The following is a 144179-nucleotide window of genomic DNA, read 5'->3' as shown; positions in this document are numbered from 1 at the left end:
GGCCTTGGGATCCAATGAACCTGAGTTTTGAAGCCAGCTTCATCCAGTAGGTGCTTTATAATCTTGAACTAGAGTTTTCAGAACTGTAACTGAGAGGCCGTACTGTGAAGAGGTCAAGGGTGTAGCTTGTGGAGCTAGAGTGCCTAGGTTTGAAATCTTGATTCAGTTCTTTGCAGGCCTGTGACAATAGGCAAGCTATTTAATTTTTCACTACCATTTCCAACCTATAAAGCAGTATGATGATTAGAGAACTTTTCTCATTTTTATGAAGACTGAGTTATTACATTAATTTACTCAGAAATGTACCTGATTCATTGTAAAGACCATATAGGCACTTGCAGTTCATATTAGACAATGGATGATGATATTATGTTTTCATCTTTGGTTAAGGTTTGTGCATATAAGATAATGTAGATAAATTACCTGTTATGAAACTGATGCTCAATAAACAGTATATCCTTATTAAAAGCAGGCTACCTAACAATGGTCTATATGAGACCTTATTATTATATTGCTGACTAATTACTGAACTACTTAAGAGACCCCAGGAAAAAGGAATGTTGAGAAGGGTCTTTCTCAAGCCCAGTTTATCAGTCATACTCCAGCTGAAAGTATCAAGCACTATACCTCCTCTAAGGAGAGAAAAATACATCCACTGTCTGTGCATGAGCAATACTGAGGACAATTTCAGAGCCCTGGACAACTGTTATTAGTTCAAGTCAACTCAGATCCTGGTAAAAAATTAAATAGATTTGAAAACCCTAGCTCATTTGAAAACTGCTAAAATGCATGAGAATAGCTCCGGAAATCCCATCTGTTTTATATTTACAGAACTCCTAGTTCCTTTGGTCTGGGCACAACTGACTCACTTTTCATTGTGTTCCTATGGTACAGTGTCTTGTCATTTCTGAAGGAACCAAACAGCAGGTTGTGTGCATGAGTAATGTGCATGCCCACTCTTTGAAATTGATAAGGCTGTCTAAGGATTTGATTACTTGTGATTTGCATGGCCAAGAGATGATATAATATAGCAAAGTTACAGTTCTTCTTTTTTAGTGTTACGTTGTGATGTCTAATCCATGTCTATCCCCTTTCTTTTGCTCACATATACACTGAGGGACTGCAGTCAGCAAGGATTCTAAGACTATATCTGGCTGTCTCCTAGTTCCAGCACTTAGTAGCCATGTGACCTTGGACAAATTAATTAATTAATTCCTCTCTGCCCCAGTTTTCTCATCTATAGAAAGGTTGAGTAGAGTACCTGCCAGTATTATTTGATTAATTAACACTACCTTTGGCAGTACCTCCCAAATCTTAGAACAGTAAATGTTTATTTCTTGCTCACATCACAGCCTAATGGGAGTCACAAGTTTATCCTGGGTTGCTGCCTTCCAAGAAGTGATTGGATCTAGACATCTTCCATTATGGGACTTGCATCATTCACTACGGTCATGCCATCTATTTAAATCTAAAGTAATTAAAATATTAAAATTGAGTTATGCTAATTAGATCAGTAATGCTTCTTCAGTAGCGCTGAAGAAGCTGAAGTTGAACAGTTCTATGAGGACCTATAAGACCTTCTAGAACTAACACCCAAAAAGATGTCCTCTTCATTATAGGGTACTGGAATACAAAAGTAGAAAGTCAAGAGCTACCTGGAGTAACAGGCAAATTTGGCCTTGGAGGACAAAACAAAGCAGATCAAAGGCTAACAGAGTTTTGCCAAGAATGCAGTGGTCATAGCAAACACCCTCTTCCAACAACACAAGAGACAACTCTACACATGACATCATCAGATGGTCAATACCAAAGTCAAATTCATAATGTTTTTTGCGGCCAAAGATGGAGAAGCTCTATACAGTCAGTAAAAACAAGACCGGGACCTGACTGTGGCTCAGATCATGAACTCCTTATTCCCAAATTCAGACTTAAATTGAAGAAAGTAGGGAAAACCACTAGACCATTCAGGTATGACTTAAAATCCCTTATGATTATACAGTGGAAGTGAGAAGTAGATTCAAGAGATTAGATCTGAGAAAGTGCCTGAAGAACTATGGACGGAGGTTCGTGACATTGTACAGGAGGCAGTGATCAAGACCATCCCTAAGAAAAAGAAATGCAAAACGCAAAATGATTATCTGAGGAGGTTTACAAATAGCTGAGAAAAGAAGAGAAGCTAAAGGCAAAGGAGAAAAAAAGATATACCCATTTGAATGCAGAGTTCCAAAGAATAGCAAGGAGAGATAAGAAAGCCTTCCTCAGCGATCAATGCAAATAAATAGAAGAAAACAATAGAATGGGAAAGACTAGAGATCTCTTTAAAAAAATTAGAGATACCAGGAGAACATTTCATGCAAAGATGGGCATAGTAAAGGATAGAAATGGTATGGACCTAACAGAAGCAGAAGATATTAAGAAGAGGTGGCAAGAATACACAGAAGAACTGTACAAAAGAGATCTTCACGACCCAGATAACCACGATGGTGTGATCACTGACCTAGAGCCAGACATCCTGGAATGTGAAGTCAAGTGGGCCTTAGAAAGCATCACTACGAACAAAGCTAGTGGAGGTGATGGAATTCCAGTTGAGCTATTTCAAATCCTGAAAGATGATGCTGTGAAAGTGCTGCACTCAAATATGCCAGCAAATTTGGAAAACTCAGCAGTGGCCACAGGACTGGAAAAGGTCAGTTTTCATTCCAATCCCAAAGTAAAGCAATGCCAAAGAATGTTCAAACTACCACACAATTGTACTCATCTCACACGCTAGCAAAGTAATGCTCAAAATTTTCTGAGCCAGGCTTCCACAGTAAGTGAACTGTGAATTTCCAGATACTCAAGCTGAATTTAGAAAAGGCAGAGGAACCAGAGATCAAATTGCCAACATCTGCTGGATCATTGAAAAAGCAAGAGAGTTCCAGAAAAACATCTACTTTTGCTTTATTGACTATACCAAAGCCTTTGACTGTATGGATTGCAACAAACTGTGGAAAATTCTTCAAGAGATGGGAGTACCAGAACACCTTACCTGCCTTCTGAGAAATCTGTATGCAGGTCAAGAAGCAACAGTTAGAACTGGACATGGAACAACAGACTGGTTCCAAATCGGGAAAGGAGTATGTCAAGGCTGTATATTGTCACCCTGCTTATTTAACTTATAGGCAGAGTACATCATGAGAAATTGGGCTAAATGAAGCACAAGCTGGAATCAAGATTGCTGGGAGAAATATCAATAGCCTCAGATATGCAGATGACACCACCCTTAATGGCAGAAAGTGAAAAAGAACTAAAGAGCCTCTTGATGAAAGTGAAAGAGGAGAGTGAAAAAGTTGTCTTAAAACTCAACATTCAGAAAACTAAGATCATGGCATCCTGTTGCATCACTTCACGGCAAACAGATGGGGAAAAAATGGAAACGGTGAGAGACTTTATTTTTGGGGGGCTCCAAAATCACTACAGATGGTCACTGCAGCCATGAAATTAAAAGATGCTTACTCCTTGGAAAAAAAGCTATGACCAACCTAGACAGCATATTAAACAGCAGAGACGTTACTTTGCCAACAAAGATCTGTCTATTCAAAGCTATAGTTTTTCCAGTAGTCTTGAATGGATGTGAAAGTTGGACTGTAAAGAAAGCTGAGTGCTGAAGAATTGATGCTTTTGAACTGTGGTGTTGGAGAAGACTCTTGAGAGTACCTTGGGCTGCAAGGAGATCCAACTAGTCCATCCTAAAAGAAATCAGACCTGAATATTCATTGGAAGGACTAATGCTGAAGCTGAAAGTCAATTACTTTGGCCACCTGATGTGAAGAACTGACTCATTTGAAAAGACCCTGATGCTGGGAAAGATTGAAGGCAGGAGGAAAAGGGGACGACAGAGGATGAAATTATTAGATGGCATCACTGATGCGATGGACATGAATTTGAGTAGGCTCTGGGAGTTGGTGATGGACAGGGAAGCCTGGCATGCTGCAGTCCATGGGGTCACAAAGAGCTGGACACGACTGAGCGACTGAACCAAACTGTATTAGATCTTAAGTGCTCAGGAATGAAATATGTCTGGTGGTTACCATATTGGACAGCGCTGTCCTAGGGTTCCTTGGAATTTTCCACTGTATCATCTCCATTAAGCCAGCTGCTGATGCTGCTGCTAAGTCGCTTCAGTCGTGTCCGACTTTGTGCGACCCCACAGACAAGCCCTCCAGGAATCTTGCAGGACAGAAGGAAAAGGCTTCAGGAGTTTCTCTCCACTCTGTCATACTACCTTTAGGGCCTGGTTATCAGTAGATCAAAGGATTTTCTTTTCTGAATTTATAAGACATCATATAATCTGAGTTCTTAAGGCTTGAATTTTGATATTCTACAAAATTAAAGAAAATGCTCTCCCTTTTTCTTGATATATCCTGCTCTCAAGTCTGTTGCCCTGATGAAAAATCTTATTTTGAATATCAGAAGCTGAATAGTATCTTGATTTTTCTCTTTCCTTTCCTTATGTAATACCATAAAAGGCAGCCTCAGAGCCTGAGGAGAGGATCATCTACTGGAAATGCAGAAGGGAAAAGCACATTAACATTTTTTATTCTGTTTCCCTGTTAGCACATTTTGCCTGTTTACACTGATCCCTGCTTCTTTCACAGGAATCACCTCTAGCTATTCTCTTCTTAAGGGTTAATACTGTGGTAATAGGACCTAAATAACTAACTGGCACCATGTGCCTAAGACTCAGACTGTGAGATCATATAATGAAAATAAAATCAACTTATTTAACCAATAAGTGACAAGGGATCTATCAGATTGGTATTTTGGCACTATATATATATCCAATTACATGACTATTATTTCATTTGAATTATCTCATTTTTCAGGAAGTTGCATCCTGACCTCAGGGACACAGTCTCTGGTTGTCTTTCCAACATTATTTTCTGCCTCTTCAAAGTCATGACTAGGGAATATATTAGGAATTTTCCATTTAAATAATAATTTTGCCTCAACAATAGTATAATAATGTTTTATTCATTTTTTAAACACATCATTTGACTCTTCTGCCCTCATTGTTATAATTTGATTGTATGTTTGGCTCAGGCTGGAGGGAAACACTGAGTGAGGAGGCCTTTGCTATTTTTAGGATAACCAGCCAGCTAAAGTTGATTTTCATTTGGTGGATCCCAACTGCAAAAGAGTTAGTGAACTTGTCACTGGATCTTTTATTCTGAAGAATCGTATAGTGTTGTTACTACGTGTTTAATTAAATTAACTGACTGAGCACTTGCTACATGCAGAGTTGCACAGTGGAAAACTAAAAAAAAAGAATCCTGTCGCATTATCGGTTATTTCCTTCACAGCACTTATTGCATTATCTAATTATCTTGTTTGTTTGTTTCTTTACACACTGTCTATCTTGTCCACTGGAAATGCAGAGACTTTTTTTTTTTATTACTATAAAACTAGCACCTGGCACATTGCCTGGAACACAGAGATTTCAAAATACAGTTTTTTATCTGACTCAAGAAAAGATGCTTATATTTTCTGGTAAGAGAATATTACCTGATTCTCCCACTTTTCCCATTTTTCAAACCTCTGCCTCATTAAATCACATTCATCTTAGCCTTAAGCTGCTCTTCTCTCCTCTAATATCTCAGTGCTTACTGCTGGTCTTATTATTCAATGTACTATTATATACCAATCTGTAATCTCTTTAAAAAAATTATGTATCTTTAATTGGAGGATAATTGCTTTACAATGTTGTGTTGGTTTCTGCCATCCATCAACGTGAATCAGCCATAGGTATACATATGTCACCTCCCTCTTGAACCTCCCTCCGACCTCCCACCCCATCCTACCCATCTAGGTTCTGTGATCTCTTTTTTATTCTCACTTAATTTATGCTTCTTTTTATTTATTTTCTTATTGACATATGCAACAGAATTTTGTTGCAAGTATTACTCATTATAATGATTGCTGTGAGCTTCTTGAGATCAGTGGACTGAGAGTATTGTTTTTCCTATGGAATCTTAGCAACTGACCCTGTACTGTGTCAATGAATAGGTGGATAAGGGATGACTTTGTCCATATCTCTAAAGATGAAGACCAATTTGACCTGAGACCCATTTTGGAGTTTTTCCTCAGCTGTACATGTGTCCTTAGGTAAGCCCCCGATATCAGCATTGCCTCAGAGATTTTCCCCGTTTTGTCCCTCCTCTTGGCTCTTAGATGGACATTCGTTGTCTACTGAATGGAGAACAGATTTGCTGTCCAGGGTCAGCGCTGTGCTTAAGATGGAAATGGGAGCAATTCAGTTTCTGAGGGAGATTGTACTCAAGCCCTCCTGACAATCTAGGGGCCTGGTCACTTGTACAGGTCACAGGCTATGTGGCTCAGGCCTTGGCTCCATCAGGGTGGCATTGTCCAGTATGTGAAACCGCTGGGTTCTTTTTGGGAAGAGAACACTCTCCGTGTCTCCAAACCATGTTGTGATTGTCCAACACAGCCTCAAATATCCAAGCCTTATTAAACTGAAGACTCAGAGAGAATGTGAGTGCATGCTCATTAACTTAAGTACCTGGTATACACATAGGGCACTAGGTCAGGGTCTATGCCAGGACAAGGTGCAGGCTCCCAGTGCCCTGGAATTGTATTGGATATCCACAGCAAAGGCATCACTGAAGACTCCTCTACAGGGGAGTGGACATTGCTAGGGTTTTCCTGTAAGTCATGGGCGTATTCTCCCTGGACATTTAGCACCAAGATTTTTGTACCAACTTGTGAAGCAGTGCCAAGTTCTATTGCCTGAGAGCTCCTTAAAAGTTTGCTCAGATGCTGACGGAAGCAATCAAAGCATGGGTTCTGTTTATTCTTTTGCTTCTTTTTTCTTTTTGCAAATGAGAACCAGAAGTGTAAATGTTCCATACCAATAGAACGAGATTGTATCAAAAACCACACCTTTTGCCCACATACACAACTCCCGTGCACATTCATTGGTTTTAATCACACCGGCTTCCTGGGCTTTCTGCCCTGCTAGGTCTGTCAGTGGGAATCTGCTCTGCTTGTCTGTCTTGCTCCAGGGCACCTTTCTGACGAGAACTGGATGGACTCACTTGGCTGGGTCATTTAGACGTTTGTGGCTTGCACACTCCAGTGTGATTCCAGCTGTCCCAGCTACTGGTTTCTTCCCAGGAAGTGGGAGAAGACTTTGACCCTTTGTGTTCTGACAAGAGACATTAGGGCCGTAATTTAATTGGTTTTCCCAAAGTTAGGCAGTAGAGGCCTGCAACCTAAGAGGATTCAGTATTGCTTAAACCAATTTGATTTTGTGTTCTGGCTCATCAGCCGCTTTTACACTCGGCAGCCTAGGGAGAACGGACTGTTGTGAAAGTCTATGCCTGACTTTGGGTGGTGGCTTCCCCTTCCCTGTAGATGGCTTCTAGAAATGCTTCAGATGTTGCTGAATGCTCCAGGTATAGTTTCGCTACTCAGACACATCCAGACAAGCCTTTCTGACTCACTACATTGATTCCTGTTGAGAAGTTGCAAGGCTGGACAAATGACCCTGAAATACGGTTTTGCTTTCCTCGTAATTATCCATCTAACTTCACGGGAAGTGGGTGTTTGGTTGCTGAAGACAAAGAGGTGCTCTTCACCCTTATGCTCCTGACTGGAGCCTTGCCATTTTTGTCGGTCCATTAAAAACACACTCAGGCAAGAGTAGGATAGGATGTGTATACCTGCAGGTCTCTCACACATAGGCAACAATGTGCGTCGTTGGTATGTGAGGCTGGCTTCATAGAGGAGGTGACCCTCCGAGGCAATTCTCAGATCAGATATTGACAAACTCTGGAACCTAATGCATTTCTTAAGACATTCTCTTAGTGTCTCCTGTGGAGACCTGGCCTGCTTTGCCAGGGGTCACATTTAGGGCACATGTAACTCTCAGACCTTCCAAAGCCACAGTTCATTTCCTGTTGACTTCTAGCATCCTCTGCCTTCTTAAAGGTTTTCTCTTCAGCCCCACTCCTCATTAGTATAATGCTGTCCTTGGTTTTTCTAGCTCCTTTCCAGCCCTTCACAGTTCTTCCCTGGGCTTTTGAATATTTTCATTTTTGTTTTTTTCCTGGACATATTTTTTTTTAGGTTTCCTGGTCTTCTCTTTCTTGTAACTCCGTGGAAGGGGACTTGTCTTTTCTTTCAGAATAGGTTTCTCATGTTTAATACTCTACTTTCCTACTGGGTTGGAAAAGCTGTGTTGGAAGCTTTGCTCTGACGCAGTTCAATCACATTTTGGCTGGAAACATTTTACACATTAAAATGATGAAGGATGATTTCATTTGCCAGTCTAAGCAAAAATCTCTAAAATGGAAAAGAAAAAGAAAAAACAAAAAGATCTTTCTGAAGCTACTGAATATGAAAAAGACTCTTGAATATGTAAAAGATCTTAGAACACTGCAGGGTAGGACCATGCTGGGGTAAATGAGCCTTAGGGAAGCCTCTTGTTTGGGCCACTTTGTCCTTGACTTTGAAAGGCATTCATTTTCTGCTGAGTAGCTCTTTTTACCCTGAGCTCTTCTGGTGTATAGTCTTTGCGTCTATCTTAGGAGGCAGGGGTCATTTAAAATGCTTCCAGTTGAAAATTGATATCATGGAATAACTCCAACCTTACACACATTTTTAAAGTAGGTTATTAGTCTCCTGACATCTCAGGGGGTAGCCACACAGCCTCTTGCTGCCCTGTAGCAAGGTTTGGTGAACCAAGGAGGAGACTGGACCTCTTCAGTCATGAGGTGCAAACTCTGGTTCCTGCAATAATATCTTGTGGCAATATTTCCACATCTACGTTGGAGTGTCTTTTATCTTATGCCTGGCTTCACTTGGGAGTCTGTTTAGTGAAGGGCAGATTTGTGGTGACTTGTCATGTCTTTGAGACTTTTGAGAACAGGCCTCTCCAGAAAGGTTGTCCTCAAAGATAGAATGACTTCTTTTTCCCTTTGCTAGGACTGACTGCCATATCTCACCAGGTTTCACACCCAGTTGTGGAGAGTGCCAGTTCTGTCAGCTTTGCACAGGCAACTCCATCACTCACTGCTCTCTCTGCATCGATGCAATTATCTGTTTACCCTTCAGACACTTTTCTGAACTGGCAAGCCTATCGGGGTTGTTACTCTTCAGTCGCTAAGTTGTGTCTGACTTTGCGATCCCATGAATTCCAGTGCGCCAGGCTCTCCTGTCCTTTACTATCTCCCTGAGTTTGCTTAAACTCATGCCCATTGAGTCGGTGATGCTATCCAACCATCTCATCCCCTGTCATCCCCTTCTCCTCCTACCCTCAATCTTTCCCAGCATCAGGGTCTTTTCCAATGTGTTGGCTCATCACATCAGGTGGCCAAAGTATTGGAGCTTCAGCTTCAACATCAGTCCTTCCAATGAATATTCAGGGTTGATTTCCTTTAGGATCCTCTAATTTGTCTCCTTGTTATCCAAGGGACTCTTAAGAGTCTTCTCCACTGCCACAGTTACCCAGTTTTTAATGATACTACAGCCTTGTTATACCTGGCAATATCAATGAACTTCCATTTCAATTCAGTTACATTGCAACTTATATATTGCTGCCTTCCAGGTGCCAGGCTTGTGTTAAACACTGGCAGTGGGAAGAAAAGAAGCATAGTCCTTACTCTCATGGAATTTAGAGCAAGCTTAATTTTTTCATATTTATAAACTTGGCCCTGACAAAGTAAGATGCCATCCTGTAGTGCTAAAATTGCATGTCCTTCCATCCAGAATAGTTCAATTGTATTACATGAGTGTTTTAAAACAGACTCGGCCTGTCTGTTCTATAATCAGAAATGTAAACTAATTCATGTTATGAGTATTATGTGAAATCGAACTCAACTAATAAATTATAGGAATACTTGCTAGTAATCAAATGTGAGAGAGCCTTCTCCAACTGTTGGAAGTAAAGATGAAGGAAGAAATGAGGTAAGGACTGAATGAGAGCAGGGAGTATACCGAAAAACCCACTTCAAGTAGTTATTACAAAGCAGACTGGAAACAAAACAAAAAGCTCCATTCTTTTTGGTTCAGAAACCATTGTTGGCAAGGGCTGTTAATTCCACATCCAAAAACTTGTTTCCTCTAGCCTGACTTCCAGAATGCAGTTATGTTGGAAACTACTCTGCTGATTAAGTTTTTAAACCACTCCCTCTTCTGAGGGAAGAAACATATTTTATGAACACAAGTCAGCTCTTGTTCATTTTATATTTTAATATTGAAACCCTTGCAAGTCTTTAAATTGACTCAATAAATCCTCATTTATGATCCTTGACAAGTGAACCCAAGATTGTAAGCAAAGGACAGACAGGAAAAGTTGGTGGGAAAGAGCTGAAAAAGGAAAAGTTAGGATAGGAGATGGAAGAAGGGGAAATGTCATGTGTGGGTCTGTCCTGAGGGGTGGATCTTAGGATAGTTTGAGAAACATTTGGGTAAATGTTTCAACATTTGGGTAAAGCCCATAACAAGTACTGTTTCCTTTCTGCACAAGCTCATCATAGCTCTTTGTGTCTCCTCTACCTTTAAGAAGATTTCCATACCTCCTGACACATGTACCTGTAATGTATCAAATGAATGTCTCTGAAATACTGAGTTTAAAGGAATATCACAGCAAAAGAAGATTAAAAATCTATTAAAGTTTGCCTGTAGTTTGCACTGAGGTGGGAAAGGGAGTAAGTATATGTTGCTGTTTCCCCAGGATCCTCTAGAAAAATTACCTCTAGAATGATCTGGGGGATGAGGTCCCCTAATGATCTTTGATAGACTTGGGGAGAGGTATCTTAAGCTAGTTTCTTGTGTTACTAACTTACATGATGACTTCTTGATCTTAATTTTATATTTTATTTATCATCTAACATGGCATCATTCTTTAAATTTATTGAAACATATAATTTTCTTCTTAATTCCAGAGAAAATGCTTACTTGTTGTAGGACATTTGAAAAATTCAGAAAAGTCCAGCTAAGAAGTAAAATCACCCACTTTCAGCAATATTCACTGTTAAGATTTTTCATTTACCTTGCCAGTCTATGGTTATATTTTCTTTCGCTTACCCAATTCATTTTGATGATATTTTTATCCTTTGGCTAAAATTTCTGGAGAAGGAAATGGCAATCCACTCCAGTATTCTTTCCTGGAGAATCCCATGGACATAGGAGCCTGACAGGCTATAGCCCATAGGGTTGCGCAGAGTCAGACATGACTGAGCGACTAACATTTTGGCTAAAATGGATAAAATGACTTTAACCAGTGAGCTCCAAGTGACTATAAAATGTTTATTAATTACTTGCTCAGTAGACTTTAGTGGAATTTGCAAATCCTTTTAGGAAACCAAAGATACCTGCAGTCATCATTCTTTGGGGAAATCAGTCAGCTTATTCCTCTTCCTCCCAATTTTATTGGCATATAACTGACATGTAATATTGTGTAAGTTCAGGGCTTCCCTGGTGGTTCAGATGGTAAAGAATCTGCCTGCAATGCAGGAGACCCAGGTTTGATCCCTGAACTAGGAAGATCCCCTGGAAAAGGGAATGGCAACACACTCCAGTAGTCTTGCCTGGAGAATCCCAAGAATAGAGGAGCCTGGCAGGCTATAGGTCATGGGGTCACAAAGAGTAGGACACAACTGAGCAACTAACACTGTCAGTTTCACTTTCATTGTGTAAGTTTAGGATGTACAATGGGATGATTTGATACAGGTATATGTTGTGAAATGTTTAGCACAATAAGGATACTTAACACATTCTTCACTTCACATAATTTCCACTTAGTTGCTATTGTTGTTATGTTGAAAAAATTTAAATCTATTGTCATAGAAACTTTCAAGTGTACAATGTAGAATTATTAATGATAGTCATCATTCTGTAAACTAGAAGACTGGATTTTATTCCTCTTTTATCTGGAAGTTTGTTCCCACTGACCAGCATCTTCTCACTCCCTCCATCCCTAGCTCCTGGCAACCACCTTTCTACTCTGCTTCTATGAGTTTAGCTTTTTTTGATTTTCCATAAATGTGAGATCATATGGTATCATATGGTATTTGATTTTTCTTGTCTGACCTATTTCACTTAGCACAATGTCCTCAAAGTTTATCCATGTTGTTGCAAATGGCAGGAGTTTTTTCTTCTTCTTTTATTTGGCTGAATAATAGTCCATTATATGTGTGTACTTGCTTGTGTTGCTCAGTTATGTCCAACTCTTTGCCGCCCTGTGGATGGACTGTCACCCTCCAGGCTCCTCTGTCCATAGGATTTTCCTGGCAAGAATTCTGTAGTGGGTGGCCATTTCCTTCTCCAGGGGGTCTTCCTGACCCAGAGATAGAACCCATGTCTCCTGTGTTGCAAGCTGATTCTTTTCTGCTGAGCCACTGGAGAAATCCATTAGTCCATTAAATGTATATTGTTGTTCAGTCACTAAGTCATGTCTGACACTTTGTGACCTCATGGACTACAGCATACCAGGCTTCCCTGTCCTTAACCATCTCGAGGAGTTTGCTCAAAGTCATGTCCATTGAGTCAGTGATGCCATCCAGCCATCTCATCCTCTGTTACCCCCTTCTCCTGCTGACTTCAATTTTTCCCAGCATCAGGGTCTTTTCCAAAAAGTTGGCTATTTGCATCAGGTGGCCAAGTATTGGGGCTTCAGCCTCAGCATCAATCCTTCCAAAGAGTATTCAGAGTTGATTTTCTTTAAGATTTACTGGTTTGATCTTCTTGCTATCCAAGGGACTCTCAAGAGTCTTCTCCAGCACCACAATTCGAAAGCACCAGTTCTTTGGAGCTCAGCCTTCTTTATGGTCTAACTCCCGTATCGGTAAACCATAGCTTTGACTATACAGACCTTTGTTGGCAAAGTGGTGTTCTGCCTTTTAAGACACTGTCTAGGTTTGTCATAACTTTTCCTCCAAGGAGCAAGTGTCGTTTAATTTTGTGGCTGCAGTCGCCTTCTGCAGTGATTTTGGAACCCAAGAATATAAAATTTGCCACATTTTCTTTATCCATGCATCTGTCAATGGACACCTGGGTTGTTTCCATGTCTTGGCTATTATGAATAATGCTGTAGTGAACATGGGAATACAGATATCTCTTTAATATAGTGATTTCATTTCCTTCGGTCATGTACCCAGAAGTAGAATTTCTTGATGTTATGATATTTCTAGCGTTAATTTTTTTGAGGAACCTCCATACTATTTTTTCTTAGCAGCTGTACCAGTTTACATTTCTTCCCATAGTGCACAAGGATTACCTTTTCTCCGCATCCTTCTCAGTACTTTTTATCCGTGTCTTTTTTTGATAATAGCCTTTCTAACAGATGTGGTTTTGATTTGCATTTCTCTGATAATTAATGATGTTGAACACTTTTTCATGTACCTGTTGATCATCTGTATGTCTTTGGTGCTTTCATGTTGGGTGTTATATGTATTTATAATTGTATATCCTCTTGATGAATTGGTCCTTTTATCATTTATAATGATCTTCTTTGTCTCTCATTACAGTTTTTGACTTAGTGTCTATTTTTGTCTGATATATATATAGCTAACCCTCTTCTCTTTTGCTTTCCATTTGCATGTACACTTATGTATATTTTTTGGGCTGAAGTGAGTCTCTAACTGGCAGCATATAGTATGGTGTTGTGTGTGTGTATTTTAAATCTGTTTAGCCACTCTACACTGTTTGACTGGAGAACTTAGTTATTCTCTTCCTTGCTATCTCATCCTGTGGCTGATATTGGTAGCCCATGCCTTCCTTCCTTGCTCCAAGCTGCCTCTATACATCTTAACTTTGTTGGTCTCAGAGCATGGTAAAACTTATGTGAATCCCTTATGCAGTGTCTGGGAAGGCTGGGGAAGTTGGTCACTCAACCCCACTCTCCCTTTCCCAGTGAGGAGAAATCTCTCCAGTCAGGAAGTTCCCTCTTGATACTGAGCAATGCCTTCCTGGGGGATAGGTTGGGAAAGGGAAAATGAAGCTATTCTTTGTTTTCTGTGCAGTTTTTCTTAAGTGTTGTTGTTGTTAGACTATTTTGCCGAGGTTCCCTGAGTGGACTCCTGAGCTCTCCCAGAGCTATTTTTGTTCATGAACAGATGTCTAATTGTTGATCTTTGTGAGGATGGAGGCTGGTGTCTCCTACTCTACTGTTTTGGTGATATCCCAGTCAGCTTAATCTTAATATCGCAAATCAGAGACCCTGTGTAAGCACAAAATATGCACTGTCTGGCTTTTAAGTTTTTTCCCCTCAACTTCTACATTTTTCTCTAAATTGATACATTTTTATCTCTTGCAGCAATAGTAAGATAAGAGAAGTTACAGTGAACTTGGAGTCAGAGAATCTGAGATTAAGTCCTGGTTAGGTTACTTAAGAGCTTTAGGACATGCAGCCAAATGAGCAAATTTATCTGGGCCACAGATTTGTCATCTGTAAACTGGGGATGATAAAGCTCACTCTAAAGGTTTTCTGGGGTAGGAAGGGAGTTGGAGGGTACAGCAAATGAGAGGACATATGTGGGTCAAAAGCAAACTGATAAGTATTGTACTGATGTAAAGTATTCTTGTTATCTTCAACTATGAAAATACATTTTTCCTTGGAGATGTTTCAGATGAATTGCTCAAAAACATGTGATCAGTTTTCAAATGATGATTCCCCATGTTACAACTCTCTAGGAAATAGAAGCCATTTTGTTTCAGGAGAATTTCTCAAACATTTCTGTACTAATTAAAATAACTCTTTGAGGTCCAACAGGCAGAACTGGCTCAAGAGTTTAAAGGGACTGCCAAGGCAAGTAGTCAAGTGTGTCTGTGGTACCAAGAGACTTGTGACTTCCTGTTACTTGGTCCTTTTTTTAATTAACAAGCACTGTTCCTCTGTTGCAGCCAGCACACACCCTTGCCAGCAAGCTGCTTTTCAGTTTGAACCCGTCCTGAAGGTAGGAATATAAGAGGAAACACTTTCAGACAGCACCAAGACCTAATCACTTCCGGGTAACTGGGAAATTTATCATCCTCTCTGAAATGCGTCCTGGCTTTTTCGAGGGTGGAGACTGAGTCTGTGGAGCTGCTCCAGGAGCCAGAGCTGCTGAATCCCCTCTTCCACTTTCTGTTGCAAACAATAAAGGCTGCTTGTATCATACAAAAAAAATATAAGTAAAATGCATCAGCTGTAATTCCCTGATAGCATCTCTCTGGGAGTATCTCTTTGAAGTCTCTGAGTATCAACACATACCCTCTCCACCCCTCATAGTAATTGAATCCTTTCAAGCATTTTTTTTTTCCTAAACTTTTCTGACAATATCAACCATTGCAGGAATAACCTGGAACATTAGTATCACCGTGTATAATTTTAAATTAGGTATTCCTTAGACTGTATGTGCAGAGAAGGCAATGGCACCCCACTCCAGTACTCTTGCCTGGAAAATCCCATGGACGAAGGAGCCTGGTAGGCTGCAGTCCATGGGGTCGCTAAGAGTCGGAAACGACTGAGCGACTCCACTTTCTCTTTTTACTTTCATGCATTGGAGAAGGAAATGGCAACCCACTCCATTGTTCTTGCCTGGAGAATCCCAGGGACGGGGCAGCCTGGTGGGCTGCCGTCTATGGGGTCACACAGAGTCGGACACGACTGAGGTGACTTAGCATAGCATAGCATAGCATAGCATAGCATAGACTGTATGTGAGCCATAGTTCATTTGTTAAATATAGTTTTATAGATGTTGAAACTGAGACACAAGAGAGAATAAATGACTTGCCACAGGATATAGCAGGTGATAGGTGATTCAAAGAATTCTGATACTCTGTCCTCTTTTAGGTCCCAGGCCTACAATTTTGAAATCGTAAAAAGGCATCTTAACCTCCACCTCTTTTAAGACACTATATTTCTCTTCCTTGTTATCTCATCCTTATTTTCTCTTGTTCTTTAGTATCTGGCATTCTGTATTCAGATTTCTGTTCTACTTTGGCTTCCTTCATTGTCAGATTGTTATTAATTTATGTTTCTTTCATTCTCATTTACCTTGTGAAATTTAACCGTATTTCATCTTCATTGAAGTTTCAGTCTCTGTGTTGAGTGTTACTTGCACAGTGACTCTAGTGAATTTAAGAAAATTTCTGTGTGTGTGTGTGTGTGTGTGTATTGGGGTGAGTAACAGCATAACATACTTTTGTATTTGTTAGTGCACACTTAGAAGATTGCAGGAAAGGAAAATAGAGCAGAGAACATTGGAAGAGCAAAGAATTAACCATTCACTAATAAAAGGTTGAGTCATTGGCAAAAGGGAAGAGATCACTCTAGAGAATCAGGGAAATAATTAGGTCCAAGGAGGCAGAAAGTCTGATCCAGATGGTGGGAGCTCCAGGGGAGGGTAAATCAGGCATCAGGGAGAGATAAAAGAGGGAGGAAGGAGGATATGCCGTAGGCTGGAATCCAACAATTGTGTGCTGGGACAGTAGGAATGTACGAGGAAATACTTTCACAAAGCTCTGAAAACGAACCGTTTTTAGTTAAATGGGGGAAATCCTTAATAATAGGTGTGGTGTTGGAGCGTCTGGAAAGCTGATCCTCTATTGAGAGTTGAGCTATATTTCTGTAGATTCCTATATCTTTGCTAGATTTATTTCATGTGCTTTGGTCTTGTTCCAGCAAACTATTCTGTAAGCTCTTTGAGGTCAGGGATCATGTTTTAGTTTCTTCCAAAGCCCCTCACACAGTGCTGAGATCATGATAAGAGTTCATTAAATTCTTAAGAACAGATTTAGTATCTAATACTTATTAGTGGAAAAGGCAAACATCAGATTTGCCCTTTGAAATGAGCAGTTTATTACTTAGAGGTTGTACAGTCTTTTTTTTTTTTTTTTTTTTTGCCACTGAAAACAATGAGAAAACCAGCAAAGTGAGTCCATAAGCTCTTAGCTAGCTTGGTAGAACCCTCCTTATACATAGGGAGTGAGCCCCGCCCTGCCTCCCCCCTCCCCCACCTTGCCATAACCCCCTCTTCCAAACATATGCACAGTAAGAGATGAAGTGAGATGGGGTGAACTAAACTGGTCTGTTCTATAGAAAGAACTCCATCTCTACATATTCCAATCCAAAAATCAGTTAACAGAATTGTTGCCCAATGATTGATACTTAATATGTTAGTTATTAGGGAATCATGTTTGCATGTCAGAACTTTTAAGGAATCCTAAAATAGCCAACTCAAATATTCTATTTAGTGGTTTCTTGTTCCCCCACCTCCCTACTCCACTTTATAAATGTTGAACCATATGTTTCAGAACATACAGCTGTCCTTGTTCAGAATAGCCCAAAATAGCTTGATTCCCCTGCACCTCTCTGGGTGCTAAGTCTATTTACATTTCAAATTGCATGAGGGAAGTGCCTGGTTTTACATAGATTTTTTTTCCCTTGTCAGCAACTTTTCTATAATTTTAACTTAGTTCAACTGACTAACCTAAACTTTCAGAGTAGTTCCATTAATCAACTACTACCTCTCAGGTGCTCAGTCTTCCTGTCATTATCTCACCATTTCATGACTAAAAAGAAAGTTCTCTGTGAAGGACCTCAAGAACTCTCTTGGCCCTGTGCAGAACTGGGTAAGGTTATTTTGGCATGCAGGAGTATTCTGAACAACTTTTGAAGTGAACTGAGAAAAAGATGTCACACTCATGAATCAGAGATCCTCTTCAAATTTGATTTGCCCAGAACCAGTATGGTAAGGCATCAGCAAGAATGAGGACTCCTATCTTTTCTGATTCTTCATTGGATCAATGAACTAACATATTCTCCCAAATGGTTTCCTAGTGAAGTGCAGGCTCCAAGAACTAAGCTGATTAAGTGGAAAATAAATGATTGTTTAAGGCTCATTGGAAAAGGAGTGCTGCAAAGATTCTACTGCCAGAGATTATCTGAGATGATGTCATGCTGTGGAAATACTAAGGTGACACTCTGCGTATTAGAGATTTTTTGTTTGTTTGGTTTGACATCTTATGGAAAAGCATAGGTCATATGATCAAGGATATTTCTTCAGAATAAGACTTGAAATGATCACATGCTGACCAGTTATTTATTGTCTCCTATGCTATTTCCCACTTCTAACACCTCTGGACATGAACTCAATGCCTTATCTTAGAAATTCTCTCTCTTTCTGCTAGTGCAGGTGTTACCCATTTCTCAATGTCAGTTTAGATCTGTCCTCTAAAGCCTTCTCCTATTGTCTCCCTCAATGTGATTATTTTCCTCTTTGAAACACTTACAGCCCTATTATCCTTAGAATTCCTCTGATATTTCAATTTTATGACATTATATTATTCGACTATTACCTGGAACAACAGACTGGTTCCAAATAGGGAAAGGAATACATCAAGGCTATACATTGTCACTCTGCTTATTTAACTTATATGCAGAGTACATCATGAGAAACACTGGGCTGGATGAAGCACATCCCAGAATCAAGATTGCCGGGAGAAATATCAATAACCTCAGATATGCAGATGATGCCACCCTTATGGGAGAAAGCGAAGAAGAACTAAAGAGCCTCTTGATGAAAGTGAAAGAGGAGGATGAAAAAGTTGGCTTAAAATTCAACATTAAGAAAACTAAGATCATGGTATCTGGCCCCATCACTTCATGGTGAATAGATGGGGAAACAGTGACAGAATTTATTTTTTTGGGCTCCAAAATTACTGCAGATGGTGACTGCAGCCATGAAATTAAAAGATGCTTGCTCCTTGGAAGAAAAGCTATGACCAACCTAGACAACATATTAAAAAGCAGAGACATTATTTTGCCAACAAAGGTCCATCTATTCAAAGCTGTAGTTTTTCCAGGAGTTATGTATGGATGTGAGAGTTGGCTACAAAGAAAGCTGAGTGCCTAAGAATTGAGGCTTTTGAACTGTGGTGTTGGAGAAGATTCTTGAGAGTCCCTTGGACTGCAAGGAGATCCAACCAGTCCATCCTAAAGGAAATCAGTCCTGAATATTCATTGGAAGGACTGATGCTGAAGCTGAAACTCCAATACTTTGGCCACCTGATGTGAAGAACTGACTCATTGGAAAAGACTCTGATGCTGGGAAAGATTGAAGGCAGGAGGAAAAGCGGACGACAGAGGATGAGATGGTTGGATGGTATCACTGACTCAATGGAGATGAGTTTGAGTAAACTCCAGAAGTTGGTGATGGACAGGGAGGCCTGGTGTGCTGCAGTCCATGGGGTTGCAAAGAGCTGGACATGACTGAGCAACTGAACTGAACCTATGTGTATAGTAATGTGCACAAATCTTAAGTACCAGTGCTGTCAGTTGGATCAAGATATGAAACATTTCCATCTCCTATTAAAGATATTGGCTTTATTTTTGTGTTGTTTGTTCATCAGTATGAATTGTAAAAGCTGCCGGGGCAGAGATCACATATCTCAAGATCAGGGCAGAAGACAGATGGCATACTCAAAGAGGCCTGACTGACATAGCAAAGGACCTGTCTACAGAAGTTTGGGAATCAACAATGAATCATGAGGCATCCAGAGACTAGAAACGGTTGGAAATGATTACTAGCCCTAGGTCTGAAGGGAAAAGGGACTTTTACTTATTGTGAAGCTGTAGTGAAAGCTTGAGCCTCTCAGAAGTAAAATGAATCTCTGACAGCAATTATAACCTAAAGCATCATGACCATGGTCTGAATCTGAGCCAAACAAGGAGGGAGCCTGGAGAGAAAGACTGACTTCCACTCAGGCAGTCCTTGGCTCTTTTGCTAATGCCTTCCACTGGCCATACCCAACTGTAAACCTGAGAGTGAGGGGACTCACGCATGCAGTCAATAGAGGTCAACCTCCCTGAGAACAAACCATGGCAGAAAAAGGTGGAGAATGGATTTGGAAGCACAAAGGGCAAACAGACAATAACCAGAGAAGACTACCTTTTCTTCTATGTCCACTCTAGCGCTTGGCATATTGTCTTGCTCAAAAGAAATGCTGGATTTCTTACATATTGCTTGACCTATTAACAATTTATAGACAGATAATTGCTTTTATTGAAAATTATGTGTCAGCCATAGCAAATGCCCAGTTCTTTAAAATGAATGGTAGCTGCCAGCTCTGAGTTCAAAGACTGTTTGGAATTATCAGACCTGGAAAAGGAAAAAGGTGAAAGGATGGCTTTTCTCCAAAACTGTGTGCTTACTCCTTGGAAGGAAAGTTATGACCAACCTAGATAGCATATTGAAAAGCAGAGATATTACTTTGCCAACAAAGGTCTGTCCAGTCAAGGCTATGGTTTTTCCAGTGGTCATGTATGGATGTGAGAGTTGGACTATGAAGAAAGCTGAGTGCCGAAGAATTGATGCTTTTGAACTGTGGTGCTGGAGAAGACTCTTGCGAGTCCCTTGGACTGCAAAAAGATCCAACCAGTCCATCCTAAAGGAGACCAGTCCTGGGTGTTCACTGGAAGGACTGATGCTGAGGCTGAAACTCCAATACTTTGGCCACCTCATGCAAAGAGTTGACTCATTGGAAAAGACTCTGATGCTGGGAGGGATAAGGGGCAGGAGGAGAAGGGGACGACAGAGGATGAGGTGGCTGAGTGGCATCACTGACTCAATGGACGTGAGTCTGAGTGAACTCCGGGAGCTGGTGATGGACAGGGAGGCCTGGCGTGCTGCAATTCATGGGGTCGCAAAGAGTCGGATACGACTGAGTGACTGAACTGAACTGTGCTGCTGATTCAGGGTTTCAGGGATACCTAACAACTTCTGGTTTCACTGTAGTCTTTTTATCACCAGTGTTAGGATCACTCACGTACCTCACAAACACTTGTTAATGCAATTGTTGCATTAGCTCTCTTTTTAATGCAATTAAATTAAAAGTTGAAAATACTTCCTATATAACATTGGTAGGGAAAATATCATGACTTAGATCTCTCAGTGTTGTTTAGCTGGTGGTGCCTGTTTCGTAACAGTGGTGAGTGTGGCTCTTGACATATTGTGGGATTTTGATGAGAAAGCACTTAACTTCTCTGTGGGTCTGCAAGATGAGGACCATCGCGTCATTTAATGGGAAATATTTCTTGTAGAATTTGTGTTCATCTTCAGAAGAAGTTTCTCACTGGTATTATATAAATGGAAATTTTCTCCTGAGCAGATATTTAATCAGTACTTACTGAAGAATATTAAGTGATGCCATTTTGTCCAAAATTGAAATTAAACTCTTGGCAAACTTCAGCATGTTTTGGAAGCAGAGAGAAGGATCTGCTGGAGGCTTCCACTTAGTTTCAGAAGAAAGCAGAACAAATCAGAATCCTAAAAGAGTATATCACCCAGGAGTCCTGTGGAGCCAAGGTGAAGCTTTTGTGAATCTGGGCTCTCTTTTATCTTATTTCCTATTCATTTGTTCCAAGGAAATCTAACTTGTCAGGAGGCTTGAAGATAATGGTTATCCCTGGTGATACCTTGTGCTGATTTTAAAGATGTCTCAACTCAAGCACCTGGTTGAGAAAGAAGCCAGGCAATGACTTTACACTTAGCCTTGTGGGAGGAAAGCTGCTTACTGGTTCCTGTGAACACCCGTATCACACTGGAATTCTTTGTTTCACCTGTCGCTGTCCTTGTGTGACTTCATGCAGTGCTTCTTGTTTGCGGTTGTGAACCACAGTTTACCTTTGTTCATATCACTTGAGCTCTCACAAAGTTGAGCTCATCAGCTGAGGGCATCTTCTCCCTGCCTTCTGAAATCTCTCCACTCTTCGTCTGCTGTGACCTTAGCCGGTTCTCTGACTTGTTCATCTCCACCTCACAGTCTGCTCCTTGGTGTTCTGAGAGGTGGTGTGGTGCCGAGTCCTCTGGTTCAGGTTTGGCCTTTACCTTAGACACAGTTCTCATGTTTGCCGTTCTGTATTATGTGCTGGGAAAAGCTTCCACAACTTGCTTCATCTGGCCCCTTACTAGGAAAAGAGCAAAAGACTAGCCTTAAAAAAAAAAAAAACAACACTGTACAAATGGTTTTAATAGCTTAATTCAGGAGAAAATTTTGAGTGTTACCAAAAGAGATGGAGAACTCTGCTGTGGTAGGTGATATGCTGAAAAAAAAATTCTAGATTCTTAGCTTTGAATATAATTTACTGAAAGAGGGAGAGAAGGATGAAGGAGGGATGGGAGGTGGGGGGGAATGAAGGGTGAGGAGAGAGAGAGGGGGGAATAATTCCTTTTGGTGAAGCAGCAAGGAGAGAATACTATAGTCTTTCTAGCTCAGTGTGTTTCTGAGCTCCATTGTCTCATCGAAGGCAAACATAAAGAAATAACAACCTAAGAAAAACCCAAGGAAGCAAACATCCTTGGAAAGTATACACATGCATTCAAACCACTGCTTAGATGATCTCTGCCAGGGGTTGCCCTGCTTTACTGCACAAAAATGATAGCGTTAATGCCACAGTTGGTGTGTAGTAGCTGATAATTCTCCCTGTGGTGTGCTTCCGGAACTTGAAAACAAAGTCAGGTTGAATTCCCTTTGATATGTAAAAGAAACATTCTACTTATAGCTACCTAAATAGTTTGTGCAGTCACTTCTAATGAAGTAGTTCTTAAGTCTTTAAAATGTTCAAGGATCCTTACAAGAATCCATCTTGAAGAAGAAATGATTGGAATGTAACTGGAATCTGTATTTGATTTAAGTTGTGAGTAACTTGTAATAGTGTATGGATGACAGACCAGTTTTCTAAGCCCTCTCCTGTTTGTGTATTAGAATTGAGTGAAATAGTGACTAGAGGAGAGAGGACTCAGATAGGCAGGTCAGCACATATCCTTGGACTGGAGGGGGGAAATTGGTTAGGCTGCTCTGGCTTAATGACATCCACCTCCTTTGTTCTATTTCTAAAGTCACCAGGAGCCTTCTGATCTGTAATTTGATTTCCTGTGTAGCTTTACCTACCAGAAGGGAGTGTGCAGACCGCTGGCCTCGCTCCTGGGCCAAGCCGTGTCTCTAGATCTAAATTAATAAATTGGCATCCTGTTTAGTAAATCAGCCTCTAGGTTTCCTTCACATGAATCTGACACCAGAGATGTGTCATCTCTGGAAAAGCTTAAACATCAGTCAGTGGGATCCAGGAAGGTACTCTGCATGGGGGTGAGGTAGGGTGGGGACAGACATATATGTATTTACATAGAAAGAAATCTGTGGGTTTTTTTAAATTCTCAAAAGGGACCTGAGACTGAAAGCTGAAGATCTCCTGACATATTGAAGCTGAGGCCACACCTGGGCCTGGAGTGGACTCTTTCCAGAAACTGACACAGGAAAGTCTCTGCCCAAAGCTATCAGTGACTCTTTCATCACATCTTATCACATCTTTTAGATGAGGTAGATTGTACTCTTCTGGGAGTCTAAAGGGCTTGATTCAGTCTTTTAAAGGAAGTAAATTATTCCAATGCCCTGGAGCAACATTTTACAGAACTGTCCTCACAAACCCAGTGATTCCACTACTGTGCTATGAGCAGCTCTCCCTGCTTAGGTTAAATGCAGACTGTTCAGTTTAAAAAAAAAAATGAAAAGAAACTCCAGAAATTGAGAGAAGAGATGGAAAGAGGCTGGAGGGAAAGAAAACACATCTTATTTGGGCAAGGAAAGGAACTCACATAATTCTATGAGGTATTATTTACTGGGTAGCTTTAAGGAGTTTACCTTGACAGGCATTTCAGTTTCTGACTTTATTTTCTTAATATCATAAGACAAGTTCATGTTTTAGGAAAATCATCACTCTGCACAAGATATATACAGCTATTTCCCCATGGTTAGAGCACAATGAGGAAACCCTCAATACGTTCTACGTGCTAATAACAAAAGAAGTAAGACTCAGAAGACAAGGAAAAATGAAACTCAAAATTCTTGCTTTGTATTTGTGAAAAAATCTTCTTAGGAAGTAGTCAAGAATTGTATTAAATGCATCATCAACTCTGGGCCCACAGGGACAAATTATTAATAATTTTTTAAAAACCTGAGACTGATAATTAGATTATAAAGGGGTTGGTTGAGAAACACAATAATCAGTTCAGGCAATTCTAGTGCACTGAGCACATCTGGATTGAGGAGGGGAGCTTAGCTGACTACCACAGCGGGGCCAGTAGTGAGTGTCCTAGAAGGGCAGAGAGAAAGGGAGCCGTATTTAGCTGCACAGCTCCTCCACCTGTGAGGGTGGGCAGTGGTTTGTTTCACAAGCACAAACCCAGTGGCTTTCCAGGCTAAACGACCAACACATTTTTACTACAGAAATATAAAAATGACCAGGCTAACAACAGCAAAAATAACATCTCAGCCAACAATCCAGAATGTTTACCCTTGTTTGGAAGCCATTCAGATTCTGAGCAGTTATATGGATTTCTGAATGGATACATTTATAAGCTAAATGAGTCAAAAACATGTCCACCTAAACTAAGTAAATTGGGGACTGGAGTGATTTTTGTAATTAAATATTAATCTTTGACCGTGGAAGTTTACGATGTAACCCTATCAAGTCTAGTTCAGCTTTTTTGGAACAGTAAAAAGTACCCCTGGGAATGATGAAAGCTGTTGAAATTGTGGTCACTGGATTAAAAAAAAATTTTTTTTTCCCCTGGGAGCCAGGGATCATTTCCTCTATCTTGCCTCTCCAGGTTCAGATTGCTGCTTCCCTTCTGAGCAGTATGGAAAGTTAAGTGTGGAATAACAAGTTTTTTCAAGTCAAATGCAAACAATTCCACCTTAAAATAGCAGAACTCACCTTAAGGCAGCTTTTGGCAGCCTGCCAGAGCAGGGCATGAAAGCTGCACTTTAATCAAAAGGATGTACATTCTTTATTCAGGCTGTGGAAAGAACAGCTGGGAAGAGACTTTATTGATTCTTTTTATTTCCCTCTCCTCTTCATCCCTGCCCCCACCCTTTCTAACAAACACATTTAAAATTTACTGGCAGTCAGGTGTTTTTTTTTTTTTTTAATTTTCTGAAACTTGTTGGAATAAAAACTTTCCCCCTCTCCAAGAGCCTCATAATTTGAGTGCCCTAACGGGGGCCTATGAGCCGCACCCTGATATTGCTTTTACTTTGGCTGGGTCCCTGATGGCTCAGATGGTAAAGAATCTGTCTGAAGTACCGGAGACCCAGGTTTGATCCCTGGGTCAGCAAGATCATCTGGAGAAGGGAATGGCTACCCACTTTAGTATTCTTGCCTGGAGAATTCCATGGACAGAGGAGCCTGGTGGGGTACAATCCATGGGGTCGAAAGGAGTCAGACACAACTGAGCAACTAACACTTTCACACTGGCTGAAACCAGAGCCAGGCAACCTTAGCTAAGCAGAGATTCCCCAGAGGAAACGGTCTGGGCAGAATGAGAGGCTATTTCCTCAGGGCCTGGGTGGAACAGCCCAGTTTCAGTCCAGGATTGAGGATGCTCTGGTTTTAAGAGATGAAGATACTAAAAATCAAAACTCTATCCCTTAGTAATGTAAGTACTTGCAGGGAATATGAAAGGTGGACTGTAATTGCATGTACTTTTTTTACTGCTGGATCAAGAGAGAAGGAACTTGAGGGATGCATCAGATATGGGTCTGTCAGCACACATGGACAGTAATCACTAATGCCAGCAATCATTTCTGAAGACAGAGGACCACAGAATAGTATGGACGCTACATGATGAGTATTAAAAATAGTATTTGTAGGCTTTGGGGACCACACAGTACGTGAGGAGCAGTGTATCACTTTAGCAGACATAATCAACCTGTTTGTCATATGTGAAAACAGAGATGCATATGGGGGCTCTGAACATCAAATCCTATTTTCAGACCTGTTTGGTTTGGCCTTAATAGCATCCTTTAACAAGTTTTTACATAAGTGCTAATATTTAAAATTGGGGAATTCCCGTTTAAATTCTGCTTTTCAGCTTATCTTGAAAGATTAGTTATCTGGCATGTGGGGTATATACTTTCAGATTAAAATTTGGTTGCTGGATCTAGATAACAGGTCCATCAGGTGGGGGAAGTGATAGGTAGATTGCCAGGCCTAGTCTTCCTGCCTACAGGGTTGCCTGCTTAGGTAAGCATTTTATTTTACAGACACTGGAGCAAATTAATTTGTGTAGCAAGGATCGACTGAGCATCCTTTACCTGTGTGCAAATTCTGTTAGGGTGCATGCCTGCTAAGTCTCTTCTGTTGTGTCCGACTCTTTGCCACCCTATGGACTGTAGCCCGCCAGGTTTCTCTGTCCATGGCATTTCCCAGGCAAGAATACTGGAGTGGGTTTTCATTTTCCTCCCTCAGGCAATCTTTCTGATACTAGGATCAAACCTGTGTCTCTTATGGCTCCTGCATTGGCAGGCTGGTTCTTTACTATTAGCACCACATGGAAAGCCCAGGTAGTTTCCAGTCAAAAGCTTTCCATGGTTCTCTGTTGCCAATACAATAAAGTCCAAACCCTTTAGTTTGAAATGAAATCTCTTACCTTTTGGTATCGGAGAGGCAATGGCACCCCACTCCAGTACTCTTGCTTGGAAAATCCCATGGACGGAGGAGCCTGGTAGGCTGCAGTTCATGGGGTCGCTGAGAGTCGGACACGACTGAGCGACTTCACTTTTGCCTTTCACTTTCATGCATTGGAGAAGGAAATGGCAACCTACTCCAGTGTTCTTGCCTGGAGAATCCCAGGGATGAGGGAGCCTGGTGGGCTGCTGTCTCTGGGGTCCCACAGAGTCGGACACGACTGAATCGACTTAGCAGCAGCAGCAGCAGCAGGAGCAACCTCTGGTATCATTCAGTAATTCTGGGTTCTCATCTCACATGCTGGAGAATGCCCTGTCTTCTCACTTCACTGGTTTGTTATTCCTCATTCGCTTCCTACTGCCTCTCCTCTGAGTTGGTGCTGCTGACAGTTCTTGTTCTAGTTTCTTCCACGTATTTGTCTATGGAAGTCCTCCCCCTCTGCAGGGTCCAGGTCAAGCCTGAGGCATCTAAGACAGTGATACTCCAAGTCTGTGAGAGGAAAGGCCCATTTCCTTCTTTTTCTTGTCCTCCTTTCTTTTCCTTTCTTTTACAATTTCCAATCTACTTAACAGACATACAAAGTACAAGTTGTAATTTTTTACTGTCAGATTCAGCAGATGTAATTTTACTTTGTCAATAGCTATGAATGATTCTAAATGTTTTTTCTCAATTTCTGAATTTATTTCATATGTAACCAGCACCTGTCCTTGAACACACTTTGAATAGCTTTAATCAGATACGCTCAGATAAACTAATCTCCTTGTTATCTGCATCACAAAGAACTGAGTCTACACCTCCACTCCAGCAGAGACTGTATTAGAGCTTTTAACTCTCTACCTATTCCATTTTAAACTTCAGGAGGACAAGAGCTCTGTTGAACTTGTTACACTCATTTTGTCCCCTCTGGGTCTGTTGTAAGGGAAAGGGCTTAGTAAGTGTTGGATTTTCAGCACTGTTGCCAGGAAGTTGCCAGGAGAGGATTAAAATTCTTTAGCTTTCAAGGAGCTTATGACAATATGAAGAGAGGACTAACCTGCATAAAGCCACTGTAAATAATTCACACAATAAATATGTGCTGAAGTTTGTGATATATCTAAAGAAAATGGTATTGTTGTTGTTTAGTTGCTAAGTCATGTTTGACTCTTTGCGATCCCGTGGATTGTAGCCCACCAGGCTCCTCTGTCTGTGGGATTTCCCAGGCAATAATACTAGAGTGGGTTGCCATTTCCTTCCTGAGGGGATCTTCCTGACCCAGGGATTGAACCCTGTATGCTGCTTGGCAGGTGGATTCTTTACCACTGAGCCACCTGAGAAGCCCATGAAAATGGTGTAGATAAGTAGAAAATAGATTGCTCAATGGAAGTTTGACCAGTCTTAGAAAATTTTACTAGAACTTGAGAGACACATTCCCATTGAAGATGGCAGTATAAGCAGAGACCTCCCTGGGCAAGGGGCTCTGGCTTCAGTTTGCTCCTCTTCACAGTGAGGGGTTGGATTAGAGGACCTCTCTGATCCCTATGATTGTATGTTTTTAAATGAAAGTGACAACACTGTACATCTACTATGTTTATAGCGGTAGACAATAATTAGAATGTACATGTCCTTTCATCTTTTCTCCAAGTCTTCCATTAGATGAAAATCCAGCTCTGACTTATTTCTTTATAACCAAATCTCTATATAACATGATGACAAACCTGACCCAAGGAGGAAGTGGCAACCCACTCCAGTGTTCTTGCCAGGAGAATCCCAGGGACAGGCAGCCTGGCAGGCTGCAGTCCATGGGGTCACAAAGGGTTGGACATGACCAAGTGACTGAGCACACGTGTGAGTGCACATGCACACACACACACACACACTCAAATTAACATTCATTCTCATATGCTGAAATAAAAATGGTGAAGGAACTCAACATTCCTCGGAGTTTGTGATAATGGGATTGACTGGTTCTGCCTAGGTCTTTTCCTACACTTCTCTTCATTTTATTGGCAAAGAGGATTATTGTAGCATAGGCTTAAAGCCTACTTGGGGGATCTACGCAGAGCCAACCGACCTGGAAAGTCTTTTGTTTTGCCCTTCCTTTCACTGCCTTCCAGATAAGTAAGGTGAGACGGTTCAGTTCCCTGAAATAGCGCAGAGGGACCAGTCACTGCCTCTGGGTGTAGATACCTCCTTTTTCTCTTTTGACTGTGGCCCAGGAAAATGGACCCGCTCTTTTAGTCACACAAGCTACTTCATTTACTTGGTTAGGGGAATGGTAGACTAGTCACAAGGGTAGAAAGTTAGAAATGTGTGTGTTTATTTTCTCCTTCCTTCCCCACTGAGCTCTTGGAACTGGTGTAGAAAGAGAAGAGTAAACTGCATCTGTCGCCTTGGGAGGCAGAAAGCCTGAGAGTAGTGTGGTTCAGAGGAAGAGATGTATGCATAGGCATTTGATAATCATCAAAAGACCATTAGAAGCTCATTGATGAAAAACTCACTGCAGACTTCATTGAAAACTTAGATGCTTAGATATATTTGAAGGGGGTAGAACTGAATTACATAGTATGAAAGAAATAATATTAATTTCTTCACTATGCTTTGTAAAACTATGTATTATGTAAATATGTTATTTGCATTATTTTCAATGCATAAAGCTATGTCTTAGATTCAATGAATGCTTATTTTTCACTTATGAATTGTGACTGTAGATCATTTTATGAAAGAGGCTAACACACTCTGGAATGTATTAATCCTGGTATATCTGTTAAACAAAGTATGTGTTTATCCAATGATATTATACTGATGACTTTTTATATGACAGTTACTTGGGCCAATAATGATAGTGTAACTGAAAATATACTTTTATGATACCATGCTTCACAGGCTATTCTTAAATATTATGAATTCTTTTTATCTTTATAAATACCATCTGTTATAATCCCCATTTTACAGATGAGGAAACAAAGGCACAAGCTATTGGTATCTTAGACTTGGTTATAGCAATGAAATTATAGGTCTTAACAAAATTGGGTGAAAATAGAGAAGAAAATCTAGAACCTCACTGAAGAAGCAATATCTGAATTGGACTGTGAAACTTGAGTGGGAATTTTCCATATATATATAAACCTGTATTTCTCAAGTGGAAAGTGAGTATCAGACATACTTGTGTCTATTCTGTTACTTCGCATTAGAGGTGCTATGTACTCTCATGCAGAATGGGAGATCCCTGTAGGTTATCATCCCATATCCTCAGAAACTGGCGTGGTGTCTTTGCAGTGAATTCTTGGAAAATGCTTATTTAAATGAGTTGAATTAAGTCAATGGATTTTGATCTTCCCATAGTGATACAACAGTGGCAAAGAGATGATTCCTTTTCGTAAGCACCCTTCAGAGACAACGTGTTTATATGCTTATGAGGCTGAATAAGTCAGATTCCTGTTCCCATGTTGGTTGAATACTGGCTATGCCACTAGGTTTCATGCATTTAACTTGCCCTGGTAAGATATAAGGAGATGTTGCCTAGAGAGAATTCAGATGAAAAGATAAACTGCAGCATACAAAGTAAACTGTGATTACACAGAAATGTGAGATTGCACCCAACTTGATTTTAACATGTGGGCAAGAATCATGTGTTCCTACGTAATCCGTTTTAGTTTAAGTGTTTAAGTGGACTTAAATATGACCCAGAGTGAAAACGAGCTGGGAAAACATTTTAAACAGTAAGGCACCATATGAAACACCATGATACTCAGCGATCTTTTCTACTTTGTCCAAATCCCACATACCCTTCAAGTCTCAGCTCTCATCCTGCCTGCTTCCTGAAATCTGTCCTCACTTCTTGATTGTAATTAGTATGTCCTTTCCCAATTAATATGTCCTTTCTCTGAATGCCCAGAGCACCTTATCTTACTTTTCCTAAGCTATGTAGCACCATACTTTGTTAAAACTTATTTTTTATGGGTCTCTTCTTCCTACCTATCACCATATATTATGCCCCGTGAAAGTAGAATCTTTGTATCTTTATCTTTGTTTCTTCACACTGTGTCTGACACTGGACCTTATTGATACTGGGTTTTTAATACCTGATTGTTGAAAACAAATGATATAACCATGACAAAGCAATGGGTAATAAACAACTCCTTTCTAAATTATGAGACAGATTTTTTTCTTCATGAACGTGCAGCCATGCAAGTCTAGAGATAGAAATGAACGTAGGTTTATTTTTGTTGTGTTTGTTTTTATCTCAGTCAAAACGTCTAATCTACCACGCTGATGCCTTATGCACAGATGGAACCTTATCATGCATACAAGTCTCTGAAGGAAATAATTTTTGTTTAAACTTCGCCTTAGAAACTTCAAGGGAATTCAGAACAGGATTTCTTTAATGATCTTGCTGTATTGTATTACTGATTGCCAAGCCGAAAAATGTTTGGCAGAACTTTGGGCTTTGGAGGTTTTGGATGTCTTCCAGTTAATCTGCCTCAGGATTTTGGAATACAAATAAATGAGTTCCAGTTGAAACTTTTTTTTTAATCTAAGCTGCCAGGCCTTTATTTCCCTCCCATGTGAACATTTTGGTACAGAAATACCAATCAAGCAGAAAGAAGATAATCAGTCAGTATTTTCAGAGGTTATTAATGGCCTTGGTTTAGAAGAACAACATGAGAATGAATGGTTTAAAACTTCATGTTTCTTAATAGTAACTGACTGTTGGCTCTTGGCATTTATTTTCCAGGATGTTTTCCCCAATTTGTGTTCGGGAGAGGAGGACAAGGGTGTTCTTTGCCACTTTGATTCTGCCAGGAGGAAGATTCTGAATGTACCTTTGTTAGACATTACACACTTAGCTTTGTTTTACTTTTCTTGTCTTGGAGCCAAATATTTTTTAAGTCACTCAACATTCTACTGAGGCATGCTAGTCACTGAATGTGATTACAAAGTGAAGTTTAATGCACATTAAAAAGAGGCATGGCTGGGAGTTTCTATGTGTACCACCCCCAGTGAAATAATTTGGGTGAGTGATACAACTTTGGTCATCTCCATAAACCTCAGTGCCTGTTCCTGGTGAGTTCTGAGGAAAGCACTTTTTTCTTTTTTTTTTTTAAATTAAGGAAAAGATAAAGAAAGCACTGACTCCCATCTACTCTATACACGCAACACACACAGACACTCCACATGCTCATGTTTGTAGCACAAGTAGTCTTTGTATGAGTCCTTGGCTATGACACATTGTCCGTGTCTGGGGCGGCCAGGTAACCTAGCAAACATTTGAAAAGTGGGGGCAAAGTGGGGAGGCGCAACAGCTTTTAATTTTAAGAAATCCCTATTACCAAGCCCTCTACTGACTTTTATCTTTGATTATTATGCATTTGTAAAAAAAAATATAGCCACACCATAAAATGTACATTGTATCACTGAAGGAAAATAACATGAACTTCAAAATTTTCCTCTGAAGTTTCAGATTGAGGTTTTTTTTTTTTTCATTTTGGTTCGTGGGAAGACCAATACTTCTCAAAGTATAGTTGAGAGATGCTAGATTAGAAGAGACTTCAATTAAATAAAATTTTGAATTATATATATTTTTTTAAGAAAAGTTTTCAGTCCATGTAGGAGATACTGATAGGAAAACGCATGTTTTTTAATGTTTCAGATGATCTTTCTTCTTCTAAGGTAGTGTTGAGCCTGTCCCCTCATCTGTGAGCTCTCCTTACAGGCTCATAGGAACCAAGCAGCTTGTTCCATCAGCCGCATTGCCAACTTGGGTATGGGCTGGTCGAACAGGTAGGCAAGTGACCTGGTGCCTAGAAATGGGCCTGACCTCTCACTCTTACAGGATCTGAGACACTTCACTCAGCTCTGGTTTCCCAGCATTCTTTTTGACAGCTCAGAATAAAATCTCAGGTAATGTGAGCAAGAATCTTCAATGGATGCTGAAACCAATGAGTGAAGTTTTCATGGGGACCATCACCACACCTCCCCCAGACTGCTTCCTCATCGAAAGGGAGGAACATGGCTGTGCGGTAGAGGTATCTGTCTGTCCTCACCTTGACTTCCTGGGTGCACTTGACCCCATCAAAAGTGATGGAAAGCCTGAGCCTTTGTGAAGATCCAGATATGGTACAATATGCAGTAGCAGTGTCACCTATGACATATTCTTGCCAACAGTGAATTTATTCAGGCTTCAGATATAACTTCTACTTCCAAGGGAATACAGAAGCTAGAGGAACAACTTAACTAGCACCAAAGGAAATAAAATCCAAAAGGCAGCTCATTCTGTAGATAATTAGTGTAGACTTTTCAACAATTAATGCCATGCTACAAAAAGAGAGGAGGAGATGTTTTAAAATTGCACAATGAGCAAATACCATCTATGATCCTTCAAATGATGCTGATTTGGACAAACCAGCTATAAGAAAAGATATTTTTGGAACAGTTTGGGAAATTTGAGTATGGCATTAGGGAATTACTAATTAGTTTTGTCAGGTGTGATAATGGTATTGTGTTTATATAAGGAAATATCCTTATTTAGATATGCATGCTAAAATATTAGGAAGTGAAATATTATGTGTGCTAAGTTAAAATGTTTTAACCAAAAAATTAAAGCAATTAGGGCCAACTGCTAATAACTTATAAATCTGGATGATGGTATGAGTATACATATACATATGTGTACGTGTTCAATCTCTCAGTCATGTCTGACTCTTTGTGACCCCATGAACGGTAGCCTGCCAGGCTTCTCTGTCCATGGGATTCTCCAGGCGAGAAGAGTGGGTGGCCATTTCCTCCTCCAGGGGATCATCCCAACCAAGAATCAAACCCCCATCTCCTGCATTGGTAAGTAGATTATTTACTACTGAGCCACCTGGGAAACATATACATATACATACACATACAAATATACATATACATACACACACACACACATATACATTTACATACACGTATACATACACATACACATACACATATACATACACATACACATACACATATACATACACATACACATAGGCTTCCCAGGTAGTGCTAGTGTTAAAGAACCCACCTGCCAGTGCAGGAGGTGTAAGAGATGTGAGTTCAATCCTTGGATCAGGGGTGTCCCCTGGAGGGGGAAATGGCAACCCACCTACAATCCATAGGGTTGCAAAGAGTCAGACACAACTGAAGCAACTTAGCATGCACACATACATATATATATACATATTCCGTTTTTATACTTTTAGTATTTTTGACGGAGAGGACAATGGCACCCCACTCTAGTACTCCTGCCTGGAAAATCCCATGGATGGAGGACCCTGGTAGGCTGTAGTCCATGGGGTCGCTAAGAGTCGGACACGACTGAGCGACTTCACTTTCACTTTTCACTTTCATGCATTGGAGAAGGAAATGGCAACCCACTCCAGTGTTCTCGCCTGGAGAATCCCAGGGACGGGGGAGCCTGGTGGGCTGCCGTCTATGGGGTCGCACAGAGTCGGACATGACTGAAGTGACTTAGCAGCAGCAGCAGTATTTTTGAAATTTTTGTAATTAAAAAGCATAAAATTCTTTATAAGACTGAATCAGTCTTAGGTCAGAAAACCCTTGGCTGTAGTCCCAGTTCTCCCATGTACTTTTTGAAGAGCAGGGTTAAACCACTATGGCCTGTGCTCAGTGTCTTCATCAGCAAAATGATGATAGCAACAGTATCAGCTTTGTTGGATTGTTGTGGGGATAAAATGAACCAACTCCAATGAAGTGCTTATAACAGTGACTGGCATGTAGTGAGCTCTCAACAAAGGTTAGCTGTAATTCCTTCATGTAGGAGGAGTCAGTTGGAATTAGGTTTGAATCCTGGCTCTGTCTTTTATTAGCTATGCTGCCTTGAGCTGTTTGCTTAACCTCACTGAAACTCAGTTTTCATTTTTTAAAATAGAGGTCCTAATACTGCTAGGACTGTGGTAGGATTAATCACAGAATACATACAAAGTTGCTAACACATCGTTACCACTTAATAGATAGTGGTTCGACTATTTCAGAGGCCTCCATTTCCTTACCGAATGCACGGCTCATACTGGAATGCTCTGACACTTAGCTATACAGGCAGAAAGCTGACAGCTTAGCAAGGGGCATTTGGGGATGATCGTTTGGTCTCCACTTACCTTGAGACAAACTTCGTGTCACACTGGCACTGGCCACCGTGTATACATGGGGGCCTTGCACCAGGTAAAGACCTCAACTTTGATGGGACAGAGTGGGATAGAGTTCACAGGGCAGGTGCAGGAGAAGATCTGGGCTTTTACATGGACATAAAATGTGAGTAAGATCCAGAAGAAAGAAAAGACATTAGTGAATTGGGAAGTCTGGCTCATGTTTATTTCCACCTCAACCTGTCTGAGGAGTTTGAAATCACCTGTGAAGGTGAAAGCACTTTCATCATAGCCTTCATCTAAAATAGGCATTTGCAGCCAGCAGACTGATTTCTCTAGATGTTCTGTGATGCTCTGGCCAGCTCTACTGTTTCTCAGTGTGGGACTTAAAAAGTTGAGAGGATCTGGGGACTACTAGCCCTTACAAGGTAACCATCATCACAGAGGATAGCATTTCTAATACTCAGTTCTTATGGTTGAATAGTCTTTTGATGATCTTATTAGAGTAACATATTTATAATTTTCTGAGTTCCCTTTTTTTCCTTTCCTCTAGGTAGCTGTATTGTCTTCCCATTTTAGATACCACAGGACTTATGACCTACCTCCTTCTCCATTATTAAATTCTGCTGATAGGAAAACATGTGTTCCTAGGAATTTATTTGCTGTTGTTGTTGATTTGCTAAGTTGTGTCCGACTCTTTGCAACCCCATGGATTGCAGCATGTCAGGCTCCTCTGTCCTCCACTACTCTCAGAGTTTGCTCAAATTCATGTTTATTAAGTTGGTGATGCTGTTCAACCATCTCATCCTCTGCCCCCTCTCGTCTTTTTGCCTTCAATCTTTCCCAGCATCTGGGTCTTTTCCAATGAGATGGCTCTTCACATCTGGTGGCCAAAATACTAGAGCTTCAGCTTCAGCATCAGTCCTTCCAGTGAATAGTCCTGGTTGATTTCATTTAGGATTGACTGATTTGATCTTATATAAGATGTGAAAGCCTGGAAACAGATCAAAGCATATGCCCAAGCAATGGGAAGTAAATAGTTAAAGGCAAACTAACTAAAAAAAACGAATCTATTATGTTTTTATGACTTCTGAGATAGAAATGTGAATCCAGGTTCATCAACATCTTTCGTTTTCATTTCCTTGGACACAAGGCAATACATCTTCTAGGTAAGACGATGCAGTGGAGTTCTGGCCAGTTGGAGTGATATGTTCTGTTCTAGGAATGGCCCATAAAAGCTGCTGTGGGTGATCATATCTCTTTATCTGCCTTTCTTTCTCATCAGCTGGCTTGAAAGAAAGAACTTTAAAGGTCAATATGAGGGTGGAACCACAGGTTGAAGGGACCTGGGTTCATAAATGACTCTGTGAAGTGGAATACCCCCACCCCCAGCTCCCGTTAATCCACAGTGGGCTGTGATATGAGCAAGAAGTATAATTTTATTATGTTAAGCTGCTGTCATTTGGGAGTTGTTACAGAAGTTAGGCTACCTCGAATAATATAGCCCTTTTGACAGCTAAGCCCTTCTTCAGCTGCTAAGTAGGGCAGGGACATTATTTATTTCTAAATCACATATTTCTTTCTTTCTTTTTTTTACTATCAGCAACTTTTAAAGTAAGAAAACAGAAGCTACATAAAGATACAAGTTTTCTCAACAGTCCCTTCCTCTGTAAACAGTATGACCAGGGTGTTCATTAAACCTCATTTGTTCAACACACTGACTCTGTGAAGATCTTGAGAGATAAAGAAACCGAGATTCAAAGAGGTTAAGTAACATGGACAGGATCACACAGCTACTGTTTGCTTTGGATTCAGGATTAAAACTTGCATTTTTTTTTTCCCCCACTACAATGTTCATGTTATTTTCACTATAATGTGCTCCTTTTAAGAAAAGAGCAGTCAAGACAGAGAGTGTTCACAGAAGGAGTGTACTTCTTCTGGATTGGTAGCAAAACCTTGAAGAAATATAACTGGGTACCAGGCTATGGGCTTTACCGGTGGCTCAGTGGTATAGAATCTACCTGCGATTCAGGAGTGGCAGGAGCCACAGGTTCCATCCCTACATCAGGAAGATCTCCTGGAAGGGGGCATGGCAACTCACTCCAGTATTCTTGCCTGGAGAATCCTATGGACAGAGAAGCCTGGCAGGCTACAGTCCATAGGGTTGCAGAGAGTTAGGCACGACTGAAGCAACTTAGCACACACACACGCCAAGTTATACTTCAAAAACTCTATGACAAATAATAAAACAGATGAAAGAAAAGGGGGGATTATCATGAATCCAGACCATAAGATTGGGTTCCTAGGATCCAAGGCTAAAAATTGAATCCAGAAGTTTTTAATGTTTCTGTTATCAGTTATTAGGTTTCATTTAAATTATTTAATAAAAAATTGTTCTTTACCCAGAGCGTCTGAGGTTATTATTCTCAAATTCCTTTTTATTTCAAGTTAATGGAGCTAAACCCTAAAGGTGTGCATATTACTCAGGGTTTTCCAGAGAGACAGAACCAGCAGGAGATTGTCTATCAAGAGATATTTGTTTTAAGGAAGTGGTTCATGTGATTGTGTGGCTAGCAAGTCTGAAATCTTCAGGGTAGACTGGCAGACTGGAGCCCCAGTGACGAGTTGATATTGCTGCTTGAGTATAATGGCAGCCTGGAGGCAGAATTCACTTTCCCTGTAGACCTTGGTCTTTTTCTCTTAAGACCTTTAACTGATTAAATGAGGTCCATCCACATTATGGAAAGTAATCCGCTTTATTCAAAGTATTCTAATTCAAATGTTAATCTCATCTTAAAGAAAACTTCATAGCAACATCCAGACTGATGTTTGACCAAATGTCTGGGTCCTGTAACCTAAATAAAGCGACACACAAAATTAACCATCATAGGGTATTAGTTACAAACAAAATACACAAATCTATTTAGAGCCTAATTAACATGTTCAGTTATTGGATTGGTTGTACTCTTTCTGAATGGGATAACCCTATTTTTCCCTGTCTGGTAGAAAGATAAAGAATGGCAGCATCTTTGACACACACAAATAGGAGCTTGGTTAAGCACTGAAGCAAACTCTAAATATTTTATTTATGTATTTTTATCAGAGTATAATTGCTTTACAGTGTTGTGTTGGTTGCTGCTGTGCAATGAAGTGAATCAGCTATCAGATCAGATCAGATCAGTTGCTCAGTCGTGTCCGACTCTTTGCTACCCCATGAATCACAGCACGCCAGGCCTCCCTGTCCATCACCAACTCCCAGGAGTTCACTCAGACTCAGGTCCATCAAGTCAGTGATGCCATCCAGCCATCTCATCCTCTGTCGTCCCCTTCTGCTCCTGCCCCCAATCCCTCCCAGCATCAGAGTCTTTTCCAATGAGTCAACTCTTTGCATGAGGTGGCCGAAGTACTGGAGTTTCAGCTTTAGCATCTTTCCTTCCAAAGAAATCCCAGGGCTGATCTCCTTCAGAATGGACTGGTTGGATCTCCTTGCAGTCCAAGGGACTCTCAAGAGTCTTCTCTAACACCACAGTTCAAAAGCATCAATTCTTCGGTGCTCAGCCTTCTTCACAGTCCAACTCTCACATCCATACATGACCACAGGAAAAACCATAGCCTTGACTAGACGAACCTTTGTTGGCAAAGTAATGTCTCTGCTTTTGAGTATGCTATCTAGGTTGGTCATAACTTTCCTTCCAAGGAGTAAGCGTCTTTTAATTTCATGGCTGCAGTCACCATCTGCAGTGATTTTGGAGCCCAGAAAAATAATGAACCTCCCTCGCTATCCCCACCCCTCATCCTACCTCTCTAGGTCATCACAGAGCACTGAGCTGAGCTTCCCGTGCTTTATAGCAGGTTTCCACTAGCTATCTGTTTTACACATGGTAGTGTATATATGTCAATTCTGATCTCACAGTTTCACAGTTGTTTGTTTCATCCTTGCCTCCCCACCCACCACCCCCCACCCCCAACCCCCTGGAATGTCCACATGTCCTTCTCTACGTCTGTGTCTCTATTCCTGCCCTGGAAATAGGTTTCTCTGTACCATTTTTCTAGATTCCACATATATATGTCAATATATGATATATTTTTTTTTTCTTTCTGACTTACTTCACTCTGCATGACCGACTCTAGGTCCATCCACATCTCTCTAAATGACCCAATTTCTTTCCTTTTTATGGCTTAGCACTCTAAACATTAAAGTCAAAGACATTTTAAGCATCATCCAAGAGATGAGCAAAAAATATCCTGGGCTGTGAGCCTTGCCTATTCCACCTACACTGAACATCTCTTCACCAGTAGCCGCTCTGCCTCCCTTCCTGTCCCCAAGCAGTTCTCAATACCCACTGAATTCAAAGCTGCAGCTGCTTGCTTCATGCTTAGTTTTTCTCTGTGGTTTTTGGCCTCTCATCTTTGTGTGGTTCAGTTGCAATGTATTTCTCCTTTAATACTCCAGATGAGTCCTATCGTGCCATGTCGCATTCTGGTATTCCTTCATCTGTGGGGCTTCTCTGCCACTTTTCACTCCTCTAGCAGTCATATCCCTTGTGGAACTTCCACCCTTATACAACCAATAATAATTTCGCCCATGAAAATTGCCACGTGTTGGCATAGTTTTCCTTTTGCATTACTGGGAATATGAAAAAATGCACTACACACATCTTTTAGTGAAGTTGTAATAAAAGTTTAATTAATAGAAAATACCATGTAACACATAAATTCCCTGGTGACATAATGGTAAATAATCCATCTGCAATGCAGGAGACCTGGGTTCGATCTCTGGGTAAGGAAGATCCCTTGGAGGAGGAAATGGCAACTCACTCCAGTATTCTTGCCTGGGAAATCCCATGGACAGAGGAGCCTGTGGGTTATAGTCCTTGGGGTCACAAGAGTCAGACACGACTTAGCTACTAATCCACCACCACCACCACCACCACCGTGTATGCATAAATTTATCATGAATTGACGGTATTAAGTATTGAGAGTCAGCCATATCTGAGAAAAACAAAAGAAAAACAAGCAAAAACCCTTCACCCTCATATCTTTTTGTGTCATTTTGTGATTCAGGAGTCAGACTTCACAAGTGTCACAGGTCTTGTCTGAAAGTGCTGATCTCTGACCCCTTTGGCACCTCGGTATCACAGTGTCTGCTCCGCCTCCTCCTGCATCTATCACATGCATCAAATACTGGAATGTATACAGCAAGCCCCTCTCAGGGACTCTGCCATTGTTTCCATTTTTGTATTTTTAATATGCCTCCAACCAGCTACCTAAGGCTTGTACTAATATGTTCTGCAGTTGCCTACTGATAATCTTTTCTGTGTGGTGTCATTGTTGGTTACTCATCTGGAGTTTTCCAAATGTAAGGCAGTCTGTCTTTGCCAATTCTAGAAAGCAGGGAAGGGATTTACTTTATTTTTGTGGTGATCAAACCATCCTTTTCTTTGTTTTATTCTCTAGGCAGTGAATTACTTCCTATTTCCATCTGTAACATGATTAACTGTTTCATTCTAAAATCCAATAAACATTATTTCCACAATGAGTTGTAGATTTGTTGAAATTTGGAACTGTGTTTCGTATTTGTTGAGTATCTTTACAAAGCAGGATTAGCGATTCTCTATTTGGTGGATTCTCAATTTAGAGGCTCAATTGCTGTTTTGAATGATTTTCTGTCAAATTAATAACTGGGCAGCACCTATGCAAAGTATGTTAAAATGTTTTCTTTCAGATTATTAAAGCACTCAAATTTGATTGAGACAGGATTTATGTAAAGGAGAAAATAACCATCAGAGAAAAAGTATTCCTAATCATTGGTTTTTTGTTTTGTCTTGTAGCAGGAAGAAACCTAAAGAGTCATTCAAGGAAAATGAATTCCATTTACCTGGTTCACCATTCAGTTCAGTTCAGTCGCTCAGTCGTGTCCGACTCTTTGCGACCCCATGAATCACAGCACGCCAGGCCTCTCTGTCCATCACCAACTCCCGGAGTTCACTCAGACTCACGTCCATCGAGTCAGTGTTGCCATCCAGCCATCTCATCTTCTGTCGTCCCCTTCTCCTCCTGCCCCCAATCCCTCCAAGCATCAGTCTTTTCCAATGAGTCAACTCTTTGCATGAGGTGGCCAAAGTACTGGAGTTTCAGCTTTAGCATCATTCCTTCCAAAGAAATCCCAGGGCTGATCTCCTTCAGAATGGACTGGTTGGATCTCCTTGCAGTCCAAGGGACTCTCAAGAGTCTTCTCCAACACCACAGTTCAAAGCATCAATTCTTTGGTGCTCAGCCTTCTTCACAGTCCAACTCTCACATCCATACATGACCACAGGAAAAACCATAGCCTTGTCTAGACGAACATTTGTTGGCAAAGTAATGTCTCTGCTTTTGAATGTGCTATCTAGGTTGGTCGTAATTTTCCTTCCAAGGAGTAAGCGTCTTTTAATTTCATGGCTGCAGTCACCATCTGCAGTGATTTTGGAGCCCAAAACAATAAAGTCTGACATTGTTTCCACTGTTTCCCCATCTATTTGCCATGAAGTGATGGGACCGGATGCCATGATCTTTGTTTTCTGAACGTTGAGCTTTAAGCCAACTTTTTCACTCTCCACTTTCACTTTCATCAAGAGGCTTTTGAGTTCCTCTTCACTTTCTGCCATAAGGGTCGTGTCATCTGCATATCTGAGGTGATTGCTATTTCTCCCGGCAATCTTGATTCCAGCTTGTGTTTCTTCCAGTCCAGCGTTTCTCATGATGTACTCTGCATATAAGTTAAATAAACAGGGTGACAATATACAGCCTTGATGAACTCCTTTTCCTATTTGGAACCAGCCTGTTGTTCCATGTCCAGTTCTAACTGTTGCTTCCTGACCTGCATATAGGTTTCTCAAGAGGCAGGTCAGGTGGTCTGGTATTCCCATCTCTTGAAGAATTTTCCACAGTTTTTTGTGATCCACACAGTCAAAGGCTTTGGCATAGTCAATAAAGCAGAAATAGATGTTTTTCTGGAACTCTCTTGCTTTTTGGATGATCCAACAGATGTTGGCAATTTGATCTCTGTTTCCTCTGCCTTTTCTAAAACCATCTTGAACATCAGGAAGTTTACGGTTCACGTATTGCTGAAGCCTGGCTTGGAGAATTTTGAGCATTACTTTACTAGCATGTGAGATGAGTACAATTGTGCGGTAGTTTGAGCATTCTTTGGCATTGCCTTTCTTTGAGATTGGAATGAAAACTGACCTTTTCCAGTCCTGTGGCCACTGCTGAGTTTTCCAAATTTGCTGGCATATTGAGTGTAGCACATTCACAGCATCATCTTTCAGGATTTGAAATAGCTCAACTGGAATTAGATTCTCTTTCAATAAGTGTTTGAATGAAAAGTATGTTTCTGGAAACACATGATTAGCTGAATGATAACCAAAATGATCACAGGCTTAGTCATTGTTGGCTTCACAGGACAAGACAAGTTTAGGAGGCCAAAGTGAAAGTGAAAGTCACTCAGTCATGTCCAACTCTTTGCAACCCCATGGACTATACAATCCATGGAATTCTTCAGTCCAGAATATTGGAGTGGGTAGCCTTTCCCTTCTCCAGGGGATCTTCCCAACCCAGGGATTGAACTCAGGTCTCCTGTATTGCAGGTGGATTCTTTACCAGCTGAGCTATCAGGGAAGCCCTAGGAGGCCAAAGTCAGTGCAAAAAAGAGCTTGGTGGGGGGGTCCTTTCTAGTTATAACTGTAAAGATGTCAAGAGTAAGCTTTGGGAAGAGGAGATATAATTGTAACAGGGGCAGGGGGGACCGGCTGTTAGCAAGGTGCTGTTAGCAAACAGCTGTTATAAATCCTGCTCCACTGCAGTTGGCATTGCAGTGCCCCCTTCCACTCCCCTTCCTCTATATTAAAGAAGCTTGAATTCTGACTGGGAGAAGATGGTTCTTGAGACACTAGTCTGCCATCTTCTCAGTCCTCTGGCTTTCTGAATAAAGCTGTTATTCCTTGCCCCAACAATTCCTCTTCCAATTTATTTGCCTATCATGTGATGCACAGAATGAGCTTGGACTTAGTATCATTATCCTTATTTTTCAAAAAGAGCAAGTAGCACTTGAAGACATTCAAACATTTGCCCATAATTTCATAATAGGTGAATAAGAATGGAGGCCAGCCCCAGCTCTTTTTTTTTTTTCCCCAGGGCAGTGTGTGTTTTCCTGTTCTGGACTCCATGGAGAATAACTCCACTGTCTCAGTTCTCTGGAGCACATTATTATCCACGGACCAGTGGTTTTCAGGATTTTCAGCAATAATTAAGGTATCTCTGTGGAGCGGCTGGGATAGTGGGAGCGATGAAAATCCCCTCATACAAGGAAAAGAAAAGCCAATAGCAGAGCAGGAAAAGCAAAGAGGGAGAAGAAAAAAGATAAACAGATGAAATATCTGTTTATCTAGAATGATTAGTAATGTTTATTTTGGTCAACAGCTACCCTTTGTCTCATTCATGGTCAAAAAATTCTTAAAAACATCATGTAACACTAAAATGAAATTGAGCATAATTTATTTTGCATTATTATCAAAATCTTATTTTTAAATCTAATTATTACTGGGAATCTTTAAGAAAATCTGGCCCTGTTGAGTCTGGGTAGATTGATTTGACTATATCCAGTGCACCAAGGACAGTTATTTCAGATGCCATCTGTTTTTATGAACTGTCATGCCCTGCCCTGCCCCACTGTTTCCAATTTATTACTTCAACTGAAAAGAGAAAACATTTCTGTGAAAGGGGAAGCAGGAAATTCCAATGGATAAGCAACAGTTGGAGTGCTAACCTGTCATTTGGATGGAAAAAATGCTGCTGTTGACACATCTTTTCCTTGTTCTTGACACAAATTAGGTAACTCCCTGATGTACTGTCTCTTCACAGAACTGGTGGGAGTGTGATAAATGTCTATGCGGTGTGTAAAGATATTCATAAAAAAGAATTATGATTTGAAAAATGTCCTTTTCTCACAATAGAAAGAATAACTCATGTTCTACATAATTTGCACCTATATACTTTGTTGTTGTAAATCCTGGTTTGCTCAATAAGCTGAAGTTCATTTCTTCACTATGAATCTTGAGTCCAACATTGATGAATCAAAAGGATCAAAGAGGAGCAAAGCTTCTATACTTTATATATAATAGTTATACAGGTCCACTTCAGTGAGTCTGTTTTACAACAACCACTTCAGTTAAATGATTTGTTTTTGCCTCTCAAAATTAATTTTGGAATTCTAATACTTTAGTAAGGTAAGACTCAAAAGGACTTTTTATTCCTGTGTTTCCTGAAAGATAGCCCAGATATATGGAAAAATACCCTTATTTTGATAATTTAAAAATATATAATATCTGGTTTTGATAATTGATTATGTTGATATAAGATGCCAACATTAGGAGAAGACAGGTGAAGGGAATGAAAAGTTAAAAGGAAAAAAATGTATTAAACTCGCACCATGCGGTTGGTACATGGTGGTGAATAAGCAGGCAGAATCCATCATTTTCTCCTCTCCTCACTTGGTTATGAAGTTAGCATTTAATCATACCAAAGTTTTTACCACTGCAAGTGAAGCCTTTGTATGTCTTATTCCCTTCTAGAAAACCTAAGTTTTCCCACTTATTGAGCACTTATACTCAGTTAAGCATTTATTCCTAAATGTTTTCCATATTTCATTGCTTTATCTTTATAACACATTGTTGTTCAGTCATTAAGTCATGTCTGACTCTTTGTGACCACTTGGACTGGAGCACGCCAGGTTTCCCTGTCTATCACCAACTCCTGGAGCTTTCTCAAACTCATGTCCATCAAGTCGGTGATGCCATCCAGCCATCTCATTCTCTGTAGTCCCCTTCTCTTCCCACCTTCAATCTTTCCCAGCATCAGGGTCTTTTCCAGTGAGTCAGTTCTTTGCATCAGGTGGCCAAAGTATTGGAGCTTCAGCTTCAGCATCAGTCCTTCCAATGAATATTCAGGACTGAGTTCCTCTAGGATTGACTGGTTGGATCTCCTTGTAGTCCAAGGGACTCTCAAGAGTCTTCTCCAACACCACAGTTCAAAAGCGTCAATTCTTCCACACTCAGCCTTCTTTACGGTCCAACTCTCACATTCATACATGACTACTGCAAAAACCATAGCTTTGACTATAGCACACCTATAGAGTAAGTATTATATCACCCAAGTTTTGCATATGAGGAAACTAGGGTGAGAAGAAGCTAAATGAGTTTCCCCATAAAACTGAGTGGCCAAACTTGGACTTTACTTGAGTTTGTCTGAACCCATAGGGTGTTGTCATCTCATCTCACAGTCCTCCACTGATAAGAATCATCTCTGTGCTAGGTCCTTTCAGACCTCAGTCTGTTTCTGCAGAGCCCCATTCTGGTACCATTTGTTACATATGTGCACTCCTACCTCTTCACTATGGTCCACCTAGCAGAACCACAGACTGGATTATAGTTTCTGAATCATGGTTTGGCTAATGTAGAAGGGCTTATGAGAATGGGTACAGATCTAACATTAAGGGTTAGAAAATGCCAGTGCATTCTGATGGAAATCATATAAATAACAAAGCCTGTTCATGTCAGTGAAGAGTCTACTTTTTTGAAAGTACTTATACTTTTTTGAAACTTCCACCATCCCTTGATGACCTCTGGTCTTCTCGAGCCAGGCTTATGTTTCCAGTCACTCTTTGAAGTCAGAAAATAAAGAAATCCTTGAATTATATTCCTCATCAGTTATAAACTTAACTGCTTAACTCATGCAAAAATTAGACCCGGGCTGCCTAGGTTGTCTGGCCTGCAGAATACATTGGTTCTTTTCGTCTCAACAAGATAGACATTTGAGGGTATCAAGAGGACAAAAAGAAGACAAGGTTCTACTTTATTACCATGGAACACAAAGTTCTGCAATTACTCACAGTCTCTCAATCTCTGCATGAAGGTGGATATTCTAAAGGCTCCTGGGCCACCGAGTGGTTGTCGCTCCCTTAGTAATTGGGGCAGATAATGGCCAGAAGAGGTGCCTGTGGTTGTATAGCCCAGTCTCTGTTCATAGTAGGAGTGTGGGCAGATTTCTCTCTGGATTCAGTCAGGCAAGGCTGTGGTTCTTCCAGGAAGCAGATTGCTACTGTCAAAGACACTGAATATTTTTTTCTGTTGCTTGGCTGTTAAGGAGCTTAGTTCCAAATTTAAGTCTCTACCATGTTGTCCTCAACTTAGTTCTGACTTCATCTTACTTTCCCATTCTTATTTTTGATTAATCTTGATTTTTAAATTAAAAATGCTTTTATACTTTACATAATTAATCTTGACTTTTTAATTAAAAATGGTTTTATACTTTACATATCTCTGAAAGTAACCTCAAATCCCTTTGGGAATGAGGCTGGATGTAAATAATCAATGTTATTAATAAATAATACTTGAACAGCTTCATCCTTATCTCTTGAATGAAGTAATCTATTGTCTTTACTTCTCTCCAAATAATTGTACTGTAAAAATTCAATGAAAACTTTTTTTTTCTTTTTTGGGGGCAGAACTGGGACCAATCATGGTAAAATCTAAATTCAGTGATCCTTATAAAAATTTTGCAGGTTATGTTTATATCTTAGAAATAGAACAAATAGCTATATTGGACATTTTTATAGTTCTTGAAATCAAATGTTTCGTTCTAAAGAACTTAATAAATTATAACTGCTACCAACGAATGAGGTGGTTGAATCATTGCATCTTTGCCAGAACTGGGATTTATAACTTTACTGTTTTCTACATTAATAATGTATCCCAGTCATTTCTAAGGTTGGTTTCTCATATTAGGGACCATGAATTTCTGGGAGAATTTATAGTTTCTGAAAAAGTTCTTGGTTTCAGAAAATGATTTTGCTAGAAAAGAGCAATCAGGTCAGTCTTCTGAAATCAGTCTTCAGCTCTACAATTTAAATGTAGAGATCCTGGTTAAGAAATAAGAAAAACACTTAAAGAGATGAAAATGCATGCCAAGAGGAAAGCTAGGGAAAGCTAATCCTTTCCAGTTAGTAGAAAAGAAGGCTGAGGGATAAAATATGATAAAGTTTTATGTAAGGCATTTCATACTGGTTTATTGGATAAATTAATGAATATATCAGTCAACTAATTCATGTTTCTTCTTTTTTTTTAATTTATGTTTCTAAAGATCATACTTTTAACAGTATTTATTCATTTTAGGTAAAAATTGGTAAAACCAAATGAAACTTGTTTTATATAGACTGCATTAACATCTTTTGTCTGGCTGCTTTGTTTTCAATGGGAAAATCACAGTACAATAACATAAGACCATATCATTTCAAACCTTTATGTTTTTTTGTTTGCTTGTTTTGTTTTTATTTATTTATTTAATTTTAATTGGAAGCTGATTACTTTACAATATTGTGATGTTTTCTGCCACACATTCACATGAATCAGCCATGGGTGTACATGTGTTCCCCATTCTGAACCTCCCTCCCATGTCCCTCCCCATCCCATCCCTCAGGATTGTCCCAATGGACCAGCCCTGAGCACCCTGTCTCATACATCGAACCTGGACTGGCGATCTATTTCACATATGATAATATACATGTTTCAATGCTATTCTCTCAAATCAAATCATACCCTCGCCTTCTCCCACAGAGTCCAAAAGTTTGTTCTTTACATCTGTGTCTCCTTCACTGTCTCGCATATAGGGTCATTGTTACCATCTTTCTAAATTCCATATATATGTGTTAATATACTGTAGTGGTGTTTTTCTTTCTGACTTACTTCGCTCTGTATAATAGGCTCCAGTTCATCCACTTCATTAGAACTGGTTCAAATGCATTCTTTTTAATAGCTGAGTAATATTCCATTGTGTATATGCACCACAGCTTTCTAAGCCGTTCATCTGCCAATGGACATCTAGGTTGTCTCTGTGTCCTGGTTATTACAAACAGTGCTGCGGTGAACATTGGGGTACACGTGTCTCTTTCAATTCTGGTTTTCTTAGTGTGTATGACCAGCAGTGGGATTGCTGGGTCATATGGCAGTTCTATTTCCAGTTTTTTAAGGAATCTCCACACAGTTCTCCATAGTGGCTGTACTAGTTTGCATTCCCACCAATAGTGTCAGAGCATTTCTTTTTCTCCACACCCTCTCCAGCATTTATTGTTTGTAGACTTTTTGATAGCAGCCATTCTGACCAGCATGAGATGGTACCTCTTTGCAGTTTTAATTTGCATTTCTCTGATAATGTCCCACTTCATGGGAAATAGATGGGGAAACAGTGGAAACAGTGTCAGACTTTATTTTTGGGGGCTCCAAAATCACTGCAGATGGTGATTGCAGCCATGAAATTAAAAGACGCTTACTCCTTGGAAGGAAAGTTATGACCAACATAGATAGCATATTAAAAAGCAGAGACATTACTTTGCCAACAAAGATCTGTCTAGTCAAGGCTATGGTTTTTCCAGTGGTCATGTGTGGATGTGAGAGTTGGGACTGTGAAGAAAGCTGAGCGCCAAAGAATTGATGCTTTTGAACTGTGGTGTTGGAGAAGACTCTTGAGAGTTCCCGTGGACTGCAAGGAGATCCAGCCAGTCCATCCTAAAGGAGACCAGTCCTGCGTATTCATTGGAAGGACTGATGCTGAGGCTGAAACTCCAGTACTTTGGCCACCTCATGTGAAGAGTTGACTCATTGGAAAAGACCCTGATACTGGGAAAAATTGAAGGCAGGAGGAGAAGGGGACGACAGAGGATGAGATGGCTGGATGGGATCACTGACTTGATGGACATGAGTTTGGGTGAACTCCAGGAGTTAGTGATGTACCAGGGAGACCTGGCATGCTGCAATTCATGGAGTCGCAAAGAGTCGGACATGACTGAGTGACTGAGCTGATAATGAGTGATGTTGAGCATCTTTTCATGTGTTTATTAGCCATCTGTATGTATTCTTTGGAGGAATGTCTGTTTAGTTCTTTGGCCCATTTTTTGATTGGGTCACTTATTTTTCTGGAATTGAGCTTCAGGAGTTGCTTGTATATTTTTTGAGATTAATTGTTTGTCAGTTGCTTCATTTATTATTATTTTCTCCCATTCTGAAGGCTGTCTTTTCATTTTGCTTATAATTTCCTTCGTTGTGCAAAAGCTTTTAAATTTAATTAGGTCCCATTTGTTTATTTTTGCTTTTATTTCCATTACTCTGGGAGGTGGGTCATAGAGGATCCTGCTATGATTTACGTCAGAGAGTGTTTTGCCTATGTTTCTATGATTTATGTCAGAGAGTGTTTTGCCTATGTTTTCCTCTAGGAGTTTTATACGTTCTGGTCTTACATTTAGATCTTTAATCCATTTTGAGTTTACTTTTGTGTATGGTATTAGAAAATGTTCTAGTTTCATTCTTTTGTAAGTGGTTGACCAGTTTTCCCAGCACCACTTGTTAAAGAGATTGTCTTTTCTCCATTGTATATTCTTGCCACCTTTGTCAAAGATAAGGTGTCCATAGGTGCATGGATTTATCTCTGGGCTTTCTATTTTGTTCTATTGATCTATATTTCTGTCTTTGTGCCAGTACCATACTGTCTTGATGACTGTGGCTTTGTAGTAGAGCCTGAAGTCAGGCAGGTTGATTCCTCCAGTTCCATTCTTCTTTCCAAAGATTGCTTTGGCTATTTGAGGTTTTTTGTATTTCCATACAAGTTGTGAAATTATTTGGTCTCAGTTCAATTCAGTTCAGTTGCTCAGTCATGTCCGACTCTTTGTGACCCCATGAATTGCAGCACGCCAGGCCTCCATGTCCATCACCAACTTCTGGAGTTCACCCAAACTCATGTGCATCAAGTTGGTGATGCCATCCACCCATCTCATCTTCTGTCGTCCCCTTTTCCTCCTGCCCCCAATCCCTCCCAGCATCAGGGTCTTTTCCAGTGAGTCAACTCTTCACATGAGGTGGCCAAATTATTGGAGTTTCAGCCTCAGCATCAGTCCTTCCAATGAACACCCAGGACTAGTCTCCTTTAGGATGGACTAGTTGGATCTCCTTGCAGTCCAAGGGACTCTCATGAGTCTTCTCCAGCACCACAGTTCAAAAGCATCGATTGTTCATCGCTCAGCTTTCTTCACAGTCCAACTCTCACATCCATACCTGACCACTGGAAAAACCATAGCCTTGACTAGATGGACCTTTGTTGGCAAAGTAGTATCTCTGCTTTTTAATATTCTATCTATGTTGGTCATAACTTTCCTTCCAAGGAGTAAGCGTCTTTTAATTTCATGGCTGCAGTAAGCATCTGTAGTGATTTTGGAGCCCCCAAAATAAAGTCTGACACTGTTTCCCCTGTTTCCCCAACTATTTGCCATGAAGTGATGGGACCAGATGCTGTGATCTTCATTTTCTGAATGTTAAGCTTTAAGCCAACTTTTTCCACTCTCCTCTTTCACTTTCATCAAGAGGTTTTTTAGTTCTTCTTCACTTTCTACCATAAAAGTGGTGTCATCTGCATATCTGAGGTTATCGATATTTCTCCCAGCAATCTTGATTCCAGCTTGTGCTTCTTCCAGTCCAGCGTTTCTCATGATGTACTCTGCATAGAAGTTAAATAAGCAGAGTGACAATATACAGCCTTGATGTACTCCTTTTCCTATTTGGAACCAGTCTGTTGTTCCATGTCCAGTTCTAACTGTTGCTTCCTGACCTGCATACAGGTTTCTCAAGAGGAAGGTCAGGTGCTTTGGTATTCCTATCTCTTTCAGAATTTTCCCCAGTTCATTGTGATCCACAGAGTCAAAGGCTTTGGCATAGTCAATAAAGCAGAAATAGATGTTTTTCTGGAACTCTCTTGCTTTTTCCATGATCCAGAAGATGTTGGTAATTTGATCTCTGGTTCCTCTGCCTTTTCTAAAACCAGCTTGAACATTAGGAAGTTCACGGTTCACATATTGCTGAAGCCTGGCTTGGAGAATTTTGAGCATTACTTTACCTGGTGGTTCAGACTTCCCTGGTGGCTCAGATGGTAAAGCGTCTGTCTACAATGCGGGAGACCCGGGTTCAATCCCTGGGTGGGGAAGATCTCCTAGAATAGGAAATGGCAACCCACTCCAGTATTCTTGCCTGGAAAATCCCATGGACGGAGGAGCCTGGTGGGCTATAGTCCATGGGGTCTCAAAGAGTCAGACACAACTGAGCAACTTCACCTATCAGATGGTAAAGCGTCTGCCTGCAATGTGGGAGACCCGGGTTTGTTTCCTGGGTCAGGAGTATCCCCTGGAGAAGGAAATGGGACCCACTCCAATATTCTTGCCTGGAAAATCCCATGGACTGAGGAGCCTGGTAGGCTACACACCATTGGGTCGCAAAGAGTTGAACACGACTGAGCAACTTCAATTTCACTTTCACTTTACTAGCATGTGAGATGAGTGCAATTTTGCAGTAGTTTGAGCATTCTTTGGCATTGCCTTTCTTTGGGATTGGAATGAAAACTGACTTTTCCAGTCCTGTGGCCACTGCTGAGTTTTCCAAATTTGCTGGCAGATTGAGTGCGGCACTTTCACAGCATCATCTTTCAGGATTTGAAATAGCTCAACTGGAATTCCATCATCTCCACTAGCTTTGTTCGTAGTGATGCTTTCTAAGGCCCACTTGACTTCACATTCCAGGATGTCTGGCTCTATGTGAGTGATCACACCATTGTGATCATCTGGATCATGAAGATCTTTTTTGTGTAGTTCTTCTGTGTATTCTTGCCACTTCTTCTTAATATCTTTTTCTGTTAGGTCCATACCATTTCTGTCCTTTATCGAGCCCATCTTTGCATGAAATTTTCCCTTGGTATCTATAATTTTCTTGCAGAAATCTCTAGTCTTTTCCATTGTGTTGTTTTCCTCTGTTTCTTTGCATTGATCGTTGAGGAAGGCTTTCTTATCTCTCCCTGATTTCTTTGGAACTCTGCATTCAAGTGGGAATGTCTTTCCTTTTCTCCTTTGCTCTTCACTTCTCTTCTCTTCACAGCTATTTGTAAGGCCTCCTCAGACAGCCATTTTGCTTTTTTGCATTTCTTTTCCAGGTCTTGATCCCTGTCTCCTGTACAATGTCACAAACCTCCATCCATAGTTCATCAGGCACTCTATCTATCAGATCTAGTCCCTTAAATCTATCTGTCATTTCCACTGTATAGTCAATAAGGGATTTGATTTAGGTCATACCTAAATCATCTAGTGGTTTTCCCTACTGTCTTCAATTTAAATCTGATTTTGGCAATAAGGAGTTCATGATCTGAGCCACAGTCAGTTCCTGGTCTTATTTTTGCTGACTGGATAGAGCTTCTCCATCTTTGGCTGCAAAGAATATAATCAATCTGATTTCAGTATTGGCTATCTGGTGATGTCCATGTGTAGAGTCTTCTCTTGTGTTGTTGGAAGAGGGTGTTTGCTATGACCAGACCAGTGTGTTCTCTTAGAAAAACTCTATTAGCCTTTGCCCTGCTCCGTTCCATATTCCAACGCCAAATTTGCCTATTATTCTAGGTGTTTCTTGACTTCCTCGTTGGTAGCTTGATAGGGATTACATTGAATCTATAGATTGCTTTGGGTAGTATACTCATTTTCACTATATTGATTCTTCCAATCCGTGAACATGGATTATTTCTCCATCTATTTGTGTCATCTTTGATTTCTTCCATCAGTGTTTTATAGTTTTCTATATATAGGTCTTTTGTTTCTTTAGGTAGATTTATTCCTAAATATTTTATTCTTTTCATTGCAATGGTGAATGGAATCGTTTCCTAAATTTCTCTTTATGTTTTCTCATTGTTAGTGTATAGGAATGCAAGGGATTTCTGTGTGTTAATTTTATATCCTTCAACTTTACTATAATCATTGATTAGCTCTAGTAATCTTTTTGGTGGAGTCTTAGGGTTTTCTATGTAGAGGATCATGTCATCTTCAAACAGTGAGAGTTTTACTTCTTCTTTTACAATTTGGATTCCTTTTATTTCTTTTTCTTCTCTCATTGCTGTGGTTAAAACTTCCAAAACTATGTTGAATAGTAGTGATGATATTGTGCATCCTTGTCTTGTTCCTGACTTTAGGGAAAATGCTTTCAATTTTTCACCATTGAAGATTATGTTTGCTGTGGGTTTATCATATATGGCTTTTATTATGTTGAGGTATGTTCCTTCTATGCCTGCTTTCTGGAGGGTTTTTATCATAAATGGATGTTGAATTTTGTCAAAGGCTTTCTCTGCATCTATTGAGATAATCATATGGTTTTATCTTTCAATTTGTTAATGTGGTGTATCATATTGATTGATTGGTGAATATTGAAGAATCCTTGCATCCCTGGGATAAAGCTCACTTGGTCATGATGTATGATCTTTTTAATATGTTGTTGGATTCTGTTTGCTAGAATTTTGTTAAGGGTTTTTGCATCTTTGTTCATCAGTGATATTGATCTGTAGTTTTCTTTTTTTGTGGCATCTTTGTCTGGTTTTGGTATTAGGTGATGCTGGCCTCATAGAATGAGTTTGTAAGTTTACCTTCCTCTGCAATTTTCTGGAAGAGTTTTAGTAGGATAGGTGTTAGCTCTTCTCTGAATTTCTGGTAGAATTCAGCTGTGAAGCCATCTGGTCCTGGGCTTTTGTTTGTCGGAAGATTTCTGATTACAGTTTTGATTTCTGTGATTGTGATGGGTTTGTTAAGATTTTCTAATTCTTCCTGGTTCAGTTTTGGAAAGTTATAGTTTTCTAAGAATTTGTCCATTTCTTCCAAGTTGTCCATTTTATTGGCATATATTTGCTGATAATAGTCTCTTATGATCCTTTGTATTTCTGTGTTGTCTGTTGTGATTTCTCCATTTTCATTTCTAATTTTGTTGATTTGATTCTTCTCCCTTTTTTTCTTGATGAGTCTGGCTAATGGTTTGTCTATTTTATTTATCTTCTCAAAGAACCACCTTTTAGCTTTGTTGATTTTGGCTATGGTCTCCTTTGATTCTTTTGCATTTATTTCTGCCCTTTTATGATTTCTTTCCTTCTACTAACCCTGGGGTGCTTCATTTCTTCTTTTTCTAGTTGCTTTAGGTGTCAGTTCAGTTCAGTTCAGATCTGTCGCTCAGTCGTGTCTGACTCTTTGCAACCCCATGAATCGCAGCACGCCAGGCCTCCCTGTCCATCACCAACTCCCGGAGTTCACTCAGACCCACATCCATCGAGTCAGTGATGCCATCCAGCCATCTTATCCTCTGTTGTCCCCTTCTCCTCTTGCCCCCAGTCACTCCCAGCATCAGAGTCTTTTTCAACAAGTCAATTCTTTGCATGAGGTGGCCAAAGTATTGGAGTTTCAGCTTTAGCATCATTCCTTCCAAAGAAATCCCAGGGCTGATTTCCTTCAGAATGGACTGGTTGGATCTCCTTGCAGTCCACGGGAACTCTCAAGAGTCTTCTCCAACACCAGAGTTCAAAAGCATCAATTCTTTGGTGCTCAGCCTTCTTCACAGTCCAACTCTCACATCCATACATGACCACAGGAAAAACCATAGCTTTGACTAGATGGACCTTTGTTGGGAAAGTAATGTCTCTGCTTTTGAATATGCTATCTAGGTTGCACATAACTTTCCTTCCAAGGAGTAAGCGTTTTTTAATTTAATGGCTGCAGTCACCATCTGCAGTGATTTTGGAGCCCCCCAAAATAAAGTCTGACACTGTTTCCACTGTTTCCCCATCTATTTTCCATGAAGTGATGGGACCGGATGCTGTGATCTTTGTTTTCTGAATGTAGAGCTTTAAGCCAACTTTTTCACTCTCCACTTTCACTTTCATCAAGAGGTTTTTAGTTCCTCTTCACTTTCTGCCATAAGAGTGGTGTCATCTGCATATCTGAGGTTATTGAGATTTCTCCCGGCAATCTTGATTCCAGCTTTTTCTTCCAGTCCAGCGTTTCTCAAGATGTACTCTGCATATAAGTTAAATAAGCAGGGCGACAATATACAGCCTTGACGTACTCCTTTTCCTATTTGGAACCAGTCTGTTGTTTCATGTCTAGTTCTAACTGTTGCTTCCTGACCTGCATACAGATTTCTCAAGAGGCAGGTCAGGTGGTCTGGTATTCCCATCTCGTTCAGAATTTCCCACAGTTCTGTGTGATCCACACAGTGTAGAGTGAAGTTATTGATTTGATTTTTCTCCTGTCTCTTGAGGTAGGCTTGTATTGCTATGAACTTTCTCCTTAGCACTGCTTTTACTGAATCTGATAGGTTTTGGGTTGTTGTGTTTTCATTTTCATTCGTTTCTATGCATATTTTAGTTTCTTTTTTTATTTCTTCTGAGATTCATTGGTTATTCAGAAGTGTGTTGTTTAGCCTCCATATGTTTTGTGTATTTAATAGTTTTTTTCCTGTAGTTGACATCTAACCTTATTGCACTGTAATCAGAAAAGATGTTTGAAATTATTTCAATTTTTTTGAATTTACCAAGGCTAGATTTATGGCCCAGGATGTGATCTCTCTTGGAAAAGGTTCTGTGTGCACTTGAGAAAAAGGTGAAATTCATTGTTTTGGGGTGAGATGTCCTATAGATATCAATTAGATCTAACTGGTCCATTGTATCATTTAAAGTTTTTGTTTCCTTGCTAATTTTCTGTTTAGTTGATCTATCCATAGGTGTGAGTTGGGTATTAAAGTCTGCCACTATTATTGTGTTAATAATAATTTCCCCTTTCGTAGTTGTTAGCATTTGCCTTACATATTGTGGTGCTCCTGTGTTGGGTGCATATATATTTATAATTAGTTATATCTTCTTCTTGGATTGATCCTTTGATCATTATGTAGTGTCCTTCTTTGTCTCTTTTCACAGCCTTTATTTTAAAGTCTATTTTATCAGATATGAATATTGTAGCTCCTGCTTTCTTTTGGTCTCCATTTACGTGAAATATCTTTTTCCAGCCCTTCACTTTTAGTCTGTATGTGTCCCTAGGTTTTAAGTGGGTGTCTTGCAGACAGCATATATAAGGGTCTTGTTTTTGTATCCATTCAGCCAGTCTTTGTTTTTTGGTTGGGGCATTCAACCCATTTACATTTAAGGTAATTATTGATAAGTATGATCCCATTGTTGTTTTGGGTTCAGGTTTATAAACATTTTCTGTGTTTCCTGTCTAGAGAAGATCCTTTAGCATTTGTTGAAGAGCTGGTTTGGTGGTGCCGAATTTTCTCAGCTGTTGCTTGTCTGTAAAGCTTTTGATTTCTCCTTCATATTTGAATGAGATCCTTGCTGGGTACAGTAATGTGGGTTGTAGGTTTTTCTCTTTCATAACTTTAAGTATGTCCTGCCATTCCCTTCTGGCTTGAAGAGTTTCTACTGAAAGATAAGCTGTTATCCTTAGGGGAATCCCCTGGTGAGTTATTTGTTGTTTTTCCCTTGCTGCTTTTAATATTTGTTCTTTGTGTTTGATCTTCATTAATTTGATTAATATGTGTCTTGGGGTGTTTCACCTTGGGTTTATCCTGTTTGGGACTCTGGATTTCTTGGGCTTGGGTGGCTATTTCCTTCCCCATTTTATGGAAGTAGTCAATGCTAACTACAGGGTTTTACTCTGTTGCACCTGTCATTTCCAAAGCAGTTCCCTCTTCTTTGTTTATTTTGGCTTCCTCTGTTTGCAGGTCTCTTCAGTATCTAACTTCTACCCTGACATAAGGGGGCGAAAGTGAAAGTGAAAGTAAAGTCACTCAGTCATATCTGACTCTTTGCAACCCCAGGGACTGTAGCCTATCAGGTTCCTCCGTCCATGGGATTTTCCAGGCAAGAGTGCTGGAGTGGATTGCCATTTCCTTCTCTAGGGGATCTTCCCGACCCAGGAATTGAACCTGGGTCTCCCACATTGCAGGCAGATGCTTTACCGTCTAAGCCACCAGTGTGGTGAAGGTGGTCATTTATTTATTTAGGCTAACTTGTTCAATTGTGCTGCAGGGAGGGAGGGACACTGCAAACAAATATCACTGGCATGTGTGGGGAGTGCTTGCAGTGTCTGGGCCACACTGGGTTTGCCCCCGCTCACGGCGTGTGTGCTTTCCTGGTCTACACTGCTCAGGCTCCAGGTTGCTCTGTAGGGGAACTGTCTAAAGCAGGCCCTGGGTTGCGTGCACTTCCCAGGTCTAAGCTGCTCAGGTTCAGGTTCTCAGGTACTCCACAAAGGCACAGACTCAGTAGAGTCTGTGTTTTGTGCCCTTCTCAGGTCAGAGCAGCTCAGGTGACCAGGTACTTGGTGACCACACTCTCCCTGGGTGGGGGGGTGCATCTTATCACCTCCCCAGTCCTGGCTGCTCAGCTTCCCAGGTGCAAGGCGGGAGTACTGTCTCAGGTGTGCTGTGTGTCTCCTCTGGGGAGCTGATCTCTGGCTGTGACCCTCCTGGCAGATAACCATCCAGGATCCCAGGAAGACTTGGTTAGCAACTGGGAGCCTACTTGCAGTTTGGTGGAGGATGCTGTCTCTGGGGCCGAGTTTGCCCCTTGCCTTCCACCGTTGCCTCTGGTGGCGGATGGGCCAGTCTGCTGCCGGCTAGCTCTCCTCTGGTACTCACTCAGTCCTTTGTTCTGTGAGCAGCCTGGCAGTGCCTTAGGTTAGAGTTTTTCGTGGGAAAGGTCTCTCTCTCCTCCCTCCCCCCACCCCTTTTTTTTTCTCTCTCTCTGGCTAGCCCACAGTTTGAGTTGCTATCTCAGATTAGTTCCTTCAGATTGCCCGCCGGGCATTCAGACCCGGTCCTTACCCTAAGCAATGCAGCCTGAGCCTCCCTGTTTAGCCCCCGCTTGCTGGTGGCGGATGGAAGCGTCTGGGCTACTTCTCTGCTGGGAGTTGCGGTTAGGCGCGTAATCTGTGGGTTTTATTTATTTATTTTTTCCTCCTGGTTATGTTGCCCTCTTAGATTCCAAAACACCCCACAGAACCGCTGGTGAGAGGGTTTCCTGGTGTTCGGAAACTTCTCTTTTACAACTCCCTCCTTGGGATGGGTCTCCATCTCTAACTCTTTTGTCTCTCTTTTTATCTTTTATATTTTGTCCTACCTCCTTTAGAAGAAAATGGGCTGCCTTTCTGGGTGCTTGGTGTCCTCTGCCAGCATTCAAAAGTTGTTTTGTGGTATTTGCTCAGTGTTCAAATGATCTTTCAATGAATTTGTGGGGGAGAAAGTGGTCTCCCCATCTTTTTCCTTTGCCATCTTAGGACCACCCCCTTTTATGTTTTTATAAAGGAAAAATTAATCCATTTGTTCTAAATTGATTTTCACTTAAGTCATTACAATGTGGTATTGTAAAGACAGCTCCATGTCAAAAGAAACTTCTGGATTTTTTAATACAATCATTTTTGTCAGTTTTTGCCAACAATAAAATGAATTAGAGAACCAGAAGTCTCTGCAAAGTGGAGGCAAGTTGTTTGAACAAGTTCTATACTTGAAGTTGTAAACCTTTCTATTTTTAACCAGGACACAGCTCTGAAAATGAAAATAGAGGATATTCAAAACATGGACAGCACAAAGTTAATGAAAGAGTGTGTTTCTGAAGCCAATATTTTCATCATGTCATCACTTAATAAAAACAATGCATCTCCTCATTCTTCTCTACTTTCCCACAGAAAGAGTCCATCTGTGAAAAGGCTGATTCAGCTCAGCTGAATACATCATTGTTGCCAAAAGGAAGTTGTACCTGGTAGGAGAGACAAACAAGGGCAGCACATTATGAATAGGTATATTATGGGCCTAAGCGTACTATTAGGGTTTCAGAGTGCTATGGGCTATGGACAGGGAAAAGATTAACTTGGCAGCAAATTGAGGACACTTTGATGGAAGAAGTGAGGGCATTAATTTTAACACCTTAGCTGAATAGCTAGGTTCATGGTTTTACTGTTTGCTAGCTGAACCAGGATGATGAGATAGTAGGAACTGTGAAATTTGGGCTTCTCTTGAATGGAAGGGCCATGGAATGCAGACATGTGCCTCTGGCAGGTGACAAGAGGGATGAGGGACAAGCAAAGTGGGGACAAAGTGGAGATAAGAGAATGGTCAAGGCCTGTTTCTTTGACTTTGTGATTGTACTTCTTTAATTAAGAAGAATATCTCTGCACTTTTCTTCCAGTCTTTCTGTCTCCAGTAATGATATCCTTCTCTGCCCACCTAGAATCCTCCCCAACCCATTTCTTCAAGGCTGAGCTCACAGACTGTCTGTTCTGTGAAGATTTCTCTTACCCTTCAGGCGGAATTTCCTACTAGCTCCTTGGAGGTTTTAATAGAACTGTAGATTTTAAAATAAAGAAGATCAAAAGCATCTACATCTTGGAATTATGCCAAAAATGATTTTAAAAATTAACATATGATTTTTTTCCCTAAATATGGCATTATAATAACTGAATACTCATTATGCTGGAATTCCCAGCACACAGTGGTGGTGATCCTGTGGGCTACCACATCCATGGTGATGGAGAGGATGGGCTGGACTCCTCAGTAAGGCGTTGGCAGTCTTCCAGGTGATGTGTGAGGTAGGAAGGTTCTGGGTCATTCTCAGTCACAGGGCTCCTTTGGAATGAAGGAGGGTTCATTAAGCCAGAGTGGGTTAACACCTAGATATGCCATTAAAACCATCTTTTACAACATTTTGGTTCAACTTTTATTCTGCCTTAGCACTTCTCACATTGTTTAAAGTGAGGTCCAGAATAGTTGTATCTTATATGGGTTTAACTTATGCATTTTGAGGAGGTCATGGGAAGAAGGTGAGGGGAGAGAGCAGACCAAAAGGATATGAAAAAGGGAAAGCAATAGTGACAAGTCTCCTGGAAAAGTGTGTATCTGTCAAAATGGGGAGTGGGTTTACACTGGGATACACGAATCTCACCCTATGTTAGCTGATGGAGTTTCCTGGGCTTTTGTCATTGGTTGTCTCTCTGTGCTATAAAAGAATCTAGTGTTTAATATTTACTTTTCCACATATTACGAACCTGAATACAGGACTGTGAATTGCTTCACTAAGAAGCCAAAGTATAATCATTTCTAACACTGGAGGAAAACCCAGCTCTTTTTTAAATGATTTTTTTTTTTCAAATGAAATTTCGCATAGCATTTTCGTTTCAGTTTTTGTTGTAGACGCTGGCTCTAGAAAACAACCCCAAGTTAAAGGCAGTTCCGCTGGAATCTACTAGATGCTGAGTGCTTCACAGGCAGGGACCACACCTTATTACCGGCCATGTTTGTGTTCTGTGCTCCTAGCACAGAGGAGTCTTAATTAACACTGGCTGATTACTGAGATCATCTCTTCTATAGCTTCAGAATAGCTCTCCCTTCACCCACCTTCCTCTTAGACTCATGATAGTTATTGACCCAAATGACCTTCTATTTGTGCATTGTACTCTGTGCTCTCTGAGCAGGCAATTTGCTCCCTTTAGGTTCATCCACAGGAAATAATTAACCCCTTCCAACCAGTGCCTTAAATGTGTGCAGCTGGATATAATGCTTGCTTTGACCACACCTTCTGCTTCTCTCCTAATTAACTTAGTAAGAATGATAAGGTGCTCTAGAGAGAAGCCTGGTCCTCAGTCTTTCCTTCCAGATGAACTGAGAGGGCAGGAGTCACAAGGAAGAAGGGTAAATTTGGAAGGACTGTGGAGTCTCTACCTCTCTTAGCTCTTCCTGGATCTTCGTTGAAATGAAGCTGTTGTCTGGGGCGTGGAAAAGGTTACTCACTTTCTCTTCATTCTCCCTCCCCCTAACTGCCAATTGATGGTTGCTGTGGGTGCAGGCTCAGCCTGGGAGAGCTTATGGGGCTCCTGCTTAATTGTTTGGAAGCTAAAAATAGACCTGGAACAGTGAGAAGCAAATTGTTTCCTGGGTGCATGTTCCCTGGAGCTCTGTTTAAATCACGCCAAGCCTCCCCCTATCATTTTTTAAATGAGGTGGGGCTTATGTAATTAAGTAAATAAATGAAAACACAGAAAATCAAGAGGAAGGAAAACTGTTTCTCCTTGCAATACAAATGATTTTTGGACAGCTCATTTACTAATTGCCAGGCAGTCAGTCTCTTTTCAGTCTCTTCTCTCCATTACCAGCTTAGCCCTCGTGCTGTGGGGGGTGGGGCACTGGGTAGGGTACTCTCCATGGGCTGATTCAGAGCCCCCTCCATGCCTCCCATCTGCTGCTACTGAGAGCATTGCTCCAGCCTGGCAAGCCATCCGTGGGTGCTGTCACGGGAACTCAGACAGCTGCTGACAAACATCCACCCTGAATTTGACTAGCGCTACAGCTGTGGGAGGGTCTTTGGCTTAGCAGTATCCATCAGAGGTATTTTCAGAGACCAGTGTAATAAAAAAAGGTTCTCGTTGCCGTATTAACAGGCAACCTCTGTGTACCCATGTTTGAGAACCATACTTGGTATCATAATGTACATTGATGGTAGTAACTCAAGTTGTCAGGTCCAGTAAAAGCCAGAAATAGAACAGCATAAAATTTATTGGCTGAATGGTTTTGAAGCAAGACATGCTTCCGGCATCAAAGGAGACGAAATTTATGCTAACAATGAAAATCATTGCAAATCTGGGTTATTAAAACCAATATTATATTTTGTAAAAGCCATATGAACCCAAATAACGGGCTTTAAGAAGACCAAGTGATTCTAAAGGACGTTAGACAAAAAGAGCAATTTAACTGTAAATTGGCATAATGGTACCAAACCAGGGTTGCTCATTTCCTCTCTATAATTTTTATATGGTGGTTGGGGGATAAATGGTTTTTTACATGGAGGAGAAACAGCAGGCTCAGAGTACATGGAAAATTCAGGTGGTGGTCATAAATATATCTACCACGCTTTATTTTAATTGGACAGCCTAATCTCCTCAGGAAATGAAGCAAAAGGTTTGGATTCTTTCAGCTGGTAGATTTTGAGAAGATTTTCCAAAATTCAGTCTTTTATTTTTCTTACTGTTTTTCATGTATCTGTAAAAAACCAACACTGAGCGAATACTCTTGCAGCAGCACCTGCTTTCATGTATATTTATTGTATCAGGTGGAAACCCCTAAGCATAAGAACTCTGTAGGATTAACTAATAAGGATGACTGCAGACCCTGCCACAATGATAAAGCAAAAAGGGGCATTTTGAGTCGGTTTTAATGTATATACCATTCGTTCAAATGGATAAGAATTTTCTCACAACTTTGAAGACATTTCTATAAAATATATATATTTTTTGCCTTGGGAAAATTTTTAGCAGTAAAAAAATGAAGAAAGAAAGTGGTCAAAAAGAAAAGATAGGTATTTACTTTCCTTCTGCCCCCAGGTATAAATACTCTCTCGAATAAGTTGTGTCTTTTCTTAGATGACAGAAATGAAGATGTAAAAGTCTACCCAATATTAGTTTACTTGAAATTACTATTTCAAAATGAAGAAAATAGAGCAAAGACCCATAGTGAAAAAAAGGTCACCCCCAACAATCAGATTTAAAATCTAGCAGTGAAACTAGGTTCAGTGAAGCATTCAACTAAAATGTTTAGTGCTCAGAATGTCAAAGTATAATTTTCAAAAAACTAAAACATGACTTTCATGCAAATATAGAATAATCACATGCTAAAGATATTATCTAGCTCATTAATTAATGAGAAAGACAGTAAACTCATAAAGCTGCTTCAAAGAACTTGTGAGGAGCTGGTTGTTTGTAGGCAATGTAATAAGGGAATGTTAAGTTAGACTGCTGCATTAGAATTAAACTGTGAGTCATCAACAGTATAAGAAACTGTAACATTTGAGGTTATTTTTCTCTCAAACAGAAATTATTGCTTCTGTACCAGAAACAGGGCTACAAATTAACATGTAACTTCATAGAACCTAGGCCTTTAATTGAAATTTTAAATACCAAAATCTCGCCATGGTAGATTATTTTAGAAAATTAAGTAATCCCAGACCAAAAAGGCTTGTTAAACACCATTCAGTGTGACTTTGAAACAATGTGCACTTATCCTCTTGTCCTTGTTTGCAAGTTATGGATGACTTTTCTTAACAAGTGACATAAGGAATTCTCAATTTACCACCTAATCATCTGTTACAGTTTTTTGACAGCAGGATGCTTGGTAAAAATGACATTTTAATCAAGTATCTGTCAACCCTTTGTCACTTCCTTGGTTCTTTCAATATTGGTAGTTGGTGCTTGTATACTTTGCAGCTTATGAATTAAGCTCTCTGAACCTTGCAACTCTTAGCAACCTGGCTTGCTGAGCTGGAAGAACCTTCAGTGACAGTAAGAATTTAACGCTGCAGTGACATGCAAGGATGCTCGAATATTGTGATGTAAGCCACCCCCTATTCCCGTCCTTCTCCCGTCACACACACACACACACACACACACACACACACACACACACGCACAGCCTCACTCTGTGGGAGTGATGAGTGTAGATAATTATATGAGCACAGAGGAAGCGTGCCTCCTCCAAGAAGAAGCTAACCCTCCTTTGGGTTTCCTGATTAGCTCAGTGATGGAGCTACAGGCTCCTTGCCTTGTTGACTATTCCCACTTCTCTGAGAAACCAGAGGTCCCCAGAACAGCTTCACCTGTGATCTTTGTAAAATGTAAATTCAATCATGTCACCCTCATGTTAATGTCAATCAGTGGCTCCCCATTACCCTCAGGATACAGTCCAAATTCCTAACCTGACTTACAAGGTCTGGCCCCTCTTCTCTCCTTCCATCCTCAAACCTCTTCTCTTCTTCTCTTGTACCTTTTCCCTTCTAACATATGAATTTGTTTTAGTTTTTCAAATGTGTCCTGTTCTCATTAACCCCTGTACACAGGCTGTGTTTTCTCTCTGGGTAGTTCATAGTCCTCAGGGCCAGTCTTCAGAAAATCTTGTGAATTTCACCCAAAGGTCATTGTTTGCCCTTTAGCATAATATTCAATACATCTTTTCTTTGAGCTGGAAATATTTGCAAGACAACAAAAGAGAGTTGGTAGATCAGGAAATTACAGGAATGACATAGATGTTGCACGCTAAGATTTTGGCCGGCATCTGATTAAGTCGCTCATGGCCATTTCTGAGAACAACATGGAGGGATATAGATTGGATCATAGTGCTGAGTGAGATTTGTAACACAGAACCTCGAGGAGGCATAAATTGCCAATAGCGTGCTTGAGGGAGGTCTCTGTTATTGCCATTATTTGCAGGCCATTGTTTTCATAAATGTTTTGCCTCAATGGCAGGCTGCTGGGACGAAGTTAATATTAACATGTAAAATATCAACATGAAGACTAGTTAACAAAATGTTCCTGGCATATTGAAATAATGAGTTACATCTAACCAGAAAAATTTTATGTGGATGATCACAATGAAATAGCACAGTGATAGGATAGAGTGGGAACAGGAAAGAGATTTGGAATGAACATTGGTGAGTCTAACTGAAAGTAAATTCCACATGAGTCCCCAGGATGACATGACTTCCAAAAAATAGTAGGATTTCTTGGCTGAATTGATGAAAGCATAGTATTTATATCGATGTGGATTTTAGTGTTTTTTTTTTTTTTTTTTTTTCTGACTTGCTCAATTCAGAGATAGGAATCTATGTTTGGATTCAGGCATTATATTTCAGGATGTTGGAAAACTGGAGTGTGTCCAGAGGAATGTGCATGGGATGGAAAGGTGGCTGAAAACTTCGTGGTGGGAGGGTTGGGGAAAGATAATCTTCATTACTGAGCTTGAAAACAAGAATGGGAATATCATAACTGTTTTCAAGTATTTGGAGGGGTAGTACATGGATGAAGGATTTATTTTATTTGGTGTGGCTCCTGAGGCAAAGCTAAAACCAATGAAGCAAAGTAGTAGTTAGTCAAAGCAGCTTAATATAGATAGCTCCCTACCAATGGAGAGAGCATCACAAAACCAAGCTGTCTCGGGAAGTATGAGCTCCTTGTCACTGAAAATATTCAGAGACCAGACAACCAATGATTTGTTGGAAATGTAATAGGCTTCGCAGTATTTGGGAGAGGCTGTTGAACAATCATGCTTTAATATTTTCCAACTTTTACATAATGACTGTCTCCTCATTGAGATCTGTATTTTACATAGCACATACACTTAAATATATATAATGGAGCAGGTTTTACAACAGCTGCTTATATAACTAGTGAGGTATAATCTGAAAAACCCACATTCTGATGAAAAATTGGTGTCACACTGTCTGACTGTGTGGTCTCAGGCAAATCATATCATTTCTCTGAATTCCCATCTTGTGAACTGAAAAATATAGGACTAATATTTTTAGTTGAGATGAAACAACATAAAACATGGATTTGGATTAAAAATGTAAATAACATGTATGGCAAAACCTGTCACAATATTGTGAAGTAATTATCCTCCAATTAAAATAAAGCAAAAAAGCACACAAAAAAAGAAAAAAAATCTATAAGTAATGTTTTGAAATAAGCTAAGAGAAAATGATCAGACAGTGAAGGTCACAGAGATTCAGATGAAGGCTGGATCCTTGGGAGCTGGGTAATAACAGCAGTTAATTCAGTGTTTGCTATGTGCCAGGTACTGTTCAAAGTGCTGCTACATGCATTAGCTCATTTTATCCTTGCCAGAACCCCATGAGGAAACCTAGCCACAGAGGAGGTAAGTGACTTCCAAGGTCCCATGGCGATAGCCAAGTCAGGAAATGAACCCAGGCAGTCTGTCTCCAGAGTCTGTACACTTATTTTCTTTACTGACTGTGAAGAAGATGTCACAGCTGAGCAGTGTTTGACCCACCATGTGGTTGCAGTTGAGGCCAAAGTCAATCCTACTGAAAGTTCTGGAGTTGAGATGGCCCTTCAGAACTGTCCCAACTTTTGAGAATGGGGGTTGGTACATCAACCCGAGATTACACCTGGGACCACCAGTAGCTGATGACTGGCTGATAGGCCTGGACTGGAGGACAGTGTCCAGTGAGGAAGGCAGCTGGAGGGTATAGCAGCCGATACTCTCAGCACCTAGGGAACTGGTCGGTGCACGGTTGAAGAGGGGTCTTAGCAGAGCATCACAGAATCTACTAGACCCAATGCAGATCAGGGTGTTGACAGTGATGGTGAAGATGATGACGATGATTGTTCACCAAGGCTTTCCAATGTGACAGACTCTAAGTACTGAGTTGGCCAAGAATTTCGTTTTGGTTTTTTCCAGAGATCTAAAACCTGAACAAACTTTTTTGGCTAACTCAATATTTTATTCATACTACCTCAATTAATCCTCATAGTGCTCCTGTGTAGAAGGTGCTTCTATTAATCTTTTGCAGTAAAGAAACTGAAGCACAAAAAGATTTGGTAACTGGGGCAACAGCCATTTAATGGCAAAATGGGGATTTTTTTATTTTTAAAGAAAGCACCTATTTTTAAATTTACATCCAGTCAAATTCACTCTCTTTGTTATTGTTCAGTCATGTCCAACTCTTTGTGATCCCATGGACTGCAGCATGCCAGGCTTCCCTGTCCTTCACTATCTCCTGGAGCTGGCTCAAACTCACTTACATTAAGTTGGTGGTGCCATCCAACCATCTTATCCTCTGTCAACCCCTTCTCCTCCTGACCTCTTTGGCAGCATCAGGGTCTTTTTCACTGAGTTGGCTTTTCACATCAGGTGGCCAAAGTATTAGAAGTTAGCTTCAGCATCAGTCCTTCCAGTGAATATTCGGGGTTGATTTCTTTTAGGATTGATGGTTTGATCTCCTTGCTGTCCAAGGGACTCTCAATAGTCTTCTCCAGCATCACAATTCAAAAGAATCAATTCTTTGGCATTCAGCTTTCTTTATGGTCCAACTCTCAAATCCGTACATGACTCCACTTTCTTTGACATACATTTATATGAGTTTTGACAAATGACAAGTGACTTGTGGATGTAGAATTTTCCCATCCCCACTGCAAATTCTCCAGACCCTTTCTAGTCAACCCGTACTCTTGCATTCAGGTCTAGCAACCACTGATCTGTTTTGCTCTTATAAACTTGCCTTTTCCAAAATATCATTTAGATGGAATAATCACACAGTATATAGGGCTTACCAGGTGGTGCTAGTGGTAAAGAATCTACCTGCCAATGCAGGAGATGTAAGAGATGTGGGTTTGATCTTTGGGTTGGGAAGATCCGCTGGAGAAGGTCATGGAATTATACCCACTCCAGTATTCTTGCCTGGAGAACCCATGGACAGAGGACTCTGGAGGGCTACAGTCCATAGGGTCACAGAGAGTTGCACACAACTGAAGTGACTTAGCACACATGGTATATAGTCTTTTGTATTTGACGTCTTTCACTTGTTGTAATTGATGCATTTGGGATTCACACATGTTATTTTGTATATCAGTGCAGAGTTGGAATTAGAAGTCACATCCCTGACTCCAGAGCTCATGCTCTAACCACTGTGTCTCTATGCTTCCCCAGGGCAAGTCCAGTGAGTTGACATGTGATAGTGCCTCTTCTGGAGTAGACACAATTATTAATTAGTTTCTAACTCTCCTTTTAGTAACTCTGTTAGAAATTGCTCTGGATTATTCATTTATAACAAAATGTTGCAATGAGAAAAACCATGCAGTGGTCTTTGGCGGAATTAATTAATCACTATAGTTTCTTATGATCTTCAGTTGGTTGCCCATTACTAACTTTGTTTATGAGTTTACCATGATTTTTCCAGTGTTGAGAAAGAAGATAATTTAGATTTATAGTGTGTCTCTGATCCTGCCATGTGCTGTTAATAAATTTGTTGAGGAGTATCTGTTCTTTGGTGCCACACTCCCCAAAAAAGATGTGAGTGTTATAAGTCCACAAGCTTGAATATGCAAAGCCAAAACTTTTCTTTATATCTGAAATTTACCCTGGAGTCTCTTACTCTGCTTTTAATTGAAAACTTTCTGTTGTCACTTCGACAACATTCCCTTCTAGTTTAAATCTTTGTTTCTTTTGGCTTAATATTCGGTCTAATCAGAATTTTCCTCCCTTTCTTTCTGCTTTCCCTTAGTCGCTGGCAGATTATTATGGCATAGGAGAAAGGTCATCAGGTTTTCTGTCTTCCTCTGATGGCTCTGGTCCTCTAAGTGGAGTCTCCTTCCATTTGCTCTTTGGTCTCCCAAAGACCTACACTCTATAAACTCCTTGTGGCAAATGCAGTGAATTTAGATGTGATGTTGCCTCTTCTGGTGTGGATACAAACACTATTTAGTTTCTAACTCTCCTATTAGTGACTCTAGTAGAATTTGTTATGGATATTTCATTTGTAACAAATGCCGGGTTTATGCCGTCTGTATCCTTTACCCCAGAACCATGAGTCATCACCTCCCTCAGCCACTTCTATAACTCATTTTTTTGGTAGTGTGGGGGTGGGGGTGTCCCTCCTCTGAAACTCCCGGCTGTTTTCCATGTACTGCCCTGTGGAAGACATTACTTTGGGGACTGACCGGGGGGTCTGCCGTGTGTTTTCTCCCTTCAGCCCTGGGAAACTTACAGTCCATGTTGGACACAGGGCTTTTCTGTGAGCTAAGTGTCTGAAACACATTGTGGGAAGCCAGGAAATCTCAAAGCCTCTTCTGCTCTGAGATCCCTGCTCTCACCTGTGACTTCTGCTGTGGACACAACTGTGGTTCCCAAATGTCAATCCGGAGAGAGGGCGGTGTGCCCAGTGAGTCTTCAGGTCCTCTGGCACATGAGCCTCTCAGACTTTTAGCTCCTCCCCAAGTTGTCCCAATACTGCTCTTTGGCTGTCTGGTTCCCTGCTCAAGTTTTCCCATTTTATAAATGCTTGTTCTGAGTCTTACAGGATTTGACTTTTGATAGTCAAAAGATAAATCTTCAGAATCTCCAGAAGTTTTGTTTGTTTATTTGTTTGCCTTGGGTGCCTGCCTCTGCTAATTTCATGAATGAACTTTGGAAAAAAGTACCCTATTTTCCCAATGCAGCCCCGCTTACCCACTATAGACTACTGGGATGGGGTGGGAGGGTGGAAGAAAAGATTCTGAGAAGAAATTTACAAATGTTGCCATTATCTTGGGTAGGAGAGGACCTGGAAAGGTGGTTAGCACTGGCATTGGGGTAGAGGTGGGGTGGTGGTGGTGACTGTTGGTGGTGGAGCTTGACAGGCCTCCCCATGTGATTCTGACATAGCCCTAAGGACCTCATTTTCTATCAGTGCTTACAAATATCTTTCATTGTGTGATACATTCTTGTATCAAGTTGATCAAAGTTGTTGCTCCCTATACTTCTGGGCACTCATTTTTCCTTCTATCCTTAATGAATACAAGGACCATATTTGTCTTGCTCAGCATGAATTTTCCAAATTTAGCAGTGAGTCATGTGGTAGGTACTCTGAACATTCTTATTGTGGATGGTGAGAATGACAACTAGCTTTGGCTTTGGGAAAAAAATTGTATCCAAGACAATTAAGGAAGTGATGCTATTATGATTTGGAAGGAAAGACAATTATGGGTTAGGAAGAGGGAAGGGGAAAGGGGGAAATGATTTCTACTTAGAGAGGCTCATATTTTGAAACCCAGGATGGCCCAGAGTGTTAAATTATGTTTCCTTGGGACTGAGAAAGTTTCTAAGGTCTAATGTCTAGAACTCTGCCTCTGCTTTCCCCTCTCAGTCCCTCTGCAATAAGACGGAGTCCTGTGTGGGCACTGGGCTGTCCAGTCCAAGCATCAGCAGTGATCATCTGCCGTCCAACTGGAGATTAGATTGGGGTCTATGGAATAGCCTTCCTCGAGCCAGGGGCCAGCTTCCCCAAAGGAGTCTCCTCTACAGAGGCCAGGGACCCCAGCCTAGTGTCACCCAAATCACCTCACAGAGAGAAAGCACAAAAGAGGGAAACAATCCTAAATAAGAAGGTTGTTTTCCCAAGTAAAGAGGCATTTTTTCTCTCATGATTTCCCTCATTATTTCTTACTCTTAAAAGTAATAATAATCATGGAACTGAAATGTCTGCTTGGTCAACTTCAGATTGGTTATATGACTCTTGTTTTTGTTGTTGTTATATGACATTTTAGGCTACTTTCTACACCAGAGGAATAAAGAGAAATTCAGTGCAAATTCTTTTAAATTCTGTAGCGCTCTTCTTACATTTTTCTCTACCTCTCAGTTTTTGAAAGCAGTTTGATGGTGACTTATTGGCTATAGTATCGTAACAACCCTATGTCAGATTTTTACATTTCCTTACAAAAGACATCTTGTGTAATTGATTTTCCAGTCAGGAAGTAGTACGTCATAAGCCACTAGTCAATGCCAAATTAGACCCAAAAAAAATAAATAAATAAAAAGAAAATTTGGTCTAGTTTTTACATGTTTTATCTACTTGAGATATTTAAGTATGTTATTCTTTTTTTCTTTTTGATTACATAAGCAAAGATATTTTGCAGTCTGCCATTTTATTTATTTACAACAAAGTTGTTGAAACTAATCTTTTTCTTTTATGGTTGTGTGGGAAAGATGTGCTACTCTTTAAGATCATTGAAGCTTAAAATATTAGCTTGTAACTTTGTTGATGAGTTGCAGTAGTTTGGTAAAAACCTTTGTGAATATTAAAAATTCAAGAAAGTATGGTTAACAATATGTTTCCATCATTATAATAAAATATAGATGTGAAATTAATGATATTCTAATTTGGAGCTTAATTTGATGGAAAGCACAGAGTAACAACATATTGTCACCCTGCTTATTTAACTTATATGCAGAGTACATCATGAGAAATGCTGGGCTGGAAGAAGCACAAGCTGGAATCAAGATTGCCAGGAGAAATATCAATAACCTCAGATATGCAGATGACACCACCCTTATGGCAGAAAGTGAAGAGGAACTAAAAAGCCTCTTGATGAAAGTGAAAGTGGAGAGTGAAAAAGTTGGCTTAAAGCTCAACATTCAGAAAACTAAGATCATGGCATCTGTGCCCATCACTTCATGGGAAATACATGGGAAATAGTGGAAACAGTGTCAGATTTTATTTTTGGGGCTCCAAAATCACTGCAGATGGTGACTGCAGCCATGAAATTAAAAGACATTTACTCCTTGGAAGGAAAGTTATGACCAACCGAGATAGCATATTCAAAAGCAGAGACATTATTTTGCCAACCAAGGTTCGTCTAGTCAAGACTATGGTTTTTCCAGTGGTCATGTATGGATGTGAGAGTTGGACTGTGAAGAAAGCTGAGCACTGAAGAACTGATGCTTTTGAACTGTGGTGTTGGAGAGGACTCTTGAGAGTCCCCTGGACTACAAGGAGATCCAACCAGTCCATTCTAAAGGAGATCAGCCCTGGGATTTCTTTGGAAGGAATGATGCTAAAGCTGAAATTCCAATACTTTGGCCACCGCATGCGAAGAGTTGACTCTATGGAAAAGACCCTGATGCTGGGATTGGGGGCAGGAGGGGAAGGGGATGACAGAGGATGAGATGGCTGGATGGCATCACTGACTCGATGGATGTGAGTCTGAGTGAACTCCGGGAGTTGGTAATGGACAGGGAGGCCTGGTGTGCTCAATTCATGGGGTCGCAAAGAGTCGGACATGACTGAGCAACTGAACTGAACTGAACACAGTCAAACCTTCTCAAATGTTTGTTGAATTCTAATTCTGAGCAAGGCTAAACTCTAGAGAATGAAACAGTTAACCAGGTCCATTTCCTGCCCTCAGTGAATGTATTATTTAAAGAGAGGATAAGATAGAAAGGCAACTCTCATCAGAAGCAAGGTGGGAAATGGCACATAACATAAGGGATTCGGAAAAGGCATGCACCACTTCTAGCAAGAGATAAAAGAAGACTCTGGGAGGAGCTGGTGGCCTTCAAGTTATTTCTGGAAGAATGATATGTGAAGGGAATCCTTCTGGAGAACAGTGTGTGAAGTACATGTAGTTTAAAGACCACTTGTATTTCACGTTTTTATGGAGTAAAAGACACTTTAAAGCTTGGCCTAGGGACTTAACCAGAGATAAATGCACTCTGGCTACAGAATCCCCCTGGACATCTTGTGCCATTTTGACCTGAGGGTACTCACGCTTGCTGATCCCTCTGCCTGGGATTATTGTGGTTTAGTTGCTAAGTTGTGTTTGACTCTTTTGTGATACTGTGGATGGTAGCTGGCCAGACTCCTCTGTTCATGGGATTTTCCAGGCAAGAATACTGAACTGGGTTGCAATTTCTTTCTCCAGGGAATCTTCCTGAGCAAGGGATCAAACCCACCTCTCCTGCATTGGCAGGTGAATTCTTTACCACTGAGCCACCAGGGAAGCGTGACTCTGCTATACTCATTTCCATATAATATACTATATCATTCTCATGGATATTAATTTACCTGTTGTCCCTCACTAAAGCGTATGCTCAGAAAGGCATGGATATTTTGTTTTTTACCCCTACAACCTGTAACAGTGCTTGGTGCATAGAGTGCATTCAGTAGATATTTATAGCACCATTGAGTGAAAGAACAAATGTAAGAGAAATACAGTGGTTCCAAACAGTTCACTTTGAAACAATTATTTTAGATGGCAACACAGTTCTAAGGTGAGGATGCATGTTCTTTGCAGGTGGCAGGCAGCTTTTGTCTGATGGCAGCTGTGATCACCTGTGTAACCGCAGGTAAGTCACCTGACCCTGTCGTGTCTCAGTTTCTGCATTTGTAAAGTAGGACAACTAAGTCCCTGCCTCATAGGATTATTGAGTTATTATTTTACATGTGTCTGGTATAGAGCAGTTGCTATAGAAGTGTTTGCTATGATTATTTACTTTTTAATGGACTTGAGTTTGACTCGTCTATCCAGTATGTCTTGAAAGACTCTGAGGACAAACCAGATACTTTGGGCTTTTCTTCAAACATTTTCACTATTTCCTTCTGCGTGGACTATGCAGGCTTTTACCCAAACACTTGTCTTTAAGCCTCCCCACCTTTAGCACCTCACTCTGATCACCTTTTATAGGTAAATTTTTCTCATCTTAAATTCCCTCATCTTCTTTGTGCCCACACTTTCGGGCATGGAGTATGTGCTCAGCATGCCTCTCTGTTCATCATTGTCTTCTTTGGCTCTGATATTTCTCCTTGCCTTTCTGTTCCAAGGTATAATCTATTCCTCTGTTCTTCATTGCACCAAATAGAACTGAATTTCATCATTCTGCAACACCCAGTCATTGCCATGTGCCTTTCTGTCCCTGACCATGAAATCTATTCTTTATTCTTTATCTGTCATGCAAACAGACAAAACGAGAAACAAAAGCCATGCATAAATGTTTTTAATTGCCATTTTATCTGCTTAAACGGATGATGAGAAAATGCCGCTCTCTTCTTATTCAAAGTTTTGCTTTATTTGGCCTCTCCCTACTTTCATTTTCTCAATTTAAACCTAAGAATCTAATAGAACCTCAACTGTTTCTTTTAGATGTTGAAATTAAGTGTTTTTATGAAGTTGAGTTTCTGACTATCAGTGTGTCCAGTGGCTCTTGAGCAACACTTCAAGATTTGTCTCTTTCCCATTCCAGAACCTGGAGGTCAAGGAGAACAGGTCCACAGAGGCTCAACTTCCAGGTCAGGTCCTTCTGGTATGGGGAACTGGATGCATCCCCATGACCTTCCTACCCTGGCCACTGGGGAGCTCAAGGCTGCTGCCCACAGTTTCTGTACTTCAGAGAGTGCAGAAAAGCTGCCTCTAGGTAAGAAGTGGGTCCTGTCAGTAGCAGGGACTCATTTTAGGTACTTAACAAAATGGAAAAAAAATGTTAAACCAATATTATTTTCATATAAAAGACCCTCCTTTTTGCTGTGATGCATTCTTGGGTTCAGCAGCCAAAAGTGGAAAAGTGAAAAATGGGCTATCTTTTCTCTTATAAACTATGTTCACTCCGTAGCTGACAGTAAGTTAAAAATACTTGGCTGGTGAGAAAGGTGAGAAATGGATGATTCAGTCCTTCCAAATTAAGAACCTGCTGCTGAAATGGAAGGCTGGTCAGATCCAGTGTTGCAAGATGTTGTTTTCAGGTTCTTTCCTAGGAGGCAAAATTCAAAGTAGTGAGAAGCAGTTCCTGTCTGTATCGAGACATCAAAACCTTTGTAAAAGTGACAAAAAATGTCAATGTGATATTTTGTAGAAAGAATTTGACTTCCTCATAATTAGAAACACTAGGGAGAACACATAACATGGGAGTTCTTGTGGCTAACTCGGGCCCTGTTTGCTTAACACTTTCCTCTCATCGGGTGCTTTATCTCATTTTAGATGCTATGTAAGACGTGTCTGTGACCCTGGCCTGTTTGCCTTCCCACAGGCGGCTTATTTTTTTGCTCCTGTTCAGGCAAAGTGTTCATTGTGCTTATGAATACCTCCCCACTTTTCTTAATGCATTGTTTCAAACAGTTCTCCTTGGCATTCAGAGGTGAATTTTGACTTTGTGTTTTTCTAATGCTGACACATCAGGCTCCATTGGGTTGAGAGCTCCTACTTTTTGACTATTAACTTCTATTTCCTCACCTCTTCTATTGTCCTTTTTGCCAAAACCAACTTCCGTTTTATTTTTTTAAATGAATGTTTATTTTAGAGTTATTTTAGAAAAATACAGAAAAAACAGAAATATGGTCCAGGGAGTTTCCATGGCCCAGTTTCCCCTGTTGTTAGAATGTGACATTACTATGGCATACTTGAACCCATGTTGATATGTTACTTTTAACTAAAGTCCATACTGTGACCTTAGTTTTTTCTTAATGTCATTCTCCCATTCCAGAATCCCCTCCAGGACACCACATTACATTCAGAAATCATGTTTCTGTAGGCTCCTTTGATTGTGACAGTTTTTTTTTTTTGGTTTTGTTTTTAAAAAAAAGCTCTTCTCGTTTTTGAAGATCCTGACACTTTTGGAAAGTCCTACTAGGGATTTCGTAGAATATCCCTCAATTGGGATGTATTTGTTTTCCTCATGAGTAGACTAGGTTATGAGTTTTATGCAAAAATAAAAACAAAACAAACAAGAAAAACACACAGAGAAATAATACACTGTACTCATTACATCTTACCAAGGGTCCATGGTGTGAATGTGACTTATCACTGGTGTTCGCCTTAATTAACTGATGGAGGTAGTGTTTGCCAGATCTCTCCACTGTAAAGTTTTTCTCCCCACCCCAACCTCCCTTCTTTCACAGTATATACTCTTCCTTCCTTTGGAAAGAAGTTACTGTGCACAACTCATACTTAAGGAGTGAATGGGGAATTATGCTCAGCCTCCTTAAGGGTAAAGTATCTATGGAAATTATTTGAAATTCTTCTGCAAGGGAGATTGGTCTATTTTCCTCCATTCATTCACTATTTAATATTTTAAAATTTAATATCAGTATGTATACATGACTATACATTTTGTATTTTTGGTTATAGTCCAACACTACTATGTTTTGTTGCTCAAATGGGGAACCAACTTTATCTTTAAAGAATAATTTGTTAGTACCCCTCCCTTAACATTCTTGATTATTTTAAGCTGGATGGTATGGTTTAGAGTTTAAACCATATCAACTCAGTTCTAGACAGCTGTTTACAAGGTTTCCTTTCAGGTCCTTCCCTTCTTTTCTCTTCCATAATCTTAGCCATTTATAAAAATTCTTTATGTATAGAACCCTGCTATGGAAAAGCTTCAAGTTTTAGAAAGCTGCACAAGCTCCTTGAATAACCACCTACCCTCAACTCCATTTTGCCAATTTAGTTAGTTTTCATCACGTCTTCAATGCAGCATCTTTAACACTGGCACTCAATAGAAATGAAATGGTAATTAATACCAGGCATGAAATATTCTCAGTTGAGAAAATATTGCATAGAAACAAGAGACATAAAGGTATGACAGTTATTTTCTTTCATAGCTGGTTCATTTTGAACTTTCTAGATACAAAAGATAGAACATCATGTTGTCCAAAATATAATGAAAATCTATTTCCAGAAGTCTTTTTAAGGGCAAAGGGACATTTTCAGCCCATAAATCTGTTGCCTGATGTAGATTTTTTCTTTATTATATTTTTCAAGTTCATCTTGTGCCAAAAATGCCTGTGTGACCCCATGTGATTGAGATTCTGAATTTTCACTTTCCTACCACACCCAACCAGTTGGTTCCTTTGCCTGAGTAAGGGATGGCTTGTAATTATTTGACTAAAATGTTCCATCTATTATAATGGTCTTCCCTTTTGAGTTACCAGACACACATGCCATTCCAGTTATTAGAAATGGAGGTCAGAAAATCTGTACTTCCTCCCTAGACAAAGTTACCCTTTTAAATGTTATTCCCTAGTTGTCTGGAATCCAGCATTCTTTAGGAACAATTTCCACCTTGTTCTACGGCAGTCACTGGAATACTTTGCCCGAGAAAGAAATGACTCTTGTTTCATCCTGGCTACCTTATGGTGGGTCTCCTCAGTATCTGTGATGCATGGTATTTGCAAAACCCAGACCACTTTCCTATGACTCCATGGGGCTTCCCAGTTTATTACTGCTCTGACCTAGCCCTTCCAATGTTAAACGATGGTGTATGACACATTTACGTGCTCTGCAGTGTTGATCGTTTTTCAAAGTTCCATGGCTCATTTCACAAAGAAATTGAAAGTGACAGACTAGTAGGTATTTTCTTTGGGGCCCATTTATGTAAATGTTTTCAGATTGCTATCTGATTACTCACTTTTGAGTCCAGGAGTGTGTAGAGTACACAAACATACAGCTGATTGTGTAGTGTCAGAGTTAGCACTAGGGAAATGGGGCTGGTGCTTGCAAAGGTGTGACCTTCTCAGCGTGGGAGGCTGACTGCCTAACACAGCAGACAACACTCATCTTAGAGGCTTATATGTGCCTGATCTCTTAGTCTCAGGTCAAGAGATCTTGGAGAAAGACTTTGGGTTTGGGGATCTGTTGTTCTGAGCTCCAGTTCTGGCTTTGCCTCCAACTGGTTTTGAAATCAATGACAAGCCACTTAAACTCTCTAGACCACTGCTGCCTTTATTGCAACTAAGCAGATTAGACTAAGACACTTTTAGCGCTAAGGTCCTATGATCCTTTAAAAGATTTAAAAAAATGTTCACATAGGTGCCTTATTTGCCAGATTAACATAGGATTGAATTTTGTGGATATAAAAAAATAAATAAATAAAGATAGGTTTAACCATCTCTCTGTTACTGAAAACACAAGCAAGATAAAAGAATAAAATGGCTTTGAGTGCATTCCTTCCACACAGGTTTGTTGCATGCACGGTACTAAGAATACAATAGTGAATAATACAGAGTTCCTGCCCTCAAACGTCATAAAGTTTAGACATGAAACATGTCAGCCCTTCCCCCTCTTTTCTATACTCCTACCCTCTCCTGAAGGAAACCTTGACCTGGCATCAACTCTCTGGTTGGCTTTTTCCAAAAGCTCCAGTATCCCAGGGTTGCAGATGGGTGGGGCTTTAGGAGCTAAAGTGAACAAGAGATTTGAACTGTGGTGCTGGAGAAGACTCTTGAAGAGTTCCTTGGATAGCAAGGAGATCAAACCAGTCAATCCTAAAGGAAATCAACTCTGAATATTCATTGGAAGGACTGATGCTGAAGTTGAAGCTCTAATACTTTGGCCATCTGATGAGAAGGGCCAATTCATTGGAAAAGACCCTGATGCTAAAAAAGATGGAGGGTAGGAGGAGAAGGGGATGACAAAGGATGAGATGGTTGGATGGCATCATTGACTCAATGGACATGATTTTGAGCAAACTTCGGGAGATAGTGAAGGACAGGGAAGCCTGGTGTGCTGCAGTCTATGGGGCTGCAGAGTCAGACATGACTGACTGAATAATAATAACCTAAAAGTGACGGTTCCTCTCGTCTCAGCATTGTCAGGTTTGTGGACGATATATCATTATCCATCCCATTTCTTACCTAGCTCCCAAGCTGTTAGCATATACAGTGCCTTTTTGCAGATAAGGAAATGTATCCCCTCTAGACAAACTGCAGATATGTGGCTCTTCTGTGGACCAAGTAGGGAAAGGTCCCCTTCCTACAGACTAATTGAGCCTTTCGTCAGGGTACATTGTGCCTTGAGCACCATCTCAGCCCCCTGCCCGGCCCCTCAGAGGATGCCCTATAGAACCTACACCACTGCCCCGTGCAGCCTTGCCAGCAATCCCCTAAGAGCCTCCCTTAGGACGACGCTGCTCCACAGACATTTACCAGGAAGGATGTGCTCTCTTGAAGTTGCTATCCTAACAGCACCAGGCGGTTAAGACAGTGTCTATTTCTTCATGTTTAAAATACGGCACCATATGTGTGAGTTGCCTCAGGGTTTGGGTGACAAGGCATTCTATTTTTGTCAGATTGTTCTGGTTTTTACTCCTTTTTTTCCCCACAGTGTCCTGAGAAGTCCTTCTGAGTAGCAATGTGTCCCCTTTGAAAAATCAAACCATGCCTGGAGGGTCATAGCCCTTGAAATGAGACTAGTGGAATGTTTAGAACCCAGCAGCTGATGGCTCTCTGAAAGCCTGATTCTCTACCATAAGCATTTTGTTTTAATTGGTCTGTGAGTTTAGGCTGATGTGACTAAGTGATCAATCAGGTTTGAATTATGAGATATTAAAAAATGGGATTAGAGAAGAAAAAAAAGCATTTGGCAGATTGACCACAGGACAGGAGAGCTGAAACGTCTTCATCTAACCATTGGATACTTGCTTTTTATTTTTTTCTCTATCCCTTGAATGCTAAGTCATAACAAAACCTACTTAGATGTACTTCCTTGCTCATGTTTCATTGGAATTCATTTTGCAATTCCCCTTCTGTTTTGATCCAGAGTTCTTTTCTTTCTATCAAACACAGTAAGCCAGAAATTCTGCCTGACATGAAACATTCAAGAACCAATGAATGCCTGCTATCTAGAAAAGTGAAATGAAACTATTGAGCTCTTGCTACCTATAGACAGTGTTAATATAGTCTTTGGAAAAAACAAAACACAAAACATGAGTTTTAACACTGATAGGTAACATTAGTTCCATTTAAACATTAGCTACTCTGTTCCTATTTGTACAGTTAAATGGGAGGTTGGCCAAGGAGGGCATTTCAGCATGTGGATTTTTGCCCCCTTCTTTTCGAATGGTTATTAGTGGGAGGAAGTCCTTGGGTCATCTCAGGCCGGTAACTGAAACTGCTTGAGACAGACATTCTTCCAGGGTCTGGAAAGGTTAGGAATTGGGTAAAGTTATCAAGCTTGGCTGGTTTTCCAGTTGACTGGTTGTGTCTGAGGTAAATATGGGTGCTCTGCAAAATGTGAAGTCCTGCCACTCATTTACAAAGATCTAGGAGCTTGGTTTTGTTTTTTAAAAGGTTGATTTTGTTTCTGAACTTTGGTCAAACATATAAAATGAGTATGAATTGGCTCCTCAACTCTGGGAGCAGAAGTATTGTATTTCTTCATGTTCAAATAAATTTGGCTGTGTTCCCTCCTGATCCAGCAAGGATGTTGAGAATTTAATCTCATCTGTTTTTGCCTTGCAACTTCTTTTGGTCATTTGAGTAATGTGAGGGTCTTATACGTTCCAGAAAACTTGAGGAAGGGCCTCTGGTCTGGCTGCTGAAGTGGCTCATTGAAAAGCATAGGTTTGGTGGTACAGTGTACATGTGAAACTTGGCCACTAGATCTTTAGTCTCTGCTGAGTTGCAGGGCCCAGGTTTTAGATCTAGTCTTCATGTTACCTCAGTAGCACACACACATTGCCTGGGCATCGAGTCCACTGGGATAGAGTCATGTCTTTCAGAAACTTCTGGACTTTTCCCATCTTGAATGATTCAGTTGTTTACTTTGAAAACCTAAACATCTGAAACTCTCTTCCTTGGGGTGACATCTAGGTTACAAATCCTTGCTTTTCTCTTGAGACAAAGATTAAGGCAAAGTAGCTCTCATTCTTTCACATTAGACTCACAAGCAAAGTTAAATTCCAAATCCATATTCTCTGCCGTATTTCCTTTCTTAGTTTTTTTTTTTCTTTCTATATTCTTGAATCACTGAGTAAGCTGCTAGCATACATAGTTAAGTGTTAGATCATCAGGAAATAGTCTCTGATGCCTGTGATAATGTTGTTGTTGTCGTGTGTTTTTTCTTTCTTTTTTCATAGGGGAAAGTATGAAGTCATCTTTCTCATTGCTCTCCTCTTGAAGTCCAAGAGCAAAGTACTTCTAAAGAGCAGGGTTTGTGGTTCACATGGAATGTAAATAGCTCAAATGGCCCCACTTCCAAGAAGCCTTCTTTAACCCTAAGGCTGAATGAAGGAAGTGTATTCTGTTTTCTACTGTATTCCCAGCAATACTTTGAGCATTCTTTTAAAATAAATTAATCGCACATACTCCCCCACTCTAGGGAGAGCTCTGATTTCTCTTCTCATTCATTCCAAGAAAAAAGGTCAATACCAAGGACTGTATTGGACCAAGTTCCTTTTCAAGAGGGGGTGGTGTAAATTTCGATTTGAATAGAGAAGATAGAAGACTCTTTATACTTTGTGTGACCTCTGGTCTGTTTAATGTCTTTGCTTTAGAGCCATGCTTTAGGTCCTATCTTGATTCATTAATTTATTTACTCACTTAACAACTTTCTTTAGGGCGCTATGCTTCAGACGTTGTCTAGACCTTGGGAATAGTGCAGAGATAATTCAGCCAATATTCTATCCTCCTTGCCTATATTTTAGTGGACTGTCTCTCTTGGAATTGACATGGTACAGTGAGATTGCCTTGGGCCTGCCTGAGTCTTAGGGTACCCCAAGAAGGCTAACTGGGAAGCTGGATTGTTTATTCAGAAAAGTAGTCATTATCCATATTTTTGCTTTTATAGGCTACTCAGAGAGTCTTGCCTGATGGTTCAGATGGTAAAGAATCTGTCTGTAATGCACGAGACCTGCGTTTAATCTCTGGATTGGGAAGATCCCCTGGAGAAGGGAATGGCTATTCACTTCAGTGTTCTTGCCTGGAGAATTCCACGGACAGAGGAACCTGGCAGTCTATAGTTCATGAGGTCGCAAAGAGTCGGACTATCATCACTTACTCACAAGAGCTTATAGCTCAGTAGTTGTCTGTCTTGGCCCACCTTTGTTTTGAGCAGTAAGTATAGAGCATCTGCCATGTGCATGGGGATCAATCTTGAAATTGATAAAATCCCTGAGTCATGAAGACCATGTACATTTACACAGCTAGCACATTTCTGTGATCATATCTCCCCTGGAAACCCCAAGGTCCTGGATCTGCAGAAGGAAGCCAATTCCTGATCTAGAATCCATCACCCTCTTTTTCCAGACCATTTTAGAGCCCAAACTACTAACAATGAAAAATAACATTGCTTCCATCATTCGCTCACTGTGTTATCTGCCTAACTAGATTCTAGTGGGCAGACACCTTGTCTTAACTCTGGTATCCTGGGCACATTTAGCAAGATACCTTATTCATTGTGGACTGAATGAATGCAGAGATACATGCAGGGGAAAACAGAATGGTGCTGAAATCGTTCTCTTCTGCATTTTAAATGGCTCTCAATTTGTTCTTAACTAAATGATAATTTTGAATTTAGGAAAATATTTGGCTGTGGGGAAAATAGATGAATAAATATTGAAACATTTTGTTTACTCAAGGTGCTGGGCTAGGAACTGTGGATTACAAAACAATGAGCTGACCTAGATTTGGGGTTTAATGTGTATGGCAGGGCAGATGAGTCACATGCAAACAATGAGATTTAATTAAGATTATTTATATATTTATTTTTGAAACGTGTTTTTTTTAAGCATCACAGTAGTGGTCACTGCTTTACCTATGGTTGTGAGTGCAGATGAAGTTTGAGATTTGCAGTTGTTTGAAAAGAGACACTTGCGTCCTTCATGAGAACTAAAAGTCAACCAGATGGCAGGAATATACAATGTTTGGGTGAGAGTTGAAGGATGGAAGCAAAGCTTGGGTCCTGTTTTCTTCTCTCTTTCTCTTTTTTAAAATTTTCTTTTTCTGTTTTTCAGCTGAGCCAGGCAGCATGCATAATCTTAGTTTTCCAACCAGGAATCAAACTTGTGCCCCCTACAGTGGAAGCCAGAGTCCTAATCCCTGGACCACCAGGGAAGTCCTTTGTTTTCCTCTCTGCTCGGTACCTTGGATGATCTGGTTTCAGAGGAACCCAAAGAGAACTTAGCTTGTTTTCTCTTATCTTTCCCTCCCCTGCTGTGTTCTTGTGTATCAGTCGCTCAGTTGTGTCTAACTCGTTGTGACCCCATGGACTGCAGCCTGCCAGGCCCCTCTGTCCATGGCATTCTCCAGGCAAGATTACTGGAGTGGATTGCCATTTCCTACTCCAGGGATCTTCCCAGCCCAGGGATTGAACCCAGGTTTCCTACACTGCAGGTGAATTCTTTACTGTCTAATCCACCAAGGAAGCCCTCCTTGTTCTTAAAAGAGTCTATTTTTGTTTCCCTAGTTAGAATGTTTGTACTCTGTTATTTTGTATACATTTTCATTCTGATTTGGGTTGCCTAATTCTAGTATTTTACCTATATTCTGTACAATGTCCTCTATTGCTTTCAAACTTGTCTTTATGGTAGTATTTCTCTGATTTGTACAATTTCCTGTTATTTAAAATACCGCATGTTAGGTCATTGCCTTGAATTTCATCATCTAGAAATTGTCTCTGGTTAAAGCTATACCAGGTCAGAAAAATCTGGCTATATGACATTTTAATAAAATATAAACATACACCTTGGGGGTCATTGCTTATTTGTGAGATTCCAGGGCTCAGAAGTTTGGAGAGGGCTACAACCTTGGATAGAAGATGAAGACTGTTTTAGAAACAGCGTCACTCTGTGCCACTGTGGTAATCAAGGGCAGGATTGAGCAAATTAACAGTACATGCTGTCTTCTTACCCTGCCTTTTAATATGGTCAAGATATGGCAGGTGAATTCTCTACACATTTACATTTTTTTTTTTTTAAACTAGAAAGACATAGGGAAGGAGAGAGTTCATGGCTACCCCAGAAGACATGGTAAACATTCAAAACACCTGATCTGTTTCTGCGGTTCATCTGGAAGAGATGGCACTGCATACAGGAAGGACTGTGACCCAAATTCATTCAAAGATATGACTCTGCACATTTTTCCTGCACAGTGTTGTGCTTCAACTTTTCATTTTTTGAGGGGACGGTGTTCAAAGTGACATCTAGGATATATGCCTGATTTTTGCTCAGCTCTCAGCAGATCTGGAATCTTTCATCTTTGAGATGGGTTCATATCTATGGATTAATGACAATCACCGACCCATAGCAAATGCTGGCAAAATTTTTGCAAACATGAGCCAAATTTTAGTTTTATTATAGAATGTAAAGTCAGAGCTGGCTTTGAGTTTTGTACTAACATATCATACAAAACTAATTTACAGTTCTTCCAGATGGGTTCAGAGTCTATGGCATGCTGCCTGCTACTCTAAAACATACTTAGTAGAGAGGATGATAGTGAGGGAGGGAGTCTAGTTTGTTCCTAAGTGGGAAAATATGAAAGCTTTGCAATTTATGGCAATAAAGACTTGAATTTTTAAAAAATTACCACTGTAACAGCACCTTATCTAAATAGTTTCAAGGGAAATGGCAGAGAACCAATATTTTACAGAATGAGTCACACCAGGCTTTGTGCTCTGTGCATGATGTGTATTATCTTATTTGTTATTGCTGTACTGTATGAAGTGGGTATCTGTTTTCATTTTTAACTGGAAATTCATTTACCTCTGACTTCTATAAATCATTTCTTTGTCTTTGTTACATATCAGATATGTGTGTGTATGTGCTATCTGTTAAACAAAAACATACTTTGTTGGCACGGAGTCAAAAATATCTTCCGGATAGAAGCTGACTCAGCTTGATTCTGTCTCCAGTTTCTGTGCAGGGCTGTGGTCTACAGTGGTGCAGGTTGCTTACTGGATGAGTCCCTGGTCAGGGAACAAGTGGGGGTATATTACAAACCCCAGTCCACTCACTGTACTATGTGCTTTGGTCTAGATCATGTCTGCTGGGAGAAAGGGGCACCTTTTGCTAGTTGATTCATCTATGTTTGCAGTGATTCTGCTGATGTGGATTCCTCAGAACAAATGAGCAACCCAGGAAAGGAACTTTGAAACTCTAGGTAATATCCTGTTCATCCTGGCATCTTTGGGTGTTTGTCTCTTCATTTCCCCCTTCTCTATCAGGCATCTTGGGACTCTCCCTTAGAAATCCATTAGTCTTGACTGCTGATCTCACTCTGGCACTAGCCTGGGAAAATGGCTGGATGAAGGATTCTGGCCTTCCTGTCTCCCTCTCTTCACTTCCCGCTGGGCATGGAGACCTGGCACTGATGCAATGGCAGTTTGCCCTTGCTAGGTAGTACTCTTTATGAATGGCTTAGTGAATATTCATGTTATTCTTTTCTTATATCCTTTCCCCTAAAGCTGCATGGATAGTCAAGAAAGTGTGTACACACACACACACACACACATTTAAAACCCCAGAGTTTCAAACTTTGGAAAATAGTGTAAAGAAAAAATTGATTAAAGTGCTGTCAGTTCTTTAGTAAATTTACTAAGCTGCATAGATAAATGAGTGTTAAAATATACAAAGAGAAAGGGATTGCTGTAAGTTAATTTTAAAATATTTATTAAACATCTGCTTGATTCTTGGTGTGTTACATGCAGGAATGGAATACAAAAAAAATTATGTTGTGAACATGGGCTTATGACTTAGTTTAAAGAGATATGAAAACCATCAGTGTAATATATCTTATACATAATCTAAGTGTTGGGAAACAGGGACCCCATGGCACCAGATATGTTCTTCAAGCTCCGACTCTTATGTCCCCAGCCATCTTGCAAAGTCGGCTAACTCCTGGCCTTCATTTCCCTTATCTGTGAGTGAGACTTGGCGTTCTGTAATATCTTCCTCCCAGGCTGTTGTGTGCCTGGAATAAGATAATGCTTGCACGATACTTTAAAACTTCTAAGGCTCTTTATATATTGAAGGTTTAATGGTCCTTACAAAGAAAGATGAAAGAATTGCTGATAATTTATTTCAAAAAAAATAATTTTTTCTTTTTAAATAACATGTTTTGTGTGAAAAAAGTGCAGAGACTAAGGTATAAAGTAAAAGAAAAAAAAAAAAACAAACCCCAATCAACTGTATACTCCCAGTGATAATCATGTTTAGCATTTGATGTATGATTTTTTAAATCTTTACAAGTTTACATTAATTTATTAAAATTGAGGTACTATTATGTACAATTCTAAACCTACCCTACTTCCATCTTTGTATTAGTTTAAGATTTACAGAAAGCACATGGGCAGTTATTGTTATGGGCTCTCAGCAAATTGCTGCTGCTGCTGCTAAGTCGCTTCAGTTGTGTCCGACTCTGTGCGACCCCACAGACGGCAGCCCACCAGGCTCCCCCGTCCCTGGGATTCTCCAGGCAAGAACATCGGAGTGGGTTGCCATTTCCTTCTCCAGTGCATGAAAGTGAAAGGTGAAAGTGAAGTCGCTCAGTCGTGTCCGACTCTTAGCGACCCCATGGACTGCAGCCTACCAGGCTCCTCCATCCATGGGATTTTCCAAACAAGAATACTGGAGTGGGATGCCATTGCCTTCTCCGTAGCAAATATCAGTTTTAGATATATCAATAGTTCAATGATTTCACACAGTAGCACTTCCTAACATGACTTTTATTGGATTTATACACAAAATTGATACATTCTTATAGAGAATGCCCAATGCAGCAGGCCTGGGTTCCATCCCAGGTCAGGCCCTTGGATGCCTCAACTAAGACCTGGTGCAGCCAGATAAATAAATAAATTCAATAAATATTAAATCCACCTCTTACCTATCACTTTGTCTCTCACTGAATCCTTTCTGCAATGAGACATCAAGAACCTGAGCTTTATTCAGTCTGGAGACCACGTGTGATCTCAGTGGAAAGATGTGGGTTTAAGTTGCAATATGGGTTACATGGTTTCAGCATGATAAAATAAGGAAACGCTAAAAACCCTGGCTCCTTTTCAGTGCTACTCCCCTTGTTAAGGGGTGGATTTCCTCGTGCTATGGTGTAAATATAACTTTTAAAATACTGGAGAACTTCCCAAGTATTCAGACAGTGTAAAGATTTTGGAAAAAATAATTACCTGGAAGCTTAACTCATGCAAAATGGACTTTTTTTTTTTTAAATATATGGATGCTTTTCTTAATACAAGGCACACTAGGAGTTTCAAATCATATATGCTTTAAAAAAGACTGTTTCCCAGGGACACTAGTAAGTACACATGTTTCCTTTGGGCCATTTGATTTGTATCATTTGCCTCATCTTGGTTAATTACACCAGTGTGCTCATAGTTATATAAATTGTCTTAGGTGACTTGATACTCTTGTTTTCAATTCTGATCAAATGTAAATTGGCAACACATTTCCTTATGGGCATATCGTTGTCCTCTTTTAAACCAATTCTATCTTGAAATAAAACAAATGAAATGAAGACACTTGTAATTACAACCTCGATAGGTTTTATCTTATCACACCTTCAAGATTTCATGCCTTTCTATCTAGGTCCTGTCTTCCCCTCCCCCCTCTCAGTTCCTTTTCCTCTCTAGGTCAGGTTAACAATGGAAAAAACCTCACAAGGATATTCAGAGGGTGAGAAAATGTTAGGATGGATCTGAACCTCTTTATTAATAGTGAGTTGCATAATAAATGCCGTGGGGTTGGTAGGTTTTACTGCGTCTGTTAAACATTAACAGTACTTGTACTTTCTGGGATATTGTTGAAGCCTGGATACTGCTCAGCCAATCACAAAGAAACAGGTTTCCATGGAAGCAATAGCACGGATTCATTTCATTCTCAATGGAATCCACACAGCAAGATAGATCTGTAAAAATAACCCATGTAAAATTGAAGCAAAATATTTCTGGGTATTTGTTTTATGCCTTTCAGTGTGTGTGTGTCTGTTTTCCATTTAAAAAATAATCTAAAAATATCTGGGCACTCATGAGAGCTCCCAAGGAAGCTAAAGCTCTTAGCCCAGCCTGGTTGTTTGTTGTTCTTCTTCTGAGCATGCATACCTGTGTGTTTGAAGGGCACAACCCTTCCTTGTTTATTTACATTCTTGAACAAAAACATTTTAGGCCAAACTTTATCATGAAACACAGAATATTCTGAATGTGTGGTGAACAATAGACTATTTAAAATAATATTTCTATATCAATAATAAAAAAATGTAATTAATGGTTTTTGATGCTCCTATATGATAGGCTTTGAACACTGAAACTTGGTACTATAGGAAGCTTTATTTTATAGGTGAAAATGGAAGCTCAGAGGGTGCAAGGAACCTTTTCAAGGCTGCAGAGTTTGAGTGGCAGAACTTGGTTTGCAGTCCGGGTTTACCTGGTTGGCAGATGCTATAATCCCAAATTACTATGGCATGTTTTTATTTTCATGAAGAAGAGCATCAGTATTATTTAACTGTTCCTGAAGTCAAAACACAGGCTATATCTCCATTCATATATACACACATTGATGTACATATATATATATATATTCACACACTAAACCCTGCTCTCTCCTTTTGCCATTGCTCTTATAACAAGCAGTGTATTTTTTTAGCTCTAACAACACTTATTCTACTGCAGTGACTGTGTTTATCTGTTTCCTCAGGGCTGGGCTCTGAGCCCTGCTGATCATCGATGGATTTAGGCTGATCTGGATATTTCCGGAGGCTAGGACTCTGCTTGGCACAGTCCTACTTTGTATTAACAGAGTTGATTTAGAATCTAGTAGAGTTTGAATGACAAGCAAAAAAAAAAAATATATATATATATATATATTTTGTTTTACATAAACCCTTAGCTGAAGCAAAATTGTATGGAGCCAGGGGAATGTTCGAATAAATGAAAACTTTTTGCTGTTCTATTCCCTGAACCAAGAAATGTGCCTGGTACACTTGAATAAATGAGATAAATATCTTGGAAGTATTTTAGAAGCATTATTCTTCATTCTTCACATTTTACTATATTAATATAAAACGTTTATCTAATTAGTATTTATTAAAACAGGTCCTCTAAAATTGAAAATTGTCTGAGTACTTTGAAGTAATAAAGAGGAAATAGAGTGTCCTAATAAGACAGTTTCTTCCTCTATTATTTTTAATTCTTGAAGTTGTTTGGCTGACACACCAACAATTCATATGTTGGTTAACATTGAGGAATCAAGTTCTTTCAATGTTCAGTCTTTTAAAGATGCATTTTATGATTCAGAGCTCTCTGAAAACCATTTCTTACTTGGTAATTGTGTTATTCACCTCCCTATCATAATGAACAGAGTCTATCGGATGTGACCTAACCTTTCCTTTATGACTCAGCACCATCACTCTATTATTTGTAAACTGTAGGGTTGTAGAGTGATGTCCTTGGGTGTCAGAGCTTGTATAGTCCCCATCTGCTTAATTTCTTTTTTTATTTCCCTTCCATCATCTCCAATCATTTGCACTGGTTTATCTGGTTCTGCTTCATAAATACAGTCCATTATATGTGTAATTCCATGTCTTCTGTTTGCTAAGGCTGATCTATGGGTTTCATGGGGTAGTAGATAGGTCAGTAAGTTTAATCAGCTACGGTAAGATGAACCCCTGAATATTTCAATTAGCTCTGGCCTATAGGCTTCAGGGTAAATCCATTTATCTTCCTCTGTAAAATGTATGAGCTTGGTTTAAGTGCATTCCTTATCAGTGCTAGAGTTTTTTTTCAATTGTTATCATTGTTTCAATTTTCAAGAAGGAACGTGTATTTGGTTGAGTTCTATAGACTGTCTGCTGAATATGTGAGACTGTTATAATCTGCAACAAAGACTATAATCTACTTTGTTATTTTGAAGGGGAGACATTTCAAAGGCAGCTTCCTTTGGGGATGTTTCTAGGAATAGTGACTTGACATATGTGGGAATATATGTGTATATGTATATATAGAGATATATGTATTTATATATTTCTGTGAATTCACTTATATTCTATATTGTTTCTGAAAAGATTTAAGGTAACAGTAGTGACAACAGAAAAGGGAAAAAAATGGGTAAAGTTCATGAGCTTATGTAATAGATGTCAACACTTACCTTGTGTTAACTTGGCAGCCTGTTAATTTGTAGTTCTTTTTGCTCATAACTATCTTCAAATTATTCATGGGATTGTGGCAGGATGTCCCTCGGTTATGAGTAACCTTGGAGGCTGGTGTGGCTTGGTCACAATCTTGAGGAAGTTCAGTTTTACTTTTTAAATTGTCTAGATGCATTTTTTTTTTTTTTTTTGAAGGAGAGTCTAAAGGATACCACAGACCAAAATAGTGTTTTTGACTATTAAGTTATAAGAAGCATTTGAGATAATCAGAAATAAAGGAGCCAGGGGTCCGAAGGGAAATGACTCGGGCATTCTTGAAAAGATATCAGCTAGTGCAGCTGTTATCTTTCTTTCTGGCCTGGTGCTGAAGTTTTGCCGTGAGAGGTCTTGCAGTGTTGATCTGACCAGGGTAGTTGCTGTTTTAAAACAATTTGATAGCCAGGTTTCCAGATCTGACAGAAAATAGTAGCTGAGATTCCTGATGTATTTTAAAGGGCTGCTGCTGCTGCTAAGTCACTTCAGTCATGTCCGACTCTGTGTGACCCCATAGACAGCAGCCCACCAGGCTCTGCCATCCCTGGGATTCTCCAGGCAAGAACACTGGAGTAGGGTGCCATTGCCTTCTCCGATTTTAAAGGGCAGTAAAAGTTAATTTGCCCTATGATCATCTCCTCAGTGGTCTTACTTCACTTTAAAATTTTCATGGTTAGAGGTACTCTGCTGGATAAAAATGGATAAAGTCCATGGGCCTACATAATAGTCACCAACATTTACCTCTTATTAACTTGGCAACCTGGTAATTTGTAGTTTATTTTTGCTCATGTGTGATTGTTTAGTCACTAAGTTGTGTCTGATTCTTTGCGACCCCATGAACTGTAGCCCGCCAGACTCCTCTGTCCATGGGATTTCCCAGACAAGAATACTGGAGGGGGTTGCCATTTCATCCTCCAAGGGATTTTTCTGACCCAGGGATCGAACCCAGGTCTCTTGCATTTCAGATGGTCTCCTGCATTGCAGGCAGATTCTTTACCGACTAAGCCACAGGGAAGTCCCTAACTACCTTCAAACTGTTTGTGGGATTGTGGCAGGGTGTCCCTCAGTTATAAGTAAGAAGGCAAGGCAATATTTTGCCTGAATATACAATTTAGGTATATTCAGGTAACAAGATGATGTTTTCCCTGCTGCTGCTGCTGCTGCTGCTGCTGCTAAGTCACTTCAGTCGTGTCTGACTCTGTGCGACCCCCATAGACGGCAGCCCACCAGGCTCTGCCATCCCTGGGATTCTCCAGGCAAGAATACTGGAGTGGGTTGCCATTTCCTTCTCCATTGTGTGAAAGTGAAAACTGAAAGTGAAGTTGCTTAGTCGCATCCGACTTATAGCAACCCCAAATATACAATTAATGCCCTTTCTGAAAGTGAAAGTGAAGTCGCTGTAGCCTACCAGGCTCCTCCATCCATGGGATTTTTCAGGCAAGAGTACTGGAGTGGGTTGCTATTTCCTTCTCCAAATGCCCTTTCTGAACACACAAGCAAATTAACAAATTTAGGCAGCTTTCACCAGCCAAGAGTGGAGTGTGGCTGATCGAGATGCAAGATGAGAACATTTAAGATGGGCATGTCTGAAGTAAGAGGCGGTGTCCTAGGAAGACGTGGGAAGTGAGGGCTGACTGGGTGGGGAAAAGACAAAGCCATTGGACACCTGGCGGTGCATGTGCTGACTGCAGGAAGATGACGAAAGGAGAGATGAGGGAGTGAGGACTGCTCAACAGTTGTGCTCCAGGCTCGTTCCACTTTTTGGGGAAACATAAATGAGCTAAGAGTAAAGAAATCATGCCTTTGATTATTCTTGACCTTTTCCAATTAGGTTGTACAATAATTTAAAAGTAATAACTCCCTCTGCTTCCTGACTCAACATCCCAGCTAATTAGCTAAATCCTTTTGACCTCTGCTTGGTGACTCATCTTTGCTTCTGATTCTGAGACCATACTGGTTTACAACTAAATACATTTAAAGAAACTTAGTACTGAATGTCTTTTCCTTGTTTTGCTTCAATCTTGTGACCTAGTTTTAGATTTTTTTCTCTGTTATTGAGGTTAGATGATCACCTTGCATAGAAGATGTAATAACCAAATCCCTGTTCAGTTTGTTTATTCATTTACCAAGTATTTATCAGATATTTGCTAGGTGTCTGGTTCTGTACTCAGAACCAGAAACACAAAGACAAATGACACATGGCCATTGTTCTTCAGAAGTTACCTTTAGTGCCAGAGAACTTGCCTTTATACTCAGGAGGGCTCCCAGGGCCCTTTATGACTGGAGTCCAGCCTGCTGCTAGGAAGCTTCTATCTTCCTCACTCACTTCCCTTTCCCTGAGTTTGGAGATCTGCTCCAGAACCCCATTTGTTGATTGAATCAAACTTTCATGCCATAGGAGTTTGTACATAGAATGTTTTCTGGAGAAAAAATTAATTTAAATATATTTGGAGACTCTCCAGAAAAGTTTTGAATTGTTTCCTGTTTGTTCCAAGGGTTGTATATTTTTCCTCATTGCCTTCACAGAGAAAGGTGAGTGGGTTCAATTCAATACAAGAAACAACCATTTTAAGGTATCTGCATCATTATATATACATCATACACATATACATATATGCATGTATAGTATATACACATGTACATGCACAAATTCACATGTATACATATACAGGTAAGTATACATGTATATAAATGCATATATAGGTATGCATTTAGGTATGTATGCTAAGTTGCTTCAGTCGTGTCTGACTGTATGGCCCTATGGACTGCAGCCTGCCAGGCTTCTCTGTCCATGGGATTCTCCAGGAAAGAATACTGGAGTGGGTTGCCATGCCCTCCTCCAGGGGGTCTTCCTGACCCATGGATTGGACCTGCATCTCTTATGTCTCCTGTACTGCCAGGCAGGTTCTTTACCCCTAGCACCATCTGGGAGGCCCTTAGGTATGTATACATACATATATATATATGTACACACATACACACACCACATCTTTTGTATCCATTCCTCCACTGATGGGCATTTGGGTTGTTTCTATATCTTGGCTATTGTGAATAATGCTGCAATAAACATGAAATTCACACATCTCTCTGAAATCCTGTTTTCATATCCTTTGAGTATATGACCAGAAGTGGAATTCCTGGATCATATGGTAGATCTATTTTTATTTTTGGGGGGAACCTCCATATTGTTTTCCATAGTGGTTGGGCCAATTGACATTTCCACTAGCAGTTTACCAAGGGTTCCTGTTTTACCACATCCTCACCAGTCTTCTTGATAAATAGCCATTCCAGCAGGAGTGAGGTGATATCTAATTGTGGTTTTGATTTGCATTTCCTTGATGATTAGTGATGTTGAACATATTTTCATGTACCTAGGGGACATTTTGATGTCCTCTTTGAAAAAATATCTACTTAGATCTACCCATTTAAAAATCAGATTATTATTTATTTGTTAATTTGTATCAGTTCTTATAAATTTTGGGTATTAACCTCTTATCCAATATGTGGTTTGCAAAAATTTTCTCCCATTCTGTATGTAGTATTTTCATTTTAATTGTTTCTTTTACTGCGTAGAAGCTTTTGAATGTGATGCAGTTCTATGTGTTGATTTTTGCTTTTGTTTTTTTGTGCTTTTGGCCCAAGCACAATAGCAAGAAGTTTCTTTTCAGTGCTTTCTTCTAGGATTTTTATGGTTTCAGTTCTTATGTTTAAGTTTCCAGTGATCTATTTCAAGTTAATTTTTGTGAGTGGTATGAGATTGGGATCCAGTTTTATTGTTCTACATATGTTGCTTCAGTTTTCCCAGCACCATTTATTGAAGAGACTGTCTTTTCCCCTTTGGGTGTTCTTGGCACCCTTGTCAAATAGTAGTTAACTGCATATGCTGGGATTTAATTCTGGGCTGTCTATTTTGTCTAGGTGTCTATTGTGGTGGGAGTACCATACTGGTTTTATTATCATGGCTTTATAATATGGTTTGAAATCTGGATGCATAATATCTCTAACTTTGTTCTTTTTTCTTAGAATTGCTTTGGTTATTCAGGATCTTTTGTGGTTCTACACAAATGTTAGGATTGTCTCTTCTATTTTTGTGAAGAATGCCTTTGTTATTTTGATGGGAATGTTGGTGAATCTGAAGATGACATTTAAACAATATTATTTCATCTGATTCAGGGACAGAGGATGTCTTTCCATTTGTTCATGTCTTCTTTGATTTCTTTCAGAAGTTCTGTAGTTTCCATCGTAGAGAGAGATGGATAGTTTTTCATTGCACATGACTGATTCCTTTTAGTGGGCTAGAGCTTCTGCCAAGAGCTGGCTACCCAGCTACAGGTCAGGTTTGTCAGCCTTCATTCTGTGTGGCTGCTTCTCCCAGTGGAATGAAAGCAGAAGTGATGTAGTCACATGTAGGCCCAGGTGGTTAAGAAGTAGAAGGTGTCTTCATGATTTCTGCTCCTGTGTATAGAGAATCCAGCACAGGAAACCATGATGGTCCTTGGGAATGAAATCATAAGATGAGAGGAGTCAGTTCCAGAAATACCACCTAGGGGATAGACACTTCTCCTTGAAGAGCACCCAATTATAGGATTGAGAAATAAACCTGTAAAGTGTCAAACATCTAGGAGTTGAGAATATCTGTTACTGCAATTCGGAGAAGGCAATGGCACCCCACTCCAGTACTCTTGCCTGGAAAAATCCCATGGACAGAGGAGCCTGGTGGGCTTCAGTCCATGGGGTCACTAAGAATCGGACACAACTGAGTGACTTCACTTTCCCTTTTCACTTTCATGCATTGGAGAAGGAAATGGCAACCCCCTCCAGTGTTCTTGCCTGGAGAATCCCAGGGACGGGGGAACCTGTGGGCTGCCGTCTATGGGGTCGCACAGAGTTGGACACAACTGAAGCCACTTAGCAGCAGCAGTTACTGCAATTAGCATTCTGCACCTCATCTTGTCGGCTTAGTACAAATCACAAACCTACGCACTTTAGGTGACACAAAGATGAGTCAGAAGCATCCAGAAGTTTGAAGGAAGGAATGCAAACAATTGTAAGACAAAGTGAAAGTGAAAGTCACTCAGTCGTGTCCAACTCTTTGCGACTCCATGGCCTATACAGTCCATGGAATTCTCTAGGCCAGAATACTGGAGTGGGTAGCCTTTCCTTCTCCAGGGGATCTTCCCAACTCAGGGACCAAACCCAGGTCTCCTGAATTGCAGGTGGGTTCTTTACCAGCTGAGTCACAAGGGAAGCCCAAAGCAGATTTTAATCATTTAGAATTTTAATAAGACTCTTTGAATTGCAAGTGACAGGCATCCAATTTAAACTAGCTTTATCAAAGAGGGAATTTATTAGCAGAATGCTCATATTACTGATAAAAAGATTGAAAAACCAACAAGGATATAATTGTTTCCTGGAAGAAACTGGGACCAGGGACTTACATGCTGCTAATACTCATTCCTTATAGATCAGTTATGGCCAGAGGAGCAAAGCTGTGGGAGAACTGGTAGCTCCGGTGGATACCACAGGACTAGTTGGGGGCCTGGGAGAGCAATACTCAGAAGTAAAGAAAGGCTCTTTTATTCTCAAAGAAAGGAAAAGGTATTTAGCAGACAAAATAATTGGTTTCCTCTACAGATGGAGTAATTATTTGCAAATTCACCTTTTTTTTTGTTTGTTTTGTTTAGTGTATTTTGCATTGTTAACATTTCCTGTTTTTATGACTGGCTCTTGAGCTTGAATTAGATCTTTCCTTTTTGTTCCTCTGTCTTCCCCCATGTCCAGGACTGTCTTGTATATAATAGGAATTAAACAATTATTTTTTTATTGGTTGAGAAAATGTAATTAGAGAAGTACAGTGGATTTGGGTCTCTGTATGTTGTCTTGATGCAGACACTCCCTTTTCTTCACCGAATCCTGCTCCTCTACATGAAATTGCAACTCTAGCTAGCAGTGGTTTCTGAACATGCTTTGTAAGTATCCACCTCTGATATGTTCTCCCTACTCTTGCTTCCCTTGGGAGCCTAGCCTCCTCCTCCCAACCAGTCTAAGGTCCACCACCCATACCTGATTAGATACAGGGCAAATACCACCCCCGCTGTGAGGCCTTCCCAGCCCATCACATGACACAGAGGTTTTTCTTCCTCTGAACTCCTCACTCTACTGTCTATTAACTGGTGACCATGTCTTCTTGCATTGTCCTTGTGTAGTTTCACACTGTTACATTTTGTGAACAATTAACATTTTTAAATAATTAAACATATCATTTAAATTTTGATTTTATTTTCCAACTAGATTGTGAATTATTTGAAGAATAGGAACAATCTCTCATGCCTTCTATAGTGGTTGATGAAATAGCTTAAGTGGTAGGCTTCTGATAAATCTTTGCAAACAGATTGAATTAATTCTTATTTTCAGTTTCAAGGCTGTTATCCCATATACAGCACAGCTAAGAGTCTGCAAATATTCACATGAATACAGTGCTTTTTAAATGAATATTTTTTCCTTTCATTTTTAAATTAAAGGGCTCTGCCACATGGTTGAGTCGAACATATCAGCGCTCTATTATTATTATTATCTTTCCATTTCTTTAAGATACAACCCTTAGGGATAATGAAACCTATTGCACAGAGTGAAACCAGTCAGGCTGCTTATTGACTTTGCAGAGAAGCAGTTTCTATAAAATTGTAAATGGTAATCATTAATTAGACTGCTTTTCCTACATTGCCCTGTGTAGTGGTGGATGGTATATGTGGTAATCTGAATGTGATATGTATGAAAAGCACAGGATGTGTGAAAGAAGGTGAGAAAAAGCCGGGCTGCAGAAGATGAAAAGCTACTACAGCTTCTGAGAGGATGCAATATGTGAAGATTAGACAATGCCTCGACTCTGAAGGCGGGTAGAGCAGGTTGGGCGCTTTAAATAATTTTAAACAGTTTCCCTCACTGTTTCCTTACCCTCAGCCGCACCACACACCGTTTGCTTCTAGCATTCGGCCCAAGGTCTTGTGCTTTCTGGAATCTCTCTGCTGCCCTCATTGGCTTCTTTTCAGTCATGATTGTCCCTTATTTGCAAATGACGCAAAGATTAGAGAAGGTTTCTTATTTTGTGGTTTTTTTTTTTTTTTAATAAGATTCTGAAAAGGCTCTATCTGCTGTTGAAATAAACAACTCTTGGCTTTAGAGACATATCTGTTCTCAACTTCTCAAAAATTATTCTCATTAACTGCTCAAAATGTACTATAACATAGAGTTTGATATTTGAGGAATTCATAGACTAATGAAAGGTTAAAAAAAGAAATGACTTTAGAGTCTATCTTGTTCACATCCCCTGTTTTAAAAATTAAAAAATTCCAATTCTGTGTAGAAAAAGGGGCAAAAAAAAAAAAAAAGAGAAAGTATAGTGCAACACTAACAACAACACATTTACAACTGAAGCACACATCTTAAACTTGAAATTCAATTTAAAATTTATATTACCAATCCAACAAGTAAAAATGGTGGCCCAGGTATATTTGTGGTATTGTCCTACATTTTAGTTTGCTTGGTTTGTTAGTCAGAAAGTAAGCCGTTGAAATCTCCACAGTTAAGGGACTGTGAGTTCAGATTCCTTGTGGGATGTGGTTTTAGTATGTTAATGGACTGGCCCACCCAGATCTGGGGTAGAATGGCCATAACATCCCCTCTCTTGGATTTTCTGTCTCACTGCACTGAAAACCAGCCTATTTTAACTTATTTAAAAATTATAATTCTGCATTTTCTATTCAAAATATTATAGCTATTTAATTTCAGGAGATATGCTTTCTAATTTTATGCTTTTCAAAGTTCCCACCATTGTTGTTGCTCTCTAGTCCCTAGGTCGTGTCTGACTCTTTTGCAACCCCATGAACTGTAGCCTGCCAGGCTCCTCTGTTCATGGGATTTCCCAGGCAACAATATTGGAGTGGGTTGCCATTTCCTTCTCCAGGGGATCTTCCCGACTCAAGGATGTAACCCAGGTCTCCAGCGTTGGCAGGTGAATTTTTTTTTTTTTTTTTACCACTGAGCCACCTGGGAAGCTCCAGGAAAGCACTAGAAGATATTAACTGCATATAATTGGTGCTGATATGATGATATGAACCACCACACCTTGTTTTTCTTTTCCAGCAACAGTGGTTAACATTTATTGAATTTTTAGCATGAACCACGTTGTTTGCTTATGTCAGTCATCACAGTGATTCCAGGGAGTGAGGTGCTGGTTATTTTTTCCATTTTATTGATGCTGAAACTAAGGCTTAGAGAGGTTACGCAGTTCATTAGGTTTGAATCCAGACTGACACCAAGCCCACCTACTATTATGCTATAGTAATTTTTTAGACAAAGTGTTGGGTAAGGAGACTATCATCCTTGTTTCTAACCCCAGAGCACATGAAATAGAGCACAGGCACTCAAGGGATGTTCTGTCCTTCTGGGTGACCCGGGATGAAAAGGAGAGTAGAATTAGGTATGTAGATGATTGTCCCTTTTGAGTTGTGACTTTCTTTGTCACTTCTACCCCTGAGCACTGGTGCTCTGGGAGTCACCGTGGAAACTCAGGGTCCAGCTCCAGCTTCTCTCTGCTATTCAAATCTAGATAAGGACAAGGGGTCACCCTTGTAAATGATTAATGTGTTTCCACTTGAAAAGTATTATCCCGTTTGCTGTCATTACCTCCCTGCCAAGTAAATGTGTATGGTAGAGTGCCTGAATTTTTCAGGTTAGCCAAATATTCTGTCCTGTTTTCCCTTCATAGTCCTCAAAGGTCAATGGTTTGGTATTCAAACTATTATCTTAAGGATTGACTAAAGGCAGTCCCAGAAGCTATGCAAAAATCCTCTGTGATATGGAATCTAGAAAAATGGTATTGATAAACCTATTTGAAGGGAAGGAATGGAGACACAGAGGCAGAGGACGGACTTGCAGACACAGTTGGGGAAGGAGACAGTGGATGAATGGAGAGGGTGGCTTCAGCATATATACAGTATCCTGTGTAAAACAGATAGCTGGTGGGAAGCTGCTACATAACACAGGGAGTGTTGCCTGGTGCTCTGTGATGACCTAGAGCGGTGGGGTGGGGGAGGAGAGGGAGGCTCAAGAGGGAGGGGATCTATGTATAATTATGGCTAGCTCGCATTGTTGTATGGCAGAAACCAACACAACATTGTAAAGCAATTTTCCTCCAATTAAAAAATAAAGTCCTCTATGACAGAGGAGGTTTTGATTTTTGGTTTGGAAAAATGTGCTTAGAGAAGCAGCCTTCACACATTCTTCTCTAGACTTGACTCTTTAGTCTGAATTGCAGGAACACCTGTTTCATTGCAGTTTCAAGTTCACATCCAGATGTGTCTGGTGCCATGGTCAGTTCCCCCACAGCTGTGGTGCCTGGCAAGCAGGTTGCAGCTCATTGGCGTATCTCTCTGGGGAATGGGTGTTTTATTTATAGGCAGCGGGAGTTCACGGTGAAGAACGGTCTCGGTGGTTGCATTTTCTTTCTCATGGTATTGATAAATAAAGCCCAGCATTCCCTTCCAAACAGTGTTTCCAGAACCTGAACTCATGTATTCAGTAAGTGGACCAGGTTCTTCCTCAGCGCCAGTGCCTTCTTTTATAGACTCTCTTAATTAGGCTATTTCAGGGTAATGAGATGTCTGTGCCTGTCAGCTGAGGGAGCCAACAACTCTGCTTCCATTCACTGCAGAGAAACAAACTCAGGGGCAGCTGGGAGTGAGATTTGAAGGCGGTGCCAGCCCCACCTGACCTGCCTCTGCCAGGGCCCAACAGGTGGGATGAGGAGTGCAGTATCCTGGTTCTCTTTTGCTCTTCCCTCCAAGAGTGGGTCCATGGGAAGTCTGGTGGGATAGATGTCTACTCATCATCCCTAACACTAACACATGTTCACAATGGTCTACACACTTTGCCTTGATCCTTTGACGTTTGCCTCATTCAGTATTTCTAGGGGTCCTATGAAGGAGGGCCTGTTACTATTCCAGTTTGGAGAGGAGGCAGTCGAAGCACAGAGGGGCTCAGTGACTTGCTGCAGGTCACAGGGCTGGGAAAGTGGCAGTGCTGAGATGTGATCTCAGTTGGTGTGAGAGAGAGAGCTCCTTTGTTCCCTGGGTCCCAGGGAACTCTGCAGGGCCTGACCCACTGGGTGTGGTCCTTATGCCATTTCAAAGGGAGATGTAAGCTGTGCCAGGAAGACAAAGGACTGAGGGTGTTCCCTGCACTGTACTCTGTGGCACAAATTCTCACGGTGCACTTCCCAGCCCCACGCAGTCCAACCGTGCGGGAGGTCCCCTCTCCCTGGCAGCTCTGGGCTAGGCCACAGCCTCCAGCAGAGAACTGAAACCAGGCTGCCTCTGAAAATAGAGGACGTGGGCAAAGAGGTGGCGGGTTCCTTTCCTTGCTGAGTAGGCACAGTGCCAACTCCTCCTGGAAGAACTTTCCTGTCTTCTTTTCTCCTTGACCCAGCAGGAGAGGACAGCTGAGTCTCCAGGCAATTCTTCACTGCCTTTGAACACCGAGTCCTGTTCTAGAGAGATGAGAGGCTGCACATTTATGTTGGGGTGAACTCTGAAAGGTCAGTCTGCCCTTTTTAGAATAAAAATCTTGCTTTTTACCTCATGCATTGTCCCACTGGCCTTGTGTGTATTAGTATGTGAAGAGTAGGCTAAAAGAAGAAACGCCAGAAACCTCATTTAGAGTTTTGGATAACATTCGGAGTTAGGTTTGTCTGTTGAAAGAATGCTTGATATGGGATGGTCAAAAACAGGATGACTCTCCTGTTCTGACTTTGAGGTCACTTTTTCTTGGTCAGTGGGCAGCGGCTTTTCCCCACCCTTCAGGTGGGACTGAAGAAAGCACAGGGCATGCATTTCTCTAAGAGTGTTCTGAGACGTCTGTCTGTCTATCCATGGGGGAGCTTCCCTTTTGCAAAGTTTTACTCCATTCACTGGAGGACAAGCCACAGGGTTTCTGCAGGACTACCTGAGTAACACAGTTGTACAAAAGGTGCATCTTATGTCGGGAAAAGATAGCAGCCTTGTTCCCACATCTCTATAAAACTCAATGCTCCAGATGGCCACCCTGCCTCACTCCTTCAGAGCAGAGGCAACCCCCAGATTCAGGGTCATGGCAAAGCCATGTTTCAGAGTGTCCCTGTACCACGGCAGTCATGATCCGGGGGTCCTGTTAGATATGTATTTATATATATATTTGTGTACATAGCTGTGTATGTATGCATACACACTATATATACATATATACACATACATATGAAATACATCTGAAAGAACTAGGTTCTATGTTTATGTAAATAGTACCAGAATGGGTAACAGCTATTTTCCTTTATGAATGGGTTGTGAGAAGAAAAACTACCAATGAAACTCATAAAAGAAGGACTGAGAATGGTGTTTTCAGTTTCCTTGGTGTAAAGTCATTTCCCCCAGATTACATTGTCTGTCACTACCTTCCTGGCTGGTTTCTCTCAGATTAGATTTCTTGGAGTCCTCTCGAATTCATTTCTATGTTTTGGATGCTTTATTAACTGTATATGGCTGACACTTAATTTTATTGATAGAATTTGGTAAACATTAACAGATTACATGCTTCCCTTCTCCCTTCCCCTCATCCCACATGACTCCTCTCTGCTTTCCCCACCTTGGCACCAGAGACAAGAACACTTATTACTTTGTTTTATAGTCATCCTGAAAATAGGCACCAGCTCCCGTGTGTGTAGCATACAGAATTCTAATGAGCACAGAGCCAGCTCTTCAGTCCTCCACTCTGATTTGAGCAGGGTGATGTCAACCTGTCTAGGAAGTATTGAATTGATTTTAAAATTGCTTTCAGGGTGAGTAAATTGGTGGGACCATGCGTTACCCTCAGGCTGCCCTACACTCAGTCACAATTCCCTGTTTATCTGAAGACCAGAATTATTAGAAACCATCTGAATAGATGCCCTTCAAAATATAAGTCGAGGGAATGTTGGTTTTGTCTTAAGCCTCAATTTTATAAGTTGCCATTATCTTCAGTTTAAAATTGTCAAACATATTTAGCTTCCAGTTTGAGTATTTTCTTTCTAATTCTAGGATTTGATTCATTTACTAAAACCGGGAATTGCTCTTTTGAATCATCTCTTCTATCCCTCCCTCTTTCCAGCATCTTCCTCCTACATGTTTCTTGGAGTACATTTTGGTGCTTCAGCATAAAGAGCACTATATAATGTTTTCTTTGATTCCCATTCTGCCATGCAAAATGAAAAGCCCTAGCATCCAGTATGTGAAAAACTGACATTGTGAGCTATTTGTAAAAACAGGCTATATTCAGCAAGACACTGTCTTGCTGAATATCAAAGCCAGATAAACTCTCTCCATACCAAAAAACCAAGGACAATGACAATGAAAATTCCAACCCCAATACATCACCAAATGCATGACAACTCTTCCTTCAACTCTCTAAAATATGGTTAGGTTTTTAGATTGCTACTGCTAAACCGTTTGCTTTTCTTCTTGCAATCTGCTTTCCAACTTGCTAGTTTAGCTAGTGATTAATGAGTTAATTAGTAAAGATTTATAAAGTTCTTTGAAGAATAAACATACTATTTACTGTGAACCTGCCTTTTATAACATTAGATTAAAGCCACTTTAAGCTACTTACAAAAACCCAAAACTGAAACCTTTAAAATTTAACTACAGTGACTTCAGAAATTTTATTAGCCTTTTAAATACCTGACTCCAGTAACTCACCTGGACTTCCCAGGTGGTGTAGTGGTAAAGAATTCTCCTGCCAATGCAGAAGATGGAAGAGACATGGGTTCCATCCCTGGGTTGGGAAGATCCCCTGAAGGAGAAAATGGTAACCCACTCCAGTATTCTTGCCTGGGAGATCCCATGAACAGAGGAGCCTGGGGGATGCAGTCCATGGGGTTGCAAAGAGTCAGACATGACTGAGCACACAACACACATACATTTGCACTTAGGATTACCTTTCACTTAATCTCAGTAACTCAAGGTTTTGATTTTTTGGTTTTTAGTTGATTGGATCCTTTCTGCTGGAGAAAATTCCCAGCACATATTCTTTAACAATGACCATTAATTACTATAAGTATTCCTGAGATTACCCTCCTCCCACTGAAGCAAACCTGACTACTGAATAATTTGTTAAGCCATATGAGGTATACAAGAAAATGTATGATTTATTATTTGTCCCCAAAGAACTTATAGTACACATAATTCAAAACAGTAATTCATAATATAAGACAGAATTTGATGTGTCAAATGAATGGTGTAAAAAAGTTGATGTCCTGGGAGTTGTTGTTCAGTCGCTAAATTGTGTCCAACTCTTTTTGACCACATGGACTGCAGCATGCCAGGCTTCCTTGCCTTCACTATCTCCTGGAGTTTGCTCAAATTTATGTCGTTGAGTCAGTCAAGCTATCTGACCATCTCATCCTCTGCTGCCCTGTTCTTCTCCTGCTCTCAATCTTTCCCAGCATTAGGGTCTTTTCCAATGAGCTGGCTCTTTGCATCTGGTAGCTGAAATATTGGAGTTTCAGTTTCAGCATCAGTCCTTCCAATAAATATTTAGGGTTGATTTCCTTTAAGATTGACTGATTTGATCTCCTCACACTCCAAGGAATTCTCAACAGTCTTCTCCAGCACCACAATTTAAAAGCATCAACTCTTTGGTGCTCAGCCTTCTTTATAATCCAACTCTCACATTGGCACATGACTACTGGAAAAACCATAGCTTTGACTATATGGACTTTTGTCAGAAAAATTATATATCTCTGCTTTTTAATATGCTGTCTAGGTTCGTCATAACTTTCCTTCCAAGGAGCAGGTGTCTTTTAATTTCATCACTCCAGTCATCATCTGCAGTGATTTTGGAGCCCTAGAAAATAAAATCTGGGAGTAGGGAGAAAGATCTTTTTTTTGTGGGTTGCTTTGTTTCCCAAAGGAACTCAACAGAGGCAGGACTTTGAGTTGGTCTTGGAAGGACTCAGTCTTTGTGGAAGTGGAGCTTATTCCAGGCTAAAGGAGAGCTGACAATAACAAAGGTACTCCTGACACATGCTTAGGAGTTAGTGCATAGATGGGCCTGACTTGAAGGCTGGTTCATTCAAGTAAGAATAAGTTTGGAAAAAACATCAAGGTAGAGAATATCTCAAGGTGCAGGCTGAGGAAAATTGTGTTTAACTTTGTTGTTGTTGTTGTTCAGTCGCTAAGTCCTGTCTGACACTTTGCAATCCCGTGGACTATTAGCACGCCAGGCTTCTCTGTTGTTCACTGTCTCATGGAGCTTGCTGAAACTCATGTCCATTGAGTCGGTGATGCTATCCAACCATCTCATTCTCTGTCATCTCCTTCTCCTCTCGCCTTCAATCTTTCCCAGCATCAGGATCTTTTCCAGTGAGTCAGCTCTTCACATTGGGTGGCCAGAGTAATGAAGCTTCAGCTTCAGCATCAGTCCCTCCAATGAATGTTCAGGATTGATTTCCTTTAGGATTAATTGGTTTGATCTCTTTGCAGTCCAAGGGACTCTCAAGAATCTTCTCCAATATTGCAGTTCCAAAGCATCAATTCTTCAGTGCTCAGCCTTCTTTATGGTTCAACTCTTATATCCATGCATGACTACTGGAAAAACTATTCTTTGACTATACAGACCTTTGTTGACAAAGTACTGTCTCTGCTTTTTAATATACTGTCTAAGTTTGTCATAGCTTTTCTTCCAAGGAGCAAGCGTCTTTTAATTTCATGGCTGTAGTTACCATCTGCAGTGATTTAAGACAGTCTCTCACTATTTCCATTGTTTCCCATCTATTTGCCATGAAATGATTGGACTGGATGCCATGATCTTCATTTTTTGAATGTTGAGTTTTAAGCCAGCTTTTTCATTCTCCTCTTTCACCTCATACCTAGAGTTTTCAAGCAAAGAAATTATTAAATCCTTTATTTCACCACTTTGAAAGTGGTGGAAAAGTAAATCTTATCTGTAAAATAATTAGTCAACCCAGAGTATAGGATACAATCTAGAGTATAGGACTTATACCAGTTCAGAACAAAAGGGAAATTAAAACTCAAAACAGTGCCTGGAGTGGGTGTAGCATGTACTTGTTCCTCCTCCTTTTCCAATAATTATAAGGTGGTGACTTTGAGGGGTTCCTAAATCTTTCAGAATGCCCTCCACATAGCAGTGTTCAATATCTGGGGATGGATATATGAATAAATAGCTATTTTGTTGGTGAACATAATAAAATGAACAACAGCCATCATGTAAAACCTGGAAAGAAATTGCCTTTATATAACTTACTTTCTGTTTCATTAGGGATTAACTCATTTTTATCTACATTTGATGTGAGGCTGGACAAGAAAGCAGATCCTTTTTACTCTGCATTTAAAAGGTAAGTGAAGAACACAGAGTAAACAAATGAAAGCAAACAGAAAACCAAGTTAAACCAAACAAAAGCCTGACACGTCCTACATGTTAACAAACCGAAATAATGTATTGTTGATTGGCTGTCCCTTGGGAGAAAAAGTAGCTAAACAACCTCTTGAAGAAGGACATTTAAATGTTTTCCAGGTGGCTTTTATTCTGTCAGAACCCATTATGCTGAATGGGGATATATATTTACAGGCTGCTAATATCCAGCTGATAAGAAACCATATCTGAATTATTTCTAAGTGTCCTGGGAGCCCAGAGGCAGCTAAAAGCATCTCTGCTCATATGTCACTTTCAATCAATTGCAGCTGTTACCTGAGCTGTCATTTACCCATAATCAAGAACTAGGACTTGAACCTGAATCAAGCTTCAATTTTCTTGCATTTGAAATTCTCAAAACAGTCAAAAACTAAATGTAGTCAGTATTAGTTATATGATGACTTGCCTTTTAAGAGTACTAGATAATTCAGCAGTAAATTTTGGAATAAATACTCAAGACCCAAAATGATTTCTAATCTTGAGTAGTAGTTTTATTATTTGTCTCTTTCTGCAAATATGGGTTTTCTTTCAATGAAGATTTCATTTCTGGTATAATTACTAAGATCAGAGTTTGTGTATTGTTGTCATATATAAGGGGTTTAGTAAAGTCAGGGAGCATGGATTAAATCTTACTTTATTTGATTAATATTAAATATCATTTATTTTTATTACATAGGTTTCTTCTGAAGAACAAAACCCTGGAGTTGCCTTTAGGAACTCAGGGCAGTTAAGCCATGTAACCTCTCTGATTTTCAGGTTTTGCTTCTAGTCTATAAAATAAAGGGTTGAACTAAATGATAGCTAAGGCCTATTAAATTACTAATTCTAATATTATTTATGATCCTGTGATTTCAGCTGGTTTCCATTGTAACTGGTGGCTACCTCTAGAAGTTCAAACCTGAAAGGAGGTAGTGCATTTGCATTCATTCATTCATCAGCCATAGAGCTTGGGATTCAACGTGGCAAAGCCTGCTTACAGGCACATTATGTGATTCCTCTTTTGTAGCCATTTGCCTCATTTGTTTACAGTGATTGTTCTCAAAACGGTGGTCCCTGGACCAGCACTGTTAGTGTCATGTGGGGACTTGCTATTAATAAAGACACAGATTCTCAGGTGCTGTCCCAGACCTACCGAATCAGGAACTCTGCAGTTAAAGCCCAGCTATCTGGGTTTTAACAAGTCCTCTAAGTGTTGCTGATGCATGTTATTTTAGTTTATTTTATTTTTCATGTTAAAATTTGATGACCTGCGGTTAAAATTGTAGGTTCAAACTCTGAGGTGTTAATTCTGTACCCTGACCCTACCTCACATTATTGTTATAAATTCTTCTATTATTTATCAGATTGGAAGAAATGCTTAGCTGGCTCAGCTCTATTGCAACTTGCAGATCTTGAACTATTCATTTAGATTGAGGTGTTTTTCAGTACCCTTCAAAGGCATCTATTGCTCTAATTCACAGCTCTATACAAATGAAATTCTGTCTTTCCTGACTCCTCAGTGATACCCTGTTTTTGCTTAGACCTATTTCCTTACTGTACACTTCACTTATCCTTATTCTTTCCCATCTCCATTTCTTGGCTCATACTATTTTCTCCTGGAATAAATTCTGGATTTTCTCTCTGCTGCTGCTGCTAAGTTGCTTTAGTCGTGTCCGACTCTGTGCAATCTCATAGACGGCAGCCCACCGGGCTCCCCTGTCCCTGGGATTCTCCAGGCAAGAACACTGGAGTGGGTTGCCATTTCCTTCTCCAATGCATGAAAGTGAAAAGTCAAAGGGAAGTCGCTCAGTCGTGTTCTACTCCTAGTGACCCCATGGACTGCAGCCTACCAGGCTCCTCTGTCCATGGGGTTTGCCAGGCAAGAGTACTGGAATGGGTTGCCATTGCCTTCTCCAGGACTTTCTCTCTACCAATCTAAATTGATCTAAACTTGCAGATAATTACTATCTCTAAGAAGCTTTTCCTTAATCTCACCCTATAGGCACTCCTCCCATTAAAATAAAAAAAAATTCTGTCTCTTGAATACCCTTAAATGTATCACCTAGAACAGCATTCCTCAAATGGAGTTATACAACTCAGTCACCTGAAAGAGGTCTTTAAAAGTATAAATTCCTATGTGCCTCTACCATTGACCTACTGAATCAGAATCTCTTGGGTGAAGGTTTTTACCCAACAACCTTTAGCCCGGTTCTTAGTAGATCCACATTGCAGCTGGAAAAGGTGTTCAGAAATCACTGAACTAGAAGAGGGGTTGGGACACCGGTTCTGGTAAATATTTTGGGCTGATGAGCCATACAGTCTCTCACAATTATGAATCCACCATCAATCTCAACACAGCTGTTACAGTACAAAAGCAGTCATAGATGATATTTAAACAAATGGGTTCAACTTTATTTACAAAAAATATGGTCCAGGAGCTATAGTTTTCTGATCCCTGAGCTAGATTAATATTTAATTTAGTAAAAATCAACTACAGTGTCTAAACTGTTACTCTACACTCAGTAGGTACTTTTGGGAAGAACTAATAATAATAAATAAAGGAATCCAAAGTACTGTACTTAGTGGACCATTTTAAATTTGAATGAGACAATAATTGCAAAGTAATGCTCCTAGATGATCTTGACTAAAATCATGCTGACATATGGAAACTCTTGGTGGTCTGGGGAGAGGGAAGTATGGAGTATACATCTGAATTCTAATTAAGCCTGATCATTTCTTGGTTTTCCATCTATAAATTATATTCTACCTAATTGACTTCCTGACCAAGGTTTGGTTGAAGAGTAATTTGTTTAATGTTTTGAAAAGGCTACATAGATGCTGAGTGTTATTGCAGAACAAGGTTTCTAAGGAAGAACCAAGAATTAGCAGCTCTAAATGCCCAACCCCCACCCGTTGTTTTTTTTTTTTTTTCCTGATTCCTGACAAAAGCTTTAGTTAAATGTCTCCTGGAAAGTGGCACTTAGCCCCTAACTCAAATGTCACTCTGCTCTCCCATTTTACTCAGGAAAACCTCAAATACATTGTGTGGGTGATACTGAAAGACGTCAGGATCAAAGTGTATTTAAAGTTGCTAAGAGGAAGCAGATGTTCGTTTTAGCTGGGCAAAAGATCCTCAGAGTTTCCAGTGAAATATAAACTTCTTGAAGGCCCCGTGGGATCTATGCCTTAAAATGTCATGGTTTTGTTTACGCTTCTCATATGCAAAGCAGTGGTGAGATGTGTGAGATGTGTTGTTCTGGGAGAGATAGAGGGAAGTTAATGAGCTGGAAACAATAAGGAACTCTATACTTGGAAAAAAATTGGAACGGATGTTGTCCTTAAAAAAAAATAGAACAAGATTAGAATAGTCATTTCCCTCCATTCTGCTTTACATTTATACATATTTTTAAACATCTATCTCTGAATTATTCTGGTTGGCTGGAATACCAATTCGTTTTCTTTAATACTTTTTGCTCTCATCTTTTTCCAAATAGAATAAGAAGTTTTTTCTTATCCTTTAGAGATTGTACCTTTCTCAGTATAGTTGGTAACCAAGAGATAGTTGCAAAGAAAAGAATAGTTGGTGGCTTTTAAACTTCAGCTGAAGCCAAAGTATGAAACTAATGCTTTGAAGAGTGATCTGAATGCAGACAATTATAATTTTCAGCCAGAAAAGATGCCCAGAGACTTGTTATTTTTTCCTGATCACAGGGCATCAGGTAAAATGCTGTGGTAAAATGCTAAACAAATGTAATATTTTGTGTATTGTATTTTCTTAAACACTTGAGAAGAAGGTAAGCCAAGGAGGATGAGGGATCCTCCAAGGTGCAAGACCAGCCTAAAGCTGAGAAGGGAAGAGGGGAAGCAACTGCAGTGTTCTCGGTTCCTGAACTGCTTCAGAATCATTTCTATGTTAAGGTCACTACTGTGAGTGGTGAGCTTGTTTTTTCTATTTACTCTTTCTGGGTAAATCAATGAGGGATTAATTGGTCAAAATTGAAATACAACTATAATGTCTATGCTGCTAAGCATATAATTAATGAATTTGGTTTTCTACACATTTTGTTGAAGTTTGTTAATTTAGTCCTAGATCCTGGTGCCATCATGGGGAACTAAGACAGATATGAATAGGCTAGGAAGACTACAAAAAGACTACAGCTTTTTCTAGGGCATTTATCTGAGCGATTGTAAGGAAGCCTGGCTGGTCTTCATTTTGTAAGGCAGAGGGAGGAAAGAACATCTATTACATTTGAGTGATACAAAGACATCTTACACTATAAGCAGCTCACTTCTAGGAACCAGATCTTAATCACATTCTCATGCCCAGACCTGGCAGAGAGAAGAACACTGTGAAGGTTCTTTGCTGGAAGAATGCCTACCACGTATTAAGGCACAGAGTAGAATTAAAAGCCCATCTGTGAAATAGTAATGACAGTTACTTGCCTGTCTTTACATCTCATCTCAAGGAAATGGATGAATTATTTCACCTTGTTAAGAAAAGTGCCATAGAGTCAAGATGCAATAGAGCTGGAAGGTACCCTCATTATTCCAGTTTTGTAGATGAAGGAATTGAGATTCAAAAAAGAAAAATTTTCCCTGAACACCATTTTGGTTGTGGTTCTCACAAACATTTATGTAGAGCTTGTCCATTTGCACAGTTTATTTTATTTTCATTGCCTCTGTTTGATCCCACTAACAACCCTGCCATGTACAGCAGTTCCACTGCACCCATGAGTGCCACGATTGGTTCGATCTACAAGTGTGAAGATACCAAGGGATGACTATATGTTGCCATTTTATTAAGGGACTTACTGATTTGAGTATCTCAGTCTAACTCATCTGGAACCACTTCCCCAGACACAGAGGGACTTGTATACTGTTACAATAATAAATTCACCTTATAGATGAGAACACTGGGCTTTCGGGAGATGAAGTGAAGCATCATTTTTGCCTTCACCCTCTCTTCATTCCTTGTATCTACTCAATCATTTAATCCAGTGGAGACTGACTCGTAACTATTGCTGGCGTCTTCTCGTGTTTGCGTATTCCCACTACCCCTGCTACAGAACAAAGCACCTTACATTTTCCTCTTGATGACAGTGACAGCTCATTATTCACCTACTTGATACCAGGTTTGACCCTGACCCCAACCCTGTTTCCTGAATATTCTAAAACAAAGATAAGATCACATTACTGCTCGTTTTAAAGCTTTGAGTAAATCCCAGAGTGCATGTCACTAATGCATGACAGAAATTTCCTTTAGATCCTCTGCCTATGTATTTTGCCACAGCACTCACACATCCTGTTCTTGTTCTCCTCTTCCTTGTCTATAGGCCGTTTCCTGTTTTATAGTTCTCAATGGGTCAGCTGATGACGGGAGAGCAGGACAGGGAACATCTCTTTCAACTTGCAGATGCATTCATTGAATTCATTTAAATCTCTGTTAGCTAGCCTTGTGCCAGATATTTTATTAGACACTCAATAAAGTTTTCCTGAATGAATGGTTGATTGAAAGATGGATTCCTTTGCTGCTGCTGCTGCTGCTGCTAAGTCACTTCAGTCATGTCCGACTCTGTGCGACCCCATAGACGGCAGCCCACCAGGCTCCCCTGTCCCTGGGATTCTCCAGGCAAGAACACTGGAGTGGGTTGCCATTTCCTTCTCCAATGCTTGTAAGTGAAAAGTGAAAGTGAAGTCGCCCAGTCGTGTCCGACTCTTAGCCACCCCATGGACTGTAGCCTACCAGGCTCCTCTGTCCATGGGATTTGCCAGGCAAGAGTACTGGAGTGGGGTGCCATTGCCTTCTCTGATGGATTCCTTTAGTTCCATTCAAAGCCAAATTTCCAATATCTTTGTTTACTGATGGCAAGAGGTATGATTTACTCTCCCCAGAATTCTTGACATGTAATGTGATCAAAATGGAGGTTTCATTTGGGGATTTTTTCCTCTAAATCTTTTCTAATAATCTTTAATCAGTTTGTATTTGTTTGTAGATATTAGGTTGGCCATCTCTTGTAGAATATATGTATGAGTGTATATGTATATATATATACACAGTTGTGTCCAGTTGTGTCTGACTCTTGTGATCCCATGGACTGCAGCATGCCAGGCTTCTCCATGCCTCACCATCTCCTGGTTTGCCCAGGTTCTTGTCCATTGTATCAGTGATGCCATCCAGTCATCTCATCCTCTGACACCCTCTTCTCCTTCTGCCCTCAATCTTTACCAGCATCAGGGACTTTTCCAGTGAGTCGGCTGTTCACATCAGATGACCCAAATACTGGAGCTTCAGCTTCAGCATCAGTCCTTCCAGTGAATATTCAGGGTTGATTTCCTTTAGGATTGACTGGTTTGATCTCCTTGCTGTCCAAGAGACTCTCAGGAGTCTTCTGCACACAGTTCAAAGGCATCAATTCTTTGATGCTCTACCTTCTTTATGGTCCAGCTCTAACAACTGTATGTGATTACTGGGAAAACCATATCCTTGACTATATGGACCTTTGTCTGTATAGAGTCTGGCAGAGTGATGACTCTGCTTTTCAACACACTGACTAGATTTGTCATAGCTTTCCTGCCACAAAGCAATCATCTTCTGATTTCATGGCTGCAGTCACCATTCACAGTGATTCTAGAGCCTAAGAAGAGGAAATCTGTCATTGCTTCCACCGTTTCCCCTTCTATTTGCCATGAAGTCATGGGGTTGCAAAGAATCAGACACGACTGAGCGACTTCACTTTCACTTTTCACTTTCATGTGTTGGAGAAGGAAATGGCAACCCACTCCAGCGTTCTTGCCTGGAGAATCCCAGGGACAGCAGAGCCTGGTGGCCTGCTGTCTATGGGGTCGCACAGAGTCGGACACGACTGAAGTGACTTAGCAGCAGCAGCAATGGGGTTGGATGCCATGATCTTGTTTTGTTTTTTTTTTTAATATTTAGTCTTAAGCCAGATTTTTCACTCTCCTCCTTCACCCTCATCAAAAAGTTCTTTAGTTCCTCTTTGCTTTCTGCCATTAGAGTGGTGTCATCTGCATATCTGAGGTTGTTGATGTTTCTTCTGCCTATCTTGATTCCAGCTTGTAATTCATCAAGCCTGACATTTCTCATGATGTGGTTAGTGTGTAAGTTAAATAAACAGGGTAATAACAGACAGCCCTTTTGTACTCCTTTCTCAATCCTCAGCCAGTCAGTTTTCCATACAGAGTTCTAACTGTTGCTTCTTGACCTACATACAAGTTTCTCAGGAGACAGGTAAGATGGTCTGGTATTCTCATCTCTTTAAGAGCTTTCCATAGTTTGTTATGACTCACACAGTCCAAGGCTTTAGCTTAGTCAATGAAACAGAGGTAGATGTTTTCCTGAAATTCCCTTGCTTTCTCTATGATCCAGCAGATGTTGGCAATTTGATTTCTGGTTCCTCTGCCTTTTCTAAACTCACCTTGGACATCTGGAAATTTTTGGCTCGAGTAATGCTAAAGCCTAGCATGCAAGATTTTAAGCATGACCTTAATAGCATGGGAGATGAGTACAATTGTCTGATGGTTTGCACATTCTTTAGTACTGCCCTTCTTGGGAATTGGAGCACAAGGCAGTGATCCATGAAGGGGCTATATATATATACATATATATCCCTTAATAATTTTACTTTTAAGGGTATTTAATGAATATACTATTAATACTACTGATTTATTAAATCTGGTTGTGAACTTGTATGAATTAACAGTAGATAGGATTTTTATATGAATTTTACAGATGTTACTTCTATTTTGAAATATGAAACATTTTAATATATATCTATTGTTATGTTGCAAATGAAGATTTCATTTCATTCATTGTTTGAGATGTGAAAAGAAGGACACCTTTTTCATTAGCCTTCTATCTTATCATGTTAATATGGACATTTACTTTTAGCAGTGATTACTGAGTTCTTCTTTCTGGTGAATGTATTAACAAGTGTGTCAGTATTTTTCTCCTTTAATCTTCAGGATATGGGTCTATTAATTTCTTAATTGACCTCCAATGTGCTTGAAAATTAGGAATAATAAACACGTACAAATTAATGCCTGTTTATATTGAACAGAAAAATATTTTGGATTGAACAGACTTTTGGCTTGTATATTGTTCATATAATTTGTTCAATTTTTTTACATTAGCTTTTTAAAACAAAGGCATGAAAAATTTGCATATGTAAATGATGAGAAGTATTTTTTTCCTTACTGATCTTATACCTTTGATTTTATTTTATCTACTCTTTGGTTGGCATTGATATGCCTTTTATTAGCACTTTTCTTTTCACTTCCAAAATGTTGGCCAGCTATGCTAGGTTTGAATATTCCCCTTTTGATGGTGCTCTTAAAGCTAATGGAGGTGAGAGTGTCAGGGAAGGAGGAGGAAGGTGTCCTTGGAGGGTTAACTTGGAGGACATGACCCAACCAGCTGAGTTGGTTCAGAATTGGGCACAATTGTGCATATCAGCCTGGACCCTCTTGATACCTGAGGGGGTGTCTCTTGGATTGGGATGAGGCTGTGAAGAACAGATGATAGCAAATCTGGGTATGGAGCCTACACCTGATGCAGATGGTATATTGTATGAGGTAGGGTGCATTATTAAAACCGAATCCAAGGATCAAGAAGTGTGGCTCATTGTCTTGATGAGTCATAGCATAAGTGGCAGCTTCTAGTCTTATGTGTGCCCTGTTAGTTCTTGAGCTAATTCTGACAGAACAAAGGTTATTTTGTTACAGCTACCTCCCCCTCGGCCACCTGCAGCCCAGATTAAGTGATTTCTATAATCGAAGTCTGTTGACCTAGCTGTGCCTGCCCTGTGACACTGGTCCTTTTTGATGCCTGCAGTGCAACCTCTAATCTGCTCACCACCTGCACCAGGCTCTGCAGTCAGTCTGTGAAGCGCATCCCCTGAGTGACAGCACTTCCTACCATACCCCTACTCCACACCATGTTTGTCTGGCTGACCCTTGTTGTCTTTCTGCCTAAGGTTGCATTGCTGAATCCTAATTTATTTACCAAACACCAAGTCAGAACCATGTAGTATTCTGTAGCACACCATTAGCCCCAGATGTTTATTGGGGTGCTAACATATGTAGACCACTCCCCCAGGATGATGGCTGCTGACTGGGTCTGTCTCCACTACACCTTTCAGACAACCCAGAACTCAAATACTGGGTCTTGTCCCTTTCGATCTTCGTACCTTTGCCCTGAGCTTGTTGCTGCAGTAGGGTCAGTTACCCTAGTCCCTGTTCTAAGTGATTAGTTGTCTCTGCCAGCTCCTCCTAACTTCCTTCCTCCCATATTCCTATATATTCGTTATGACTCCTGCCCAAGTTACCTTAAATTCTGAAGGTTCTAAACCTGATTAGTGTGCTTGGTTTGTCCATTGATTTGTAGGTGACAAATATATGTCAAATGGATTTGTCCCCAGAGGGCAGAAAATAATATGTTCTAGAAGCAAAGAAACCTTTGGGAGCCTTAGGCATGCATGAAGTTTTCAGTAGCCCATGAGCTTTGTTATCTTACTTTTAATGTACTTGTTTTTCTTACCTATCATAAGATTGCTGCCATCAAAAGCCTTGTTGTTATTATGTGTCAGGGCTTTAAAAACTCTGATACATAATTACTCTGGTTAGCAGCAGAGTAGAGTCATAGTCCAAACAGATAAATTAAGCACAAGGCCCTTGGATGTGAGGTCTTGCCTCAAGTGTCACAGACTGTCTATAAACCCCCTGTCTGAAAGTGGGTAGTGGTGGTCTGAGATGTAATGACTTGTGCCTGTGTATAATGGGCCCCACAAATGATACCAGGGCTGGAGGATGACCAGGCAACCAGATTGTGCCACTGTTCTGAGTGGAATAACATCTGAGGGGGTTCAGGAGGTAAGGTGAATTAGATCACTGGGAAAGTACAAGCAAGAGGTGAGTGACTTGGAAGTTTCAGGTGAACACTAAAGATCAGAGAATACGCATTTGATTACTGGAGGTGCTTTAGGTTATATATATATATTCTTTTTTTAAATTTTGCTCTTAACTTTGCTATCAAATTATCCCAACAGATGAAATTAAGAAAGTGAAGTGTTTTTTTTTTTCTAATTTAGATTTTCCAAAAGTGAATTCCAAGAATCAGCTCTGTCAGTGTCCCTCGCAAAAATGCACATTTTCATGCCCCGCCTGAGACCTGCTGAATAAGACTATGAAGGATGGCATCTGTGGATCTGTCCTGATCCTGTGTACTCTGAAATTTGAGAATTATTTAGGACCATTTAATTTTGTCCCATCAGGGCAAGTTTCTGAGAACCTTGTGTATATATCAAGTAGAATGGGCTCTATTTAGAACAAGAAGCCAGTGACATAGTTTTCAATCATTTGGGGGTATGGGGAAATGCTTTTACTCCATAAATGTATTTTTGACCATCAGAGATTTAAATAAGCTTAGGTCTACTGTGAGGAGGTCATGGACAGACAGGTAGGCAGAGGGGATGATAGAAGATCTGGGAGCATCCTGAGGAGCCAGAAAGACTCAGAAGTTTCTTAGGAATCAGTTCAGTTCAGTTCAGTTGCTCAGTTGTGTCCAAATCTTTGGGACCCCCTGAACCCCATGAACCGCACGCCAGGCCTCCCTGTCCATCACCAACTCCCGGGATTTACCCAAACTCATGTCCTTTGAGTCAGTGATACCATCCAACCATCTCATCCTCTGTCGTCCCCTTCTCCTCCCGCCCTCAACCCTTCCCAGCATCTGGGTCTTTTCAAATGAGTCAGCTCTTTGCATCAGGTGGCCAAAGTATTGGAGTTTCAGCTTCAACATCAGAAAGACACCCAAACTGGTATTTGTTAGGGCTTGCAAGTGGTGAACCCTAAAATAGCTTGCCTGGGTTTAAATTTATAACTTACCACCTCAGAATTTTTTGAGGGTTGTATGGAGCTACTCCACCAGAAATTATTGTCTATGAACTTCCTCATCAAAGAATTCAAATTCACTAGAATCTGAGGGTTGGAAAGAAAATAGAACCACATAAAGTGGGATCCAGGGTCTGAAAACAGGGTTATGGATCCACTGGTTGACAGAAAGGAGTTTCGTGTAGCTGAGGAATAATTATCTAGATATGTAGAGTGCAGTATGGTAGTTACTAGCTAGTAGTAGCAGTTAAACTTATTAAAATTAAGTAATAATAACATTTCAGTTAAGTCACACTAGCACATTTCAAGTACTCAGTAGCCACGCCTGGCTATCTCATTGGATAGTGTAGATACAGAACATTTCCATCATTGCAGAAAATTCCGTTGCACAGCACTAATCTAGATGAACTAGTTTTGGTGGGGATGGGAAGAAGGAATGTTTTGATCTGCTGCAAGTCACTAGCTAGTACAGGGTGGAGAATGTGGACTAGTGAAACCAAGGTAGCCTAAGTGCAGAAAGGATAGTCTAATTCTCAGTGAACCAGGTTTGGCTACTTTCAACCTGGAAAGCCTGAGCATCTATATAGTGTCATTCCAGTTTGTATCTGAGCCAGTTCCCAGGGTGAATTCTGATGCTCTTCTGATTCTATTGAAAATCTTCTTTGTTGTTTGAAAAAGGTAACGCAGAGGGGTAAGGGAGGCCGTCAGGGAAGAGTGCCTGTTAATGAATCAGGCGGCTTGCCCTGTTAGTTGCTAATCAGGAACCGACTGGACTTCCCATTTTGGTTGGACAAGCTAAGTCCCTCCAGAGGTCCATGTAAATGCTAATCTATCCAAAGAATGCAGATTTGGAAGGGACTAGGGAAGAAGGCAGGCGCTTACTTCATTCAAGCAACCCAGAGAATCCAGGTTCTGAGACTGAGTTGGGCTTAGTTAGCCAAATCCACCAAAATTCAAGGGAAGAAAGAATCCCAGGGCAGTTGGATCAGCCAGAATTCTCTCCAGTGATGATGAGTATGTGGAAAGAAGAGTGAAACAAGAGGGTAAACCAGATGTTTTTAGAGAAAATAGCTCTCTTTGTTTTTGTTCAGTTTCCAGGACTCTGATATGAGTACATTTGAAAGGAGCTGTGCTTGGGAAGGGGTGTAGCACCAGAGAAAGCCAGCTTTTCCCCAGATAACTACGACCTTTTCTTCACAGGCCAAGCCTGTCTGACAGTCTCATTCTGTATGAGTTCCTTCCCAGGAGACTCTGCAGTTCCTGAAGCAAACAGACTCCTGGCAGCCCACCGTTCCAGGCAGCCAGACATGGCTGAATATTAGTGGCAAATGAGGTAGCTGGAACTCCTGCTATGATAAGATTCACTGGCAGCCTACCACATGCCAGGAACCTGCAGGGATATTATTTAGTTGATTCCTCATAATGAACCTATGAGAGAGGAATCATAATCTCCATTCCACAAAGAACCAAACTGAGGTTTCCAGAAGTCAGATAATTTGCTTGAGGTTCCTGAACTATACTAGTGGATAGAAGATTTGAACCCAAGTATATTTGATATCAAAGCCCACCCGCATTTCTGCTACTGAACTACATTATCAGTTGGACCTAATAGTTAGTCCTTAAAGTTTGAGGCCTAGCTCTTCTCATTGTAGGATTTTGCTTTTGAAGAAAGGAGGGATTTTAGAGGGGCAAGATATGATGATTAATTTTATATGTCAGTTTGACTAGATCAGTTTGGTCAGACACTATTTTGGGTGTTTCTGCCAAGGATGAGATAAAACATTTTAATTAGTAAAGCAAATTGTTCTCTATAATATGGTGGACTTTGTCTAATCACTTGAAGGTCTTAATAGAACAAAAGGAATGACTTTCTTGAGCAAGAGGGAATTCTCCAGCAGACTGCCTTCACACTTTATCTGAAACATCAGCTCTCTGGGTCTCCAGCCTGCTGGCTCACATGGCAGATTTGGACTTTCTAACTTCAAGGAAACGGCAACCTACTCCAGTGTTTTTGCCTGGAGAATCCCAGGGACGGGGGAGCCTGGTGGGCTGCCATCTGTGGGATCGCACAGAGTCGGACATGACTGAAGCGACTTAGCAGCAGCAGCTTCTATAATCATATGTACCTATTCTTTAAAATAAATCAATTTATATATAAATATTCATAGCTTATTGATTCTCTTTCTCTGGAGAACCCTGACTAATACACAAGGGATAGAGGGAGAGTGAGGCTTTCCCATATGAAACAAAATTCAGGAGGTTGGGTCTTGACAGGCACCCTTACCTTAGTTTTAGTTATTATAAATACTCCCCAAAGCACTTAAAATTAAATTTTTATACATTTAGAAATTAAAAGGAATGCGTAGAAATAATTTCAAATGGAAACCAAGTATGAATCTCTTTTGCCTAGGCCTCTGTCTTTTCCCACATGGAAGATTCAGAATTTCAGGAGGTTAACCTAAATTTATACAGCTGAAATTGACAGTGATTCTGCAAGCCAAAGAATGATCTTATTTTGTGAGTGAAGTATGAACGTTAACTAAAAATTCAACATATGAGAGAGCTCCTGGAACAGACTTGGAAACATCCTCCAGTTTGTACACCGGTCAACACGATGCCAAGTCTGAACCAGGCCTCTGGGGAGAGCTGCAAGCAGAGCTCCCACACCACTCCTTTCACAGTACAGTTGACCCTTAAACAACATGGGTTTGAACTGTGTGGATCCCTTTATACCTGGATTTTTTTCACAAGTAAATACTACCCTACTTCACAGCCCTGGTGCTGTGTGCTTAGTGACTCAGTCGTGTCTGACTCTTTGTGACCACATAGACTATAGCCAGCAAGGCTCCTCTGTCCATGGGATTCGCCATGGAGATTACTGGAGTGGGTAGCCATTTGCTTCTTTAGGGATCTTTCTGAACCAGGGATTGAACCCAAGTCTTCTGCATTGCAGGTGGATTCTTTACCATCTGAGCTACCAGGGAAGCACTCCCATGGCCCTTAGTTGTTTGAATTCTCAGATATAGATGTGCAGATTCAGAGGAACCACAATAACAAGGGCTGACTATAAGTTATATGTGGATTTTTGACTGTGAGGAGGGCTGTCTCTCTGAACACTTGAGGTTGTTCAAGGGTCAACTAGAGTTTGTCTCTGTTTGTGTTGTTGTCTGGAATCATCATAATGGAGTCATCAAAGTCATCATCCATCATTTACATCTTTTTGCCTCTGTGAATCTCCCACTTGGAGCAGTGATCCAGTTAAATGAATTTATTTTATGATTTTCTAAGTTAACCAGGGAGGATTTAAATCAGCTTTGTAACCAACAACAACAACACAGAGGGAAGCTGTTAAAATTTTTGAAGAGGGGTAAAAAAAGAAAGAAAGGCTCACTTTAAATGTATTATGAAAGGAAGAAAGAATTGTAGATTTCCACGTTTAGTGCAATAAATTTTTTCCATAGAAATTTAACAATAAATCGTATTGAGGATCTAAATCTGAGAAGCTTATATAGGTTTTTGTTAAACCAGAGTGTATTTTCACATGGAATGGACTAGGCCATTCTTTTAGAACATAATCCTTATATTAAATCAAGAAGAGTTTATATAAAGATATGGATTGTGTATCTCACATATGCAAGATCTTTGATGCAAGCCTTCTCATCAAGCCCCACATCCATTGCATCAGCAAGCTCCGTTGCTTCTGTCCTTAAGTCCACTGACCTGTTTCTGTTTCCACTGTAAATACTTAATCCAGTTACCGTTATCTTTCCATTTACAGGATCATCTCCTAACACGTGGCTCCCCTATCGCATGCCATGTTTATTTCCTTGGTAGCAGTCAGCACACTTTGTACTTATTAAGTGAAATTGTTTATTAATTTGTTTGTTTGCCTGGGCATGTATACTCTTAGTTCCTTGATATGAGACCCAGCTGCCTTGTTTAGTACAATAGTTTTATCTCTGGTTTCACTTTCTGTGGTTTCAGTTACCCATGGTCAACTGAGGTTTGAAAATGTTAAATGGAAAATTTCGGAAATAAACAATGCATGTTTTAAATTATATGCTATTCTGAGCAGCTCTGCAGCCCTCCTGCTCTGTCCTGCCTGGGACGTGAATGGGACATGAATTATTCCTTTATCCAATGTATCTTACCCTTTAAGTCACTTAGTAGCCACTGGTTATTAGATTGACTGTTGTGGTGTCATAGTGCTTATGTTCAAGTCACCCTTATTTTATCTAAGAATGGCCCCCAAATGCAAGAGTAGTCATGCTGGCAATTCAGATATGATGAAGAGAAGCTGTAGAGCTTCCTTTAAGTAAAAAGGTGACAGTTCTGGACCTACTAAGGAAAGAAAAACAGTCATATGCTGAGATGCTAAGATCTACAGTATGAATGAACCTTCTATCTGTGAAATTTTGAAGAAAGAAAAAGAAATCTGTGCTAGTTCTGCTGTTGGAATTCAAAATGCAAAAGTTATGTCACAGTGTTTAAGTGCTTAGTTAAGATGAAAAAGACATGAAATTTGAATAATAAGATATTTTGAGAGATAGCATTTATATAACTTTTGTTCCAGTATACTCTTATAATCTTTCAATTTTATTATTAATTGTTAACCTCCTACTGTGCTAATTTATAAATTAAACTTTATTGTAGGTATGTATATATAGAAAAAACAGTGTACAAGGAGTTCATTACTCTCTGTAGTTTCAGGTCTCCAGTGAGGGTTTGGGAACGTAGGCCCTGTGGATAAGGGGGAACTACTGTGGTGTAGACTTGGTGTCTGGGGCAGAGTTGATGCCCAGTAAGTATTTGTTTGAATGGAAAATTTACAACACACATGAATGAGGAAGTAGTTGTTTTTAATAAAGAGCTCACCAGAACTTTTTTTTTTTTTAATGATAAACTACATTTTTGGTCATTTAATGTATTTTATACACATAGATATAATTCACATGAAAATTTTAAAGAGTCTATCTCTGATATAATGCAAAGTGCCTCTGAAATTATTTTACAATAGGTTGAATTCTGACTTTTGTTTCAAATATATACTTACGCTCTTCCTGACTTAAAATGGAAAAAAAAAGTACATCCATTTGTATCTGTCTGTCTTTCCTTCCTTTCTTCCATCTATCTATCTATTTCCCAGGCTCCCTATAACATATTTGCACATAGAAATACCTTCTTTTAGGTTATACAAGTATTTAAGAAAATTTCTTGAGCACTGAAATTTTGTAAATCAAATTATAGTATGATTTATATTTGACTGATACTCTTTTTGACTGATTTTCTATTGGATGTAATTTCTAATTGCTATCCTCTATCCCAGTCAAATTTGTAAAACAACTCAGAATTATTTTTTAAATAAAAAGTTATTAGGCAATGAGGACACTTTTCACCTCCTGCATCTACTGATCCTTGATTATATTTAAATTTTTCTTGTACCATCTTCTTTTCTGAAGGCAAATCTCATCTAGTTCCTCTCTCCTTGTAGGATTTTACAACACAAATGAAAAATGTAGGTTGCGATGCAACAGTGAATAAAATGATTTTGAGGGTTATGTTCTCTATTACATAGACTTACAGAAACAAACAAACAAAGAAACTCCTATATGTGTTTAAGTCCCCGACTTGGGGATTTGTTTGAAGTCTAATTCCCACGCCAGTCTCAGGATGCTCTGGCTTCTGTTGTGGGTGTTGAACTGGCACAGATTCTGTATGCATTACTTACACCTTCCTTGGGGTCTGTACTGAAAGCCTTGTGGATTTAGAAATGGATTAACACTGGCATTTGGGGTATTACAGATGGAACACCATGGAACTTTATTTCAAATAAACACAATGCGTGTATTTCATTTGTCTTTTCAGTGGTTCATAAAGGTGAAAAAGAAAAAATATTCTGCTACTTTTGTTGAAATTAAATTATAGAAATTATATGATTATGATTTTAAGGATTTAGTTTCACCCATTTACATAATAGATTTCTCATGATTGACTAAGTTAATATTAATTCTTTGGACTAAAATGTTTTAATGTGTTTTTTGCCAAGATCTGTTATTCACTGAAAGCAGACAAGGTATCAGCTAATTATGTTTCTTTACAAGTTTGGCTGAGATATTTAAGTGAGCTGTAGGCCTACTTATTTTATTAGCCTAAGTACTCAAATCTGATTAATATTTGGACAGTATTTAGTCAGTAGTGTGAAAAAGACTTTTGAAAATTAACCCTGTCATATTTTAGGAAGCAGTTAAAAATGTGAAGTAGAATAACCTCTAAACTGTCTTCACAGAACAACTAAAGAATTAGCTCAATTTAAAATAAATCATAAGTCATTTAGGAAAGAACAGTTGAAATGCATGCGTGTGATGTAGTTTTGTGGGAAAAAAATAGTCACTGAAACCAACAGATGTGAATTCAGATCCTGGCTCCATCATAATGCTAGGGGTTCAACCCTTGTGTAAGTTATAGAACTTTTCTGAGTTTCAGCTTTTTCAGTTGTTAAATGAGGATAATCCTACCTATCTTACAGACTCACTGTGATATAATGAGATACATATGTGAAGGTGCCTAGCAAGAATAGAATTGCAAGATATAAAGGAAGGCATGAAATAGGAAGGGAAAGGATGAAGGATGGCAAAGTGAAGGGAAGGAGTCTCTTCTTCACTCCAAGCATCCCTAAAACCCTTTACCCCAGACCCTTTCCCTTCCAGTGGCTCACCTTTTCTCCTGTCAGTGACCATCTGCCTTCTCTAACATAGAGTCAGTGGGATAAAGGACATGTGATACATACATACAGTGGAATATTAGCCCTAGAAAGGAATGAATCTGAGTCTGTTGCAGTGGATGAACCTAGAGCCTGTTATACAGAGTGAAGTAAGTCAGAAAGAGAGAAACAAATATCGTATGTTAATGCACATATGTGGAATCTAGAAAAATGATACTCATGAACATATTTTCAGGACAGGAATAGAGACACAGATCTAGAAAATGGACTTGTGAACTTAGCGGGATAAAGAGAAGGTGGGATGAATTGAGGGAGTGGCATTGTCATTAACATATATGAACTTCCCTGGTGGCTCAGATGGTAAAGCATCTGCCTGCAATGCAGGAGACCTGGGTTTGATCCCTGAGTTGGGAAGATCCCACAGAGAAAGGAATGGCTACCCACTCCAGTGCTCTTGCCTAGAGAATCCCATGGACAGGGTAGCCTGGTGGGCTACAGTCCATGGGGTCGCAAAGAGTTGGACATGTCTGAGTGATTAAGCACATTAACATGTATATGCTACCATGTGTAAAATAGATAGCTAGTGGGAGCTCAGCTTGGTGCTCTGTGATGACCTAGAGGGGTGGGATGGAGAGGTGGGAGGGAGGCCCAGGAGGGAGGGGATATATGTATGTTTATGACTGATTCACCTTGCTGTATGGCAGACACCAACACAACATTGTGAAGCAATTATTACTCAAGTTACTCAAATCTGCATAACAAAGGCCCTGACCGTGAGGACAAGTAGAACTCTTCAGTGGCTTCCTGGTAAGGGTACAGGGCAGTCTTCTGCATGGATAAAACTTACTAACGCATATATATGGAATTTAGAAAGATGGTAACGATAACCCTGTATACGAGACAGCAAAAGAGACACTGATGTATAGAACAGTCTTTTGGACTCTGTGGGAGAGGGAAAGGGTGGGATGATTTGGGAGAATGGCATTGAAACATGTACAATATATATGAAACGAGTCGCCAGTCCAGGTTTGATGCATGATACTGGATGCTTGGGGCTGGTGCACTGGGAGGACCCAGAGGGATGGTATGGGGAGGGAGGAGGGAGGAGGGTTCAGGATGGGGAACACATGTATACCTGTGGTGGATTCATTTTGATATATGGCAAAACCAATACAGTATTGTAAAGTTAAAAAATAAAATAAAAAGTAAAAAAAAAAAAAAAACTTGCTTCCTCATTTTCCTATCTTCCTTTTTTTTTCCCTTTTTAAAATCAGACCAGAATAAGATTGCCATCTTAACTCTTCATAAGCTGATGGCTTTTTAGTTAGAGGGGGTTTAGGCCACAACTGTCCTATAGAAACAGGAAACAGGTGTGAACCACATATGTGATTTTGTTTCCTACTAACCACATGAAAATAAAACATAAAAAGAGATTAATTTTAATAATCTTTTATATTCAACCCAACATATCCAAAATATTTATCACTTCATTCTGTAATCAATATTATAAAATTACTATGCATCCTTTTTTTTTTTTTTTTTGCATTTCAATTTGGACTAGCCACATTTCAAGTGCTCAGTAACCACATGTGTCTAGTGACTACCATATTGCATGTGTCTGTATGTGTGTGTGTTTAGTCCTGTCTGACTCTTCACAACCCCATAGACTTATAGCCTGCTAGGCTCCTCTGTCCATGGAATTTTCCGGGCAAGGATACTGGAGTGGGTTGCCATTTCCTACTCCAAGGCAACCCAGGGATTGAACCCACATCTCCTGCATTGGCAGGAGGATTCTTTACCTTTGTGCCATCTGTATGGTGACCTACGCCTTACCATATGGCATAGGTCAGGTTTAAGACTAATTCTTCCCCTTCCCTTTCTGCCCCACCCTGACCTCCCTTAAAGCTGTCTGAGAAATTTAGGAATAAGCTAAATCACCAACCCCAGATTTTGTCAGGAGAGTGAGATGCAAGCAGACAGTAAATTATCCAGTATTGTTGTCCAGCTGGTGAGTGCCACAGCCAGAGCTCAAACTCAGTTTTTCTTGATTCAATTTGTTGTTTCTTCCAATTAAACATCTAATTTATGGATTACAATTTATAAACAGAACTATTGGAGCTCAGATAAATGAAGTCACAGTGCGTTTCACAGAGAGGAATTGATAAATTCCTCAAGGAATAAAATGACAGGTTCCTGACACGATTATGTGATTGAGTGGGTAATGCACTGGCTCCTTAATACCATAAGAACCTATTCTCCTGAATTTTATGGAAAAAGAAACCTAGAGGCCTGATTTGCCATGGGAAAAAAAAGTCTATAAAAATCCTTTAATATGGCATCCTCACATTGATGTTGATGACTCTTGCGTCATATATAGTACATAGTACATATAGTACATAGTACTATACTTGGCTCATAGAATCTCATAAACATTTGCTAAATCGCATTAAGCATTAGTAAATAGGAGATCAAAGCTAGAAGTAGTATTGGAAACCATCTAGTGTAAACTTTACAGAAGACAGTGGTGGCAAAGTGCCCAATAATTCAACAAATTGTAGTACCTTCTCCCTCCCTTTAATGTTTCAGATCAGAGAAGTGACTTGCTCAAGGTCATACAGCCACTAATTTGTAGAATTGCAGGTCTCTGTATATGCCTAGTGACTTTTTAAAAGCATAACTTCAATTCCTCTAATTAGACAGAATTGAATCCATATCTAAGCCATGTCTTGTGAATGGAGGGAGTTTGGAACCTCAAGATATGACATCTAAATTGGAAATTTAGAAAGCATTTACTGAGCCTGAGAGAATTATCTGTTTCTTGAGAGTGCTGTTAAAAAGCTACAAGAATGCAGTTATTTTGGATTTGTTTTAGTGCTCTTGTATTTTTAGAATTTCCCCATAAACACCTCCCTTGAGGAATATCGGCACTTGGCATGCCGTGGTACCTCAGGATGCCTTTAGCAAATGCAGTTGACAACTTGACAGAACATCTGGATTCGTGTGTTTCTGAGAAAGCCCAGGTGCCTATTCAAGATATTCTTGCTTTTTGACTCTTCAGTTTGGCTAATTCTTCCCTTCTTTCTTGAGCACAAGCAGACTTCCTAGCACAGAACCGGGCCACCTGTCAGGATGGAGTTATTTCTGCCCAAACACACGGCTAGGTTCCAGACTGCCAGTTGTTCAATACAGACTCTTTGTTCAGATAATTGAGGGCATGTTTATAAAGCAAGGGCCATAACAGCAAGGGCTGTGGAGTGGCATCCACGCTGAGAAGTTTGATGAAATCAGGCCTCCATATAACTTAGTCTAGCATGGTGATGTTGCTCTGAGAAGTGAGGTGGAAGAAAATATCCCCAGGATAAAAAAGAACAGGATGAAAAATCCTGGTTAAAAAAAAAAAGAAAAACAAACAAGATATGGATTTTTTTCCTTCCCAGACAGATTGTTAAATAGGCTTTACTTGTTCATTGGGGTCTGGTAATGAAAGTTGACAGGATATTAAGGTTATTTCAGGTTCTACTGTCTCCCAGGGTCACATAAGCCTTCTGTTATGCATGTTAATCCGTCTCAGCATTCCTGCCAGGAACTGCCTAAGTAGGGCAATCGGTTTAGTATGCACCCTTCCCTTTTACAGTTTAGTTGAGAGGCAAAACCTACCAAATAGCAGAATATTCATTGAAAATCAAATGATGTTTTTCTATTCTGAAGACACAGCACCAAAATTTGTGATTAATAAATGATGCATCCAACTGCTATTTCCTCAGAAATGCAAATCAAAAAGAAGAAAGCCACATCTCCCTCCTCTCCCCATTTCTTTTTTGGTACATGCAAGTGCACACATGCTCAGGTGTGCATCTGTGAAGGTACATAAAACTAAACGTTGAATTTAACTATCACAGACCGGAAATGCTGGTTGGCTCCTGCCAAGTCCAACTTGTATTCTGTCTTTCTTCCTCTTTAGGCCTACCACTTCATCGTCTGCAAACTCACCACCAAATATCCCATTAGCTATGGAAGGGGAACAACATCAGAAAGAAAATACTGGAGATATAATTAAATCTTGGTGAAAGGGAGATTGCAGAGGTGTGATTCTAGAACTAATCCTTTAGTAATGATGTGTTCCCCCTCCACAAGAGGGGCTTCTTGGTGGGGACATTCCCACACCATGGACAGAAGAGCCTGGCAGGCTACAGTCCATGGGGTCGCAGAGACACTAAACAACAACAAAGAAACACCAACAGACATTATACCGGACAAATCCTTGAAGGAGACTGTAAACTTTTGTGATTATAAAATAACCAGAACTATTCTCATGGTTGTTGCTATTTCAACCTTAAATCGATTGTTTTCCACAACTGATGACTGTCACGGCAACAGCAAAGGGTTTGGAATTCATTTGATTGTTAGAATCCAGCCTTACCACTTACTAAATGTGTGGTCACAAGGAAGATCCTTAACCTCTCTAAGCCTCAGTTTTCTCATATATAAATAAAATGGGAATAATTGTACCTACATCTTAGGATTCTTACAAAGGTAAATGAAATATACGTACTCTTTGGCTCTGTAATTGGTGATCTTTTAATGGTCACTACAGTAATGATGAAGACAAATAAAAATTCAAGATTAGTTCTAGTGAACTGTTGCCGCCTTTTGTCTGCTTCTTAAGGGTTATGACATTATACCAGAGCAAGGTGCTATGTGCCCTAGCCTAAGTGGTCAGTGCAGAAGGAAAAAATACCCCTTTTTACCCACATTTATCTTTGAACAAAACCATAAAAATAGGTTCCATTCTCTTCTCTTCTGATAAAAGCAAAATGTATTCACTCTAAGTGGCTATTAGAGGGCCAATCTCTGTATAGCCCATTCTATATAATAGGTACTCAAAACTCATTTACTCTATAATGGCTTAATATTTTCTGTACAGTGACTAGTGGTGTTGGAGGCTCCTAATAAAACATTACATCAACTCTCGTACCTCTGAATCTTTGAGGCAGATGTTTTCGTAACATCCTGTAAATACTCCAATTGTCTCAAACGGCTGAGATTTCACCTTTGTACCATTTTCAGAAATGTGCCCATTGAGTAATGGGCCTGTCGAATCTGTTTGACGTTTATTGGTGCTCAATGTGTAGGAAGGTTGGGAGATGTAGCAGAGCACACTCTAAATAAATCAATGGAAGAAAGCAAACTAAATCACAGGGGGAAATTACAGTGTCCAAATCATTTATACACTGGTGATTACCATTTCACCTGGGTCCAACTGATGTCACACAAGAGTCTCTAAAGCCCTTGGAATCATTCGTCAACCCGCGTAAGCCTGCTCATCCACACTTCCACGCTGCATCGCCTGTGGTGGCAGCGACTTACAATAGTCTAGTACAGGCAGATTAGTTAGCAAGGAGGGGAACATGTGGAGTAGAAAATGGACTATATTTAGAGGGGTTCTGCTACCATTTCTGCTCTATGTCTTCTTAGGGAAGTCACTGTACATCTCTGGACCTCAGTTTCCTTAACAAGAAAATGTACGTGTATCTATGTGTTTTTGGAAGTATGTGTGTAGAAGATTGGTTGTAATTTGCATAGTTTTGAAAAGATCAGAGCCTCTGTTTCATTATTATCTAACTCAGAACTTAATATAGAAAACTGATAAAAACAGAATTTATGTTTGGGCAAAGGGACCCAGAGCAGACTGAACTTTTACCTATATCCTATGGCAATTCCAAACAGACTTTCATAAATACCTAGAGTTCTCCTATCTATGTGTGATTACATGGTCTGTGAAGCCCTACCAACTCTAATTTTATTTGAGTCGATGGCAAATTCACCTGCACAGATACAATGTTGGATTTATGCAAATAATTTATTAGTTTTTAATTTATTAATTATTTTGCAAGTTATGAAAATAATTTATCAAGTCTTTATAGTAGTTGGTTTTAAGTCTCATGAGTCTGTAGTTTAAGTTCCTTTATATTTTACTAATTTAAAATAATAAAAATGTCCTTTGTGTATTGTTCCCACCACCTATATTATTCTTATAACAAATGGCTAAATTGTGTTCATTTAAAACTCTAAGCTCCTTAGAGAGTCTGTTTCCAGTTAGGATGGTGAAAGTCCCAAGAGACTGTTGCTCTCATCCTGGTAATGAGAATAAGCTGGATCATCTACAAAGTCATAGGTTTGTCCCCCATTAGGGACTTGAGGATTCTAAGAAACCTAAATGAATCACATTCCAGGAAACACAAGTTTTTCCTAGAAGAGCAGAGATAACCAGAGATGCCTTCAAACTAGTGGAGGAATGGGAGGTGGGGTGAATCTGACACAGACTGGGGTAAGGAAAAATCCGGCAATTACACTTCTTGGAATTTACCCAAAGAAACTGAACACTTCTGTCCACACAAAAACCTGCACATATTTATAGCAGGTTTATTCATAATTGCCAGAACTTGGAAGCAACCAGGATATCCTTCAGTAGGTGAATAGATAATCTGTTGTACATACAGACAATGGAATATTATTTGGTGCTAAAAAGAAATGAGTTTATTAAGCCATAAAAAAACATGAAGAGATCTTAGATACGTATGTTGAGTGAAAGAAGCCAATTTGAAGATGTTATATATGGTATGATTCAAAATTATGGAGATGGTGAAAAGATCTGGGATTGCCAGAGTTTTGCAGTCAGAGGGATAAGTAGGCAGAGCACAGAGGATTTTTAGGGCAGTAAAAACACTCTGTATGACACCTAATGATAGATCCATGGTATTATACATTATAGAATATAATACAACACCAAGAGTGAACTGCAATGTAAACTATGGACTTCAGGTGATTATGGAGGGTCACTGTAGGTTCACCAGTGATAACAAATGTACCACTCTGGTGAGGGTGCTGGTAATGAACGAAGCTCTCCATGGTTTGGGGCAGAGTGATATATTGGAAATCTCTGTACATTCCTCTCAGTTATGCTATAAACCTAAAACTGCTCAAAAAAAAAAAAAAGTCTTTAGACAATAATCATGTAAATATATTAAGGTATTAATGGAAAAGATGAATAAGAAACATGAATATGAACAGGGAGTCTTAGCAGAGAAATTGTAACAACAACGAAGACAAATAGAAATGTTGTAAGTGAAAAAAATGAAGAGGGAGGGGACATATGTATATCTATGGCTGATTCATGTTGATGTTTGGCAGAAACCAACACAGTTCTGTAAAGCCATTATCCCTTCAATTGAAAAATAAGTAACTTAAAAAAATTATTTGATGGGATTAATACACCATGGTGATTCGTGTCCTTTTTTAAAGTAGTTTCTTTAAAAGTTACAATATATGTTTATATGTTATCCCAGTCTACCTTCAGACCACATTAAACTAGTTTACCAGCAGTGTAAAAACCTTACAACCGTAAAATTTTCTTTATACCTCTCTTATTCTTCTTGCTCATGTTATCATACATTTTACTTTTAGATATGTTAAAACCTTCAGATCATTGTTATTAATTTGCTTAAATGGTCAACAGATCGATTCAGGCTTTTCTTTTTTTTTTTGGTGTACCGTGTCTTTGTTGCAGCATGTAGGATTTTAGTTCCTGAGCCAGGAGTTGAACCCATGCCCCCTGCATTGGGAGTGTGGAATCTTAACCACTGGACCCCCAGGAAAGTCCCTAGGCCCTTCTTTCAAGTATCTTTCATCTTTTATTCAACATATTCAATCTTTCCTCAACCCCCCACATGTGGAATATAGTCATAATAACTGTTTTAATGTCCCTGTCTATTAATTTTATCATGTGTCATTTCTGGGTCAGTTTTAATTGATTGATTTTCCCTCTAGTTATGGATTGTATTTTCCTTCTTCGTGTGCCAGGTAGCTTTTGACTGGATGCCAGGCATTGTGAATTTAACCTTGTTGAGTGCTGTAGGCTTTTGTATTTCGATGCATATTATTGAGCTTTCTTTTGAAACATAGTTAAGTTACTTGGAAACAATTTGATCTTCATGGATGTTACTTTTAAAAGGTGAAATGAGAGCTGCATTTGATCTAGAGTTAGTTTTTCCCAGAACTGAGGCAAGGCCTGTCTTAGTACTTTAACCCAGAAGTTAGTTGGCAAATGTTTCTGTAAAGGACCAGGTGGTAAATATTTTAGGCTTTGTGAGCCATCTAGTTTCAGCTTTAACTACTCAACTCTATCATTAACTACTCAACTCTGTCATTGAAAGAAAACAGAAAATGCGTAAAGAAATGAGGGTAGCTGCATTCCAATAAAACTTTATTTACAAAAATAGGTGGCAGGCTACATTTGGCTTGGGAGCTATAGTTGCCTACCCTAATCAACCAAGCTTGATTAATGAGGTTTTCTCCCCTGGCTGTGCGGAACAGACATTATTCCTGGCCCTGATTGAATTCCGGGTGCTATTTCCTGGATTCTCTTTGAGTAGTGTCCTCACTCTTATTTGTTCAGCAGTACTTGGCGGAATAATTAAGGGGGATCCTTTCCCTGCAAACTTTGGAATTTTTCTTTCTGTGCAGTGCACTCTCTCCCCTGTCATCTGCTCTGTGAACTGTTGGCACTCTGGCTTTCCTGAATTCCCTTCTCTATTTCCTCAACTCAGGTAGTCTGCCCTTTCTGCACCATGGTCTGTAATCTTTTTCCAGAGGGTGAATTGGGGCACTCAAAATAGTTTCCACCTTTTTGCCTCTCAGGCCTCAGGGATTGCTATTCTTCTTTGCTTGATATCCAATATCTTGGAAGCTGGTCTTTATAGAATTTTAAGTGGTAGGATAAAGCTGGTCCCTGTTATTTTATCTTTGCCAGAAAGTAATAATATCCCCCTGGAGAAGGAAATGGCAACCTGCTCCAGTATTCTTGCCTGGAAAATTCTATGGACAGAGGAGATTGGCTGTCTGTAGTCCATGGGGCCACCAAGAGTTTTCATGATACATGAAGCTATGTCCATGAATTATTTCCCCCTGCTGTTGCTGCTGCTAAGTCACTTCAGTCGTGTCCGACTCTGTGCGACCCCATAGAAGGCAGCCTACCAGGTTCCCCCATAGAGCTCTCTTCTGTAAGCAAAAATAAGCATCAAGCACACAACAGATGAATTTATCCATCTGTAAGAATAACACTGTCTTAGAGAATGACTGGGAATTAAGTTATTGGAGAAGACTTAATTCTCCAATAAGTGTGCTTCCCAGGTGGTGCTAGTGGTAAAGAATCTGCCTGTCAATGCATGGACATAGGAGACCTGGGTTTGATCCCTGGGTCAGGAAGATCCCCTGGAGAAAGAAATGGCAACCCACCCCAGTATTCTTGCCTGAGAAATCCCATGGACAGAGGAGTCTGGTGGGCTACAGCCCATGGGGTCCTGAAGAGTCAGACATGACTGAGCACAAGCATGATGTGGAATATGCAGGTCTAATCAAGATCACTGTAGTATATGTTCAGAAATTAATGGTAACTGCAGAAGCTACAAAATGATCAATTAAGGTATAGCCTATCTCTCTAAAGTATTTATTAATCCTATTTATTACTATTATTTCAATCTCCACCTTTGACCCTAGAGCTGACCCTCCTTTAATGACAAAGGAAAAATTCTTTTTCCTCTCTCTTTTCATCTAGCATATAGAATGGGCATAAGAATATTTTAAAAATTTCTCAGGTAAGTCTAATGTACAGCCAGGTGGTGTTAATATAACTGCATGCTGAATAACACTAATTGAAGTAGCATCTCATAGAAGAAAACACCCCATTTCAAACTGTGGCAATCATGAAAATTTTTTTTCATTCAGTAAGTGTTTACTAAAGGCTTTCTATGTACAGAACAGGTGCCCAGTGGGTATAGAAAGGATAAAGGCATGGTCACTGTTCTGAGAATGCGTACCATCTAGTTGGGGAAACAAATACATGTGAAATAATTGAGCAAAAACGCAGGCTGTGGATAATTAGCTCTGGAATGGAGTGGACAAACAGCATGCTGCTGCTAAATCGCTTCAGTCGTGTCCGACTCTGTGCGGCCCCAGAGACGACGGCCCACCAGGCTCCCCCGTCCCTGGGATTCTCCAGGCAAGAACACTGGAGTGGGTTGCCATTCCCTTCTCCAGACAAACAGTATAGTCTATAAAAATTCAGGAAAGCAGAAAGTCAGAACAATCTGAAGTAGTCAAGGCAGGCTTTGTCAGAATTGGCATTTTTCTTCAAATAAAACATTTTGAAAGTCTATTAATAAGAAAATAGAAATTCTTACTTGCCAGGGACATCCTTTCTTTTTCAATTTAAGATGGATCAATGGAAAATTTGAGAACTAGTTTACATAGTACAATTAATGCTAATAATTTCCAAAAAAAGTGTCTCAGTAATTTACTTGTGTATTCAATGTCTAGAAATTCTGTTGGCAATTTAAAAATGTTCTTTTTCCTAAAAGAAGCATATCTGATACTAGTATTATTATTATTTTATTTGAGATGAAAAGGGAGGGATACTTAACACCTAAAACTAATTAAGTGTTTTATTTTTTGGAAATCCAAGAAAGTTTTGTCATAAACACATCTCCCTATTTTCAACATGTGCCTTTATTAAAAGAAAATTTTAGTCCACATTTTCCTGATTTATTTGACCTAAATAGTGCTTTGTGAAAACTATTCAATTTTTGATCGAATTTAGCTTTTCAAAGAGCTTTAGGTCTATCTATCTATATTGATCTCTCTATCTCCTTTCAGAAAACCAAGAAATGTTTTCCCAGGAGCAGAAGCAGATGGAGACCCAAAAGATCAGATCAAAAATGTAAGCAGAGCTCTCCTCTTATCCCCATTTCCACTTCCCTTCCAAATCCCATTTGGAAGGCTGGCCCTCTTGTTTGGTGGCCTTTGCCTCCTCTGACAATGGTAAAAGGAGGCCTTTTTAAAATAGAAGCAGTGGTGAAGCACATCCTGTTCAAGGAACAGCAGTGTCTGCACTTTGTGTCTAATGCGTGAAGCAGCTGTCTGAGTTGCTTGCCCCCAAATTGCCTTTGGATAGAAGTAAACAAACATGGACATCCAATGGAGTATATTTGAAACTGACCTCTGAGGCCATCTATTTTAAGCAGATTGTAATTTTGCAAAAGACATGGCCCCATTCCAAATGTTTATTTAGTGTTGAATGGTTTCCAATTGGCTGGTTGGTTAGCTTTTTTTTTTTTTTTTGATGGTGTTGAAAACAAAGATACCAATAATAGATGTTGGATTTGCACTCATCTCGGTGTACAGCTATTCATTTTTGGGGGTGCCAGAATAAAAATTCATTATGGGGAGAGAGAGGCAAATAAGTCTGGCCATATGGCAGCTGGTTTTGTGGCAACCATTATTATTTCTACCCCTCACACCTGGATGTTAACGTTGTTTAGGAAAGAGTGTTAAAGTCCCTGCCAGCATAGTTCTTTTTTATAGACTGCATACTGTGTGCAAAGCACTGGGCTGAACTTCCTGCACATGATCTGCTTTTGCCCTCACAATGACCAGAAGCAGCAAGTGTTATTACCCTCATTTTAGAGATGAGGAAACTGCACTTCAGAGACCTCCAGCTGTAAGTTTGAAGTGAAGGTTAGTCCCAAGGTTTGATTCCAGAAGTTACTGTCACTTTATTTCATGAAAGATCCACATTAACCAGATTTCCCCTCTCCTGCTTATGTGCTTATGCTGTAGCAATTCTTTCCCCTTCTACCTGTCCCTGGTATGAATTTTGGCTCCAGGATGTGACAAAGTGGATGCCTAAGGATGAATATATTTTTTTTAAGTGGTAGCATTTATTATCCAAGTACAAAAGAAAGAGTCCTTCAGGGGATTGTACATGTGACCATATTTTCCTACACATATTTAGAAAGGAGACTAAAAAAACGAAAGCAAAAATTAAAAAAAAAAAAAACCTCACAACTCTTCTTGCATATCCTTCATCTCACTTCCCTTTGTGCACCAAATGTTAATTTGCTTCTAGAAGAGACTTCTTTAAAGAGAACCTTGGGTTAAAAAGAGCTATAGGTTAAACTAACTGCATCTTGGCTACTGAAACTGGTCCTTGGGTGCAGAAGGGAGATTTACTCAGCCTTTTTCTCTCCCTAGTTTTGGGTCTCTTTCATTGAGGCATATGAATCATCAATTTTGAGACAGCTCTTGAGGACTTTCTGTCCCAGACATCTAGAGTCACCTCCTAATGGCAAACCATTGTGAGCCAAAATGCCAAGTGCTCTTGTGCTTACAAGTCACAGCCTTCTCTGTGTAATCATCTTGGAATTACTTTCACAGCCTAAGTTCTGCGTCCGTGCAAGTGTTTTCCTCTAAGCAGCACTTTTAGGAACTTGAGGAATTGCTGAAGGTAGGGAAAAGTTTTAGGAGATCTAGATTCTAATTAACTTTTCCTGTAATTAACAGTCACCATCCCCTCTGTGCATGCAACTGAGACTCTCAAAGATAAAGGGAAGCACTGAGGAAGATAGCAGCCCAGGCTCAAAAAGCTCACAGAATTCTTCCCCTTACCAAGATTTTCTTTTAAAGTTTTTTTTGATGTGGACCATTTTTAAAGTCCCTGTTGAATCTGTTATTATATTTCTTCTGTTCCAGGCTGTGTGTTTGTTTTGTTTATTTGACTGTGAGGTATGTCACAGATCCCACTGTCCTAGGTCCCTGACCAGGGATTGAACCTGTAGCCACTGCATTAGAAGGCGAAGTCCCAGCCACTGGACCACCAGGGAAGTCTCCCCATTTCCCAGGATTTTAAAGCAAAAATCATCCTAGGAATATGGGTTGCATGAGAAGGAAGGGGAAAAATGATGATTTTTTAAAAAAAGCATAAACTAGATGTTATCTTTCTCTGCAGAACTGAATAATTTTGTCATATATTACTGAATAGATTTTCTCAATATCCCATGACATCTGTGCCTTCTTTTCTATGATGTTTAATAGTTTATTGCTGGATAGATGAGGGTTAAATATCCCAGTGCACCAATCAACTTCTCCTGTTTCCTCTTTTCTCCATTCTTTTCTGTCCAATAGACTTACCTTCCCCAAGCTCCTGGAATAGACTTTTCAGATTCTAGCTGCTCTTCATGGTGTCTGCATCACCCAGCAATTATCAGTTCTTTCCTCTTTACCTACTGAAATCCTTCCTATCCTTTGAGGCGTATTTCAAACATCACCTCCCCTCATAACGTGCTTTACACAAAATACTCCTCCAGTGGATAGTCTCGATAAATTTTCTTGGTTACTCTTGCCATAGTTAATGGTTTTCACTTTTCCAGACTGGATGGACTTCCTGTTAACTTTCTGTCTCTTCTGACTCTCATTCCAACTCTTTCAGTTTATGGGTTATACAACTTGAGTATGATCTTTCCAGTCAACAAATCTCTGTCTCCTCCGCATAAGTTGCCTCTTTGACCACTTTGACTATATTCATTCCAAGACTGCATTTTAAGGTTTCAGTGCCTTTGCCTCTGAAATCCTCTTTCTAGCACATCCTCTCATTTCCCTCTTACTCACTTATTGCTGTGGTTTCAGTCCTAGCATGCAGCAGTTTCTTTTGCTATAGAGTCTTCTTTTCAGCATCTTTCCCCTCCCATTCCTTCTGCACAGTTCACCTTCTTGTGTTATCCCTCTTCCCTAAATCACTTTTTTCCTCCCAACTGTCAATCATGTGTCCAACTTAGCCTAGTTTAGTGTGCTTCTAAGGCAGTACTTTTCTCCCTCTCCACCTTCCGACTGCTAGGCAGTTAATGTCCCTCATCTTGGCTTTGCCTTCTAAAAGCTTCTGCTGCCTCTGTCAAATACACAAGCTGTCCACCTGCCATGGCCTGTTGTGTCCAACAGACCTTGTATTAATACTAATGGAGTTAGGATTGATGCCCACCATCGGAAGAGCCACATAAGCACTCAGAGCCCAGGATAAAACTTGAGTTCAGTTGTGTTTGATTTCCACTGCCATACAGCTGCTCCCCTTCATCTGCTGGGAGTCCCTAGGTACCACCTGCCAAGACCACTGCCCACCCAGGTTCTTAACCACTCAATGAGGTCATTTTTGATTCTGAATTGTTTTGTTTCCTGGTGCCTCTCTGAGTTGCTCACTGCTATATTGTTTGCCCTTCTTTCTGCCTGACTACTGGGGCCTTGAGCTCTTCCTGCTTCCTCTTGCCTCTGAACCATTTCCTCCCATTCTCAGACTGCTCTCCTGGTTCATCTTCCCCTTTATAAGAATATGGTTTGCTCTTTCCTTTACTGTCCACTTAGGCCTTCGGGCCCTGTCTGACTTCCTGGGCTTCTGGCTTCCATTGCCTGTACAGATCCTCATCTCAGATCAATTTAATGACTGCATATCAAGCACTTACTATATATAATTCACTGTGTGATTTGTGTCAGAGATATAAAAATAAGTAATACAAGTACTTTGTCACAAGGAATTACAGTGTAATGTAAGGGTGATTTATTTGTACAAGGCAGACTATGATACATTCCCTAAATGAGATTCAAGAAAGTGAAAGGTGAAGTTCAATGTGTGTGTGTGTGTGTGTGTATGTGTGTTGGGTTCTGGGTAGTGGTGAACAGGACAGTTTGCTTGGAACAGGTGACATGTAGGACTGATTTGAAGATGAATAGGGACATAGCCAAAGAAATACATGTTTGGACAGAGAGTTAAGTTTGGCTAGACTTGCAGTAGTATTTTTCAAAAGGAAGATACTACTATTTTACAGAAGTCACCCGCCACTTCTGTGACAGGTGCTTGGGATGCTGAATGTTCCACTCATTAAATGACACTGTGACCTCCAGTCACTGAGGTAAACAAACGCAACTCTGACACAATTTCCAGATGCCTTGGGGATGGTACCATCCTCCTGAGCAAATTGCTGCACCATGGATGGCATATGGGAAAATCCAGAAAGATCTACTCAACTGAGGAGTTTCTGCCAAAGTAGGATTGAGTGAGAAGCTACTGAAAATCTTTAAACATGGATGACAGTCTCTAAGATACTCTTTGGAAAGCATTAGAATATTACTCTGGCAGTGAAATAGAGGACAGCAAACAAGAGAGCCTGGATTAGGGGGTGGGAAGAGTCAGAGGCTGTTGAGTAATGCAAATAAGGGATGATAGCAAATTATGCTGGATACATACATACAATGTTGCCTTCATTGGGTAAGACAACTAGCTGGATATGGGGGATAAGGGGAGTTGAGTCAACAGTGATTCTCAGGTTTTGAACCTGGTGGCTAGAGGGGCCATATACAGAAATAGGGAGGTCAGAAGGAGGAGTTGGTTTCAGGGCAAGATGATGAGCTCAGTTTGAAGCTTGTTGTGTTTGTGCAACCCAAGAGGACACTGAGTGACCGGAGTGGTGCCACCAAAGACCAGTGGCCACTTAATGAATATAAATTATGCTACTTGAAAGGCTATGTTTTTAAGGTCTTTGAGACAAATTGTTTCTTAAGCCCATCACACACTGCCACCCTCTAGTCACTTTGCATCAGCCAGCCTCCTCATCTTCCTCTTTTCTTTTCTCTCCCTTTCTCCCTCCCTCCTTCTCTCCCTTCCTTCATTTCCTCTTTCTTTTTCTTTCTTAACAATGAACTTTCATCCCAGTTCAGATCAGAATGCTCCTCAAATTGAAATCAGCATTTTGAATTAGTGACTGAGCTTTTTAATAAAATATTAGGTAATGGATGTACCAGGAATGAACTAAAAAAGATGCAAGCTTTTCTTAATGATTTCAGCTTTATTCCCTGGTGTCTCTCACCGAAGAAAGGTCATGAACAACAAGGCACAGACACATTGGATCCAGAATTGCTAAAGTAAGTTTTCTCCTCCAGCAGAGTCCCTGAGGATATTGAATCTGGCTGAGCTGTTCAAGGTTTCATATTCTCCCCCTAAGTAAATTAAATCAGGAGCACATCTCATCACAGAGATCCACACAAAAGCCTGCTATACCTTTTTGGCAAGCAGTGCTGGAAATGGAGCTTTTAGAAATTCTAAAAGCCTGCCTCCTCCAACCATCTGCGTTTGGCTGGTCCAGCTGCGTCCATGGCAGGGGTGGGGATGGGACCACGGTGGCAAATTTCATCCATGTCTGAGCCAAACAAAACCCAGATGGGCTCCTTTCAACATTTTCTCTCTTTTGCTCAGTGACTTGGTGTGTATTTCTTCCCCGAAGCAGCCAGTGATCCTTCTGGGAGTGAGTGGTTATCTAACCTTTTCCCCCCAATGTTGAACGTGCTTTAAGTGTGAGGGTAAATGAATACAAATAGGAACGTGTTGGGAAGATACAGTAGGGAAGCCTTCTGTGGCTCTGCGAGAAGATACAAATGCCGGCTTAATTAGAAAATCAATCTTGCTGTCCGGCTGATTGATTACAATCCTCTGCTGGAGGTGGGAAAGAGTCGAGTCATGACGAGATAATTTTTTCCTATTACTAAAAGGAGGCCTAATGTACATCTCTAAGCAATTCAGCGTGAAGAACTTGTTAAAAACACACCACCTTTTCCCTCTTGTTAATTGAATCTTCGAGGGAGAAGAGGAGCAATCACATAGTTTGCATTTGTGAAAACTCTTATATTTTTTTTCCTAAGGATCCCTGAGTTCTGAGAGGTGATTTAATAACTTTATTTCTAAAAAATGGAGATTTTTTTTTATAGGATGGAGGATGGAAACCTGCTTACCACATCCACAGAACACTGGCTTAAGTGATAGGGTTTATATCCCTGGAGGAAAGAGTTTACATGTTTGATGATCAGTTTACATCTCTTGGCCCTCATCAGTATCCTCATCAAAACACACTGTGAGGGTAAAAGTCAGATGTTATTTTGTCTACTTGGGTTTCCCTGGTGGCACAGATGGTAAGGAATCCAGCTATAATGCAGGAGACCTGGGTTCGATCCCTGGGTCAGGAAGATCCCCTAGAGAAGTGAGTGGTTACCTACTCCAGTATTCTTGTCTGGAGAATTCCACAGAGGAGCCTGGTGGGATACAGTCCATGGAGTTACAAAGAATTGGACGCGATTGAGCAACTAACAACTTTCACTTTTCAGATGAGAAAATAGGCTGTGAGAGTTTAACCTGACCAAGATCACATGGATGGTGAACAGAGGAGCCTGGAAGAAAAGCGATCTGTCCTGCAAACCCCAGCATTTCCCACATACTGCTCGGCTTCTAAAGAAAGTCAGCAAGAGTAGCTGACCCATCTGTGTTCTCTCTCTTGCCTTCTATTGGTTCTGTGGTCAGATCTGCTTTTCATGCCCCATCCTGCACACATTCTAAATCCAGAAGATAAGTTTTGATTGAACAGAGTTCTCATAGTTCTGATCTGCATTTCTCATATTTCCAGTCTTGAAAAGGCAAAGCTTCTTCCTTCAATTGTGGAGCGCCATCAGCCATCTCTCTATTGCTTAACTCTTGTACTTTATTTGTCATTTCGCAAATGTGAATAATGATGCAGCTATAGCTCTCTTCCCCTAAGGATGATCTCTACTGATACTCTTTCTGCAGAAAAGCCTCTGAAAACACTTGCTGCAAATAAAATTGGAAGAAAGATTTTAGAAACCTTCCTAGCTTAAAGGATACTAAGAAAAAAGACTTCAGGTCTAGGAGATCCTAGAAGAATGTCCTCTGCTACTTAGAAACCCTTTCCTTGGGTTCTTTCTTGTCCCACAGTATCTCACTTATTCAATAGGTTTTTATTCCAGGCTTTCCCCCAACCCATATTGACCCTTAATCTTGAGCTAAAACATTTTCTCCCTCATTTCAGTGAAGTTTTGCAATTCAGGCATTTCATGCACTCTCACATGTGGATTACATTTGTACTATTTAATCATTTCCAAAAGCCCACAGTCAAGACCAAGCTTATTAGTTAAATGGAACCAACGTTCTCTGGGCAGTGTTCATCCCAAACTTCATTTTATGAGAAACATAGTGAGGCTTGTTATTAAAATCAAGAGATATTATTTGTTTCAACGGTCAAAGACTGCAAGAATAATGAAATTATGCAATAATTTTAAGATTTCATTTTGGGTACTCACTTCAGCATAATGAACTTTATTATATAATGCTGCAATCATTAAAATAAACCCTTAAAAACAGACTCAGAGAAGGCCATCAGCCATCATTCCATCAAACTCACCTAACTAAAAGAAAAAGAGCAGATGTGACTTCTGTAGCATCATGTATATGGAAATCTCTGACCTATAAAAGAAACGTATACTTTATAAGGAGCATTTATTTGAGGTACCTGTGTTTTCTTCACTCTGTGATCCTCTAGGTGTGGTGCTAAAAGGCAGTGAAATATCTTGAGTACTGGAAGCAGAAGGAAGAATGCCCAAACCCAGAGCTGTTGAGAACACTGTGTGTGTGTTTGTATGTGTATGTGAGAATTCAAGGAGAACAATACAATTTCAGTGTATTCTGTACATTGTAGGCTTTTACCACTGTTGTGTGGAACACACTTTGCATATTTTTGGGTAGAGCTTAATTATTATGATTTTACTTCCCAAGCCAAAGGTTGTGCTATTCAACCCAATTTACGAATGGGGAAACTGAGGCGAGAGACAGTAGATCATTTTCCCAAGGTCAAACAGATAAGTCTTGGCACATCCAGGAGATCGTTTCTGTGCTCTAACTGTAAAGCTTGTGCTTTAACCTGCTGTGTACAGTATACTGTCTGTAATTATACATATAGAAATAACCAATGGGAAAAGAAACGTGGTACTTGAATTTGACACTGTCTCACAAAGTATGTTGCCTACGGATTCATGTATAAAAATCAACTGTTAATTTGAAAACTGGTGATGGTTTGGGTTTCGTTTGCTCTGAGGCTTGATGTGTGCGTGTGTACTAAGTCACTTCAGTCATGTCTGACTCTTTGCAACCCCACAGACCATATAGCCCTCCAGGTTCCTCTGTCCATGGAATTCTCCAGGCAAGAATACTAGAATGGGTTGCCAGTCCCCTCTCTAGGGGATCTTCCTGACCCAGGGGTTGAACCAGGTCTCCTGCATTGTGGACAGATTTTTTACCATCTTCCTTTACCAGGGAAGCCCTGAGGCTTGGTAGAGCTCATAAAATACAGCTGATTCTTAAAAATGTCTTTCCCTTAAGTATGGAGGTATAAAAATGTTTAAAATGTGTTAAAATTTTGAGGTAAATTAGCCATGGATTTATGACACAATAATATTTTCAAACGCTCCAAAATTTTACGGAGGGCTTCACATTTCAGTGATATTTCTTTAAATACAAAGAACTTCATGGAACATCTTGAGATAAGATTCCTACCTTAAGATTTTGCCTCCCCCTTTCTTCTTTGGTTTTGAGAGAAATCAGAATTTGCTCACTTTGTGTTATCACTGACCTTGTAAACATACTTAAGGTAAAAATGATGGCAGAATCAACTCAGAATATTTGAACCTTAGGAGGTGGGGTTTGGCAAAAACATAGCCTGTTGAAGAACAAAACTAGATGGTTTTAGGAATCTGTAGTAGTCCCTTGCACTGTCATATGCTTAGGAAATATTTATTAACATTTTTGGAAATGACTAAGATCCTCTTGGTTAGACTAGTGTTTTCTCTATTTGTGGTTTTGTATTTATTTCTGAGTAATCCCAGATAACAATGGTAAACCAAAAAATCAGGCAACAAACCCTTTGAGTATACTAGTTTTATGCAAATTTAGATGGTATTATGAGAAAAGAATGTAGATCACTCCTGAAAAAGAAAAGGAAGGTTAAACGTTTCCACAGCATCTTTGGCCTCAAATGCAACTCAGTCTACACTCCTCTCCCAAATCCCATTTGCAGTGTTTGTCATGTGATGTGGGAAATCACTGGGAAGACCTGTGGAGGTGTCATATGTCAATAACTGCTGCAGATGGCCAGACACTTAAGTTTATTTTCTCAGTGACTCTTTCCCAAACCAGTGAGTGAGCTAGGAGAGGCATCACTGCTCACATTTCACAGAAAAGTTCACAGAGATGTTAATAACATATTCAATATATATGAATAGCAATAGTACCATCAGGAGTTGACTCTAAGATTGCTCCATTCCAAAGCCCAGCCTCTTTTCACTTTTCGTGAATTTCTCTACATTTCATGAATGTTTCTAGTGACTATTTTATACTTGCCTCCTTCTTTTAGAAGAGCGAGTGTGAGACTATAAGGTTTGGATAAGAGAGTAACATTGAATAGGCAAGGTAAGATTGAGCCATTTATAGGCTCAACTAGAGATTTCATAAATAGCTACAATTGACAGATTTCAACTGCAGACAGATGGTAGTTTTGGCAAGGATCAGCTCAATTCCTCGAAGGTAGTTCTGTGCTACCAGAGCTGGTCTGCTCTACACTCCTTTGGGCTGGCTCAGCATGGAGTACAATGAGGAGGTTTCATCTGGCTGGACTGAATCTTAATATTTCACAATGTCAGAAATGAAATGAAAGGAAAGCTAATATACTTTGTATGTTACTTCCTCTTCCTAGAGATATTATCACAAAGGGACCTGGAATGTAGGTTGAAGAGATATATACTTGAAATTCCTATCTTCTCTCAGTAATTATTGATACTTGTGGCCAGCACAGATTCAACTTATTTTCAGATCAAATATACAGTTGGTAAACGAACTATATTTTAGGCTTGAATTAAACTCATTTTTTCCTTCCAGTCTGTCCCAAATCTAATTGATTGGGCACCTTTCCACTTCATATTCTTGTTTATTTAGAGGAAATATAATACATATGTTTCACATTCATTTATATTTAATTTATCAAACTGCTATTTGGCAATCAGCATATGGTGTCTCCTAGAAGATTCTTGAGGTGCTTATGATAAGATTTGGCTCTGCTAATCAGGACATGGAGAAGGGCATGGCAACCGACTCCACTATTCTTGCCTGGAGAATCCCATGGATGGAGGATCCTGGTGGGCTACAGTCCACGGGGTCACAAAGAGTTGGACATGGCTGAAGTGACTTAGCACGCACACACGCAATCAGGACATAGTATGATGTCTGGAGAGAAACAAAGTTCCCAAAGGGCTCTAAGTCAGCTCAAAGCTCCATTCAAAACTGGTTATGAAAGACTGAGTTTAGAAGAGTTCTTTTGTATAATTCACTGCTCTCTGAAACAGCCAGGAGAGATTGCTGGATAAAGGGTTACTGGACTCCTCAAACAGCTTGGTTTAATGTTTATCGTCCAGCCACAAATGAACAGATTGATAAATATACTATTTTATTTATGCACTATATACTAAACATTATGTGCTCTGCATACATAGTAAGTAGAACATTAAGGATTTGACTACATAAAAATTAAAAGTATATGATTAACTGGTAAGTAATATTGGCAACAAATGTGCCAAAGGCTAGTATATTTAATAAATGCAAAAGTATATTTGAAAATAATAATGTAAATATCCCACTAGAAAAATGAATACGACAGAAGGAAACACATGTAAACACACACACATATAAATGGGAAATTAACTTGTGTAAAAAATTTGGTTTTATTAATACTCAAATGATACAAATTAAAACAAAATGAGATATAATTTTTAAACTAGCGAATTTGCAAAATAATGTTAAAACATTAAATGCTACCAGGAGTTTTTTTTTTTAACATAATCTGTAGGTTGAATTGCAAACTAGTATAATTTTCCTAGGAATGCATTTAACAATATGAATAACATTCTTAAAAGAGTTCATGTCCTTTCATGCAATAATTTTACTTCTAGGAATCTGTCCAAAGTTGTGGGCAAAGATTTATATGCAAAAGTATTTATTGCATTGCTGTTTCTAATATTAAAAATAAAAAAAGCCAACTTTTCTAATAATGGAATTAAGTTATGGCTAAACAGGGTATATTGCATAAGCTATTATTCATTTACTAATATCACACTATATCATTTAATGTCATGAGGAAATGCTATTGTATAAATGAGAAAAAACAGAAAATGAACTCATACATGATTCTAACTTTGCAAAAATAAAACCAGATACACAAATGCATGAAAATATATATTAAAAGAAACCAGTTGTTATCAATTATGTGATTTTATTTTTATTCTTTATAATTTTCTGCCTTTTAAAAATAATGAGCATGTGTTAACTTTATAATCATAAAACATTAAATATTGCTTATAGCGAAGGAATTCTTTGAATTTCCAATAGGCTAAAGCAGTAGAAGTAGTATATTCATCAAAAACTGATATGGTGTTTTTTGGGTTTTTTTGATGTCCATTAAATAACTCTCCTTTTCTCATGTTTTCATGGCAATAGTGGCGCCAGCTTTGAAAAGATCTATAAATGAAGCTTTGTTTTCATACAAAAATGATAATCTAGAAGAAAACGCATTCACTCTACCTA

The sequence above is a fragment of the Bos javanicus genome, chromosome 1 (assembly GCF_032452875.1).
Source record: "Bos javanicus breed banteng chromosome 1, ARS-OSU_banteng_1.0, whole genome shotgun sequence".
NCBI classification, from domain to species: domain Eukaryota; kingdom Metazoa; phylum Chordata; class Mammalia; order Artiodactyla; family Bovidae; genus Bos; species Bos javanicus.
Note: the sequence above shows the minus strand (reverse complement) of the source record.